Here is a 144,179-nt window from a genome sequence, read left to right on the forward strand (position 1 = left end):
TGAAGTATTTATCCCCAGTCCAAGTGAATTTGTTGCCTATAATACATTGAATTTACACAATGGCAATAATACAAGGAAAGTGTAGCTGGGGAAGCCCTGAACAGTGTGCCAGATGACTACATTCATTCTCTCTTGCTTCCATAAACTGCACCCAGACAGAACATTCAACTCCACAAGTCATTGAGGACTGTGAGCTATTACATCATTATAATGCCATATATATAATTCATTCAGCATGTCAATGAAATGGTGATAAATGTTGGACTTACTCAAAAGGATCATATGACATATTTCATCTCAAGCCTTTTTTTAATAATTTTTATTTTTTAAATTTCCATTATAACTTCCATCCGCTGATCACACTTACGATCATCAAAAAACTACTCAGCCCCCAAAATTGATGTGGCTTAGTGACACCTGGTAGAGACTGATAGCCACCCTCTGGAGGGCATTGGAGGCTTGTTAATCTACTGGGAGCAAAAGGGCAAGTGAAACCAACATTTATGGATCCTTAGTTTCTTCATCTATAAATTGGAAATAACAGGGCGCCTGGGTGGCTCAGTTGGTTAAGCGACTGCCTTCGGCTCAGGTCATGATCCTGGAGTCCCTGGATCGAGTCCCGCATCGGGCTCCCTGCTCGGCAGGGAGTCTGCTTCTCCCTCTGACCCTCCCCCCCTCTCATGTGCTCTCTCTCATTCTCTCTCTCTCTCAAATAAATAAATAAAATCTTTAAAAAAATAAAATAAAATAAAATAAAATAAATTGGAAATAACAGTCCTATCTTCCAGGGTGTCTGAAGGACAACTTAATTGAAAAAAAAAAACAAAACACAATATTTTATTTCTAAAGTTAGGTACCATTAGATACATGAAGCTGGCAAAAGTTTTATTCTTTTTTTTAATTCAATAAGCATATGTTGAAGAACTATATGCCATAATTCCTGACCTCAAAGCAATTTCAGTCTAGTGTAAGAGACTGTCAAGATAATTATGACTGACAATTCAGTGAGAAGTCCTGTAACAGAGATCAGAAAACCTGCTCTGAGAAAATCAAGAAAAGAGAGCAAACTTGGTCCGAGTCTCTCCTTGAAGGATTATCTGAAGATATGGTTTATGTACTGGATCCTAAAATATGTTTAGAAAATTTTTGTTTCTGGGAAAAGGGAGTAGCTTGTTCAAAGTCCTGGATCGTTGAAAGGGGTTGGCATATCCATTGTATTAATTTCCTACAGCTACCATAACAAAGCATCACAAACGGCTGGATTAAAACGGAAATGGATGTGTCATAATTCTGGAAGCTGGAAGTCCAAAATTAAGGTGTTGTCAGGGTCATGGTGGCTTCACAACCTCTGGGGAGGATCCTTCCATGCCTCTTGCAGCTTCTGGTGGCCTCAGGCATTCCTTGGCTCATGGCAGCATCCCTCTAGTCTTTGCCTCTGTCTTCACAGCTGTCTTCTCCCGGTCTCTGTCTGTCTTCATGTGGCATTCTCTTCTGCATGTGTGTCTGTGTCCACATGTTCCCCTTATATAGACACAGTTCCATTGGGTTAGGGCCCACGTTAATGACCTCATCTTGATTGCATCTGCAAAGACCCTATGTCCAAATAAGGTCACATTCACAGGTACTGGAGGTTAGGACATCAGTGCACCCTCTTTTGGACAGGGATGTAAATCAAGTTATTATATTCATAGGTGTCACTAAGCCATATTCATTATATTATATTATATTCATATTATATTCATGGAAAGTTAAGCATGGCCTACAGGGAACATGGTGGAGAAAGGAGAGGGGAAGACTGGAACCAGATTGTGAAGAACACAGAATGCCATGTGCAGAAGCCCTTAGGCATGTTTCAGCAGGAGAGTGAATAAAACAGCTTTCTCTTGATAAAGATAATTCTTACAGCTGTGAAAAAATGTACCAAATGGGCAGTGACAGTCTTGCGAGAAGGCCATAGCAGTTGTCCGGATGGATAGTAGGGAAGCACCAGAGATACCAGGCTACAGGAAGTTTCTCAGATGAGATGACAGTTTATCCTTTGTGTGAGAATCAAGAGAGGAAGGGATAGAGAAAGATCTCAAGGTTCCTAGCTTTGGGCACTAGGTAGTTGGTGAAGCTGTTAACCAAAAGATGAACCATATGTGGCAAAGCTGATTGGGAGTTAGTAGAAGGAGGAAGCAGCTGAAAGGTTTAATTTAATACATGTTGAGTTGACTGGGGAAAATGGAATTGAAGCAAACTTTGAGGACTATAAATGATGAGTATATCTTGCATTGGGCTAGTTCTTACACATTTCAAAACTTTAGAAGAGGTTATAATCTTGACTCTTAATATTGAGGTCACTAGGGTAATCAGTTATCCAAGGTGTATGAGTTTTCTATTGCCACATAATAAATGGCCACAAATTCAGTAGCTTCTAACAACAGGCACTTATCTCGCAGCTTTGGTCAGTGAGGAGTCCTCTGTTCAGAGTCCATCAGGCTAAAATCAGCTCAAGGGTGTGATCGCATATGAAGTTCAGGATCCTCTTTCATGCTTACTGGCTGTTGGCAGAATTCAGTTGCTTGAGGTTATAGGACTGAGGCTGTCAGCTCCTAGAGGCTGCCCATGATTTCCTGCCACAAGGCCCTTTCCACAACAGGGCACTTTGCTACTTCAAAGCCAGAAGGAACACATCTGTGCTGCTTTAAATCTAATGTCTAGACCATCTTTTAGAGCACTTAACTGATTAGACCAGGCCCACCCAGAATAATCTCCCTTTTTATTTACTTAAAGTCAGCTGCTTAGGGGCATTGATTACATCTGAAAAGTTTCTTTGCCTTTGCCATATAAGGTAACCTATCAGGGGAGTCCTATCTCCTCATAATTATGAACCCCACTCACATATAGGGAGGTAGGGAATTACACAGGGTGTGTGTTCAATGTGGTGGAAATCTTGAGGGCCACTTAGAAATCTGCCTACCCCATCAGTTAACACAATCACTGTTGGTAGAGCGAGTGCTACACTTTATATCTTCTGACCTCAATTTTGATGCTATTTTCTAATATGCTGTTTTGCCCCATTGATGGCACACATCTAATTCTCTTTGGGTAATGAAATGTGTATGTAGGGCCATGATTCTGGAGTCATGAGCTATCATCTGCATTCTTATACAAAGTTTATGGACATTTTTAACCATGACTGTGAGTTTTGTCACATACTTACCATCAGAAATAAAGATTCATTTTGTACCCATCAGAATAAACTAACAGAACAAGAAAGTTGGCACACATTTTAGAAATGTTTAATGAATTTAAATTTTCTAGGTATTCCAGGTTCCTCTCAGTTAACAATGAAAGTCAATCCCACAACTGTAGCAATTAATAATAATAGTGATGATGATGATTATTTGTAATTTGTACTCATACATTTTCTTACACTAGCCTCAAAACAGTTCTTGATGTCTATTCAATAAACACTAATTTATCCTCAACTATTTGTATTGTGGTAGGCTTTGTGTATATAAAAATCAGTGAACTGCAGTCTTTTTCCTTACCTAGCTCAAAGTATAATTAAGATCATGTTACTTCATTTAAGAAAGGAAACAAGACTCAGAGATGGGAATTGCTGAGTAGAAACCACACAGTGTGTAAATAGAAGAGATTGCTTGTTCTAACCTTATAGTCAGCTGTCTTCCTACTGCTTTATATTATTGTATATTTTAGTGACATAACATTCAAGTAATTCATGTACATTTATTTATGCTTTAGAATAACACTTTAAGGTGAAGATACATAGTAGCAAAGACAACACTCAATGCAAAAATGCACTGGTTTCTTTGTGGATGCTGCCTGAAACTCATCACACCCAATCAGGGAAGCATCCAACATTGGCCAATGTGCTGTATCGCCATCTTTGTTGTTTCAAACTTTCCAGACCAATATCTGAAAATGGACATTTTTAACCATGCTTACTGGCTGTTGGCAGAGACAAGAGGAACCTTCTCTCTGGTACCACGGATTGGATTGTTCCCAAAGGTCAGAAGAAATTTCCCAGGGAATCACTGCTGGAAAGAGAACAAGCTTACCTAATTGCTTTGCTGATTCAGAAGGGGGGAAAAAAAAAAGTCCTCTGAAATCAGTGAAAGAGAAGTGATTTGAAGCCAGGACAATCAAAGTAGGAACCCAGATTCTTCAAGGAGGCCTCCCAAAGAATGGCAATACTACATAAGCAGATGGCCCCAAAATGGCTAAATAGTTTTGAAAATTGCTTACCTAGTATTTAGAAGAAAAAACAACATTTCAAAGTGAATGAAACAGTTTTGTGTCACAAACAACTGTATTATGCTAGATAAGCTCCTTGGTATTCTTTATTTAGAACTACTTAAAAAACTCCCACTGAACCTCATTGTATTTTTATATCTGACTTCTGAATGACTTGGGCTTCCATCACCTGGCCCCCCATCACAGTAAGCGGGAGAGAGTAAAAAAAAAAAAAAAAAAAGCTGAAGTTCTCTATTCTGTACATAGCATTTGAGAAACTTTCTTCTTTCCCATTTTCATCAAGTTATTCGAATTCATTAATGATTAGGCAAAGGGAATAAATTGCTGGCTAATTAAATTTGCAGATGGTATTCAGTAGTGAGGGTATGTGAGGATAAGGGGATAATGTAAGAGGCCTCAAAAGCCTTGTGTTCTATGCATGAGAGAATGGAAGGGCATGAGTCATTTTGTGCAATTACCACTGGCAGACAGAAAAAAGGCAGAAGGGAGGCTCCTGGAAGAGAGAACTGCTGGATAGCAGTGAGAGGACATTGTGGGAGGAGCAAGAGATGGACTCTGATAGCTGTGAGATATCAGTGAACAATTACTCCTGTCCTGGCTAGCTCCTGGATTCATTTATAGGAGACTTCCTGTGTGTATAATTCTAGAGAGAAACTTCCAAAACCTCATCCCCAAATGAGGTTTTGATATTTGGCAGACCACTGAGTCCACATCGTATCTCTGGCCACAGCACGGCTCCTGAGTTAACCAATGGGGTTTCATTCATTCTCCAAGTAAAATAAGCTTATTGGCAGTGGTATGTGGCCATATGCCAGAAAGTGTGTAAAACCAGACAATGTGTACAGCATATATTTCTCAGTGATTAGCTTTGCTCATGGCAAGTAAGGTAAACCTACATCTAAATGAACACAGACACACTGTGTACATGATGGAGAAATTGCATGCTTTTTGAGCTATAACTTAAGACTTGAAAGAGATTTCTTCCTTAAAGTGCACCATCTTAACTTCCATCTTCAGATGTTCTACAGGGACATATATACTCTTCCTTGATGTCATAGGTATTTAGGTGGAAGAAGTTAAGAAACCTGGTGTATTCCAGATATGTGCACAGCATAATAAATTATTTATTTAAAAATCCTTAATTTATTAAATATTAATGGAGAACCTGTCCTGTACTAGACCCTTCTATTGGGGTGGAGAGAGGTACACTGATGTACATAACAAGTCCCTACTCTCAGGAACTTACATTCCAAGTCTCTGTTGTATATTTGAAGTCCTTCCCATAACATAGTCTTATGTAAAGTATTATTAATTGGTATTCATTTATTAGTTTACTTTGCACATACTTATAGGACACTTTCTATGTGCTAAGCATGTACTAGGCAGGAGAGCTACAGAAGTGGAATTTCAAACCTGTCCTCTGCCCTAAAACAACATGAACTTTAATAAGGAAGACTATCAATTAAGCAATCAGTTCTCATTCTATGTGAGGAGTTCTTTGCAAGTGACGTAGAACTTGTTACAGGGTGATTTGGCAAGGGTGTTTCATCTGCACTGAGATATATAACAGTCCTCTCAAAGGAAATATGTTTGTTTAAGCCTAAATTGGACAGTGTGTAGGAATTGGTCAGATGAACAGAGTGGAAAACTGTGTATTTCAGGTAGAGGGGTAGCAGGAGAGAGGGTGAGAGGGAGCATCTCTTTACTGTAGGGCATGGAAGACATTGATAATGAGGAGCAGAATGTGAAAAGTTGAGGCTGTGGACACAGATCTGATCATGGAAATCCTCACAGGCCATGCCAATGGATTTGTGTGTTTTCCGTAGGATGACAGAAAGATCCTGAAGGGTTTTAAGTGAGGGCAAGACATGACCAAAGTTATGGTTTTTAAATGGTTACTCTGGCTTCAGTGTGGAGAATGGACTTGAAAGGGACAGAGTAAAAGCAGGGAGATGATTTAGGAGGTCATTGTAAAATCCAGGCAAAAGAAGATGCCGGTCAGCCTGGACTTCTGTGTTGGCAGCAAAGATGGACTAACATGGTATTTAGGAGGAAAGTCCAGAGGATTTGTTGAGTGGTTGGAGATGGGTCAAAGGCAAAGAGGTGAAAGGTGACTCAGGTTTGGGATGGGTAACAATTTGCATGTGGTGGCCACAGGAGTTTGGGGAAGAGAAAGGTATGCTTGGCTTTGAGTATCTGGAATGTGAAATATCCACATGCAGATAATCAGTGAGCAGTAGAACGGGAGCCTGGAAGACAGGAACAGGCTAGACCTGGATCTTTTCAGGGTCTTGTTGATCTTGGCTATAACTTCTATGGTTGGCAAAGCAATACCCTACGTATTGTGCTTATTCGACTAGATTTCCTCCTAAAAATTGATGTTGGGACTCTTCCCACCATGCCAGAGTATGGCCAGACCCCCACTCCGTCTTATCATTATTTTGAGAGTAAACCTGACCTTGTCCTGAGATCTGCCTAAAGTAACTTGTACAGAGTCTTGCAGCCACTAGTGGACAGACGAGTGGAAACCTGAACCTAGGTCTCCATACTACCAACCTGGTGTGCTTTCCTTTATTCCAGCTCCCCACTTGCACCCCCAGATTACGTTAGCCCACCTCTCCTCAGTGTCTGTGGGGAGTCTCTATGTCTTACTCTACTTTCAACTGGTAGAAGTGTTCATATTTTTTTCCCCTGGGTGATGATGCAGGTCCCCATGTGGGAGCTCCTTCTTTTCCCTGCTAAAGGAAGCCGAAGGGCTATGTGAACATGAGTTCCATTTCTCCCCAGCCAGCCATCACTGTCACAGACTGACCACCCTGGCAGTGCTGCTAGCTACGAGTGGACAGGCTGACTGACAGGAAGCACAGACCTGCCGCTCACAACAATCTAGGCAGGCCAGGGATGGAAAATAGGTGTGCTGGGCCTGTCTGGCACCGACAGCTTCTGCCACACCAGCATTTCAGTCAGCACCATGTTAAGCTAGCCCTTGTGTCACTCAAAAATCGTCTAGCACTAGCTCCAGGGGTGGCTTCTAGGGAGCCAACTGAGTCCCTGGGCTGCTTCAGAGGAAGGGGTTACTGGGTCCCTCGGCAGCATCTGCCACACCTCCTTTCTTGCCAGATAATTAGGATACAGTCCAGTTGGGTGACTTTATCCTATCCAAGGAAGTGACAGCTAATACTGGGCTGGCAGAGGAGAGCACTCCGTAGTTCATAATGACTGTCCAAATCGGCAGGAGCTGTCTGGTGCATCCAAGAAGAGTTGAGTTTTGTTTATTCTTTCTTTGGGGAGGAGAGGGAAAAGCAAGGCTAGGTATGCCTTGAAATGTGAATCTAACTACAGTGGCACTTACATGTATCTATTCATATGGATATAACAGACTTGCACAATTACCTGGACACAAAATCATCTGTTCATATATAGGCTAATTTATGCACAAACCACAAGCATGTACGCAAACATATGTCTGCAAAAACTCAGGTGCTAATTGTATGCTCATAAACACATGCAAATTTGCATTCAGATGCATATATACGGAAAACATACACACATACATAAATGTATTTTCTGCATATGTGGGTGCACACAAAAACAGAGACATTGATATACAAAAGTACATGTACAGAGAATGCAGATTGATGAACTCATAGACATGGAAATACAGATATGAACATATGTGAAAGGACACTTGTACAAATGCATGCACTTGCACACATACCCACACACACTCTTTATCAGGGATGAATTTAAAGAGAAAGGGAGAAAGAATGAGGAATGTTTATGTATTGAAGTTTCTACTTGCCATCACTCAAATCACTTCCAAGAGTGTAAAACAGAAGAGGGAAAAAAAATCAATTCCTGATAGGAGAGGTTCAAGGAGCTGTGAAATCAATTATATTTTATTTTTAAATATCATTCAGAGAAGTTTACACTCTTTCAGAAAAGTCTGGTCTTGCCGGGGGGGCAAAGAACCAGCTGGAAATGGTAATGTGAAAGGCATGCCAAGTTCAAGGCAAAGGCCAGTGCTGAGGTCAGAAATGATGCTTTCATCTTCTCTGGCAGGAGAAGGGGGTTGGGAAGGTTTCAAGTGCCCCGATTCAAATAATGGCCACAAGGGCTATCTGATGTGACACTGGTCACCTCATTGATTGCTGAGTTTGACTTGGTCAATTCGCATTAAAAAATAAATGTATGTGAGATCTGAAAGGAGCCTTAGAAAGCTCCTTTAAAAAAAATACAAAGAGACAAAAAGGCTAGAAGAAGAGGCGTGACTTGCCCAACATCATCCAGGAAGAGGGTGCAGAGCCTGGGACTGAGCCCAGCCAGCTGGTCTCCCAGCCCCAAACTTCCTGCTTCTCCCATTAGACATCTGCCTTCAGAGCACCCTCCCTACCAGGCAGAACTTTGATTTCTCAAAGACCTTTATAAACATGTAGCAATTAACTCATGCAGTATCAGGGGTATTTAATTACAGACACCAGGCTGAGGGCTGGTGGTATCACCAGGGCCAGACCCAGGTGGTATATATTGAAGACTAGCACAACCCAGTCAGGGTTCCATATAAACAGCCTCCCTGCCCCGTGGGATTGCCTTTATTGCCAATATATGCTAAAGGTGCACTGGGTCCTTGATGACCAGGGCTGGGCTCCAGAGTACATAGCAGGATGCTGTGGAAGAACTAAAAGCCAGAAACCCAGCACACTCTGAAATGCAGAAACCTTAATAAGCAAATAAGCTCAGCAAAAAGTGAAGGGATCAGGGGAGAGGGAACACAGAAGGTGACACTGAGAAAGTTAGATGCTACCATTACAAGTTTCAGTTTTCTCACTGGAAAAAAAAAAAAGTGGAGAACAAAAAGCTAAACCTGGGTTGCAAGGGGTTTTAAATTAGTGAACCTGTCTGAAAATGCATTGTGAACTTACTGGACAAATGTAAGGTATGTTACTGTTTATAGTCTTAGTAAAGGAAAACATTATCCCAAGCTTTTGCTTTTTCTTCTTCTTCTCCTCCTTCTTCCTCTCTCTTCCTCTTCTTCTTCCTCATGCTGTATCCCCCTCAGTGAATGTCCTTTCTGTTCCCTGAATTGAACTTGAGTCATCCTTTAAAGATTGGCCAAGGGAGCTGACCTGAGCTGCCATCTTTCAGGACCATGTTGCTCAAAGAGTCCTTAGACATGATTTCTGGCATTTTCCACTCTGGTTCTGGGGCATATTAAAGGATGTTACTCAGTGCCATATATAGTAGGTTTTGTAATCAAACAACTTTACAATATGCTACAAATAAGATATTCCTCTTGTAGATTCCCAAAACACAGAAGCATCTTCAAGGTTCTGAGAGGTCTTTTGGGTAACAAACCTGCTCAAATGTGTTGAACATGTTTCTAAAATGTTTCTAAATGTTTTCTAAATGTTTTTATCTTATGCCACTTGCCCCCAACCCTCAACCTTTTTTTTTTTTAATGTTGCAAACCTATTAATATCCTAAAGAGGAATTTTCCACAGAACATAATTTTGGGATGCGTTCTTCTGGTTCAGTGCCCTCATTTTAAATAGGAAACATCTGACGAGGGAAATGAGTTAGTTATGCTCATGTAGCAAATTAATGATAGAGCTGCACTTTTCATAGTCTTTCTCTTCTCAGAACCCATATTGAATACAAGTTAGTACCTGGTTATACTCTGTCTTAATGTGGTATTTATTTATTAATTTGTGTGTATTTTTAAATGAAGTAATAGACATAAAATCAATCAACATCAGTCTCTGGAACATTTCAGTAAATGTTAAATCTGAATATGCCCATTTGTGTGGTTTTCCCAACTGGATCATGAACTCCTGGGAGGGGCCATATCTCCTGCATTTCTGTACATCCCCATGGCTCATACAGTCCTTCTAGACACAACCGAGCCATTCAATAACTGCTTTCTCATTTACTGAATGAAAATCAGAGGCAGCACCAGTTTTATGCCCATTGGAGGAAAGGAGAAAGCCTGACATTAAAGCAATAAAATGAGCCATTTCCCCTACAGAGTTAGTCTAACATTAATAAAAGCTTCATGTTGCACTATTATCCTTCCCTCTTATTATTTTCGTGTATTTCATGCTGGATATAAATGTCAGAACACTTTATCTATCTGCATTTTCGTGGGATTTATTGCCACTGAAGGAACACATGCTGTGGCTTGGCTTGTGGCAAGGGAAATCTTGTTCTCGGTGGCCTTCCCTCTCCAGCCTTGCCCATGATCCCGCAGTGACCACAGAGCTGTGGCAACTGGGGCAGGAGCATTGTGTCTGTTCTCATCAGCCAGGGTTCAGAGCCCACCTCTCCTGTTCTCTAATTCTGTGGTTATGGGCAACTAGCTTCTACTCTTGACTTCAGGGAAGCAGATATGGTTGTTTTGAAGTATCTGTTTTTCCATCCACCACACCTGACACTCCTTAACAGAACCATGATTTTATTCAGATATCTATCCATTCTCTTCATGATCAGGTGATTCATGGGAGGAGAACCGGGGATATATTGATTAAACTTGGGGTTTTTAAAGCTGGCATGCATCAAAATCACCTGGAAGGCTTGTGAAAACACAGATTGTTCAGCTCCAGGCCCAGAGATCCGGATCCTAGAGGCCTGGGGAGGGACCCTGGTTTCTAACAAGCTCCCTGGTAAGATGGGTGCTGCCGCTCTGGGGCTCATGTTTGTTAAACCAGCCATCTATGCTGATTGGGGTATTCCCATTCCCCAGTTGGTTGGGCTGTGATATTTTAACTTGCTGTAAGTTGTTCTTCCAAGAACAGAGCCCAGTATGGGTTCAGTAGCGTACTGGGGCATGCTCCTGGGGATCACTGTAAAGGGGGCATTCTGTGAGAAGCCACCTAGGATGAACCAGCGGTCGGCCTCCTCTGTGTGCCACAGAGAGTTAGTGCTGCTGTGGACCTTCTGCAGGACTGAAGAGTTACCTGCTGAGGAGGCCAGATTTCAGTTCCCATCCTCACTTGTTTCAAGTTGTTAACTTAGGACTTCGACTCCTTGGCATTTCCAGCCTGTGTGTGTGACCTTCAGGCTCAGAGATGCAGTTTCCTGAGGAAGAATCAAGGCATAGATGTGATTTGCCCAATAAATAGCAGGTGATCTGGTTTTGGGCAGAGGGCATAAGGTAGAGTACCTGCCCTGGGCTCTCCTGCTGGGCACGTGTTGCAGATCTGGCCAATGGAATGTGAGGGACATCCGCTGGGGGACTCTCGTCAGGATGGCGCTGTTCTTAAGAAAATTGTAGAAGAGAAATAGTTTCCTCTGGATGTTGTCACATCTGAATAGGACATCGAAATTGCTATATCCATATCATGACCAGGAGAAGTGGCCTTAGGATGGCGGCACTGCTGAGAAGAGCAGAGTGGGGAGATTGAAGCAACCGGCATCTTTGATGACCTCACTGGGATGCTGACATACAGAGGCTGGAGCCGCCCTACCACTGGATCCGTTGTGTGAGATGTAACAGTGTCATTGTTAAGACTTGTTGGGATTGGGATTTTCTGTTACTGGTTGATGAAACACTTCATAAGAAGATTCCCTGAAACGCAAAATTGAAACGGTGCTTCACACTCCTGCCACTCAGAGTGTGGTCCCAGGTCTACAAGCATCGCTGGGGAGCAGAAGTTCAGGCCCCACTCAGACCCACTAAATCAGGATCTGCCTTCAGCTGGGCCCTCAGGTAATCCATGCACACATTCCAGGATCAGAAGTTCTGCCTTACAGATTAAAAGAGCTGATGTACAGGAATCACACTACGCATGTTGAATTTGAGTATTATTTTATATTGACACCTTGGTGCCTCCTTCTGGTCCTCTTATTCCTCATTCCTTATTTAAAAATAAGATTAAATCAGCCTATGGAAATGTACCCAAATGTGAAATTCATTGCTGGTTAATTAGTCCGGGAGGTATTATTTTTTTTTAATGTAGGAGTTAGTTTTGCTAAACATTAATGAGCAATTAGAATTCCATTCTGAAAACAGACAGCATTGTGAGTGGAGGGTGAGTAGAGAGAGGTGAGGAATGAAAGGATACATAAGTAAACATGGTTATATATTAGGATTACTTTGAGGGCTTGTATTTTTTCTAAGCCTGACACCTGGCAACTTGAATGAAAGTAAACCAGCTAGCACTAGGGTGACCCTCATAAGCAAATGCATCATCTGCTGGGAAGAAAAGAAACAAATAAAACTCTCCAAATCAAGCAAATGGCAAGCTCTGTTACCATTTTTGAAGGGCCTGGAATGTGACTTTAGGCTGAGATATTCCAAAGCAGCATTTCTTAGAATGTGTTCATCAGAATTTCATGGAGTTAAATAGCTGTTACTGAAATAATGCTTCTGTGGTCAAATAAGTTTGGAAAATGTTGGGGAAAAAATGGTAAAGAGGTTAACAGTTTTCCTCATTTTTTTTTTTTTTTAATAGTAGGTCAGTATTGAAGAGGCTAATTTCTGCATTCCAGAACTTTTGCCAGAATTTCTCTGGCCGCTTCCTGTGTTCCTCCTCTGTCCCCACTGTCACCACAGAGCAGGCTGGGTCGTATTTTCAGAATGCGAATGAAGTTGGGTCCTTCTCCTCAAAATGCATCAGTGTACTTCATATTCATATTTTTATTTTTTCCTCTGACCTCCCCAACAGACTTTTTCTTTAGCTCTTATGTGTTCTTCTCAGGTCCTGGCTGACAACCTCCCCCATTCCTTCATCGTGTTGGGTATGCCAAGATATTTCTTGTCTGAGCTTTCGGTGTACTTAAATGTCATTGTCTCAGGATGTTTCTCGCACTCCTCCCATCTCTCAGAACACCCTGTAAATTTCTTTCAGAGCAAGTTACAATTCATAGTAATCTTTCTATTGGAGTAATTAGTTATTTAATGTTTGTCTTCCCCCTAGAAGAAAATCGGTAAGACATCTTATTCACTGTCCTATCCCTGTGCCTAGCATAGGGTCTGAGGCATAGGGGACAAGCAGTAAATAGTTATTTAGTGACTGAATAAATTATGAATCACTAACACAGCAATGCACAGGGTTTTTCAAATGCCTTTGAACATGGGGACTTTTTTTTTTCAGCCTAGAAGTAATATTCCATGGAATATATTTTGAGAAATGCTTTTCTAAAGTCAATTCCACTCCTAAGTGTGAAAAGGGGAATATAAGTTATAACTACATTTCAAGCTCTGACTAGCTGTGTGACCATGGGCAAAGTTATTTCAAGCTTGAGACTCACTTGTGGAATGATGAGCCTGGATGAGATAATCTCTACAATCCTTTACAGCTCCCAAATTCTGAAGTTCTAATCATCCAGAAAGAGTACCACTTTCACTTTGGTCATGGCGTGAGCTCTCCAAGAGTAAGTCAAATCAGACTGACCTCATTTCACTCTAGAGTATTTATAGCCTAGGATGGTAGATCAGGGAAAGAAAGTCTATATAGCATATTTAGCTTTCCACGAGCCATTTCACAAAGTCTTCCCTAATGTCTTTGTAGAAAGAAGTTAGGAATGGGGGCTTGATGGAGGTATGACAGACTGGTTTTGTAACTGGTTGAAAGATGGTCCCCAGGAGTGCTAATTAATGGATCAATGCCAACCTTGAGGAGAGGGAATGGCGACAGCCCGCAGGCTCTGTCCTTTGTCCTGCATTGTTCAACATTTCTATCAATGTCTTGGATGAAGAGTAAAGGCTCATGATCATCAAATATGCAGGTGACATGAAGGTAGGAATATGTTGGATGACAGACTTAGAATTCAAAGTGTCCTGAACAGCCTGGAGAAATGAACTGTATCTAAAATGGGGGATGTAGTAATACAAAAGGAAAGTCCAAGAGAAAGAAGCAATTGCAAAAATTTATAATGACAAAAATGTGTATGTAAGTGGTGTGTTTGTGTGTGTGTGTGTGTGTGTATGTTGTATGTACATGCATGTGCCTGGATAACTTTTTGGGAGTTTTGTTGCTGGTATAATCCAAATAATAAAATAATGAAAGATGGTCACCTAACATGAGTGTTTGCTACAAATAAAAACTTCATAATTAGAAATCTAACATGTAAAAATAGTTAGATAATTAATACTCCCTATTCAGATGGGACTCACAGTACTACTTCCAATTTTTAGGAAGAGAAGGCAGATTAGAACATGATCACAGAAAAGTGAACAAGACAGTGAGCAAAAGAATGGAAGGAATTGAGTTTTTGTCTGTAGAAAAAGCAATGTAATTTTGGAGACCAGGATTTTTCTGTTTTCACTAATCTGGATTCTATGCCTCTCTGATGTAATTCCTCAGTACCTGAAGCTCTCTCATCATTCACCCATCACAGTGTATTTTGATTGCCTGTGTGTGTCCTTCATGGGGCCAAAGGCTGCATAAGGGCAGAGTTTGGATCTGTTTGATCACCGTCAATCATCCTGTTACTAGTTCAGAATCTGGAGCATAGACTCAAGGAGATGGTGGATAAATAAATAAATAACTATTTTCCTTAAATATCTTTAGTGTTGTAAGGAAAGACTGTGTTTATTCTTTATAATCATAGATTTCCAAACATGCCAAGGACTATTGGGACAGATACTGAGTTTCCCATCATTGGTAGAAATCAAGCCAAATTTGGAATTTGGAGGACCATTTGGCTGAAGCCACTATAAACAGGACTCAATTCACATGTAATGTTTGCCTTGGGTGACTTTTATATTCCTTAAAATTTGATTTTGATTCAGAGGTTTGTTCTACAAGGTTTGTTCTGATCCAACAGAATGACAGGTTGTTCCCTGAATATTGTCTGCCATTTTGTGCATTGTGGTCTTTAGTCTCACTGTTTGGCCAGTCCGTAGCTTATCCAAATTCTGTGTGTAAAATCCTACTCATCCTTTGTAAATATGATGATTTCATTACATTAAATCAATGTGATTTCATTACATTACATTAAAATATGTAATGAACAAATTCACCAAAATGAATCCTTTCCTCCTCTGCATTTGTATAGAATCTTCATTCCTCTCTTATGCCCTTACCATTTTCTGCCTTATATTACAGAGTTAGTTGCCAATCTGACTTACTATCAATTCAAAATACTGTAGAGGGGACATTTACATGTGCAGGTGAATGCATATATCTGTCAGTCGGGGTTTCCCTTTTGTGCCTCACTTCTGCGAAAACCTAATGAAAACCACAAGATTAGATTGGTTAATTCAGATTTTTAAATATGCAGTTATCTGCCTATGAACATGGGAACTCTCCCTCTATTTTTTTCATTCTATACAAATATATGTAGAAATAAGTGTCAGACCTGTTTTTCTTTGCTGCACAGTTGGAGAGCAAAATCTACCCACTCTCAAGGTGTAGTTGAAATAAAGGTGAGAAAATGAAACACAACAGACCAAAAAGGAAGGCAAAAGTGAAACAGAGTGAAAGCAATTGAAATACACAGTAATACTGTGGAGTGGTGGAAAGAAATCAGGATGATAATATCTGTCACATCATTTGGTTGACAGGTTTGTTTACCAACTTGTGGTTTCTTGTCTGGCAGAAAAAAAGCTTTTTAAGAAATCATGTTGTGATTCTTTTGTATTTCTTTTTAAGCACCAAATAGTTTTATCCAATAATATTTGAACAGTTTAAATGAGAAGCATATGGATTAAATTCCCCCTTGGAATGTGCTTTGGCTTTAGAAGAGGGCAAAAGTTGGTTCAGGAAGTCTCTGCCAGGCATGTGCTTAATTTCTGGAACATTGGACATCATCTAAGAGTCTTACTCTGGTTTCACATCATCCGTACCCCTGACACTGGCTCTTTTTTTATTTAACAGTGTTTGGTAGTAATTACTTTGCCCACAGCACTGGGCTTCATGCCACAGAGAACCAGATGGGTTTCCTATCTCTAGGAAACTGTTATTGATTAAATATCAGTAATAGAATTCAGTGTCAGGCAGGGTCCTAAACTCCTTGTAGGTATCACTGTATTGAATATTTATAGTGACCTAGGGCGTCTGGGTGGCTCAGTTGTTAAGCGTCTGCCTTCAGCTCAGGTCATGATCCCAGGGTCCTGGGATCGAGCCCCGCATCGGGCTCCCTGCTCAGTGGGGAGTCTGCTTCTCCCTCTCCCTCTCCCTCTGCCCCTGCACTCTCTCTGTCTCTCTCAAATAAATAAAATCTTTAAAAAAAAATATTTACAGTGACCTGATGAGAAATGACTTTGTACCTTGATTTTCTCATTTTCCCTCATGATATTCCCATTTGAAGATGAGGAAACTAAGGCAGAGGGAGGTTAAGGAATTCATTCAATGCTAAAGAGCTAGCAAATGTGTCAACTGGGATTTGCACCCAGGCAAATGGCTCCAGCGTTTTTATACTGAACTTCTATCCATCTCTGCTTTTCTGCGTCACCACTATAAGCCATTTACTCTTAGCTAGGAATTAATACACTGCCTCATTTTGTTCTCAAGCCTATGCCATGAGGCAGAAATTCTAATAGTTTTATAGGTGATGCAACTGGCTCTCAGAGGCAGTTTGAGAAAATGTATTAAATTCACAGAACTAGTTAATGGCAGGATGTGGATTTGAACTCAGAATTCATCTAACACCTGCCTCAGGCTATTCTGTGCTCCAAGAATGGCTCCTGAATTAACTGCGTCGGAATTGCCCATAGTAGGGTGGTGAAACTGTGCTGGATAAAAAAAGAGATCCAGATTTCCAACCACCCTCATGACCACTGAATCAGCCTCTCTGAGGTGGGGCTTCAGGATCTTCACTTTTAACAAGTGATCAGCTGAATTTTGACTCATAAAACTGAATGCTACATGCTGCCTCCATGAACCTCTTGTGAGGAAGAGGCACCCACCAACCAATTAGGGAATTTAAAAGAAAGATGATAGAAATTTATTAAATGTGGACTAACAAAAGAATGAAACAGCTTCAAAAATACAGATTGGAAAATCAGGTGATTCTATAAATCATCTGTTTCTAGAGTCATTTGCAGGGCTGTGGTTGACAAGCAATTCTGGAAGCCTCTTGGGGCCTTGAGCATGGGAAGCAGGAGAGTGGCCAGGATGGTAGGGGGCAAGGAATATGGCTCTGGAGTCAGTTCCTACCTCTCTTGTTTGTCCTTTGACTTTGAGTTATGAATTCATTCTGTATTTAAAATTCTCTCTGTAAGATATTTGCCTCATTGATTTTTATGCAAATTAAGTGAGCTATGCAGTTGACACACAGTAGGTATTCAGTAGTCTCTTATTTATTTTTGTCTGCCTATAATGCTTCACAAGTTACATTTTTGAGGCAGATTCACTTGCCAACTCTCTTCCTACTCAAGCCTGTGTTACACTAGCTATTAAAAATGTCCAGTTTGTCAATTACTTCCTTTCCCACAGCTGCTTAGGAAAGTATTATTAGCCTGTTAATATGAAGTTTATTGTTAGTGGTAGGTGATGACTTTCATCCACTTGCAGTTTCATTAGAGAAAGATGAAGTCATGCAGGATTACAGCAAAGAAATGAATGTCTAATGGGAAAAAAATGTATCAGAGACTGTTTAGAGATCAGTAATAGGAAGATTTGGGGCAAAAGTCCTTCAGGAATATCATTTAATTTCCAAGTTCCATTACCTTCTCTATCTATTTGAAATACCAGTACAGAAATCTTGTTTGTTTGTTTGTTTGTTTGTTTATGGGAAACATGAAATTGTCAAGTTGCAAAGGACTTAGAGGTCATTTTTTTTTTTTTAAATTTTTTTATTGTTATGTTAATCCCCATACATTACATCATTAGTTTTAGATATAGTGTTCCATGATTCATTGTTTGTGCATAACACCCAGTGCTCCATGCAGAACATGCCCTCCTCAATACCCATCACCAGGCTAACCCATCCTCCCAACCCCCTCCCCTCTAGAACCCTCAGTTTGTTTTTCAGAGTCCATCGTCTCTCATGGTTCTTCTCCCCCTCCGATTTCCCCCCCTTCATTCTTCCCCTCCTGCTACATTCTTCTTCTTCTTTTTTTCTTTCTTAACATATATTGCATTATTTGTTTCAGAGGTACAGATCTGAGATTCAACAGTCTTGCACAATTCACAGCGCTTACCAGAACACATACCCTCCCCAGTGTCCATCACCCAGTCACCCCATCCCTCCCACCCCACCCCCCACTCCAGCAACCCTCAGTTTGTTTCCTGAGATTAAGAATTCTTCATATCAGTGAGGTCATATGATACATGTCTTTCTCTGTTTGACTTATTTCGCTCAGCATAATACCCTCCAGTTCCATCCACGTCGTTGCAAATGGCAAGATCTCATTCCTTTTGATGGCTGCATAATATTCCATTGTATATATATACCACACCTTCTTTATCCATTCATCTGTTGATGGACATCTTGGCTCTTTCCACAGTTTGGCTATTGTGGACATTGCTGCTATAAACATCGGGGTGCACGTAGCCTTTCGGGTCCCTACTTTTGTATCTTTGGGGTAAATACCCAGTAGTGCAATTGCTGGATCATATGGTAGCTCTATTTTCAACTTTTTGAGGAACCTCCATACTGTTTTCCAGAGTGGCTGCACCAGCTTGCATTCCCAACAACAGTGTAGGAGGGTTCCCCTTTCTCCGCATCCCCGCCAACATCTGTCGTTTCCTGACTTGTTAATTTTAGCCATTCTGACTGGTGTGAGGTGGTATCTCATTGAGGTTTTGATTTGGATTTCCCTGATGCCGAGCGATATTGAACACTTTTTCATGTGTCTGTTGGCCATTTGGATGTCTTCTTTGGAAAAATGTCTGTTCATGTCTTCTGCCCATTTCTTGATTGGATTCTTTGTTCTTTTGGTGTTGAGTTTGATGAGTTCTTTATAGATTTTGGATACTAGCCCTTTATCTGATATGTCATTTGCAAATATCTTCTCCCATTCTGTCAGTTGTCTTTTGGTTTTGTTGACTGTTTCCTTTGCTTTGCAAAAGCTTTTTATCTTGATGAAGTCCCAATAGTTCATTTTTGCCCTTGCTTCCCTTGCCTTTGGCGATGTTTCTAGGAAGAAGTTGCTGCGGCTGAGGTCGAAGAGGTTGCTGCCTGTGTTCTCCTTTAGGATTTTGATGGACTCCTGTCTCACATTGAGGTCTTTCAACCATTTGGAGTCTATTTTTGTGTGTGGTGTAAGGAAATGGTCCAGTTTCATTCTTCTGCATGTGGCTGTCCAATTTTCCCAACACCATTTGTTGAAGAGACTGTCTTTTTTCCATTGGACATTCTTTCCTGCTTTGTCAAAGATGAGTTGACCATAGAGTTGAGGGTCCATTTCTGGGCTCTCTATTCTGTTCCATTGATCTATGTGTCTGTTTTTGTGCCAGTACCATACTGTCTTGATGATGACAGCTTTGTAGTAGAGCTGGAAGTCTGGAATTGTGATGCCGCCAGCTTTGCTTTTCTTTTTCAACATTCCTCTGGCTATGCGGGGTCTTTTCTGGTTCCATACAAATTTTAGGATTATTTGTTCCATTTCTTTGAAGAAAGTGGATGGTATTTTGATGGGGATTGCATTGAATGTGTAGATTGCTCTAGGTAGGATTGACATCTTCACAATATTTGTTCTTCCAATCCATGAGCATGGAACGTTTTTCCATTTCTTTGTGTCTTCCTCAATTTCTTTCATGAGTATTTTATAGTTTTCTGAGTACAGATCCTTTGCCTCTTTGGTTAGATTTATTCCTAGGTATCTTATGGTTTTGGGTGCAATGGTAAATGGGATCGACTCCTTAATTTCTCTTTCTTCTGACTTGTTGTTGGTGTATAGGAATGCCACTGACTTCTGTGCATTGATTTTATATCCTGCCACTTGACTGAATTCCTGTATGAGTTCTAGCAGTTTTGGGGTGGAGTCTTTGGGATTTTCCACATAAAGTATCATATCATCTGCAAAGAGTGAGAGTTTGACTTCTTCTTTGCCAATTTGGATGCCTTTGATTTCTTTTTGTTGTCTGATTGCTGTGGCTAGGACTTCCAATACTATGTTGAATAGCAGTGGTGATAGTGGACATCCCTGCCGCGTTCCTGACCTTAGGGGGAAAGCTCTCAGTTTTTCCCCATTGAGAATGATATTCGCTGTAGGTTTTTCATAGATGGCTTTTATGATATTGAGGTATGTACCCTCTATCCCTATACTCTGAAGAGTTTTGATCAAGAAAGGATGCTGTACTTTGTCAAATGCTTTTTCTGCATCTATTGAGAGGATCATGTGATTCTTGTTTTTTCTTTTGTTAATGTATTGTATCACGTTGATTGATTTGCGGATGTTGAACCAACCTTGCAGCCCAGGGATAAATCCCACTTGGTCGTGGTGAATAATCCTTTTAATGTACTGTTGGATCCTATTGGCTAGTATTTTGGTGAGAATTTTTGCATCCATGTTCATCAGGGATATTGGTCTGTAATTCTCCTTTTTGATGGGGTCTTTGTCTGGTTTTGGGATCAAGGTAATGCTGGCCTCATAAAATGAGTTTGGAAGTTTTCCTTCCATTTCTATTTTTTGGAACAGTTTCAGAAGGATAGGTATTAGTTCTTCTTGAAATGTTTGGTAGAATTCCCCTGGGAAGCCATCTGGCCCTGGGCTTTTGTGTTTTGGGAGATTTTTGATGACTGCTTCTATTTCCTTAGTGGTTATAGGTCTGTTCAGGTGTTCTATTTCTTCCTGGTTCAGTTTTGGTAGTTGATACATCTCTAGGAATGCATCCATTACTTCCAGGTTATCTAATTTGTTGGCATAGAGTTGCTCATAATATGTTCTTATAATTGTTTGTATTTCTTTGGTGTTGGTTGTGATTTCTCCTCTTTCATTCATGATTTTGTTGATTTGGGTCATTTCTCTTTTCTTTTTGATCAGTCTGGCCAGGGGCTTATCAATCTTGTTAATTCTTTCAAAGAACCAGCTCCTAGTTTCGTTGATCTGTTCTACTGTTCTTTTGGTTTCTATTTCATTGATTTCTGCTCTGATCTTTATTATTTCTCTTCTCCTGCTGGGTTTAGGCTTTATTTGCTGTTCTTTCTCCAGCTCCTTTAGGTGTAGGGTTAGGTTGTGTACTTGAGACCTTTCTTGTTTCTTGAGAAAGGCTTGTATTGCTATATACTTTCCTCTTAGGACTGCCTTTGCTGTATCCCAAAGATTTTGAATAGTTGTGTTTCATTTTCATTGGTTTCCATGAATTTTTTAAATTCTTCTTTAATTTCCTGGTTGACCCATTCATTCTTCAGTAGGATGCTCTTTAGCCTCCATGTATTTGAGTTCTTTCTGACTTTCCTCTTGTGATTGAGTTCTAGTTTCAAAGCATTGTGGTCTGAAAATAGGCAGGGGATGATCCCAGTCTTCTGGTACCGGTTGAGACCTGATTTATGACCTAGGATGTGATCTATTCTGGAGAATGTTCCATGGGCACTAGAGAAGAATGTGTATTCCGTTGCTTTGGGATGGAATGTTCTGAATATGTCTGTGAAGTCCATTTGGTCCAGTGTGTCATTTAAAGTCTTTATTTCCTTGTTGATCTTTTGCTTAGACGATCTGTCCATTTCAGTGAGGGGGGTGTTAAAGTCCCCCACTATTATTGTATTGTTGTCGATGTGTTTCTTTGCTTTTGTTATTAATTGCCTTATATAATTGGCTGCTCCCATGTTAGGGGCATAGATATTTACAATTGTTAGATCTTCTTGTTGGATAGACCCTTTAAGTATGATATAGTGTCCTTCCTCATCTCTTATTACAGTCTTTGGTTTAAAATCTAATTTGTCTGATATAAGGATTGCCACCCCAGCTTTCTTTTGGTGTCCATTAGCATGGTAAATGGTTTTCCACCCCCTCACTTTCAATCTGGGGGTGTCTTTGGGTCTAAAATGAGTCTCTTGCAGACAGCATATCGATGGGTCTTGTTTTTTAATCCAATCTGATAGCCTGTGTCTTTTGATTGGGGCATTTAGCCCATTTACATTCAGGGTAACTATTGAAAGATAGGAGTTCAGTGCCATTGTATTGCCTGTAAAGTGACTGTTACTGTATATTGTTTGTATTCCTTTCTGGTCTATGTTGCTTTTAGGCTCTCTCTTTGCTTAGAGGACCCCTTTCAATATTTGTTGTAGGGCTGGTTTCGTGTTTGCAAATTCCTTTAGTTTTTGTTTGTCCTGGAAGCTTTTTATCTCTCCTTCAATTTTCAATGACAGCCTAGCTGGATATAGTATTCTTGGCTGCATATTTTTCTCATTTAGTGCTCTGAATATGTCCTGCCAGTCCTTTCTGGCCTGCCAGGTCTCTGTGGATAAGTCTGTTGCCAATCTAATGTTTCTACCATTGTAGGTTACATATCTCTTCTCCCGAGCTGCTTTCAGGATTTTCTCTTTGTCTCTGAGACTCGTAAGTTTTACTATTAGATGTCGGGGTGTTGACCTATTTTTATTGATTTTGAGAGGGGTTCTCTGTGCTTCCTGGATTTTGATGCCTGTTTCCTTCCCCAAATTAGGGAAGTTCTCTGCTATAATTTGCTCCATTATACCTTCTGCACCTCTCTCTCTTTCTTCTTCTTCTGGGATCCCAATTATTCTAATGTTGTTTCGTCTTATGGTATCGTTTATCTCTCGAATTCTGCCCTCGTGATCCAGTAGTTGTTTATCTCTCTTTTTCTCAGCTTCTTTATTTTCCATCATTTGGTCTTCTATCTCACTGATTCTTTCTTCTGCCTCATTTATCCTAGCAGTTAGCGCCCCCATATTTGATTGCACCTCATTAATAGCCTTTTTGATTTCTACTTGGTTCGATTTTAGTTCTTTTACTTCTCCAGAAAGGGTTTCTCTAATAACTTCCATGTTTTTTTCAAGCCCAGCTAGTATCTTTAAAGTGATGATTCTGAACTCTAGATCTGACATCGTACTAATGTCCGTATTGAGTAAGTCCCTGGCAGTCGGTACTACCTCTTGTTCTTTTTGTTGAGGTGATTTTTTCCGTCTTGTCATTTTGTGCAGAGGAGAATAGATTAATGAGAGAACAAAATGCTAGCAGGGTAACAACATCCCCAGAAAATATACTCTAAACAAATCAGAAAAGACCTGAAGCAGTGGGAAAAGAAAGGGAAAGAGAGAAAAAAGAAAAGGAAAGAAAAAAGAAAAAAGAAAAAGATAAAGATAAAAACAAACAAAAGCAGAACAAAACAAAACAAAACAAAGACAGAATGTGATCAAATATGATCAGGCTGGATTATAGATCAGTGCCACACACTAGATTTTGGGTGTATTTTGGTCTGTTAAAAGAAAGTCCCTCCCAAAATTTTAAAGAAAGAAAAACTTATATATGTACAAAAATAAGGGTTGATATGATGAAGGGATGGAATATGACTGTAAAGATGGAAATTATAAAAAATTTTAAAAAAGGGATTTGATAAGTTGTTTGAAAAAAGAAAGAAGAGGATTAAAAAAAAAAGAGAGAGAAAAAAGGGAGAGAATGTGATCAGGCAGGGGAGTAGAAAAAAACCATACACTAGAGATTTAGAGTATATTTTGATCTGTTAGAAGAAACTATCTCAAGATTTTAAAGAGAGAACAACTTATATATATATGCCAAAAATACGGGTAACTACTATGAAGGGATAGAATATGACTTTAAAAATGAAAAATAAAAATGTTTTTTTTTAAAAAAGGGATTGATAAGATGTTGGTTGAAAAAGGGAAAAAGAAAAATTCAAAAAAAAAGAAAAAAGGAAAAAAGAAAAAAAGACAGTTAAAAAAAATAATTAACTTTGAAAGACTAAAGAATCATGGTAAAAAAGCCATGAATTCTATGTGCAGTATTCCCCTAGCGCTGGAGTTCTGCCGTTCTCATTGATCGGTAAACTTGGTCTTGGCTGGCTGTTCTTGCTGATCTTCTGGGGGAGGGGCCTGTTGCCGTGGTTCCCAAATGTCTTTGCCGGAGGCAAAATTGCCCCGCCCTTGCCGGTCCGGGCTAAGTAATCTGCTCGGGTTTGCTCTCCGGAGCTTTTGTTCCCTGCAAGCTTTCCGTACAGCTTTGGAGGCGGAGAGTGAAAATGGCAGCCTCCCAGTCTCCGCCCCGGCGGAGCCGAGAACTCGGGGTCCCGCTCCTCAGCGAGCCCCCAGAGAAAAGCCGTCAGTCACTCCCGTCTCCCCGGTCTCCGGCCACACTCCGCGCTCACCCGGCCTGTGACCGCGCCTTTCTATCTGGCACCCGACCCCGGGTGGAGTCTCCAAACCCAGCAGATCCCCGCGGTGCGCTCCCGCACCTCTCCTCCCGGGGGAAGAAGGTGAGTCTCCCCGGATCTGCTGCTTGTTGGGTCCCTGCTGGAGGAGCAGTGGCCCGACTGTGCCGCGGATCACGGTTTATGGCAACCCCGAGCTGAGAGCCCGCGCCTGGGCTCCGTCTCTGCAGCCGGCTTCCCTGCTCCGATACCTGGGAGCTCTGCCGCACTCAGGCACCCCCGGTCTTTCTGTGACCCCGAGGGTCCTGAGACCACACTGTCCCCCGAGGGTTCCACCCCCCACTTCGCCACCAGAGTGACGTCCCTCAGCGGAGCAGACTTCTAAAAGTTCCGATTTTGTGCTCCGTGGCTCTATCACTTGCCAGAAGCGGCCGACGGAGGCCCCTCCCCCGCCGTCTATCCTCCCGAATATCGCCTCGGATTCACTTCTCCGCACGTCCTACCTTCCAGAAAGTGGTCGCTTTTCTGTTCAGAGAGTTGTTGCTCTTCTTTTCTTTGATCTCCTGTTGAGTTTGTAGGTGTTCAGAATGGTTTGATCCCTATCCAGCTGAATTCCTGAGAGGAGACGAAATCCAGGTCTCCTACTCCTCCGCCATCTTCCTTAGAGGTCATTTTTAACAACTCTTAGGCAATGCTTCTCCTTGGAGGAAAGAAAGCAGTTTGCTCATGTTGTGTAGTGTGTTACAGTGCACATTTGTTACTTACTAAACCCAATGAAATAGAAAGCCAGGCACCACTTTGCACATGAGAAACGCAAGGTTTAGAGAGATGAAAGCGCTTGCCAAGGTGGCTCAAGTCACCCAAGACGGGGCCTTGTCCCCAAATACCAGTCTCCTTGTCTTTTTTATTCCCTTCCCTAGGCCACAGTACTTCCTGATTCCAGTCAGGCAAAATATTACGGATGAATTCCTTTCTCTATCTCTTTCAATCTCTCTTTTTAGAAACTTTTAATTAGTCTCTGACTCTCTACCATTATTAGTATTTGTTATTAAGTATTAAGAGCCATCCCTGTTCCCATCTCTTCCCCTGTGCCCCTCCCCAAGCTTCCCACTCTGAGGCTTCTGGTTTTAATTGTTATATTTTTTCACCAGTGATCAGTGGAGCTTCCCTAATGATCTCAACTCATTTGGAGGGTTTATAGCTCCAGCACAGAACTCCAATAAAAGAGAAAGAGAAGCTTCGGTGGAATTCCCTGAGGGCTTTGCTTCTGCCAAGAACAAAATCCTTTGCTGCTCACTACCCCTCCCCCACCCTAAGGAATGTTTTGTATGGAAAGACTCCCATTTCCTCCTTGGGGAGCTGTCCTCTACCCTCCCATCTCTGCCCCCTCCTCCCCTTCAGTTTCCTAGGATACCATCTGAGATTTCTGCACACAGTAGGCAGGCACATGATACTGTTTGTTGAAAGATGCAATAAATAAGGGCATTAAAGAAGGAAGCAGGAGGATAAAAGGAAGATTTATGGGCCATGTAGCTTTGACAGGGAGTGTGCGAAGTTCTTAGGAGTCACGTGCTCCCAAGCTTGGGGAAGTAGTTTTATACATAAGGGCACAGGCATAGAGCACTATTAAAAAACTCCCCATAAGCAGACATACATTGGGACTCCTAACAGCTAACATTACTGAGCATGTACTGTGTGCTCGGTGTAGGTTCATGTACTTTATATGTATTCATTTACTCTTTGAAGCCTCAGCACAACCGGTCCTTCACTTGTTCTTATTGTGTTCAGTCTGCAGGGAGGGAATAAATGGGCAAGCCAGGATTCTAACTGAGGTGGTCTAGCTCCAGAGTGTAGATTCTTAATATTTACATCATGATAGTCCTGTGGTCTTAGGACATACCTCCCAAGGACTAAGTTTGATTATTATGTATTTAAACCTTTCAAAGAGTTTGTTCATTTATTATTTAATTTAAATATGATAAAAACAATGATGTGGGATAAAGTACTATCTTTCTCATCTTTGATTTTTGGAAGGAGTGAGAAGAGGGAATTATGACCCTTCCCACATTCAGTACCTTGCAAAGGATAGATGCAGGCTTGAAACTCAAGTCCATGAGCAGTGCAAGGTGATACAGAGGAAATGACTGTAGAGGTTAGTTATATCATTCCACTCCTGCAGTTCTGTGTGCTAATCATTTCACAAGATTTAGGCTGGTTAGCTTCTTTGAGCCCTGGTTTTTCCCATCTAAAATAAAGATGAGAATGCCTATCTTACAGGATTTGGGCAAGAATGTCATTAGATATTCTTTCTGGTGGAATATGGCCCACATTATGCATTTGGTTTTCCTCCCCAGGCTCATGAGAAATATTGCAACCTGGTAAACCCCTCAAAGAATCTGAATAGGGAGGTCCTCAGAACATATATATGAGGCTGGACCTTCTTATCTCACTGCTCCATGTTGCTCATCCACCAAGGAGACAAACAAGGAAAATCATCATGTTTATCTATGAATCAAAGGACTTGCCTTTGCTAACTCATGGCTGTCCTAACTCCCTCACTACTGCATAGAAAACAAAATGAAGTGCATATCAAACACTGACCACAGTTATTCAAACCTTTCAGACTTCTAGAAGGTCTAAGTTGGGAAGCACTGAGCTTCAAATCCCTCATCTTAAAGAGAAGGAAAAACAGATGCATAGAGGGGAGAAGAATGACCCATGATCACATTGTTCAAAATGGCAGGACTGGGACTGACACTCACGTCTGATTTAAACCACTGCTACAGAGAGAGAGTACCTGGAGAATAGTGCTTGGTTTGGTTTCAGTCAAGGGAACCCAGACAAGAAACTTCCAAGGTTTATAGCTCCCTAGTGAAATTGCTCACACCAGAAGCAAAGGCTTCGAAGTCTACCCAGGAAGTCACATCAGCTGGCAGGGATGGAACCCTTCAGCTCCATGTCTAAGTAATGAAGAACATCTAATAAACATGAGGAGAAAAGTCAAGGATTCTAATACTTAATTATCTGCCCAGTGATTGAAAGACTAATTTCATTTGCTTGTGCTTGTTTGTGAAGGCTTCTATATTTCTCAGCAAGGAAAGATCCTCAGAGTTCAGGGATTTAATGTAGATGAATTCATTAAGGTGCTTATTAATCTATCCATCCTGGTAACTTAATATTAAGTCAGTTGTCTGTCAATTCCAGACATGGAATCAGAAAACTGGGGAAACAATATTATGAATTTGTCACTTCAATCTAGACTTAATGATGTATTTATTGACCCTTGATTAGAATCCCTAAAGTTAATGTGTTTCACTTTGTTTAATTATATTTTGTTTTATTTTAGAAATGGAATCAAAGATCTTACAGTTCTCATGCAAGTGTAAAAGGTCAAAGACATATATTTTTGGCAATATGGCAGACTAGATGGCAGTGAAACCTCAGTCAGTACACAAAATTTAATACACTGAATTAAAAATAAATAAAATCTTTAAAAATTTTTTTTAAAGATTTTATTTATTTAAGAGAGAGAGCGCATGAGCCAGAGGGAGGGGGTTCAGAGGCAGAGGGAGAAGCAGACTCCCCGCTGAGTGGGGAGCCCAACATGGGGCTCGACCCCAGGACCCTGAAATCAAGACCTGAGCCGAAGGCAGATAATTAACCAACTGAGCCACCCAGGTGCCCCCTTTGTAAAAAATTTTTAATGTACCTAAAAAAAAAAATCAGAAAAAAAAATCAGAAGCCAGAGACTTTATGAAAGTGTGAACACAAAGGATAAATGAGAGCATTCTAGACAATGTTCTGCTGTTAGTATCCGTCAGTAAGTGGAGGCCTAAACCCAGTTTTAAGGAAACTTCTGAGCCAAAAGAAAGAAGAAAGCCTGGGGCCTATAATGTGAGATTAGATAGATCATCTACACTATGCCAAGACCTCACTACCACTGGATGAACTGGGAGAGACAGTGCCCACAGAGATCTTGGTGAGGTTCAAAAGCACAAGATCTATATGATGTCTGAGACCTATTCATTAAAAGTTCATAAATCTGAAAGGATATGACCAAAATTAAAGTTTATCAGTGCACTTCAGGGATTTTCTTTTTTTCTTTTCTTTTTTAATGGAGGAGTGAATATATTGATTAACTTTATATTTTATTAATTTAAACATGTATATTATAATTTCTTAGGTAACCACTAAAAGAACAGGAAAGTGTATAATTTCCAAATTAGTAAAGAAGAAAAATGAACTCATTCCAAAATAAAAGAGAAAAAAGGAAATAAAAATAAAATACAGAAAACTGGAATAGGGGCGCCTGGGTGGCTCAGTCAGTTAAGTATCTGCCTTCAGCTCAGGTCATGATCCCACTGTCCTGGGATCAAGCCCCGCCGGGCTCCCTGCTCAGCTGGGAGCCTGCTTCTCCCTCTCCCTCTGCCTGTCACTCCCCCTGCTTGTGCTCTCTCTCTGTCTGTCAAATAAATAAATAAAATCTTTAAAAAAAACTGGAACAAATAGAAAGCACACAGTATAAAAGATACAAATCCAGCTATATCCATAATCATAGTTAATGCAAGTAGAATACTCTCTACATTTAAAAGATTAAGATATATTTAAAAAATATACCTATAGATTATTTACCAGAGGAAAAAAACACAAATGTACCCACAGATTGTAAAACCACGATAGAAAAATATAACAGGAAAATACCTTGGAGCTAGCATGGCTGTTCAAATTTCAGATAACAAGGTTCGAAGAAGATCTTTAGAAGAGGTACAGGGCTGTTCTTTTTTTTTTTTTTTTTTTTTAAGATTTTATTAGAGAGAGAGCCAGAGAGAGAGCATGAGCAGAGGGGAGGGGCAAAGGCAGAAGCAGACTCCCCACTAAGCAGGGAGCCCGATGTAGGAATGGATTCCAGGACCCTGAGCCAAAGGCAGTCACTTAACCCACTGAGCCACCCAGGCGCCCCAGAGGGTTGTTCTGTAGAGAAAACAGATTCAATTTACTAAGAAAACAGTATAATTTTAAACTTGTAATCATCCAGTAATATACTTCTAGTTATGTAAGCTAACATGGATCTGCAAGGAAAAAAAAATGACAAATCCCTATCGTGGCAAGACATTGTGAAACATGTCTCCGCAATTGGTAGAGAATACAGATGACCCAAACAACGTAAATAACTAGACTGATTAGTGGAATATTGCCCCCAACAGTTATTTTCTGGGCAATTTTAAATAACTGATCATTTTCCATGTCAAAAATTTTTTTTCAATAAGTTTCACTAAGTTAATATCATGTCACTGAATTTTCCAGCCAAATTGAAATTATTAGATATCAATATAAAAAAGGTAACAAAAGTAAATATAAATAAATGAATATGCGTAGCTATGTGCTAATTCACACACACATTAGGAAAAAAATCATATTTATACATGTCTTTCAAAATTTAAATAAACTGATACTCTAAATTACCCATGGGTCAAGGAAGAAATTATATGGACACTAGAAAATATTTAGATCTATATAACAGTAGAAAAGTTGTGTTGTAGCTAAAGTGATACTTAAAAGAACTTTACAGTTCCAAGGTCCTTATATTCAGGACAAAAAGGGTAAAAAAAATTAATTAAAAAATTAATTAAGAACAGAAGGGAAAAACTAAAAAAATTAGGATTTAATAACAAAGACAAAGGTATGTGTGTGTAGGAGAGAGAGAAGTGGGGAGAGAGAGAACAAAAAGGCATAGATAATAATGATAAGAAAAGAAAGGAGACAAAAGTGTAGTCTCAACAGTAGTTAATAGCAGTAAGAGGCAATATGCATAATAAACAAACATTCAAATAAATGGGGAAGCATTTACATGAATCAAATCCTCAAAAATACAGTCTAATGAACTTGAGTGAATAAGAGAGAAAATAGGTAGAAAATCTGAATGATCTTTATAAACATTAATGATATTGAAGCAATGTTTTAATCTATCCCCACAAACAAAACAAGTGGCCCAGTTAATTAAACAGATAATTTCTATAAAATATCTTGGAGAGCAATAATTCCAGTCTTACAAAATATCTTTCAGAGAATAAAGGGGAAAGTTCACTTCCCAATTTTTTTAATAGTGTAATCTTACAATCAAAACCACAGAGAAGGAATATACAATAGGAACATAACAAAAGAGTATACAGTAGTATACAATGAGTTATACAATAAGACCACCACCACTTATGAACATACAAAACTTCTCAATAAAATATTAGCAAATTGTATTCAGTACTGAGCTTAAAAATATGTCATGACTAATCATTCCTAGAATGATTAATTTTAGAAAATCTATAAATTTATTCCATCATTTTAACTGACCAAATAAGAAAAATAAATTTCAATGGATGCAATAAAACTTGGCAATCATTCTTAATGAAAATTCTTACTGAACTGTGAATAAAAGGGAACTGCCTTAACTGGATAAAGGAGAGCTTAAGAAAATCTGCCAGACACGTATTGAATGGATCACTGGGTGTTATACGCAAACAATGAATCATGGAACACTACATCCAAAAAAAAAAAAAAATTAATTAACTAATTTAAAAAAAAAAGAAAATGTGCCAGAGAAACCAATAGAGAGAGACCTATACAGATAAGGAAACCTACTACATAAAAAAGCTGGAAAACAGATTAGTAGGAAACTTACATTCTGTTTCAATCAGTGCTGCAGTGAAAACGATTCTCCATATGGGAAAAAAATGAAAAGGGATGGACATCCTGCATCATACACAAAAATCATCCGGATAATTTAGTGATAAATAAATCAAAACTTCAAAAAATTGATAATCTTTTTATGCCTTCAGTGGGAGAAGAGTTTTCTTAAACCCAAAAGAATAAAAAGCATAAATAAAGCATAAATACGATTTCTTTAATAGTAAGGACATCTATTCATTGAAAGACCCCATAAAGAGATTGAAATGACAAGCCACAATGTAGAAGACATTTGCAAACACACAAATGACAAAGGCTTATCTTGCAGAATGTATAAATATTTCTCACAAATCAATATGAAAAAGACAAACCACACATTTTAAAAAGGGAAAAGGCATGATCCTCCTTTTCACTACAAAGGAAATGTAGTTGGTTCATGGCATTTGAGATATTCTTCGTCTCAGGAATAGGGTGCGTGTGTAGTGAACTTTCTCATATCCTCAAGATTAACAGAAATCTAAGAAGTCCATCAATATGAAACATGAGCAAGGATGCAGAACCAAGGTTTTTATTCACCACTAGTTGGTGTGTGAATTTGCCTTTCAGGTTTGGAAAACAGTTTGGCTTTGCCTAGTAAAACCAAACATATGCACACCCTAAAGTCTAGCAATTTTACTAAAACTGAAAAAAAGAAAGCAAGTGGCCAATTAAGAAATTTCGTGGTTCCGGGCACCTGGGTGGCTCAGTTGGTTGAGCGACTGCCTTCGGCTCAGGTCATGATCCTGGAGTCCCGGGATCGAGTCCCACATCGGGCTCCCTGCTCAGCGGGGAGTCTGCTTCTCCCCCTGACCCTTCCCCCCTCTCGTGCTCTCTCTCTCTATCTCATTCTCTCTCTCAAATAAATAAAAAAAAAAAAAAAGAAATTTAGTGGTTCCTTGTGCTAGGGCTAAGAAAAATTTCAGCTGGGGAAGGAATCATGGTAGGTCAAAACCAATGGTAATATTCGATTTCTTAAACTGTTGTGTGTACAAGGACTAATGTACTACATTTGTTGTACTGCATATATATATTTTATGCAGATTTGTATATAAAATACATTTCACAATATAGATTAAGTATATGTTTAAAGAAAAAGTGGTCCTGGAGAGCTGAAAAATGTATCAACAAAGAATAGATCAGAGTGATGTGCCTTACCTGATAAGAGAAAATCACATAAAGTCAGTGTTAATAAATCAATATATGAATAAACAGTTCAGTAGACAAGAATATACATGTTTTATGTTTTATATGAACTTAATATAGAATAAATGTGGTAGGTCATTGATAAAATGATGGGTTATTTAATAAATGGTACTGGCACAACTGGTTATCCATATAAAATAGGAAAAAAAATCATTATTTCAGATCACATAAAATTAATTCTATATAATTAAAGAATAAAATGTAAAAAAGCTACATCTTAGAATTGTGACTATATTGTTTGCATGTCCTGGGGTCAGTGAAAATCTTCTTAATGATAAGGAATTCAATGATCAAATACCATAATTGAAGTTGAAGACGAGCAATTGAATTGAAAAAGAAATGGCAACAGAAATGAGAGGTGGCTAATACTTATTCAATAGGAAGATTTCTTTCAAACTGAAAAAAAGTTCAAAGTAGCCAAGAGAAAAATGGCATATACACAAGTGTTTCCCATAAGACCAAAGCACATGGTTAAAAACACACGAAAAGATGCACAAACTCACTGTAAGTCAGAGTAATACAAATTAATATGTAACAATGAGATATCATTTCATGCTCATTAGATGCCTGTGCAGCTAATAGTATGAATTGTTACAGTCTTTTGTGAAAACCATATAAAAACAACTATTAAAATTAAAGATATACTTAACCTTTGACCCAGCATTCCTTACCTGGGGTCTTTCCCACAGAAATAAAAATTCAGGATATAGAGATCTATGGATACATGTGTTTATTGCCACATTATTCATAGAGGCAGAAAGTAGTAACGAAGTGACAAACAAAATAGGGGAAATGGGGAAATAAATTATAGCACATTTATACCAAGAGCCTATTTTATAGCTATCAAAAATATTGGATCAGAACTATGCTAACTGACAAAGAGAATCCCATAGGTATTATTGATTAGAAAACTTAGAAGTAGGGAATATGTGTAATAGGAAGAATAATTGTGTAAGATAAGGTCCCATTTTAGAAAGTAAAATGGGCAAAAATCTCCTAGTTTTACATACATGTAGACACTCAGATGTATATTAGTTTCTGTATATTGATACATGGTACTTAAGCATGGACGAAGTATGGAAAGATCCCTGCCATGTTGTTATGTATGCTATTTTGTGAGAGGGAATGGGAATGGGGGCAAGTAAAGATAGACAAAGGAAAAAGACTGCACAAAAATGCCTGATATCATCTTACTTAAGGAAAATAACATCTATGTGTGTATATATAAGGTCATTACCAAAAAAATAAAAAACTGTAGAAAGTATAAATTTACATTGACTGACTTGTACATTTGTAATGGATAATCAAGTGAAAAAAATCAAACTGCCAACTAACACACATAATCATGTTCTGTGTGTGTAGCAGTTCCATATATATTTTAAATGCATATGTTTAAAGGAGAAAGGTCTATAAAGATATCTGTCAGGCTTACTGAGGGTAGCAAGGGTGAAGATGGTGCTGAAGAGTAGAGATGGGTAGGAAGGAAGTGGTATTAGTCTTATACATCTTTGTACTGTATTGTTTCATTTTTTACAAAAAGCATGTTATGTATCCATTTACCTACTGCTGTGTAACAAAGCACCCCCAAACTAAACCATTTAAAACAAGAAATATTCAATCTTTTCCTGATTTTATGCATTTGCTGGGTGGCTTTTCTGATCTGGACTGGCTTAGCTAGGGCTGGCTCCATCAGGGTTGGCTCAGTGGGAGACTCACTCATGTGTCTAGTACTTGGCTTGAAGTCACTGATGTGATGGAGATCAGTTGGCCGCATGGTCATTCATCATTTATCAAGCTGGCTTAGGTAAGCATCTTAGAAGTTACAGGGCCCCCAAAAGCAAAAAGAAGGTAAGCTCCAAGATGAAAGCACTGTGTAAGGCTCTGCTTGTGACACATAGGTCAGTGTCATATTGCCCAAAGAAGTCACAAGATCCAAGGAAGAGTCGTAACAAAGGGCACAGATAGAAAAAAACAGTTTGTAGGCATTTTTGCAACCAATCACAATGTATCGCCAGAGTTATTTTCATTATTATTTTATTCATTTCTGTTCTTTCTCATTGAAAGCATCATAATTCAGGCACTCATTATCTTTTGAGGATGGATCTTCTTAGAGGGAAATCCCATGAAATATTTTTCTTCTCTTTTATGCCACACATCATCTTTCTTTTTCTATACCCCTTCCTGAAATCCATTGGAGTGTGGTTAAGGAATCTTTAATTCCTCTTTAAATGGCATAGTCCTGTTTTATGCCTGTTGCCATCTTTCTCCATCAGATTCAGACTTTTTTTCTGGATTCTCTTTTAATTTATAACAAAATATTATTACTCATTTTTGTGTTAAAATAAACCAGTGCAGTTTTGGGGAACATCTACTGTGCTTTTACAGTTTCTGTCATCTGATAGCATCTGAGATGCAGGTACAATGCATTGAATTTTCACTTTAACAAATGCCTGTACTTGGAGAATGACCTGTATGTCCTGCCTCTTTGTCAGATCATGTCCAGGTGTTATATTACAAACCTCTTTTCAAGGACTTGAAGCAATGCGCTTAGGTGATAGTGTTCAGTATGGTAGAAGAAGAAGTACCACTGCCCTTACTGACCATTTGGTATGCTAGGCACTTGGGTTGCACCCCACACAATGTTCAGCATACTCGGGGTGTGTGAAAGCTCCCAGGCCCCAGCCACCAGGGTCAGAGAGCAACCTGAGAAATTACAGCTTGCAGGTACATGAAATGTGGTCAGGAAATAGTGACTAAGCAACTATTGGCCTGACCACAGTTGCTTCAGTGATTATTTTCAAGTATTTATGGATTAATATCTGGTAATCTTGTTTGCTTTTTTAAAAAATTTTTTATTGTTATGTTAATCACCATACATTACATCATTAGTTTTTGATGTAGTGTTCCCTGATTCATTGTTTGGATGCCATGATCTTTGAAAAGTGAACAGTTGATTAAAAATTAGTACTGAATTCCAGTTACTAAAGAAGGTTGATGATGAAAGTTATCCTCAAAAATATTTGTCAACGTTTACTACCTACCATGAAGAGTATGGCAATATCACTGACCGTGGAAAAACAGAATGCTAACGAAAAATCAGATTTGCTTCAAGTTAGCAGCTAATTTATGAAGATCATTGCCCCAAACAACTAATTAGCCCAGGAGACTACAGCAGAAAATATTTCCCTGTCTGCAGAACATGACTTTTCATTTACGTAGATCAAATGCTTGTTCTATTTTTTCTCATTTTTATTTGAAGTTTCATCCTGCAAATATAAAAAGTGAAGTGATAGCTATTAACATGTCGGTTCCATTAATATAAAAAAACTTCACACACAGGTAAATTAAGCAAGTTCTGTATGGGTATTACCAGGTGCTATAAATAGAAAATTAATTAATTCTAATAATGATTTGATTTAAAAAAAACTTCTTAAGATCAAAGTAAAGCTTTTCAAAGTTCATTTAGTCAGATATGAAACATCTGACATTTTGGGGAATGGTATTACAAATTCAGGTGAAAGTACATTGAAAATAAAATTAGTTGTTTTTGTATAGAAAATGTGAATGCAGAGTTTGGTGGAGCACATCATGATAAAACCTGTGTTTTCACTAAACCCATGAAGAAAAATGGGCATGGAATTGCTGCTGGTGGGCTTTATCATCAATAATTATGTCCAATCAAGCAGCTTAAGAAATTCATTGGGATAGCATGCCTACTTCTTCTTGTTGCCCATTATAAATCAGATTTTAGAAATATTTAAGCTTTGGAAGAACTGTTTTGTAAATCAGTCTGAGGTTTTTAAAATGATAGTGAACTATTTCATTTTTCACTTAAGTGCTCTCCATTTTGGCTGCATAATTGTTCAAAATCTGTAACAACATATTCAATGATATGAGTGCTGAAAAGTCTTCAGATTTTTTAACTTTCAAAAAACTGCATATATATTCTGTACAGGAATGCAGTGACATTGAGAAGGCCCTTGATTTTCCAGTGGCCCCACTTAGTGAAATATTAAAAAGAATCATGTATAGAGCAGTATCTTCGACAAGTTTTGTCTTGTAAAAGTACTTACCATAGGAAGATTCTCTTAATGGAAAGAAAAAGGCAATAGCTGTGAAAATATTTGGGCTGAAATATTTATTCATTTTAATACACAGCATATAAGAATATACTCCAGTCAGCAGAATTTGTCCTTAGCTTAGAGTTATCTCACATCCACAGAGAGAATATTTTCTCAGCTAAAATTATAGAGATCAGAGTCCGTAGATGATGTCAAAAACTTTAAATATGTTAACCATAACATGAAATTAAAAAGATTGCAAAAAATTTTATGAAAAAAATAGTAAGAGCACAATGAAAAGAGTACATTCTTCATCAGGGGGTGGGGGATCCCCAGAAACAGCAACACAATATTAGAAAGAGATACAGCTAACAAACTGATTAAAGTACATAAACATATGCCAGGAATAATTATTCTGCTTATTCAATTTTAATGTTAAGATAATCAAATAGAAAAACATTTTTAATATTTTGCTTTAGTATGTATAGATACGTGTTTTTGAAAATAATTTTAAATAGAATTAAATTATGTGTACACTAGTATTATAAAACTTGTCAGGCAATAAATTACATTAGTTTTTAAACTCCATTTGGCTGGCTTTTTAAATTAATAAACTTTATTTTTTCAAGTAGGTTCATAGCAAAGTTGAGTGGAAAGTACAGAGTTCTCATCTGCCACCCTGTCCCCACACATGCACAACTTCCCCCACTCTCAGCGTCCCACACTGTAGTGGAATATTTGTTATAAATGAGGAGCCCACATTGACATCATTATCAACTGAAGTCCACAGTTTACAGTACACTCTGTGTGTTGTACATTTTATGGATCTGGACAAATGTATAATGACGTGTATCCACAATTGCAGTATACACAGTAGTTGCGCTGTCCAAAAAATCCTCTGTGTTCTATTCTTCCCCCAGCCCCACAACCCCTAGAAACCACTTACCTTTTTACTGTCTTCATAGTTTTGCCTTTCCCATAATGTCATGTAGTTGGAATCATATACTATGTAGCCTTTTCAGATAGGCTTTTTTCACATATTACTTATTTTGGTAATATGCAGTTGAGTTTCCTCCATGTTCTGTGGCTTGATAGCTAGATGAGCTAGCTGGATTGCTGGATTATATGATTATATGGTAAGATTATGTTTAGTTTCATAGGAAACTGCCTAAACCTTCCAAAGTGCGTATACCACGTTGCCTTCCCACCAGCAATGAATAAGAGTTCTTTTTGCTCGGGGTGCCTGGGTGGCTCAGTCGGTTAAGCCTCTGCAAGCGTCTGCCTTCGGCTCAGGTCATGGTCCCAGCATCCTGGGATTGAGCCCCCACATTGGGCTCCGTGCTCAGCAGGGAGCCTGCTTCTCCCTCTCCCTCCTCCTGCCTGCCTGTCTGCCTACTTGTGATCTCTCTCTCTCTCTGTCAAATAAATAAAATCTTAAAAAAAAAAAAAAGTTCTTTTTGCTCAACATATACTCACCAGCATTTAGTGTTGTCAGTGTTTTGGATTTTGGCCATTTAATAGGTGTGTAGTGGAATCTTGTTGTTTTCATTTTTATTTCCCTGAGGACATATGATGTGGAACATATTTTTATATGTTTACTTGCTAACTGTACATCTTTTTTGATGTTTGTTTAAGTCTTTTGCGTATTTTTAAATTAAGTTGTTCAGTTTCTGATTGTTGAGTTTTAAAAGTCCATTGTATTTGTTGGATAACAGTCCTTGGGCATATTTTCTCCCACTCTGCAGCTTGTCTTCTCATTCTCTTGGCGTTGGCTTTTGCGGGGCAAAATTTTTTATTTTAATGATGTCTAGCTTATCATGTTTTTCTTTCATAGATTGTGCCTCTGGTGTTGTATCTAAAAAGTCATCACTATACCCAAAGTCATCCAGGTTTTTTCCTATGTTATTTTCTAGGAGTTTTTACAGGTTTTTTTTTGTTTTCTTTTGTTTTCAGTCTATGACTCACTTTGAATTAATTTTGTGAAGGGTGTAAGGTTTGTGTTTAGATTCATTTTTTGACATGCAGATGTGCAATTATTCCTACATCATTGGTGGAAAAGACTATCTGTGTTCCATTGAATTACCTGTTACTTTGTCCAAGACCACTTGACTATATTTATGTCTGTCTGTTTCTGGGTTCTCTGCTCTGTCCCTCTGATTTATCTATTCTTTCATCAGTACCACACTGTCTTGATTACTATAGTTTTATAGTAGGTCTTGAAGTCAAATAGGTCATTCATCCAACTTTGCTCTTCTCCCTCAATCCTGAATTGGTTATTCTGGGTCTTTTACCTCTCCATATGAAGTTTAGAATCAGTTTGTCAATATCCACAAAATAACTTGCTGGGATTTTGATTGAGATTGTATTAAATCTATAAACCTGGGTAAGATTTGATATCTTGACAATATTGAGTCTTCCTACCCATGAACTTGGAATATCTCTCCATTTATATAGTTGTTCTTTGATATCTTTCAAAAGAGGTTTGTAGTTTTCCTCATACAGATCTTATATATATTTTGTTAGATTTATACCTAAGTATTTCATTTGGGGTGGGTAATGTAAATGGCCATGTGTTTTGTTTTGTTTTTTCCCCTTGGGTTTCGTTTTATTTTACTGTGGTAAAAACATTTAACAGGAGATTTGCCCTCTTTTTAAAAAAAACTCAAGTATAACACACAGTGTTATATTCGTTTCAGGTGTGCAATATCATGATTCAGCAATTCTCTGCATTTCTCAGTTCTCATCAAGATAAATATACTCTTAATCCTTTTTATCTATTTCATCCACCCCCCCAGCCACCTCCCCCCTGACAACCATGTTTGTTCTCTATAGTTAAGACTCTGTTTTTTGGTTTGTCTCTTTTTTTTTTCCTTTGGTTTCTTAAATTCCACATTTGAGTGAAACTGTATGGTATTTGTCTTTCTCTGACATATTTCACTTAGCATTATGCCCTCTAGGTCCATCCATGCTGTTGCAAATGGCAGGATTTCATTCTTTTTATGGCTGAGTAATATTCCATTATATATACCACATCCTTACCCATTTATCTATGGATGGATACTTGGGTTGCTTCCATACCCTGGCTATTAAAAATAATGCTTCAGTAAACATTGGGATGCATATAGCTTTTCAAATTAGTGGGTGTTTTCCTTTGGGTAAATACCCAGTAGTGGAATTACTGAATCATGTGGTAATTCTAGTTTTAATTTTTTGAGGAAATGCCATACTGTTTTCCACAGTGGCTGCCCAAATTTGCATTCCCACCAATAATGCAGGAGGGTTCCTTTTTCTTCATATCCTCACCAACACTTGTTATTTCTTGTATTCTAATTTTAGCCATTCTGACAGGTGTAAAGGGATATCTCATTGTGGTTTTAATTTGCATTTCCCTGATGATTAGTAATATTGAGCATCTTTTTATGTATCAGTTGGCCATCTGTATGTCTTCTTTGGAAAAATATCTGTACAGGTCCTCTGCCCATTTTTAATTTGGGTTCTCCGATTTCTTTTTGTTTTTTTTTGTTTGTTTGTTTGTTTGTTTTTGGTGTTGAGTTGTATATGTTTTTATGTATTTTGTGTATTAACACCTTTTTGGATATATCACTTACAAATATTTTTTCCCATTCAGTAGGTTATCATTTTGTTTTGTTGATGGTTTCCTTCACTGTGCAAAAGCTTTTTATTTTGATGTGGTCCCAATTTTGTTTTTGTTTCCCTTGCCAGAGGAGACATACCCAGAAAAATGTTTCTATGGTCAATGTCAAAGAAATTCCTGCCTGTGGTTTCAGGTCTCACATTTAGATCTTTAATCCATTTTGAGTTTATTTTTGTGTTATAGTGTAAGAAAGTGGTCCAGTTTCATTCTTCTACATGTGGCTGTCCAGTTCTTCTAACACCTTTGTTGAAGAGACTGTCTTTTCCCCATTGTAAATTATTGCGTCCTTTGTCGTGGATTAATTGACTGTAAAAGTGTGTTTATTTCTGGGCTCTCTATTCTGTTCTTTTCATCTGTGTGACTGTTTTTGTGCCTATACAATACTGTTTTGATTATTAGCATTTTGTAGTATATCTTGAAATCTGGGCTTTGTCTTCTTTTTCAAGATTGCTTTAGTTATTTGGGGTGTTTTGTGGTTCCATACAGATTTAAGATTATTGTTCTAGTTCTGTGAAAAATGTCAGTATTTTGATATGGATTGCATTGAATCTATAAATTGCTTTGGGTAGTAGGGACATTTTAACAATATTGGTTCTTCCAATTCATGAGCATGGAATATTTTTTCATTTGCTTATGTCATCTTCAGTTTCTTTCATCAGTGTCTTATAGTTTTCAGAGTATAAGTTTTTCACCTCTTCAGTTAAGTTTATTCCCAAGTATTTTATTCTCTTTGGTGCAGTTGTAAATGGGAATGATAATGTGTTTTTAATTTCAAATTCTACTTATTACCGATATATAGCAAAATGATTGACTTTTGCATATTAATCTAGTATTCTGCAACCTTGCTATAATTGCTTATTAGTTCCAGGAGATTTTTGGTCACATCTTTTGGATTTTCTACCTGGACAACTCTGTCTTCTGAGAAAGAAGACACATTTAATTGTTCGTTTTTAATCTGTATACCTTTTCTTCCTCTTTTTTGTCCTGTTGCAGTACCTAGGACTTCCAGTATGATGATGAAAAGCGTGGTGAGAGGAGTGAGAGTGCCTAATTTCTGTTGTGGGGAAGCTTCAAGTTTCTCACCGTGAGGTATGATGTTGGTTGTAGGTTTTTTTTTTTTTGTCATGTTCTCTATCATGATGAGGAAATACCCTTCTATTCCTCGTTTGCTGGGGGTTTTTAATCATGCATGAGTGTTAGGTTTTGTTAATTGCTTTTTCTGAATCAATTGATATGATCATGCTGTTTTTCTTCCTTAGTCTGTTGATGTGATATATTACATTGTTTGTTGAATGTTGAAGTATCCTTGCATACCTGTGAAAATCCACCTGGTCATGGGATATAATTCTTCTTATATACTGTTGCATTTTATTTGACTGTATTTTGTTGAGAACTTCACATGATTTTAATTATTTTAACCCCTCTTCATTTCTAAAAAGCTTCACAGTTTAGGCATTATTATATTGTCATCCTAAACATAGTAGAATGAGAGTGGGCTTTGGAAATAGCAAACCTGGGTTTCTATCCCAGTTTTGACACTTGCTTTATAACCTCAAGAAATTATTATACTTTTGCTCTTGAAGACTTATTTTTTTCATTGGCAAATTTTTGCCACTTAATAATTCCTTGTGTATTGCCTATTAGGTGCCAGACACTGTTCTAGGTGATGAAGATAAACAATAATTAAGACAGACAAAAGTCCCTGTCCTCCTGAAACTGAAATTCTAGTGGGAGTTAGAACAAGCAATAAACACACTATGAAATAAAACATGTATGTTATATAGCATGAAATGTGAAAACAAAATAATAAATGAAAAGGAATAGGAAATTTGGGGACTAGAATGACTACAATTTTAGGTAGGGTGACTAGGGACAGAGTCAATTCTTTAGAATGTAGTTTGAGTTAACATACAAAGATATGAAGGAACAATGTATGCATATGTCTGTGAACAGTTAAGCATTCCCAAATGAGGAGCCAGGCAAAGGCTCTGAGGCAGGAACTTGCCCATTCTCTTTAAGGAAGAGCAAGAGAGCCATTGTGGCTGGAACTGAGTGAGGGCAGTAGAACATGAAATTAGAAAGGAAGGGTGAAGGGTTTGATCTTGTAGTCTCAGAGGTTATGGTAAACCTTTTGCTTTTTACTCTGAGTGAGATGAGCACGGAAGTGACATGACTTACCTGTATTTTCACAGGATTGTTCTAGCCATTTTACTGAAAGTAGACTGAAGAAAGGCAAGTGTGGAACAGAGACACCACTTACTTTCTTAAAGAGAGATGGTGACTTGGGCCATGTTGGCTAGAGTTCAGGTGGTGAGAAGAGGGTGGATTCTGGGTAATTTTGAAGCCTGAGCCAAAAGGATTTGCTGATCAATTTGATGTGAATTAGAGAAAAAGAGGAATCAAGGATAACTGCCAAGTTTTTGGTCTGAACAAATCAAAGGAGGAAATTAGTAGTACCTATTGCACAGGGTTATGAAGATTCAATGAGAAGAGGTAGGTAGAGGGCTTGATTTATACTTCTTCCCTTACTCTCAACCCCTTAGGATGTGTGTATTATTCCTGGTCATTTTTTACTATGTAGGGAATTTAAAAAGATTCACCATGGGTTTTGATTTATTTTTATGCCCTCTGTCAAAGAAAGGGGTGGAGAGCCAAAATAGGTAGAGTTTGATGAGAGCTAAAGTTAAGGAAAGAGCTTGCATTCCAGAAACAGATTTAGCAGATGGATGCTGAGTGCCTACTTGAGTCTGGAATTGTGCTAGATATGTTGACGTGTTATCGCATTTAATCCTCACAAAAATCTCTTTGAAGTTGGTATTATAATCCCTACTTCATAGTAGGGAACTGAGATTTAAAGAGGGTACATGGTTTATTCAATGTCATAGAAAAGCAGAACTATGATTTAAACAAAGTAGTGCTTTATTCCACCACCTGTCTTTGTGAAACTAAATCTTCATCCAAATCTATTTCTCTCTCATAGCCCATTTTAAGAAACACAGATTGATTGGCATGAGGAGACACTTTTGTTCTATATTTCCGTCTGGGTTACTTTATAATTTCTCTGTCGTAACAATGCTGAACTAAGTATATGGTTTTCCAAATTTTTTGCCATCTCTTGTCCTTTGCATTTGCTGTTTTCTCTCTATGGAATGCCTTCTCTTTATGCATCAGGAAAATTTCTGTACCTCCTTCAAATTTCAGTTTAAGGAATTTATTTTTCTGTAAGATTGTTTCTTTAATTTCCCCAAGTGGAATTAAGATTGCATATTCCTAGTTTCCTGTTTCATCCTACCCAAGAGCAGCACTAGTGTTTGACATATTGCACTATGGTGGAATACCTGTATCCGCCACCAGAATGTGAGCTCACTGAGCTCAGGAATTTTGTCTTACTTGTCTGAATTTCCAGGCCTGACTCACTTCTAAGCACACAGGCTCTCAGTAAGAACATATTGATGTAGAAATGAAAGAACTCAAAATTTACACAGTGTATACAAAACTGCATCACAAAAGCTTTCCTTGAACCTTAAGCGTGGCATGAAAAATAATTTTGTATCCTGATGTTGCCTGGTCTGCAAGTAGAGTTACTCTGAAATAGTTGAGTCTACACTTCAAGATCTTCCTTGAAGGGGACATTGCTCTCTCCCAGGGATTAGGAAACATTAAAACACCTTAAGATAGATTGATTCTGATCCTTCTCTCTGCCCCCACTCAGTCCCTTTGGAAATTTCCCCTCTGCGCCATGGGGTGGTATTATGAGAAATCTGGTGCTCTCTGCTTTGAGAACTCAGTCTGTGCTGAGGCAGTCCTCCAAGGGGCACTGCACTTTGCTGTTTTATCCCAGGGTTGCATCTGACAGTAAATACTTCCGATATTTCAAAACCCACTCACTGAGGTGACAGATTTGCTATAGGAAACTTCACTGTAAAGAGCTGCTAGTTGTTGGTTTTTTGTTTGTTTGTTTTTTGACAAATGTGTTGAGTATATTAACTTTTCCTGCTCTAATTTATGGTGTAATAAAACCTACTATGCCCTGGCCCTGTTAGGAGAGTAAAAGTAAAGGGTTCCTCTTGCTAGCTATTGATAAATCCTACCAGATTCTCACCATGAGCAGAAGTGATGATCGAATTTAAGGGTAGAGTGGGAGAAAGGACACCAAGTTCGGGACAATGAGATATGAGAAACTACTCCCAATATCTGATGCAAAGACTTGGCAGGCCCCGTATTTCTCCAGTTGCCATTTATGTCCTCAGGTTGTCACTTCGTCATGGCTGATGTTTGTTTGTCACATGCACACACAAACCTGCAGGTGACAGAGACCCCAGTCTGAGGCCTGAAGGAAATGCAAGGGTGGTAATTATGCCTCTGACTCAGCCTCTACATCCCTGTTAAAAATTTGCATGTAGGAAATACAGAATGGGATATTTCAGTTGGGGCTCTGAGGAACAAAAACCTATATTGAGCAAGTTTGTCTGTGGGCTGACGAACCAAACACTTTATTTGCAAGGATATGTTAAAAGGTGGCTCCTAGCAACGGAAAAAAGAAAAAAAATCTCCCATAGGATCCAAAACAGATTTTTTTCATTAGTGCAAACACCAAACCCTCTCAGATGCTTAGTAAATAGTTTTGAATGAAATGAATTAGGAAACCATATCATTCTTAATGACAAAAATGATAGCTAACATTTATGAAGCAATTGAGCATTTATCAATTATCAGGCACCTCACATTTGTTAAGTACTTGCTTACACTCAGACTAAAGAAGGTGATTTTATATTCTTAACCTTAATCAGTCCTCACAATAAGTCTATGTGGTAGTGTTCAGTTTTCATTTCACAGAAGAACAGACTGAAACTCAGAGAGGTGAAATTATCTTCTAAAAGCCACACAGAGGGTAAAAGGATGGGCAATCAGATTACCCTGATTGCAAGTCAATTTCTGTCATTGACAGCTTGTTCTAATCTTGAAATGTTGTCAAGAAGTTGCATTGCCTAATATGTGTTTCCAACTTTTAAAATAACTTTATTATTTTGAAAAAATAATATATGGTTATTATTAATGGTCAAACCACTTAAATATAAAGAGAAAGAAATTAACATCATCTGAAATCCACGGTCCAGATATAACCAGTTAATGTTTGGGTGAGCATTTCACTAAACATTTCTCTATGGATATATATGGAAATAGGCGCAAGATTTTATATAAATGGAATAATATCGAACATACTGTTCTAAAACCTGTTTTATTTTTCACTCAGCAATATGTCATGGGCATCTTTCCATGTCAATAAATATAGATTTGCATCATCATTTTTAATTGCACCATAATTAGAAATCACAATATTTTAGAGAGGAAAAAAATGTCAGAGACACTCTACTCCAACATTCTGTCCAGTGTAGAAATACTCTATAAGACTTCCCTGGCTAAAAATCATGCAGATTTTTCTGCATATTGTCATCCAAAGATGATGGTTCTAATAGTATGGGAATTAAACCAAACTTTCCCTCTCTGTATCTTTCCCATGCTAAAATATATGTCTGTATTATTAAACCCAGCTATCATCCCTGATTTTTCCCTTCTCATTCCTTTTCCCTTGTCCAAACTAAATATCCCTAACTCTTTCTTCCTCATGAGTCAGAATTTCTAAACCTTCACTAACCTGGATAACCTCCCCCTGATAACTCAGATGAGTTAATGAACTAAGCACAGTTCTTCATTTGTGGTATGACCACAGAATATAGTGATGTTTTGCACTCCAGTGATTTGGACACCTTCCTTCTCCCAATGTAGTCTAACACTGGATGCTTTATAGAGATGAACCAAGTGGATGGGATCCAGTTATGCAGAACTGGAGTTAGTTCTATGAATGTGCATGGACTCTGTTTCAGAAAGCCTTCAGAGAATGAATAAAACATCATCTTTTTTTAAAAAAAATTCTTGACATGTAAAGACAGTAAGGTGAAATAAAAGACGTTTGAATGTTCTTATGTATTGAAAAATCAGTGTTCTGAAATAGAGGAAAAAAGCTTAAGATGTTATGGAAACCTCCATGCAAGTTGACCAGAAAACATTCAATACTGCCTAACCCAATATTTTTATTATTTCACATAGGTTAATCATGTGAAGTAATAGGCTCAAATGTTTGTAAAGTCTTGCCCAATGGCATATGGTAAGGAAGAAGGAAGATTGTGTCTCCTGGAACATGTATGCAAAATAGTGCTACCAGCAAGTTAATATAATGATGAAAACTTTCACTGAACACTTGAGTAGGTAGCTTTTATGGAGGTAGATAGACCAAACTTGAGTGACTGCTTCATAGTCAGGGGCCATGTTCCCTTCTCAGAACCAGTCTGAAAACTTGCTGTTTAGTTTTATTGTTATCTTGAAGACAGCTGAGAGTGGTTTGAGTAATTAAAATGCTAATTGGAAATTCACCATTCATCAGAGGAAACTGCAATGAGTCAATTTCCTTTTGTTGTTCTTTTTCTTCTTCATCTTCTACTACTACTACTACTACTACTACTACTACTACTACTACTACTACTATAACTGTTTTCTCTTGTGATCACAGATGTTGAGGTTGTAAACTCTCTGTGTGCCCTATATGTGGAGAATCTTCTATTCAAGCCAAATTTTTTCTCCTCTCTTTTTGTTGATTGTCTACTTAAATTAACCTTCCCTAATGAGATGGAGATTCGTAGGGTATGTCTGTAATTTACTGGCTGTGAAATTAGTTAGTCTGGATAATTCATCCCATGGGTGACAAGGATGAGATCACAGAGTGAGCCACCAGGTGAGGATGGAGAATGTAAAGAATGGCTCTTCTGCTATTGTGTCCACAGACTGCATGTGGGAGGTCTGAGGAGAATGCATATGATAAGCCCAGGCTCTAGGTAACCCCAATTTATCACCAGCCCACCTTCATTCCCAACATATCTTATTTGGAGCTTAGCTGGGTCAGTCCTGTTACTTAGAGGATGAAACCACCAGATGTCAGTATTGGTGCTCAGTAGCTGTAATGAAACTTCCTTCTTGGTCAAACCATAAAACCCAGCTTTGAGAAAGACCTAGACAAGCAGTGGGAAAGTAATGTATGTGAGTTATTGAACATTTCTTTTCGCTGAGTAGGAGCTAGAAGACCATCATCTTAATGCTTTCCTCTGGACCTCTGTATAAGAATTTGGGGATTGCATCATTACTGAATTAGCCATGTTTTATTCCAAGAAATTCTACATAAATATTCCTTAAGATATGTGAAGGAAGTAGTAAAATTTGGTAAGTAAATGCATTTATAAAATGCTACCTTTAATTACGTATCTATGATAGGGATTCTCAGAATTTATAATATGTTCATGTTTTGCTATTTTTCATTATGGGATAAAGGTATGCATTGCTCTCAACATTAGTTGGTCATATTATGAGAGGAAAGAATTTCTCAAGGATACTCTTTATAAATACTGACTGCTAGAATCTTCTGATATTGCAAATGATGAGCTAAGGATACAAAATTATTATATGACCAACCAACAAACTCAATCCTGCCTTCAGTTTAATGACAAAGTTATCCTATTCTCCAACCCATGTTCTGGTGAAACATTTGTGTATCATCTGTGTGCAACATTCAAAAAGATAAGACCATTAATAGAAGAGAGAACTGGGTTAAAATGAAACATCTGGGGGCACCTGAAGGACTGACACTAAGATGTTCATCCTAATTTTGCCTAACTTGGAACTCAGGACAATCCATAGGTGTCTGGGGCAAAATATTATGGTAGAGACATATGATAGACTGCCTAAGGCCCAGAAAGAAAAGCTGAAGGAGATTCTTTGGGAAATTAGGATATTCAATAATACCTATCTATATGGAGGAATTTAGGAAGCCACATGCATACTGAGGGAAACATGCACTCAAAGACCTGAGCAGACCCTAAGATATCACCTTGGACTGATTCCTAGGCTAAGTGGGAGCCACTGGCTAAGTGTTAGGATTTCCAGCAGAGTTAATCAGCAAACACTGGAAGAGGTATTTGATCTTGTTTGTTACTTTTTGTTTGTTTATTGTGTTTTTGTGTTGTTTTGTTTTTTATTTTAAACTCCTGGCTTTCAAGGAAATCTCTGTCAAATTATTAGCTGAACATGACCTGAAGGAACAGAGATTTCAGTGACTACACTTGAAAAGGAATACAGTCTTTGTAAAAATAGTTTGGAAGAGTCACTAAATAATGGGTTGCTACAGCCTTTCACAGTCAAAAAAAAGAAAGGAAAGAGGAATGGAAGGAATGGAGGGAGGGAGAAAGAGAGGAAGAAAGGGAGGGAGGGAGGAAGGAGGGGGGAGGGGGGAAGGGAGGAAGGGAGGGAGGAAGAAAACTCAGGGAAAGTGTATCTGATTTCCAGAGTTACCACTTTATAATATTCAAATGTTCAGTTTTCAAAAAATCCCAAAAAACACAAAGCATTAAAAAGAAAAGAAGCAGAAATGTATGTATGGCCCGTTAAAAAGAACAAAATAAATTGACTGAAACCATTGCTAAGAAAACTGAAGACATGGGGCTTGCTAGACAAACAACTGTCATAAGTATGCTCAGAGCTCTGAAGGGAAAGGTAGACAAAGGAAATCAGGAAAACTGTATAAAAATAAAAATATTGGGGCACTTGGGTAGCTCAGTTGGTTAAGCGTCTGCCTTCGGCTTAGGTCATGATCCCAGGGTCCTGGGTTCGAGCTCCACATCGGGCTCTCTGCTCAGTGGAGAGCCTGCTTCTCCCTCTGCCTGATGCTCCCCCTGCTTGTGCTCTCTCTCTCCCTCTCTCTCTCTGTCAAATAAGTAAATAAAATCTTTTAAAAAATAAATTAAAAAAATAAAAAATAAAAATATCAATAAAGAGATAAAGAGATACCAACTTACAGGATTCAGCAAAGGCAGTGCTCAGAGCAAACTGTAAACCTATAAATGCTTATTTTAAAAATTAATAAAGATGGGGTGTCTGGGTGGCTCAGTTGGTTAAACATCTGACTCTTGACCTCAGGTCAGGTCTTGATCTTGGGGTCATGAGTTCAAGCCCCTCATTGGGCTCCATGCTGAGCATGGAGCCTACTTAAAAAAATAATAATAATGATAAAGGCCTCAAAAATCAATAACCTAAATTTATACCTTTAGAAACTACAAAAAGAAGAGCAAACTAAACCCAAAACTAGCAGAAGAAAGAAAATAATAAATATTAGAGCCAAGATAAACATAATAGAGAATGAATGAATGAGTGAATGACTAACAGTAGAATCAATGAAATCAAAATTTGATTCTTTGAAAAGATTGACAAAATTGGCAAACTTATAGCTAGACTGACATAGAAAAATAAAGAGGAAAGCTAATAACTAAAACTAGAAATAAATGTAGGATATTATTGCCAACTTTACATAAATAAAAAAGATTATAAGAAAAAAACATGAGCAGTTATATGCCAACAAATCATATACCCTAGATGAAATGAACAAATTTCTAGACATATGCAAATGATCAAACCTGACTGTAGCAGAAATAGAAAATATTAACAGACTTATAATAACTAAAGGGATTGAATCAGTATTTGAAACCTCATAACAGAAAAGTCCATGACCAGATGGCTTCAATGGCAAATTGTACCAAAAATAATAGTTAATACCAAACCTTTTCAAAGGCAAAAAAAAGAGAGAATACTTCCTAATTCATAAATTATAAGACCAACATTACTCTGATACCAAAACTAGATGAAGATATCACAAGAAGTGGGAAGTACAAATCAATATCTCTTATTAATATAATCTATTAATATAATCTATTAATATAATCTATCATCTATTAATATAGATGAAAAATTCTCAACAAAATTAAAAAAATGTTTCCAACAGCTTATCTAAAGAATTATCTACCATAACCAAGTTTGATTTATTGCAGGAATGTAAAAATGGTTTAATATAAGAAAATAAATTGACATAATAGCATCACATAAAGAGAAAGAAGGAAAATATATGATCACCTCAATTAATGGAAAAAAAGATATTTGACAAAATCACACATTTTTTCATGCTAAAAATGCTCTGAAAACTAAGAATATAAGGACCCTTCCTCAACATGATAAAGGACATTTTTTTTATAAACCTACATCTAACATTATTTTCAATGGTAAAAGACTGAAAATATTTCCCCTAAGATCAGGAATAAGGCAAGGATATCCACTTTACCACTGCTACATAATACTGTACTGGAAGTTCTATACAAAGCAGTTAGGCAAGAAAAAGAAATAAAAGGTATCCAGGGTGGAGAGAAAGAAGTAAAACTATCTCTGTTTACAGAAGACATCATCTTATGTTTGGAAAATCCCAGAGAATTCACAAGGAAATTATTAGAACTAATAAGCAAATTCAGCAGAATTTTAGGATAAAAGATCAGCATGCATAAATCAATTGTGTTTAGGAATGAACAATCCAAAAAAGAAATTATGTAACAAATTCCATTTACAATAATATGAAAAAGAATAAAATGCCTAGGAATAAATTTAACCAAAATGGTGAAAGACTTCTATACTGAAAACTATAAAACACTGCTGAAGGAAATTAAAGAAGACCTAAATGAATGTAAATATATCTGTGTTCATGTTTAAGAAGCCTTAATATTGTTAATATGTCAGAACTACCCAAGGTGATCTATAGATTTGATGGAATTCATTTCAAATTCCCAACAGCTGTTTTTGCAGAAATGAAAAATCTGATCTTCAAATTTATATAAAACTATAAGGCCTCAAAGAGCCACAACAATCTTGAAAAAGAAGAACAAAAATTGAAGGACTCACATGTCCCAATTTAAAGCATATTTCAGTTACAGTAATCAAAACAATGTGGTACTAACAATAGGATAAACATTTAAACTGTGATGGATAATTCCATGTGTCCACTTGACTGGGCCATGTGGTGCTCGGAAATTTGGTCAAATATTATTCTGTGTGGTTCCACGAGGATGTTACTGGGTGACGTTGACATTTAAATAAGTACAATGAGTAAAGTAGATTGCCTTCCTAATGTGGGTGGGCTCATCCAATCAGTGGAAGGCCTAGTTAGAAAAAAAAAAGAAAAGGCTGACCCTCTACCAAATAAGAGGGAATTCCTCCTGTCTGACTGCCTTCAAACTCAGACATTGTTTTCTTCTTGCCTTTGGACTCCAGCTGATGTTTCAGTGTTGAGCCTGCTTTCCTTCAGATGGGAACTACACCATTGACTCTTCTGGTTCTCAGGTCTTTGGATTTGGACTAGAATTACACCATCAAGTGTCCTGGGTCTCCAGCTTGCTGACTGAAGATCTTTGTACTTAGCCTCCATAATTACATGAACCAATTGCTATCGATTCTGTTCTGTGCAACACCCTGATTTTGGTATGGAGGGAGGAACAGGATTTTAAGTTTTCTGAATTGGTTCTCGGGTTTCTAGATTGGCTCTGTAATGTGATTAGATTTAAAAATGTTAATGACTCTATTTCCAGTAGTAAATAGAGTACTACTAGTCCATTGTGTGATTTGGCAGTAGGGATATTCAAAATGTCACCACTGGATAGTCCTTATCAACCACTTATAAGAAGCAAAGACTTGGGTGACTATGTATACAGTACTTCCAAAACAAACAAAAATTATCTATCTGTATATATGTAATACACACACACACGTATATATATTTTTTAAACTAACAAATATAATGAGATTGGTTGGTTACTCCTAATATTATTGCTGGACAAAGTAAAGATACAAAGAGCTGAGCCCAGAAATTCAAATTCACAGCTCAAGTGCCAACATAAATTACTTGAAGGCTTCTGTGTATGCCCTGAAGGAGACACTTATCTCCTGTAGCTGCAGAACTGAGATTTCTGATGTTCAAACAGAATCTCATCTTTGAACTAGCTGAATTCAACAGATGCTGTCACAGAGGTTGTCTTCTGTTAAAGTGAGGGCATTGACTGGGAAGGATGGACTCTTGAAAAGTTAGAATGGAGATGTGGGAAAAGACTATGATGAACTGGAAACATTGATCTCCTAAATTTTGATGAGTTTTCTTTGTCAGTGGAAGCATCCTCTCCACTCTCAGTGGAAGGGGCCTTTCCGACTCTGAGAGGATTAACCCTGCATTACTTAAGAAAACTGTGAAGACCTCCCTTGAGGCAGTTACTGTACAAGAAAATGCTGACTCTCTTCAGGACCCATCCAGTCTTTTTTTTTTTTTTTTTTTTTTTTGGCTTCTAGACCTATAACTAAACTCAAGTTCCATCAGACCCCTAAAAGTGAGGTACAAGGATTGACCCATGAAGAGGTTTCCTATACTTCAAAAGAACTACCTCAATTTTCTAATTTATTCAGATAGAAACCTGGGGAACATGTGTGGGGATGGATAATGATGGTATGGGATAATGGTGGAAGGTATATAAAGTTATATTAGGCTAAATTTTTTGATACAGGTTCATTAAGCATTCAGTACTGCCATTTGTGAACTTAGAAAAGGTTCTCACTGTTTGTCAGTTGCCTGAAACGTGGACCAGAAAGGGGCCCACAGTGAGTGAACCGGTAATGTTGGATCTGCCTTGATTTAGTGCAGAGGAAGGGAATAAAAGATTTAGAGAAACTGGAGTGTTAGAGTAGATTTGTCATTTTAGACCTACTCACCCACGATGGGAGGGTACAGAAGACATACCTTTCATCTTGACTGTGAGAAGTAAATTTGTAAGATCTTACAGTGGTAAATATGATCACTGATTTGGGAAATCTAAATGTAATGGGTGTAATTGGATCACAGGGTGGTGAGGGCAAGTAATATCAATTCAACCACTAAAAGTAAGGTGGATGTGGTTACCCGATGGACAGCAGAGTCAAGGCAGCAATCAGAATAGTCTGACTTGTTTAGACCTATAGTGTTGGCTCATTGATCATGGTGTTCCTAGAAGTGAAATGGATAGGAAGCCTACTAAATTCTTACTTGATGTGTTCAAACAGAAGAGTTCTAGGTCAAGTGAACAAAAGTATAATCTGAATCATAAAAGCAGAGTCATAGCCCCTAAAATAATTCCTGGACTTGAACCAGTTTATAGACCTAGAATCACTTGGATCAAAAGGAGGCTACCTCCTTTTGCTACCATGAAGGACTTGAATAATATAGAGGTGGTGATTCCCACCACATTTCCATTCAACTTGTCTATTTGGCCTGTGCATAAGACAAATGGATTTTGGAAAATTACCTTGGATTATTGTAAAATTAACCAGGTGGTGACTCCAATTGCAGGTGCTGCAGATGTGGTTTCATTGTATGAACAAATTATCATATTCTCTAGGACCTGGTATACAGTTATTGATCTGAAAATGCTTTCTTCTCCAAATCTCTTAATGACTAGTGAAAGCAGTTTGCTTCCTGCTGACATAGCCAGTAAAACCCCTTCATTGACTTACCCCAGCTTTCCATCCCTATGTCATAAATTAGTTTATAGGGATCTTGATTGCCTTTCCATTATACAACTATCATGCTGATCCATTACATTGATGGGATTATGTTGACTGGACATAGTGAGCAAGAAGTAGCAACTACTCTAGACTTATTGGTAAGATATTTGTGTGTCCAAGAGTGGCAAGTAGCTTTGACAGAAGTTCAGGAGTCTTCTACCTCACTGACATTTCTGGGGCCTGGTGGTATGGGGCATGACAAAATATTCTCTCTAAGGTGAAAGATAAGCTGTTGCATATGACCTCTCCTAGAACCAAAAAAAAAGAGGCTCAGTATCTAGTGGGCCCCTTCAGATTTTGGAAGGAACATATTTCTCATTTGGATGTGATACTCTGGTCCATTTACCAAGTGAAAAAATTAGTTTTACATGGGGCCCAGAACAAGAGAAGGCTTAGCAACAAGTTCAGGACACTGTGCAAACTTCTCTTCCGGTTGGGTCATATGAACCAGTAAATCCAATGGTGTTCAAAGTGTCAGTGGCAGACAGAGATGCTTTTTGGAGCCTTTGACAGGCCCCTATAGGTGAATCACAGTGCAGACCCTTTAGGTTTTAGAGCAAAACCCTGCCATCTTTTGCAGATAACTACATTTAACCCTTGAACAACAGAGAGTTTAGGGGTTCCAACCTTCCCTGCAGTTGAAAATCTGTGTATAACTTTTGACTCTCCAAAAACTTAACTACTAATCACCTACTATTGACTGGAAGCCTTACTGATAACATAGTCGATTAACACATATTTTGTATGTTATATGTATTATATACTGTATTCTTAGAATAAAGTAAGCTAGAGAAAATAAAACATTAAGAAAATTATAACAAAAATACATTTATAGCACTGTACTGTTATTTATAAAAAGAAATCTGTATATAAGTGGACTTGTGCCTTCAAGCCTGTGTTGTTCAAGGATCAACTATACTCTCCTTCTGAAAAACAGCTCTTGACCTGAATACTGGACCTTACTAGAGACTAAATGCTTAAATGTGGGCCACCAAGTTATCATGCTACCTGAGCTGCCCATCACTTGATGGGTGTTATTTGACCCATCAAACCATAAGCTTGGTGTGTGCAGCAGCACTCAATCATTAAATGGAAGTGCTATATACTTGATTGGGCCCAAGCAGTCCCTGAAGGTATAAGTAAGTTACATGAAGAAGTGGCCCAAATGTTCATAGTCCCTTTACTCTGCCTCACTATTTTCTGCCAGCCTGCACCTATGGCCTCAAGGGGAGTTCTTTACAATCAGTATATAGAGGAAGAGAAGACTCAGGCCTAGTTTACAGAGATTCCTGCGCAATATGCAGGTGTTACCTGAAAGTAGACAGCTGTAGCACTGTAGCCCCTCTCTAGGACATCCCTGAAGGACAGTGGTGAAAGGAAATCCCCTCAGTGGTCAGATCTTGGAGTAGTACACCTGGTGTTTCATTTACTTGAAAGGAGAAATGGCCAGATATATAATTATATGCCAATTCATGGGTGGGGTCAATGGCTTGGCTGGATGGTCAGGAATTTAGATGATTGGAGAATTGATGACAAGGGAATTTGGGGAATAGGTATGTGGATAAACCTCTCTGGAAAAAAAATTATGAAGATATTTGGTTTTATGTGAATGTTCAGCAAAGGGTGACCTGAACAGGGGAGGATTTTAATAATCAGAGAGAATGACCCATTCTATGGATACTAGCCAGCCTCTTTTCATGGCCTCCTTTGTCATCCTCACCCAATGGGCTCATGAACAAAGTGGCCGTGGTGACAGGAATGGAGGTATGCCTGAACTCATCAACATGGACTTCCATTCATCAAGGCCTTCTTCGCTAGGGCAACTGCTGAGTGTCCAGTCTGACAGCAGCAGAGACCAAAACTGTGTCCCCAGTATGTCATCTTTCCCTAGGGTGATCATACAGCTACCTGGCAGCAGGTTTATTACACTAGAGCCCTTTCATCATGGAAGGGTCACTGTTCTGTCCTTATTGGAATAGACACCTAATTTGGATGTGGATTTGCCTTCCCAGTGCTTCTGCCTAACTATTATCTGTGGACTTACAGAATGTCTTACCCACCATCATGGTTTTCTGCAGAGCATTGCTTCTAATAAAGAAACTCAGTTCACAGCAAATGAAGTGTGGCACTGTGCTCATGCTCATGGAATTCACTGCTCTTACCATGTTCCCCACTATCCTGATAGAAGGATGGAATGGCCCTTGAAGACTTAATTAATGCCAGTTAGGTAGTAATACCTTATAAAGCTGGGGCAAGTTTCTCCAGAAGGCTGTGTATGCTCCAAATCAATGTCCCATAAAAGGTGCATTTCTCTGATAACCTTCATCAAAATTAAAAACTTCTGTACATCAGTAATACAATCAAGATAATTAAGAGCCCATGGGCGCCTGGGTGGCTCAGTCATTAAGCGTCTCCCTTCAACTCAGGTCATGATCCCAGGGTCCTGGGATCGAGTCCCGCATCGGGCTCCCTGCTCGGCAGGAAGCCTGCTTCTCCCTCTCTCACTCCCCCTGCTTGTGTTCCTGCTCTCGCTATCTCTCTCTCTCTGTCAAATAAATAAATAAAATCTTAAAAAAAAAAAAAGATAATTAAGAGCCCACAGAATAGGAAAAAGTTTTTGGAAATCTCTTAAGGGTCTACTATCCAGAATATCTATATGAAGAACTCTTATAACTCAACAACAATAAATTAATCAACTCAATTCAAAAATAAGCAAAGAACCTGAGTAGACATTTCTCTGATGAAGATATACCAATGACCGATAAACACATGAAAAGATGCTCAACATCACTAGTCATTAGGGAAATGCAAATTGAAAGCACAATGAGGGCGCCTGGGTGGCTCAGTCGTTAAGCATCTGCCTTCGGCTCAGGTCATGATCCCAGGGTCCTGGGATCGAGTCCCACATCGGGCTCCCTGCTCGGCAGGAAGCCTGCTTCTCCCTCTCCCACTCCCACTCCCTCTGCTTGTGTTCCTGCTCTCGCTATCTTTCTCTGTCAAATAAATAAATAAAATCTTTAAAAAAAAAAAAAAAAAGAAAGCACAATGAGATATTACTTTGCACCTACTGGAATGGCAACGATAATAATAGTATTGATGCAAATGTGGAGAAATTGGATCCCTTGTACATTTCTGGAGGAGTATAAATAGTGCAGCCACTTTGGAAAAGAGTTTGGTGACTCCTCAAAAAGCTAAATACAGAATTGCCATATGACTCAGCAATTCCACTTCTAGGTATACATCAAAAAGAATGGAAAACAGGGATGCAAACATTTACCTGTATGCCAGTGTTAATTTCTACATTATTTTCAATAGCCAAAAGGTGAAAACAACTCAAGTGTCCATCAACAGATCAATAGATAAGCAAAATATGGTGTATCTATATAATGGAATTTTATACAGCCATATAATTGAATGAAATTCTGATAAATGCTACATGTGGATGAACCTTGAAAATATTATACTAAGTGAAAGAAGCAGAAACAAAAGAACACATAATTGTATGATTCCATTTATATGAAATATTTCAAATAGGGAAATTCACAAAGATGGAAAATATATTAAAAGTTACCAGGAAGGGAGGAATGAGAAGTTACTGCTCAGTAGATACAGAGTTTTTCTGTTTGGAGTGATGAAGAGGTTTTGGAAATACATAGTGGCGATGGTTGTACAACATTGTGAGTTGTACCTTTAAAAATGGCTAAAATGGCAAATTTGTGTTATATGTATTTACCAAAATAAAATGTAAAATAATAATGATAATTATAGCAATAATAATAATGTGTTAATATTAAGCAATTATAACAAATGTACCACCTCAGTGCAAGATGTTAATAATAGGGGATTAAAAACTAAAGGAGATTAATCCATCTTCAGGCTGTAGACTGATAGCTTAGGGCAAGAAAAAATATTAGGGGAAACTGGGGGAAAGGGAGTATATGGGAGCTGTCTGTATTTTCTCATTTTTTTTGTAAGTCTAAAATTTCTCTAACAAATATAGTCTATTAATAAAATACTCAGTTAGATATAGTTCTTTTTAAATCTTAGATATACTTATCCTGAGTCACAACCAAATGAAATCAAATTTGGCAAAGTAATAATTTTATCCCAAATACTTAGCTAATGGTATGGGGATCATTATGATATATCCAATGTGTATGTTAAAAAGATTAGATCTGATATGTTTCTCACTCTTGTTCTAGTCTCAGATCCATGTATTTGTTATGCCTCTTCCTAAGTCAACTTACAAAGGTAAAACCAACTGATTATTTACTATGCTTCATGCTTGAGATTTAGGTAAATTGTTCTGAAGCTAAATTTATCATATTGCTTATGATATAGAGTTTTAAAATAAAGAAGAAATGTCTATGCTTCCAAGCATCCATTATTATATTCCAGATTCACTTGATTTTTGGGCCCTGTAGCCCGCTGCCCCACCCCTTTTCCCCATATACACATACACATCTTATTAACAATACATATGCTTATGTGCTGGAGTAGCTGGTGATTTGGCCTCAGAGTTGATTATTGGAAAATAATTTTGGTGATGTGCGATTACTATGTTAATGGGGTATGCAGACCCAAAAGAAGGTTGGGACAATTAAGCTCAAACAACTGATTGAATGATTGAATGATATTACATCATTCCCAAAAACGTATGTTGTATTTATCTTATGTTATCTTACAAATATTAGATTATTTAAAATAATGGTGTTAGTCATTTCAGGGGTTATGGAACTGTTTAAGATTCTAAAACCCACAATATACATATATACACACATATAGAGAGATAGGCATTATATATGTATGTATGTGTGTGTGTATATATATATGTATCTCCAACATAGTCTGTCTCTGTCTCTCTCTATATATATATTTCAATTATTTAATCCATGAAAAGAGCTTGGTACATAGTAAGTACATTATAAATGTTAGCTAATTTTATTAGCTAATATATAATAGTGTTCAGTTCAAGACCGTTAAATATTTGGATCAATATTCTGTAGTCAGATTCTAGTTTGTTTCTCTCTTATTTTTTAAATTTTTATTTATTTATTTGAGAGAGAGAGTGAGCACAGAGGGAGAGGGAGAATCAGACAGAGAGCCCAAAGTGGGGCTCAATCCCAGGACCCGGAGATCATGACCTGAGCAGAAGGCAGACCCTTAACCACTGAGCCACTCAGGTGCCCCATGTTTCTCTCTTAAATATGATACACAGAAGTAAATTGAAGTATCCAGGTGTGGTCTGAGGAGTCAGAATAGAGCAATTATATCACTTTCTCATTCTGAATTACACAAACACATACATATATTCTGTAACTTTATATATGTATCTAACTATGTATATATCTATCTATATCTTCTATTTATCACATATATACAGATACATATATGTTTACATACATATACATACATGTTTACATATATATTAACATCAAAGAGAAATGTATATGTGATGTGGCATGTAATATTTTATTAAAAGATCTAGGAAGTCTGTGGTATTCAGATTAAGAACTCTTGACCAATAAGAGAATGGGTCCATCCTTTGAAGGGTGATGAAATTCTAGTTACTGAAGGTGTTCAAGTATCAGTGTGATAACCAATTGGTAAGGATGCTATAGAGAAGAAATTCACCATCATGGACTCAGTGAAACCGCAATTTCCTGTATCTAGAGCTATTTCCAACATTCAAGCACACACCCAAACAAACAGCAGTAATGGAAATTCTTCATTTACTCAGTGTAAGAGTATACAGGTTAAACAAATAGTTTGTTTTGGGATTTCCAGGACCTATAGGTCCTCAAAGGTCATCCTTAATAGAGAAAGTTGTAGGTAATATTTCTGTAAAGAAATTCAAGTGCTAGATTGAAAATCAGAAAAAACAAAACAGAACAACAGTGACCAAGATTGCTTCCAATTCTGCGACTCTGTGATGCAGAATTTATGGAGTGTTAAGAAAAGTTTAAGCAAAATGTTATTGATCACGCTATAAGAGTCATAATTTATATGAGACAAAAACAAAAAGATACAGATTGTGTATTATTGGGCCAAAACTACTTTTATAACATATGCATGAAAAATGCTGTTGGTGATTATAATGATGATGATCAAGACAATTGAACATTTGTTCCATCCCACATAGTATGATTAATATTTGCATATGTGATTTAATTTTTATTTAATTTCTAAATATAGATTTTACTATTATTCTTTTTAGAAATTAACAAAAGTATGGCTTTAGATATTTTTAAATCATTTGACCAAGATAGAGTGGGCAAATTATAGAGAAGAGATTTAAACCTGGATGGTCTGCCCCAAAATGTGCATTCAAAAATACCATGTTGACCACATTTCAAAAATCTGTATGATTTTTAGAGAAGAGACTTAGCAGTGTGAGCAGAGGACATGTGTCAAATTAAATGGAATAAGGCATTTTTAAGCCATAAATATATTATATGGTAGTTTGATATAAGTCTAACCTTTTCACTGACTTTCACTTTTATTATGTTGATTAATTATTATAATCATTGTAAATGAGAAGACATGATTATTTTCACTTTACAGATAGGGAAACTGAGGTTAAGAGGGATAAAGTAATTGTCAATGCTGACTCTCAGTGCAGAACCAAGACTTACATTTATGTCTAAGGTGTTTTTTTTTTTTTAATCATGCCACAATGCTTCTCATAAATGGTATTGTGAATGTGATTTGATAAGACTGTGATAAATAACTTATTATTATAGAGCCCTCTAAAACTCTCTTCATTTCCACTGAGCTCTGTGACCTACATAATGTTCAGAGATCCCATCTATAATGTGGATAATGATACAGTAGCATTATCTTCAAGGGGTTATTACAATCAATTGCATAATGCATATACAATGCATTGCCGTATATTGAGTATATATTAAGCATTTAATAAAGGTTAACTTTTATTGTTACCATTATTCTATTTTCAAAGATGAAATCAGAACCAAGCATATAGGATGTAGGCAGCTACTAAGAAAATCCACTTTAATGTTCCTTAGGCAAGGGTTGGGGAAAACAAAAGAAAAACAGCACAATGAAAATTGATTTGGTTTGGGTACACGCTCCAAGGGACACCAGCACGTAGAACCATAGTTATTGATTCAGAGGATCATGGACTTAGGGAATCATATATATTTTGGAATCAAAGACTCACAAACTCATAAGCCATTAAGTTACAACTTCACTCAATAGCTATAAGAATCAACTCTTGAAATCACCAAGTTCCCACTGAATATAACTGGCAAAAGACCAACTTGTTTCTGCTTGAATATTTTCTTGACCAGAATGCTTTATCTCTTGGAGCATCCAATTTCTTCTCTGGATCGCTGTTAAAGCTAGCAAAGTCATTCATATATTAATCTAAATATATGAATTGAACCAACTCAACCCTGATCCTAGATCAGTCTCTTGGGGCTGTAGAAGAGAAGACAAATCCATCTTTTTTTTTTTTTTTTTAAAGATTTTATTTATTTATTTGACAGAGAGAGAGACAGCAAGAGAGGGAACACAAGCAGGGGGAGTGGAAGAGGGAGAAGCAGGCTTCCCGCCCAGCAGAGAGCCCAATGTGGGGCTCGATCCCAGGACCCTGGGATCATGACCTGAGCCCTGAGCCCTGAGCCGAAGGCAGACGCTTAATGACTGAGCCACCCAGGTGGCCCGACAAATCCATCTTTGAATGGGAAGGAATGCATAAGGGACAAGTGCCTAGTCTTTTATCTTGGCTTTTAACCTATTAACGTGGAATTATGTTTCTCCCCTCCCTGCCATCTCCTTCATCCTCCCCCAGCTTTTCTTTCTCCTCCTATGGTTAGCCTATGCTAACTAAGTTATTAGAACATAAGAGAAGATAGGGGCGCCTGGGTGGCCAGTTGGTTAAGTATCAGACACTTGGTTTCGGCTCAGGTCATGATCTCAGGGTCATGAGATTGAGCCCTGTGTCGGGCTCCACATTCAGCACAGAGTCTGCTAGTCCCTCTCCCTCTACTCTTGCCCCTGCTCATGCTCTCTCCTTCTCTCCCTCTCTCTCTCTAAAATAAATAAATAATAAAATTTAAAAAAAAAACATAAGGGAAGATAGAAAATATCAGTGTTTCCTTCACTTTGTACAGATGAGGATACTAAAGTCTAAAAAGTGAAGTGATTTGTTCAAGGTCAAGCTCAGCATGAAAGTTTACAGTCTAACAGGTATAGATGCAAACATGGTAGATATGCTGTCCTGGAAACTGTTGTTTGTTTTAACTTTTATATAATGAGACTACATTTACAATTATTAAACAGAAGGGACCCTAAAGAACTCTGCCTACTTTGTGAATTTCATTCCCAGGGAATACAAGGATGATTTTTCATTTTTTCTCTGAAAAGGCATGTGTGGTAGAAGTTCCTTTCTTTTTTTTCCTCCTTGTCATTTTGTTCAGATAGTTCCCACTTTCCATTCTAAATTCAGGGCATGATGCTGCCTTGTGCCTTTGGAAGGATGAAGTTAAAGAATGCAGTGAAGCAGCGAGGCAGAGAGAGAGACTCGAGGGCCAGTTGGAATGGTCTGTTCTTGAGGGAGTGGCAGAAGATGGGCAAAGGAATGAAGCGGGTCTTTTTAAAAGTAGAGATACTTATTAAAAATTCTGTCAGCAAGATACCCAAAGAGCTTCACTCTAGGGGAAAATGGAGAACTCACTTATGGAAGTCAATTCAACTTCATTACTGGCCCCTGTGGAGGCAGATGGAAGAATAAGACAGTGGAGGCAGATGATAAGATTTATAAGAAAAATCTGGGAGGCAATGGTTGAAGTCATGAGAAACGGGTTTTAGCTTGCCTGTTGCACTGAAATATCTGAGCAACCTTGGGTAAGTTATGCTACCTCTCTATAACTAATTTTTCTCTGCATATTAAATGACTAGACAATATCAAGTGCCACCATCCATTTTTACCAACCCTTGATTCCAGATTTCCTGAACAACAATGTATGTGAAAGAAACCCTGAAATGGTAGAATTTGATCTCTCAGTTTTACAGCAAACTTTTGGAAAGTATTCCAGATATATTTGGGACATGCCATTCTTCCAATTACCTGAGTGCAGAGATGCATGATGCTGCCTTTAGTCACTGACTGACATTAATCTTGTCAGCTCCCTTTTCTACAAGAATGACTGCTTAAATGGGAAACTCCAGCCACTGTCAACATGCCAGGGGGTGTGAAGAAGTAAGAGTAGATGAATGGGAGGGTGTTATTAAAAAGGGAATGATGGATGAGGAAATCAAGCTCCTGTATGCTGAGAGGGGGTGGGCTTGGCATGGAAGTTGGAGTATGGCTTGAAGTAGCCTGACCCATTGTCTCTGGAGAAAATTTTAAAATGCTCTGCAGAAAATTGAGGCTGCTTTGTTATACTTACCTTCATGCACACCACCCCATGCAATGAACACTGTATAGTGTAATGGTTAAGAGTGCCACTGTGCACTCAGTCTGGCTTTGAATCTTGTCTTTACTAGTTTCTAACTATACTACTCAATTGTTTCATATAAAAATTGGAGATAATAATAGTGCCTATTCAATAGGATCATTGGGATAATTTGACAGGATAATGCCCATAGAGTGAATTGCATAGGGCCTGGTTCAGCCTCTGTAAAGTTGGTTGTTACTGCCGCACTTGAATCCTATATTATTTACATGTTTTTCTCACACTGTTCCATTTAATCCTCACAAAATGCTCTGATGTAGTGTAGGAATCATCATCACACTGCACACAAGGAAACCACAGGTCAGTGGTATTTGAAGTCAGATAGGTTCTTAAGTTGAGGCAAGAACAAAATGTCATCTGTCTCATAGATCAGCAAATGGTACACGTATGTTGAGCACCAATAATGTGCCATAGTCTGTTTTATGCTTCAGTACAGACTCTTAACCCTCAAGGCAGCTCGATGATATAGTCTTGCTTATATGAAGATAATTGAGGTTTAGGGAAAACGAGTGATTTACTTACCAGTGCATGGCCAGTGAGGGAAAGAACTGAGAGTTTGAATCAGATTCTGGGACACCAAGTCCAGTTTTCTTTCCATCTTAGTCCGAGTGCTTCCCTAATACAATTAATTCGTTACATGGTTTTTGGTGACAACATAGACAAATTTAAAGGAGGCATTAGAAGATGAGGACCTTATAGTTTCAATAATGCATCCAAATCACAGCTAGCATCTCCAGTAGTGATTCTCAAAGATAGTTTTCTCCAGAATTATTTGAAGATAAAGAATTGGTCAAACTAGTTGGTCTATAGAGACCCTATCAGACAAGACAGCGTGAAGTATATGCTCATGACATATACCATGAGCTGTGAAGACAGACACACAGAGCTGAGATCATATTCCATGGCATTTACCACTTTAGTGTCTTGGAAAAAAATTACCTTTTAAAGTTCAATTTTCTCTTCTGTGAAAGAAAAACAATACTAGCTCTCAGGGGGCACTGTGAGGATTAATCATGTAATTGGAGGTAACAGTGCTTGTTTACTACATGGTAGCTTTCACTAAAGAAAGTGGGCTTTACATTGAGGATTTGAACCTACTCAAATTCCTATGTGTATGGTCTTATATATAGAAATGTTTCTTAGATAGTTATGATCAACACTGAAAGCAATAAGGAAAAATTAATTCAATAAATATATGTTGCTCTTCTACCCCAAGTAACATATTGGTTGACATTTTCCTTATGTTGTATGTGGAGAATATCCCATGAAGGTTTCACCTCAGACTCTAACAATTTGAGTCTAACATAGAAAGGCACAGGATATATTACAAGGCACATGGTATGCATGAAGTTGAAAACTAGCTTTTATCCCTATGTACTTTCAAAAGGTAAAATGTTAACCTTGGACAGAAGTTGTCCCAGGGGATATATAATCTTGATGCAGCCCATGCATAAGCTGAAGAACTTTTAGATTTCTCAACATCAGTTATCACCCTCAATTTTTGTTGAGTATTCACTAAGTCATGGGAATATATGAACATAATCATTTCAGAGGCCCATGGATATTTCAGTGTCCAATAGAATTTTTGCTGATGATGGCTTTCTGTACTGTCCCATACTGAATATAGTCTGTATAACTGAAAAAATAATTTTAGCATTTTAATTTTAATTGAGTTAAATTTAAATAGCTATATGTGGCTAGTAGACATTGTTTTGAACAACACAGATAGCAAGAAAAGGAAACTGTTCTCAAAGGTAACTTGGATTCTAGTCTTGACCACTGTGTGTGTGTGTGTGTGTGTGTGTGTGTGTGTGTGTGTGTGTGTACTCTTCCTGCAATATCTGCTCTGTCTGGGGCTAAGTATCCCTATTCATAGAATAAAAGTGTTTCACTAGTTCTAGGACTGTAGACACATGGTATCAAAGCCACTGAGGCTGATTCCCATGCTCGTGGCAGACATCACGAATTAAATCAACACACTTCTTTCCACTGAGCCAGATGTGGCATTAATATCATCATTCATATGATATTCCACCAAGCATTTGCCAAATGAGTACAGTTGGCATGTGAGAAAGAGCTTATGTGCATTTTCTATGCTAAATAGCCTCCACAGTATTTTCTTTTTTTTTAAGATTTTATTTATTTATTTGACAGAGAGAGACACAGCGAGAGAGGGAACACAAGCAGGGGGAGTGGGAGAGGGAGAAGCAGGCTTCCCACAGAGCAGGGAGCCTGATGTGGGGCTCCATCCCAGGATCCTGAGATCATGACCTGAGCCGTAGGCAGATGCTTAATAACGACAGTCTTTTCTAATTCCAGATTATATGGTTGGGTCCAAATTTCCTTGCATCTTATGAGGAATAGAATCTTATGTAAAAACGATATAGTTGTTCTTCTTGAAGTCAAGATGAAAATAATAATGATAATTCTGTCATTTATGAATTTGCCTAAATAGTTTTGAATCTGTTTCTACCATGTGATGGAAAGAACTGTGTCATTAAAACGAGAACAACCGTGTGCTAGTCCCAGCTCTTTTAGTTATTCACTGTGCAAAATAAGCAGCCACTCAGAGTATCGGGGCCTCAGTTTCTTCATCTATAAAATATGGAGGATTAAGTGATCTAGCATATCCATTTCTTTAGCAATAAATTAGTGGCAGAAAAGTACTTAACTAAGGGGGAAAATACTATCAATGTGCCAGTGGTGAAGTGTGGCTATTTAGTATTTTTAGGTAGTGTAGGTGGTTTTTTGCCAAAGAGTATACTAATTATTTATTTGGATTAAAATTATGGCTGCTTTATTTTCAAGACAGTAGGGACAAGAGGGGTTATGTGTGATGACTTTTTAGGTATACACACACCCCCACATTCAAACACATATCCTGATGCAGATTTTACTTTAAGACTGGGGATGTAGGCATGAGATTAATGAAATGTGATAAATGGAAGAGAACCAGGAGGTCATCTATTATAGGTTTATCTATATCTATTATAGGTTTCCAGGAAGCAGATACCAGGATGAAGATTAGCATGGATGAGGTTAATTAGAAAGTTGCTCTTATCAGTTATCTGTTGAAGAGAAGAAAAGGAGATAGGATTGAGATTGGGAAGAGGGAAAAGTCAACCTGTGGTTCAGTGTTAGTGGAACACTTTAGCCAACACTGAAGGACATTATGAAGATGGTATGGTCTTCAGATCTGTCCTGAGTTGGAGCAAGAGAGCCAGGCCTTTATACTACCATGAATCAACCAGTTATTGGATATTGGGAATTCCAGGAAGGGGGTACAGCCTTTGGAGAGGAAGCTGTCTTCGGCTGAGGCAATTCCTAAGGGTAGCTGGAAACTGAGGGCTGTCTTCTGTTCTCCAGAAGCTGGGAAATTAACTCCTTTACTCCTCAAAGGGGAGCAATCTGAACAGCTCTTTGCAACACCCATTGAATTGTCTAATTTGCCAGTCTTGGTTTTTGAAGTATGACAATGAAGGCTGAGCTATAAATTGACATATCTAGCAATAAACAGAATTCTTGGGTAGACTAGGACTAGAATCCAGAATGTCATGCTTCCAAATAAGTGCTTACCCATCTACTCACCCTTCTAACTTCACCCTCAGAGTATTTAAAGTCAACATAATTCTGGTCATGTGTGCTGAGTCTTCAGAGTTGATTGTACACTTAGCGTGGTTAATTAATCACAAGTTTACACAATTAGGTGGACCCAGATGACAAGACTGAGCTGACTGGGCCCTTTGCCCACTGCTTGTCACTTCATCTTCTTACCTATCGACTCTGTGGTTCATTTTCTTAAACAATTATTCCAAATACTTTCCCTACTCCACAAACATCAATTGTTCTTATCCCATCCATTTTAGCAACCCCAGTCCAAAAAGTAAATAACAAGTATTAGCTTCACGCAAAAAAGGCTAGCATCCTTCTCCAAAAGTTGTTTCATCCACTATAGTTACCACTAGAAAAAGATTTAGAGCACTTTTTCAAACCTTGCTGCTATTTTGGGCTGGAAAATTCTTTTCTGTGTAGAGGTGTCCTTTGCATTGTAGGATGTTTATCAGCATCCCTGGTTGCTGTCAACACCTCCTCCAGTCATGTCAATTAAAAAATGTCTCCAGATATTACTAAATGTTTCCAAATATTTACTAAATCCCACCTGGTTGACAGCCATTCCTACAGAGGTCTTCAGACTTAATACTTCCTATTGCAAGGAAAGACTTGTCCCTTCTTTTCCATGGCTCTCACTCCATTCCATCTCACAGTCATTACCTCCTTCTGCCTCATGTATTTTATTTTTTTATTTTTTATTTTTTTAAAGATTTTATTTATTTATTTGACAGAGAGAGACACAGCGAGAGAGGGAACACAAGCAGGGGGAGTGGGAGAGAGAGAAGCAGGCTTCCCGCTGAGCAGGGAGCCCGATGCGGGTCTCGATCCCAGGACCCTGGGATCCTGACCTGAGACGAAGGCAGACACTTTAATGACTGAGCCACCCAGGCGCCCCTGCCACATGTATTTTAAAGAAAAATATGTAAGAATATGTTTTTTAAAGATTTTATTTATTTATTTATTTTAGAGATAGAGCAAGAGAGCACAAGTGGGGGGAGGAGCAGAGGGAGAGGGATAAGCAAACTCCTTGCTGAGCATTGAGCCCAACGTGAGGCTCGATCCCACAACCCTGAGATCATGACCTCAGTAGAAATCCAGAGTTAGCTGCATAACTGACTGAGCCACCCAGGTGTCCCAAGAATATGTTTTTGTTTTTGTTTTTTTTATCCATCATTGATCCATCTCTCTTTCTTTTTTATTAACATATAATGTATTATTTGTTTCAGGGGTACAGGTCTGTGATTCATCGGTCTTACACAATTCACAGTGCTCACCTTAGCACATACGCTCCCCAGTGTCTATCACACAGCCACCCCATCCCTCCCACCCCCCTCCACCTGAGCAACCCTTAGTTTGTTTCCTGAGATTAAGAGTCTCTTACAGTTTGTCTCCCTCTCTGGTTTTGCTTGTTTCATTTTTCCCTACATTCCCCTATGATCCTCTGTCTTGTTTCTCAAATTCCCCATATGAGTGAGATCATATGATAATTGTCTTTCTCGGATTGACTTATTTCGCTTAGTATAATACCCTCTAGTTCCATCCACGTCATTGCAAATGGCAAGATTTCATGGTGTTTTTTTTTTTTTGATGGCTGCATAATATTCCTTTATATATATATGCCACATTTTCTTTATCCATTCATCCATTGATCGACATCTAGGCTCTTTCCATAGTTTGGCTATTGTGAACATTGCTGCTATAAACATTGGGGTGCATGTACCCCTTCAGGTCACTACATTTGTATCTTTGGGGTAAATACCCAGTAGTGCAATTGCTGGGTCATAGGATACCTCTATTTTCAACTTCTTGAGGAAATTCCATACTGTTTTCCAGAGTGGCTGCACCAGCTTGCAGTCCCACCAACAGTGTAGGAGGGTTCCCCTTTCTCCACATCCTCACCAACATCTGTCATTTCCTAACTTGTTAATTTTACCCATTCTGACTGGCTAAACCTCGTTGAGGTTTTGATTTGGATTTCCCTGATGCTGAGCGATGTTGAGCACTTTTTCATGTGTCTGTTGGCCATTTGGATATCTTCTTTGCAGAAATGTCTGTTCATGTCTTCTGCCCATTTCTTGATTGGATTATTTGTTCTTTGGGTGTTGAGTTTGATAAGTTCTTCATAGATTTTAGATACTAGCCCTTTATCTGATATGTCATTTGCAAATCTTCTCCCATTCTGTCAGTTGTCTTTTGGTTTTGTTGACTGTTTCCTTTGCTGTGCAAAAGCTTTTTATCTTGATGAAGTCCCAATAGTTCACTTTTGCCCTTACTTCCCTTGCCTTTGGCGATGTGTCTAGGAAGAAGTTGCTGTGGCTGAGGTCAAAGGGGTTGCTGCCTGTGTTCTCCTTTAGGATTTTGATGGATTCCTGTCTCACATTTAGGTCTTTCAACCATTTTGAGTCCCATTTTTGTGTGTGGTGTAAGGAAATAGTCCACTTTCATTCTTCTGCATGTGGCTTTCCAATTTTCCCAACACCATTTGTTGAAGAGACTGTCTTTTTCCATTGGACATTCTTTCCTGCTTTGTCAAAGATGAGTTGACCATAGAGTTGAGGGTCCATCTCTGGGCTCTCCATTCTGTTCCATTTATCTATGTGTCTGTTTTTGTGCCAGTACCATACTGTCTTGATGATGACAGCTCTGTAATAGAGCTTGAAGTCCGGAATTGTGATGCCGCCAGCTTTGCTTTTCTTTTTCAACATTCCTCTGGCTATTCGAGGTCTTTTCTGGTTCCATACAAATTTTAGGATTATTTGTTCCGTTCCTTTGAAAAAAGTGGATGGTATTTTGATAGGGATTGCATTAAATGTGTAGATTGCTCTAGGTAGCATTGACATCTTCACAATATTTGTTCTTCCAATCCATGAGCATGGAACGTTTTTCCATTTCTTTGTGTCTTCCTCGATTTCTTTCATGAGTGTTCTATAGTTTTCTGAGTACAGATCCTTTGCCTCTTTGTTTAGATTTATTCCTAGGTATCTTATGGTTTTGGGTGCAATTGTAAATGGGATCGACTCCTTAATTTCTCTTTCTTCTGTCTTGTTGTTGGTGTTTAGAAATGCCACTGATTTCTGTGCATTGATTTTATATCCTGCAACTTTACTGAAATCCTGTATGAGTTCTAGCAGTTTTGGGGGGAGTCTTTTGGGTTTTCCACATAAAATATCATATCATCTGCAGAAAGTGAGAGTTTGACTTCTTCTTTGCCGATTCGGTTGCTTTTTATTTCTTTTTGTTGTCTGATTGCTGTGGCTAGGACTTCTAGTACTATGTTGAATAGCAGTGGTGATAGTGGACATCCCTGCCGTGTTCCTGAACTTAGGGGAAAAGCTCTCAGTTTTTTCCCATTGAGAATGATATTCGCCGTGGGTTTTTCATAGATGACTTTTATGATATTGAGGTATGTGCCCTCTATCCCTACAGTCTGAGGAGTTTTCATCAAGAAAGGATGCTGAACTTTGTCAAATGCTTTTCCTGCATCTATTGAGAGGATCATATGGTTCTTGTTCTTTCCTTTATTAATGTATTGTATCACATTGATTGATTTGCAGATGTTGAATCAACCTTGCAGCCCAGGGATAAATCCCACTTGGTCGTGGTGAATAATCCTTTTAATGTACTGTTGGATCCTATTGGCTAGTATTTTGGTGAGAATTTTTGCATCCATGTTCATCAAGGATATTGGTGTGTAATTCTCCTTTTTGATGGGGTCCTTGGACTTTGGGATCAAGGTAATGCTGGCCTCATAAAATGAGTTTGGACGTTTTTCTTTTATTTCTATTTTTTGGAACAGTTTCAGAAGAATAGGTATTAATTCTTCTTTAAATGTTTGGTAGAATTCCCCTGGGAAGCCGTCTGGCCCTGGACTCTTGTTTCTTCAGAGATTTTTGATTACTGCGTCAATTTCCTTACTGGTTATAGTTCTGTTCAGGTTTTCTGTTTCTTCCTGGTTCAGTTTTGTTAGTTTATACATCTCTAGGAGTGCATCCATTTCTTCCAGATTATCTAATTTGTTGGCATATAGTTGCTCATAATATGTTCTTATAATTATTTCTATTTCTTTGGTGTTGGTTGTGATCTCTCCTCTTTCATTCATGATTTTATTTATTTGGGTCCTTTCTCTTTTATTTTTGATATGTCTGGCCAGGGGTTTAATCAATCTTATTAATTTTTTCAAAAGAACCAGCTCCTAGTTTCGTTGATCTGTTCTACTGTTCTTTTGGTTTCTATTTCATTGATTTCTGCTCTATTCTTTATTTCTCTTCTCCTGCTGGGTTTAGGCTTTATTTGCTGTTCTTTCTCCAGCTCCTTTAGGTGTAGGGTTAGGTTGTGTATTTGAGACCTTTCGTGTTTCTTGAGAAAGGCTTGTATTGCTATATACTTTCCTCTTAGGACTGCCTTTGCTGCATCCCGAAGATTTTGAACAATTGTGTTTTCATTTTCATTTGTTTCCATGAATTTTTTGATTCTTTGATTTCCTGGTTGACCCATTCATTCTTTAGTAGGATGCTCTTTAGCCTCCATGTATTTGAGTTCTTTCCGACTTTCCTCTTGTGATTGAGTTCTAGTTTCAAAGCATTGTGGTCTAAAAATATGCAGGGAATGATTCCAATCTTTTGGTACTGGTTGAGACCTGATTTGTGACCCAGGACATGATCTATTTTGGAGAATGTTCCATGTGCACTAGAGAAGAATGTGTATTCTCTTGCTTTAGGATGGAATGTTCTGAATATATCTGTGAAGTCCATCTGGTCAGTGTGTCATTTAAAGCCTTTATTTCCTTGTTGATCTTTTGCTTAGATGATCTGTCCATTTCAGTGAGGGGGGTGTTAAAGTCCCCTACTATTATTGTATTATTGTTGATGCATTTCTTTGCTTTTGTTATTAATTGACTTATATAATTGGCTGCTCCCATGTTAGGGGCATAGATATTTACAATTGTTAGATCTTCTTGTTGGATAGACCCTTTAAGTAGGATATAGTGTCCTTCCTCATCTATTATTATAGTCTTTGGTTTAAAATCTAATTTGGGGGTGCCTGGGTGGCTCAGTCGTTAAGCGTCTGCCTTCGGCTCAGGTCATGATCCCAGGGTCCTGGGATCGAGCCCCGCATCGGGCTCCCTGCTCAGTGGAAAGCCTGCTTCTCCCTCTCCCACTCCCCCTGCTTGTGTTCTCTCTCTCGCTGTGTCTCTCTCTGTCAGATAAATAAATAAAATCTTTAAAAAAAAAAAAATCTAATTTGCCTGATATAAGGATTGCCACACAGGCTTTCTTTTGCTGTCCATTAGCATGGTACATGGTTTTCCAACCCCTCACTTTCAATCTGGAGGTGTCTTTGGGTCTAAAATGAGTCTCTTGCAGACAGCATATCGATGGGTCTTGTTTTTTTATCTAATCTGATAGGCTGTGTCTTTTGATTGGGGCATTTAGCCCATTTACATTGAGGGTAACTATTGAAAGATATGAATTTAGTGCCATTGTATTGCCTGTAAGGTGACTGTTACTGTATATTGTCTGTGTTCCTTTCTGGTCTATGTTACTTTTAGGCTCTTTCTTTGCTTAGAGGACCCCTTTCAATATTTCTTGTAGGGCTGGTTTGGTGTTTGCAAATTCTTTTAGTTTCTCCTATTTTCAGTGACAGCCTAGCTGGGTATAGTATTCTTGGCTGCATATTTTTCTCATTTAGTGCTCTGAATATATCATGCCAGTCCTTTCTGGCCTGCCAGGTCTCTGTGGATAGGTCTGCTGCCAATCTAATGTTTCTACTGTTGTAGGTTACAGACCTCTTGTCCCAAGCTGCTTTCAGGATTTTCTCTTTGCCTCTGAGACATGTGAGCTTTACTATTAGATTTTGGGGTATTGACATATTGTTATTGATTTTGAGGGGGGGTTCTCTGTGCCTCCTGGATTTTGATGCCTGTTTCCTTCCCCAAATTAGGCAAGTTCTCTGCTATAATTTTCTCCAATATACCTTCTGCCCCTCTCTCTTTTTCTTCTTCTTCTGGGATCTCAGTTATTCTAATATTGTTTTGCTTTATGGTATCACTTATCTCTCAGATTCTCCCCTAGTGATACAGTAGTTGTTTATCTCTCTTTTTCTCAGCTTCTTTATTCTCCATCATTTGGTCTTCTATATCACTAATTCTCTCTTCTGTCTCATTTATCCTAGCAGTTAGAACCTCCATTTTTTATTGTACCTCATTAATAGCCTTTTTGATTTTGACTTGGCTAGATTTTAGTTCTTTTATTTCTCCAGAAAGGGATTCTCTAGTATCTCCTATGCTTTTTTCTGGCCCAGCTAGTATCTTTAAAATCATCATTCTGAACTCTAGTTCTGACATCTTACTAATGTCTGTATTGATTAGGTCCCTGGCAGTCAGTACTGCCTCTTGTTCTTTTTTTTGAGGTGATTTTTACCATCTTGTCATTTTGTCCAGAGGAGAATAGATGAATGAGAGAACAAAATGCTAAAAGGGTAACAATGACCCCAGAAAAATATACACTAAACAAATCAGAAGACACCTTCCAGAAAGTAGTCGCTTTTCTGTTCATAGAATTGGTATTCTTTTCTTCGATCTCCTGTTGAATTTAGGTGTTCAGAATGGTTGGATAACTATCTAGCTGAATTCCTGGGACCAGACGAAATTTAGGTCTCCTACTCCTCTACCATCTTGCTCCATCCACCCAAGAATATGTTTTTAAAAAAATATCTTAACATCCACTTGAAGTTCCCTTTATTAACCTCCTTCATCTCATTTTCTACTCTTCTTCAGAGTTCAATTTTATCTTGGATGTGTATGTTTTCGTCTTGTACATATTTTGTATTTTTACTAGTATGTATGTAATAATGAATAGTGTGCTTTATATAAGTGCCACTAAATTATATAGATCATACTGCAAAATGCTTGTTTTTCATTCAACATTTTATACTGTGTTCCCTTTTCTGTCATGATGCATGCAGATCTATTTTATTCATTTAAACACATTAAACTCTATTAAGTCATTCCCCTCTTTATAAGTATTTAATTTGTTTTCCTTATTTTACCTTTATAAGCACTGTTGCAGTATATGTGTAATACGTGTGTCTTTCTGATATAAACAAAATAATTTCTATAAGTGATAATACCTAGGAATAGAGCAGCTAGATGGGAAAGATTGTGCATCTTCACCTCTACTATTCAGTTGCCTACCAAAGTGACTCAACAAATTGACACTTCCATTCAGTAGTGAATTATAATGACCATATCCCCAAATTTTTGGCAGCATAGGTTAATGTCAGTTATTTAAAAAATTTGCCTGAATGATGACTGATTTTTTTTAATTGAGGGCTAACATGTATAGAGTATAGGCATAAAGATCACTGATCATAATGTGCAGTTTAACAATTTTTTGTATGGATGTGTACCTGTATAACCATCTGGTATCTTATTGCTGCCATAGCATTTTACCTCAAACTTAGTGACTTAAACAATACACATTTATTATTTTACTGTCAGACATTCAACACCAGTCTCACTAGACTAAGATAAAAGGGTTGGCAGAACTTCCTTTCTGGAGGCCTTAGTAGAGAATCTGTTCCCTCGATTTTTCTAGATTCTAGAGGCTGCAGTGTTCCTTGGGTCATGGCCTCCACCTGTCTTCAAAACCAGCAACATTTCATTTCGCTGGCACTATTTCCATTGTTCCGTCTCTTTCTCTGACTCTCTTCTGCTTCCTCTTTCATTAATAAGGGCCTTTGTAGGTACCTTGGGTCCCACTGGATCATCTAAGATAATCTCCCTGTTTTGAAGTCAGCTGATTAGTGACCTTAAAAGTTAGTTCCAGTTAGACCTTAATTCCATCTGCAACTTTAATTCCCCTTTGCCGTGTAACCTGACATATTTATAGGTTCTTGGGATAAGTACATGAATATTGTTGGGAGCCATAATTCTGCCTATCACAAGAGGTAACCACTATTTTGACTTCTAGCTTCATAAATTACCTCTGTCTTTATTTTGATTTGTCTTTTAAAGATACATGAAATCTACATTATGTATTCTTCTTTTGTCTGTCTTTTTTCACTCAACATGTTTGGGATTTTATCTCTCTTATCAATAGTTTGTTTTACTGTTCTGTAATATTTCTTTAAATATGTATATCACACTTCATTTGTCCATTCTGCTGTCAGTGGGCATTTGGGTTGTTTAGAGATTTTGTCTAAATGAATAAATATACAAACACTTTTGAACAAGGTTGTTTGAATACCTGCACTCATTTCTATAGGGAATGTGCCAAAGAGTGGGAGTACTTAGTTTTAAGGTAGACGTTTATGTTTAACTTCAGTAGGAACTGCTATGCAGTTTTCCAAGGTGGTTTTACCATTTTACACTCCCACCAGCAATGTAAGTGGGTTCCAGTTATTCTTCAGCCTAGCCCATACTTCATATTGCCCATCTTTTTCAAATCAGTTATTATGCCTGATAAGAGGTATCTCTCTGATCTAAAGAGGGATCTCTTGATGGTTTAATTTGCGTTTTTGTGATAGCTAATGATCATAAGTGACTTTCCATGTTTATTGTCCTTTCACATATCTTCTTTTGTATAGTGTTTGAGTCATTTGTTTATTTTTTAAATTGGATTTATAATTTCATTTTTGATATTTAAGAGTTTGAGAGTTTGTTATATAACCTAGATATGAATCCTCCATCAGATATATATATAGAGAGAGAGAAAACAGTTACTTCTGGTCTGTGATTTGTCTTTACTTCCTTGATGATACTGTCTAATAAACAGAAGTTTTTAATCCTAAAAAAAATCCTTTCCCTTTTTTAAAAAAATCAATTTTATGGTCAGTGCTTTTTGAGTCCTACTTAAGACCTTTTTGACTATCTAATAATATTAATTAAAAAAAAATCTACATCTTTGGGGCATCTAGGTGGCACAGTTGGTTAACTGACTTTTGGTTTTGGCTCAGGTTGTAATCTCAGTGTCATGGGATGGAGCCCCACGTCAGGCTCTGTGTTCAGTGCAGGGTCTGCTTGAGACACACTCTCTCTCTCTCTCTCCTTCTCTCTCAAATAAATAAATAAATCTTCTTAAAAAACTACATCTCTTAGAAGTTTATGCCTTTCACATTTAAGCCTATTATCTATCTCAAATTAATTTTTATACGTGATGTGAGGTAGAGGTCAGGGTTCATCATAGATATCTAATTGTTCACACACTGCTTTTTGGAAAGACCACCTTTTCCAAATTGAACTGAAATGTGCCATATTTTTTTTTTTTAAATCAAATGACCATATAACATGTGTATAATTCTTTAAAATACATTCTTTCTAGATAAGATAATAGATTAATTTATAACACCAACTGTATTGGTCTTTCTCTTTTGTTGGAGTTTTGGTTCTAATAACTCTAATAAAATCTTCCCCCATTTATGATGTACATTCAAACCCCATCATTTTATATTTATGGAGAATTGAGACCACAGAAATGTGACTTTGGGTTCTTTTTTGTCAGTCTTTTCCTACATATTATAATAGACTTATTTTGTACTTTCCTTAGTCTTAGGAAATGGATTTCCTAATAATAAAAAAAAAAGTGACAAATACTAACATTCATTGAGTATTCACTGTGTGCAAACACATGGTGTTCAGGGTGAACTACGGCTCCCTCAGCACAAGTTTACAATTTAAATACACATGAACACATAATAGTCATCATTCCATTTACTTGTTTAAACAATCCTACCAACATATTCCTCATTTTAACAATATTATCCTCATTTTAATGATGGATGACAAATCTCAGGAAGATAGAATTATTTCCCTAAGTTCATATAGCATTGAATGTTAGTAAATCATGTGTTTTAGGCATAGCATGTTAAGATTTTAGGTTTGGAAGAAGCCCTAAAATCTACTCTATTAAGTCACTTTCAGTCATCCACACCACTTCAAGTGGTCAAGAGGTCTTTCAAAAGTATATTTGGAACACCTGAGTGATATGTTGCTATCTTCCCAAATAAGAATACATAACTTGGAAATCAAGAGCTTGATCTCTGCTTAAGATAGGTATGAATACTGGCTCTATTAAAATTAGCTGTGTGTTATTGAGTAAGCATCTACATAGCAGTTTTGAATCTCAGTTTCCTTATTAGTTTTAATGTAAAAAAAATAACAACCTATTTCACAGGCTTATTTTGAGGATCAAATGAGATAACTTCAACCTCTCCCCTAGCAGAGCTCTGGCATATACTTAGTCCTAGGTATATATTTCTCATCTAGAAAAAAATCTGAATTACAGTTCTTAGGTTTTTATGCTTGTGGGACATTCAGAGCACAGCAGTATCCTTCCTTGAATTTTTAAAGCTAACCACTTGCTCCCTCTCAGTCTTCTTGTACACACACTTAACTTCCACTTCTTCCAACTTCATTTCAAGTGTTACACTTTAAAGATTATTAGTTATTTGTGTCAAAAAAAACTTAACTTTTTCTATATATCCTTAAAAGTGAATAGCACAGGATAGGTAACCAAAATATGTTTGTTGAGTAAAGGAATGAATGAATGATGTCCTTATACCCTCTCAGTCATTATCATTTATTATCATATTATCTCTCCATTTAATTTTAAAGTCACATATCTTCTTTATAAGATAATTGAGTTTTTTATTATTATACATTATATAGATAACATCTACCACTCCACCCCTTTAAAGATCATATTGTATTTTTATACATGTTCTCAATGCATATATTATTTCAGGTAATCCTCACAGCCTTCAATTATATTAGATATCATTATTTCCACCTGAAAGGAAAAGAAATTGCTACTTAGAAATGTTAAGTAGTTTAAGTGGGATCTGAACCCAGATATATTTGATTTTATAGTTCAGTTTTTTTTTTTTTAAGATTTTATTTATTTATTTGACAGAGAGAGATAGCGAGAGCAGGAACACAAGCAGGGGGAGTGGGAAAGGAAGAAGCAGGCTTCCCGCCGAGCAGGGAGCCCGATGCGGGGCTCGCCCCCAGGACCCTGGGATCATGACCCGAGCCGAAGGCAGACACCTAACGACTGAGCCACCCAGGTGCCCCTATAGTTCAGTTTCTTAAATACAGAACATTATTAACTCTAAGATGAATTGCTAGTGAGAAAGTAATTCTAGTCACCTCTTTTATGATTATAATGGAGAAATGTTCTGTTCCCTTGACTGATTTTTCAGTTCTTTTCTGGTATTCCTTTTCTCTTTTCATTTCTCTCACCTGAAATGTCCCTCTTCACTCTTGACAGGTTGTTATTAGAAACATTTCTGCATATTAACTTGAATTAACTTACCTCTGCCTCATAAACCAATGTGTGAGTGACAGGTCCTTCAATACACCTGGACACATGAGATGCATCTCATCTCTACCAGTTTATGTGGGACTGTCATACTCCATCTTACTATACTCCCAAATCCTTCTTTTTTCCTTCTCTAGAGGCTGAATATCAACTCAGCCAGCACTTTCAAGACTGTCTTTGCCCCACCTCTGAAAAAATCATTGGCATAATCTCAGAGAGAACTCAAATGCATTATTACAATTCTTAGTTGGATAATGCTGGGATAAATCTTCAAAGGAGGCAGACACCTGATGAGAAACAGTGACATGTGTTAGAAAGGGCACTGAGTCTGGAGTTGGGAGACCTTGGTACGCATCCAAGTTCATCCTTTCTGCCACTATTGCTCCTGGGTAAGTTGTGTCACCTCTCTGAGTCTCAGATTTTATATTTCTGAAATGAAATTACAGATTGGGGCAAATGATGCAAAAGTATTCTACTTAAAAAATCATGCCAACAAGCAGTTCTTGTCATGAGAGGTGAGAAAATATACCATTGATATTTTGGGTAGATTATCATTCAATTTATTCAAAGGGTTCAAGATGATTCTCTTATTAATTTAGATTCACTCAGTAATTCAAAAATATTAATCAAGTGATAAAGTATAGAAAAGAAAATTAATATATAAAATCAACTATTCATATATAAAAGTAATAACAAGGAAATATAATTAAAGAAAGGATAGCACTTATAATTGTGATATAAGAATTGAAAGATATAAGAATAAATACAACAAAAAAGTAGAATCTCTAAAATAATACTAATAGCCAGAGAAGAACAACCATAACAACAACAACAAAAAAAAACAAGGGATATATATATTTTTTTTCTTCTTCTTCTTGAATGAAAAGACACTATTTAAAACCTTTCAAGTCTTCCTAAATTTTAGAAACAGAAATTTCTACTATAGATTCCAAAAGAAATTGGGGAAGACCTTAATAAAATTATTCTAAAATCATTGAGAAGATTAAATATGCAATACTAATTCTGTTATTTTTTTAAAGAATATTAGAATACTTAGAAAGGAGTTACATCACATGGATATTAAAAATATTTCAGGGGTGCCTGTCAGTTAAGAGTCTGACTCTTGATCCCAGCTCAGGTCTTGATCTCAGGGTTGTGAGTTCAAGCCCTATGTTGGGCTCCATGCTAGGCATAGAGCCTACTTAAAAAAAAATTCAGAGAAAAAGTAAGAAAAAATATGTTTTTAGTAACACAATATGGGCAGACAGAAAGATAAAGGAATTTAAAAACTATAAAACCAGACCCTAGCATGTACTGTGATTTTTGAAATACAAAAAGTATTCATATTACTGGTTTAAAAAGAGAAAGAGAGAAGGGTGTTATTCAGTATAAGGTGGTGCAGCTATGTTTTCCATTTGGAAGGAAAAAAAAATATCTGCATAGAGGCATTGTTAAGTGTTTTGTTGAATAGTAAGGCATGCCTGCAAAGGGTAAAACTACAAATGTCTGAGCAAAGAATGAATGGGTGCTATATGGTGAAAAGTTCCTGGAGCTTATAAAAGAATAAGAGACGTTCAAGTTCTAAACAGCCAGAATAAATAATAGGGATCGAATATATGGTGATTTACTGAATAATCCAGACAGAAAACAAATTAGTAGTGTGGCCATACTAGCCCCAGAGTGGAAAGTTATTCTACCCCCAAATTCAAAATTATTTTTTTTTTTAAGCAGTGCCTTACTCAAAAAGATCAGTCTACTCCATGAGTAACTTCTCTTCTTGGAAGAACAAAGTCTAGCACTCTTTAAAAGAACCCTCCAAAATCTAGCACTTTGTGATGTAAGGTTCACAGTACCGAGCATGCATTGAAAAGTACTATTATGGTCAAGAAACAAGAAAATGTGACACGTTAAACTGGAGGAAGATCAGCAAATAGAAACACATCCAGAAATGAATGAAATGATTGAGTTAGCAGACCATGATTTTAAAACAGCTACTGTAAATCCATTCTATGTGCTCAAATGACTTAAAGGACAATATGGACAAAATATTGAGGGAAACGGGAGACATAAAAAACAGTATGGAGGTTCCTCAAGATGTTAAAAATACAGCTACCCTACAACCCAGCAATTGCACTACTGGGTGTTTACCCTGAAGATACAGATGTAGTGAAAAGAAGGGGTACATGCACCCCAATGTTCATAGCAGTAATGTCCACAATAGCCAAACTATGGAAAGAGCCGAGATGTCCTTCAACAGATGAATGGATAAAGAAGATGTAGTTCATATATACAATGGAATATTACTCAGCCATCAGAAAAGATGAATATCTACCATTTACACTGACATGGATGGAACTGGAGGGAATTATGCTAAGTTAAATAAGTCAATCACTTATTTCATGAGTCATATGTTCACTCATATGTAGAACATAAGGAATAGTGCAGAGAACAATAGGGGAAGGGAGGAAAAACTGAAGGGGAAGAAATAAGAGAGGGAGACAAACCATATGAGACTCTGGACTCTGGGAAACAAACTGAGGGTTGTGAAAAGGGAGGTGGGTGGGGGAATGGGGTAACTTGGTGATGGGCAGTAAGGAGGGCACATGATGTGATGAGCACTGGGTGTTATATGCAACTAAAGAATCATTGAACATTATATCAAAAACTAAAGATGTACTATACATTGGCTAATTGAATTTAAATTAAAAAAAAAAGTTAACAACAACAAAGAACCAGATGAGAATTCTAGAGATGGAAAATAAAGTATAATTAAAACAACAAAATGCAATACCTAATGGGATTAATAAAAGGTTAAATATTATGGGGAGAGGGAGACAAAATCAAAGAACTTGAATTCAAGGAATAGAAACCATCAAAACTTCAGCACAGAGGGGGAAAACAGAAAAAAATGCACGATGTCAGTCATTGGAATACTCTTGGAATACCTCAGGCAGTCTAACACACACGTCAAAATGAAAGGAGAGAAATTTGCGGAAAAAAAGTGTTTGAAGAAATAACGGATGAAGGTTTTCAGAATTTTAGGAAAACTATGAACTGGCATATTCAAGGGGTGCGCAAAAAGCTTAAGAAGGTTGGACACAAAGAAAACCACACCAAAGCAATCATAATCACATTGAAAGCCAACAATAAAGAGAAAATTCTTAACCAGAAAAAAAAACACATTACAAATATAAGATGCCCACAGACTTCTTATCTGAAAAGTTCTGATCTAGACCATAATGAAATAACATCTTTGAAGTGTGAAAGAAAATATATATGTTGACGAAGAATTCAGTACTCAGTGAGGACATCGCAAAATGAAGGTGAAGTGCTTTTTCAAACAAGGAAAACTGAGAACATTTTATCATCAGCTAATGTTTTCTAAAGATATATTAAAGATGTTTTTTAGACAGAAGGAAAATGATATGACAGAAACATGGGTTCACACAAAAGAATGAAGCTTACCAGAAATAGCAAATAAATGGGTAAATATTAGAAACAAAAAAGCTTGAGTTCTGTGTTCTGGTAATGACAGAGTGCCTTGTATAAGACTAAATGTCCAGATGATAACAGTGATAAAAACCAGAAAAAAAATAATGATTTTAGGACAAGAGAAAGCAGTCAAAAACAGGAAGAAACTGGACAGGATTTGTCTCTCAACAAAAAGGAAAAAAAAGTCTTAAAAGCCAGAGAAGAAATGAGACATTATATATAAAAGAACGATAATAATAATGAAGGCTGGCATTTAATCATACGAAAAAGGATGCTAAAACATAATAATATGCCATCTTAAAAATGCTGAGAGAGAAAAAATAAAACACTGTCAACCTAGCATTCTATGTGTGTGTGTGTGTGTGTATATTTATTTATTTCAAAAATGAAGACATTTAAGATAAACAAAATATTCTTATAGCAGATGCACACTACAACAAGTCCTGAAATTCTTCAGACTTAATGCATATAATGCAATATGGAAATCTGGATATATAGGGAAAAATAAAGAGCACTAGAAATAGTAAATATGTAAGTCAGTATAAAACTCTTTCTTAATTTCCTTTAAAGCCAATTAACTAAAGTGAGAATAATGTGTGACAATAATAGCAAATGAGAGGAAGGAGTTGTAAATGATATTATATTGTTACAAGGTTACTATATGTAAAGTTGCATATAATTAATTCAAGTTAAGCTGTAATAAATGAAAATATAATACCAAAATGAATCAATAAAATTTATTATATATTTTATCTATCTATATCTATCTGTTTATCTATATCTCCATATCCGTATCTAAAAGAAGAGATAGATGGAATATTTAAAATATATAGTGACTACAGGGTCCCTGAGTGGCTCAGTCAATTAAGCATCTGACTCTTGATTTTGGCTCAGGTTATGATTTCAGGGTTGTGAGATCGAGCCCCACATTGGGCTCAGGGGTCAGTGGGGAGCCTGCTTGGGATTCTCTCTCTCTCTCCCTCTGCCCCTCCCCCTGCACGCTCATTTTTTTTTTCAAATAAATAAAATCTTAATATACATATATATATGTATATGTGTATATATATGTGTGTGTGTGTGTGTGTGTGTATATGTATGTATGTATATGTATTGGTTGCCACAGGCTGGGAGGAGGGAAAAATGGAGAGTTATTGTTTTATGGCTACAGAGTATCAGTTTAGGAAGATGAAACAAGTTCTGGAAGTGGATGGTTGTGATGGTTGCAAAACAATGTGAATGTACTTGAAGCCACTGGACTCTACACTTTAAAATTATAGGATAGATAGGGAAAAAAGAGGTAATACAGAATATAAAAGGAAAAATGGTACATTTAAGCATGAGCATAGTGATTTGATTTTATATTAAATATAAAAGAACTACACTCCAAACAAAAGGGAGCAATTGTTAGACTGGAAAATGTGAGAGAGAGTAATGCAACATTGAAAATCCCTAGTAGGCTAAAGGTAAAAAAGAGGGAAAAACTCAGCTGCTTAAATGAGGAATTCTAGAGGAAATATCACTACAAATCCTGCAGAAATTTAGATAACAGGAACTATGAATAATTTTATTTTATTATGTCACCATACATTACATCATTAGTTTTTGATGTAGTGTTCCATGATTCATTGTTTGCGTATAACACCCAGTGCTCCATTCAATACGTGCCCTCCTTAATACCCATCACCAGGCTAACCCATCCCCCCACCCCCCGCCTCTCTAAAACCCTCAGCTTTTTTTCCTCAGAGTCCATAGTCTTCCATGGTTCATCTCCCCCTCCGACTTCCACCCCTTCATTTTTCCCTTCCTATAATCTTCATTTTTTTTAACATATAATGTATTATTTGTTTCAGGGGTACAGGTCTGTGATTCATCAGTATCATACAATTCACAGCGCTCACCATAGGACATACCCTCCCCAATGTCCATCACCCAGCCACAGTGGGGCATTGGTGGTTCAGTGGTAGAATTCTCGCCTGCCATCACCCAGCCACCCCATCCCTCCCACCCCCCACCACTCCAGCAACCCTCAGTTTGTTTCCTGAGATTAAGAATTCCTCATATCATGGTTGCTGGAGTGGAGGGTGGGGTGGGAGGGATGGGGTGGCTGGGTGATAGACATTGGGGAGGGTATGTGCTGTGGTGAGTGCTGTGAATTGTGCAAGACTGTTGAATCACAGATCTGTACCTCTGAAACAAATAATGCAATATATGTTAAGAAAAAAAAAAGAAGAAGATAGCAGGAGTGGAAGGATGAAGGGGGGGAAATCAGAGGGGGAGACGAACCATGAGAGATGATGGACTCTGAAAAACAAACTGAGGGTTCTAGAGGTGAGGGAGGTGGGAGGATGGGTTAGCCTGGTGGTGGGTATTAAAGAGGGCACGTTCTGCATGGAGCACTGGGTGTTATGCACAAACAATGAATCATGGAACACTAAAAAAAAAAAATTCCTCGTATCAGTGAGATCATATGATACATGTCTTTCTCTGATTGACTTATTTCGATTAGCATAATACCCTCTAGTTCCATCCACATTGTTGCAAATGGCAAGATTTCAGGGGTTTTTTGATGGCTGAATAATATTCCTGTGTGTGTGTGTGTGTGTGTGTGTGTGTGTGCGCAGCACATCTTCTTTATCATTTCTTCTGTTGATGGACATCTTGGCTCTTTCCATAGTTTGGCTATTGTGGACATTGCTGCTATAAACATTGGGGTGCATGTACCCCTTCAGGTCACTACATTTGTATCTTTGGGGTAAATACCCAGTAGTGCAATTGCTGGGTCATAGGATACCTCTATTTTCAACTTCTTGAGGAAATTCCATACTGTTTTCCAGAGTGGCTGCACCAGCTTGCAGTCCCACCAACAGTGTAGGAGGGTTCCCCTTTCTCCACATCCTCACCAACATCTGTCATTTCCTAACTTGTTAATTTTACCCATTCTGACTGGCTAAACCTCGTTGAGGTTTTGATTTGGATTTCCCTGATGCTGAGCGATGTTGAGCACTTTTTCATGTGTCTGTTGGCCATTTGGATATCTTCTTTGCAGAAATGTCTGTTCATGTCTTCTGCCCATTTCTTGATTGGATTATTTGTTCTTTGGGTGTTGAGTTTGATAAGTTCTTCATAGATTTTAGATACTAGCCCTTTATCTGATATGTCATTTGCAAATCTTCTCCCATTCTGTCGGTTGTCTTTTGGTTTTGTTGACTGTTTCCTTTGCTGTGCAAAAGCTTTTTATCTTGATGAAGTCCCAATAGTTCACTTTTGCCCTTACTTCCCTTGCCTTTGGCGATGTGTCTAGGAAGAAGTTGCTGTGGCTGAGGTCAAAGGGGTTGCTGCCTGTGTTCTCCTTTAGGATTTTGATGGATTCCTGTCTCATATTTAGGTCTTTCAACCATTTTGAGTCCCATTTTTATGTGTGGTGTAAGGAAATGGTCCACTTTCATTCTTCTGCATGTGGCTTTCCAATTTTCCCAACACCATTTGTTGAAGAGACTGTCTTTCTCCATTGGACATTCTTTCCTGCTTTGTCAAAGATGAGTTGACCATAGAGTTGAGGGTCCATCTCTGGGCTCTCCATTCTGTTCCATTTATCTATGTGTCTGTTTTTGTGCCAGTACCATACTGTCTTGATGATGACAGCTCTGTAATAGAGCTTGAAGTCCGGAATTGTGATGCCGCCAGCTTTGCTTTTCTTTTTCAACATTCCTCTGGCTATTCGAGGTCTTTTCTGGTTCCATACAAATTTTAGGATTATTTGTTCCGTTCCTTTGAAAAAAGTGGATGGTATTTTGATAGGGATTGCATTAAATGTGTAGATTGCTCTAGGTAGCATTGACATCTTCACAATATTTGTTCTTCCAATCCATGAGCATGGAACGTTTTTCCATTTCTTTGTGTCTTCCTCGATTTCTTTCATGAGTGTTCTATAGTTTTCTGAGTACAGATCCTTTGCCTCTTTGTTTAGATTTATTCCTAGGTATCTTATGGTTTTGGGTGCAATTGTAAATGGGATCGACTCCTTAATTTCTCTTTCTTCTGTCTTGTTGTTGGTGTTTAGAAATGCCACTGATTTCTGTGCATTGATTTTATATCCTGCAACTTTACTGAAATCCTGTATGAGTTCTAGCAGTTTTGGGGGGAGTCTTTTGGGTTTTCCACATAAAATATCATATCATCTGCAGAAAGTGGAAGTTTGACTTCTTCTTTGCCGATTCAATTGCCTTTTATTTCTTTTTGTTGTCTGATTGCTGTGGCTAGGACTTCTAGTACTATGTTGAATAGCAGTGGTGATAGTGGACATCCCTGCCATGTTCCTAAACTTAGGGGAAAAGCTCTCAGTTTTTTCCCATTGAGAATGATATTCGCCGTGGGTTTTTCATAGATGACTTTTATGATATTGAGGTATGTGCCCTCTATCCCTACAATCTGAGGAGTTTTCATCAAGAAAGGATGCTGAACTTTGTCAAATGCTTTTCCTGCATCTATTGAGAGGATCATATGGTTCTTGTTCTTTCCTTTATTAATGTATTGTATCACATTGATTGATTTGCAGATGTTGAATCAACCTTGCAGCCCAGGGATAAATCCCACTTGGTCGTGGTGAATAATCCTTTTAATGTACTGTTGGATCCTATTGGCTAGTATTTTGGTGAGAATTTTTGCATCCATGTTCATCAAGGATATTGGTGTGTAATTCTCCTTTTTGATGGGGTCCTTGGACTTTGGGATCAAGGTAATGCTGGCCTCATAAAATGAGTTTGGACGTTTTTCTTTTATTTCTATTTTTTGGAACAGTTTCAGAAGAATAGGTATTAATTCTTCTTTAAATGTTTGGTAGAATTCCCCTGGGAAGCTGTCTGGCCCTGGGCTCTTGTTTGTTGGGAGATTTTTGATTACTGTTTCAATTTCCTTAGTGGTTATGGGTCTGTTCAGGTTTTCTATTTCTTCCTGGTTCAGTTTTGGTAGTTTATACATCTCTAGGAATGCATCCATTTCTTCCAGATTATCTAATTTGTTGGCATACAGTTGATTATAATATGTTCTTATAATTGTTTGTATTTCTTTGGTGTTGGTTGTGATCTCTCCTCTTTCGTTCATGATTTTATTTATTTGGGTCCTTTCTCTTTTCTTTTTGATAAGTCTGGCCAGGGGTTTATTGATATTAACTTTTTCTAAGAACCAGCTCCTAGTTTCGTTGATCTGTTCTACTGTTCTTTTGGTTTCTATTTCATTGATTTCTGCTCTGATCTTTATTATTTCTCTTCTCCTGCTGCGTTTAGGCTCTATTTGCTGTTATTTCTCCAGCTCTACAGGAACTATGGATAATTTTAGTTAATTAATTTGACAAATCCATCAAGACTTCCAAAATTAACATGGTAATAGAAAGTAAACAATATTTTGCTTGAATGCTTTTTTATTTTTATTTATGTAAATGATAAAAATTAATAACTAAAATATATTCCATAAAGTTCCAGGTATAGATGGGTTCATTATTTTTTTCCCTTTTTAAAAGATTTTATTTTATTTATTTATTTGTCAGAGAGCACAAGTGAGGGAGGGGCGGGCAGAGGGAGAAACAGGCTCCCCACTGAGCAAGGAGCCTGATGCAGGACTCCATCCCAGGACCCTGGGATCATGACCTGAGCTGAAGGCAGACACTTAACCCACTGAGCCACCCAGGCATCGCAGGTTCATTAATTATTTCTAACAATCATTGTATGAGAAATTGTACCAACATTACATAAACTCTTCCCTAAAATAGAGAAGAATTGCTTTATGAGGTCACTCTAAACCTTATAGTAAAACCCAACATTAAAAAAAAAGTCCATCCTAAATATATATGCAAAAATTCTTATCAATATAAGAAACCTGAGTCTTCTGGTTTCCAGTCTCTCATATGAGAAGCTTAGAAGTTGTTACTCCATTCTAACAACAAATAAAAAGCTGAATAAACTGAAAAATCAGTAGTTCTTCCATCTGTAGAAGAAATGAGGTCAGAATGCAATAGCTACCCCCTAAACTGGAGAGTCCAAGAGATGAATACAGTCACAACTTACCAGATAAGTAGCAGTCCCTGCAAAAACCAGTGCTGGAGTAGGAAAATCTGAACATCACTATTGCTTTTCAGAATAACACTGGCAGTTCTAGCCAATGCAGTGAGTCAATAAAGGTATATAGATTGGAAAGGAATAAATAAATCTGTTTTTGTTCATAGGTGACATGATCATCTATGCAGGAAATTCAAAACATTCAACAACAACAACAAATGTTACTGAAACTAATAAGTGATTATAACAAGTTTGCAGAATACAAAATCAACATATAGAAGTCATTTGCTTTCCTACATAGTAGCAGTTAACAAGTGGAATTTGAAATTAGAGACACAATAACGTTTATATTATCACCCCAAAAGATTAAATACTTCAGCATAAATCCAACAAAATATGTTCAACATCTGTATTAGGAAACCTAAAAGACTGATGAAATAAATCAAAGAACTAAATAAATGGAGAGATATTCCATGCTCATGAATTGGAACATACAATATTATCAAGATGTCAATTCTTCCCAACTTGATCTATAGATTCAACAAAATCCCAGTAAGTTATTTTGTGGATATTGATAAACTAATTCTAAAATTTATATAGAAAAGTAAAAGACCCAGAATAACCAACTCAGTATTGAAGGAGAAGATAGATGAATGACCCCAGTTGACTTCAAGACTTACTATAAAGCTATAGTAGTCAAGACAGTGTGGTATTTATGAAAGAATAGACAAATCAGTGGAACAGGGTAGAGAGCTCAGAAATAGATGCACATAAATATAGTCAAGTTATCTTTGACAAAGGAACAGGTAATACAATGGAACACAGATAGTCTTTTCCACAAATGGTGTGGGAACAATTATACATCTACATGCCAAAAAATGAATCTAGACACAAACCTTACATGCTTCACAAAATTAATTCAAAATGGGTCATAGATTGAAAACAAAAAGAAATTGTAAAATCTCCTAGAAAATAACATAGGAGAAAACCTGGATGACTTTGGGTATAGTGATGACTTTTTAGATATAACACCAGAGGCACAATCTATGTCAGTTATATACAAGGGAAACCCCATAAAGCTATCAGAGGCTTTTTCAACAAAAATTTGGCAAGTCATGAGGGAGTGGTATGATATATTCAAAGTGCTGAAAGAAAAAAATCTGTGGCCAAGAGTACTCTATCCAGCAAGGCTATCATTCAGAATAGAAGGAGAGATAAAGAATTTCCCAGACAAACAAAAGTTAAAGGCTTGATCCCAGGACTCCAGATCATGACCTGAGCCAGAGGCAGATGCTTAACCAGCTGAGCCACCCAGGCACCCCCTGACAAAATGACATTAAAACAAATATTGTAACAAGAGACAAAGAAGGACACGATATAATAATAGAGGGCACAATCCAACAAGAAGATATGACAATTGTAAATATTTATGCACCCAACATGCATATTGTATGTATGCACGTATGTATATGTATGTATATATGTATATATGTATATGTGTATACATATACATACATATATACATACATATATGTATATATACATATATATACATATATACATACATATATGTGTATATATACATATATGTGTACATATGTATGTACAAATACATATGTATTTGGAGCCTCCAAATACATAAAGAACTATTAAGTAGTAATATAATAGTAGTAGAGGACTTTAAAAGATCATCCAAACAGAAAATCAACAAGGAAACAGTGGTTTTGAATGACATGCTGGACCAGGTGGACTTAACAGATATATTCAGAACATTCCATCCTAAAACAGCAGAATACACATTCTTTTTAAGTACACATGGGACATTCTCCAGAATAGACTACATATTGGGCCACAAAAAAGTCTCAGCAATTCAAAAAGATCAAAGTCATACTATGCATCTTTTCTGACCACAACAGTATGAAAATAGAAATCAACCACAAAAACAAAACAAAACAAAAACCTGGAAAGAGCATAAATACATAGAGGTTAAAAAACATGCTACTAAACAATGAATGGGTCAACCAAGAAATCAAAGAAGATACCAAAAATTACATGAAGAAAAATGAAAATGAAAACACAATGGTACAAAATCTGTGGGATGCAGCAAAAGCGGTTCTAAGAGGGAAGTTTATAGCAATACGGGTCTACCTCAAATAGCAAGATAAATCTCAAAACAGCCTAACTTACACCTAAAGGAGCTAGAAAAAGGAAAACAAATGAAACCCAAAACCATCAAAAGGAAGGAAATAATAAATATTAGAGCAGAAATAAATTATAGAAACTAAAAAAATAATCAGATCAATGAAACCAGGAGCTGCTTCTTTAAAAGATGAAAAATATTGATAAACCTCTAGGCCAGACGCATAAAAAAAAGAAAGAGAGAGAGAGAGGACTCAAAATCACAAATGAAAGAGGAGAAAGAAAAACACTACAGAATTACAAACAACTGTGTAAGAGAATATTATGTAAAATTATGTGCCAAAAAATTGGATAACCTAGAAGAAATGGATAAATCCTAGAAACGTAACCTACCAAAATGAAGCAGGAAGAAATACAAAATTTGAACAGGCTGATTACCAGCAATGAAATTGAATCAGTAATCAAAAAACTCCCAACAAACAGAAGTCTGGGATCAGATGGCTTCACAGGTGAATTCTACCAAACATTAATTGATTAATTAATTAATTTCTTTATTTAAATAGTAAAGACTTATTTGTTGTAGGGAGAGAGAACATGGAGGCGAAGGGCAGAAGGAAAGGGAGAGAGTCTCAAGCAGACTCCATTCTGAGTGTGAAGCCCTATGTAGGCTCGGTCTTGCAACCCTGAGATCATGACCTGAGATCTCTACCTGAGCCAAAACCAAGAGTCAGACACTTAACCAACTGCACCACCTAGATGTCCCAAATTCTACTAAACATTTAAAGAAGAGTTAATGCCTATTCTTCTCAAACTATTCCAAAAAATAGAAGAGGAAGGAAAACTTCCAAATTCATTCTATGAGGCCAGTATTACTCTGATACCAAAGGCAGATAAAGACACCACCAAAAAAAAAGAAAAAAAGAAAACTAGTGGGATTTATTCCCAGGATGCAAGCATGGTTCAATATTCGCGAAACAGTCAACATGATACATAACATCAGTAAGAGAAAGGATAAAAAACATGATCATTTCAATAGATGCAGAAAAGCATTTGACATGGTACAACATCCGTTCATGATTAAAAAAAAAAAAAAAAAAAAAACCTCTGCAAAGTAGATGAAGACATATCTCACCATAATAAAAATCTTATATAAAAAACCCATAGTGAACATCATAATGGGAAAAAACTGAGAGCTTTTCCCCCAGGTCAGGAACAAGACAAGGATGTACACTCTCACCCCTTTTATTCAACATAGTACTGGAAGTCCTAGTCATAGCAATAAGACAAGAGAAAGGAATAAAAGGCATCCATATTGGTAAGGAAGAAGTAAAACTTGCAGTATTTGCAGATGCCATGATACTGTATATGGAAAACCCTAAAGACTCCACCCAAAAAACTACAAGAACTGAAAAATGAATTTGGTCAAGTCATAGGATATAAAATTAATGTACAGAAATCTGTTGCATTTCTATGCACTAATAATAAAGTGGGAAAAATATAAAATTAAGAGAAAAATGCAATTTACAGTTGCACCAAAAATAATAAAATACCTAGGAATAAACTTAACCAGAGGTGAAGGACCTGTACTCTGAAAACGATGGAACATTGATGAATGAAATTGAAGACAACACAAACAAATGGAAAGACATCCCATGCTTATGGATTGGAAGAACAAATATTGTTAAAATGTCTATACTACTCAAAGTAATCTACACATTTAATGCAATCCCTATCAAAATGCCAACAGCATTTTTCACAGAACTAGAAAATCAATCCTAAAATTTGTATGGAACCACAAAAGACCCCGAATAACCAAAGCAAACTTGAAACAGAAAAACGAAACAAATGAACAAATGAATAAAAAGAGAGACTAACCAAGAAGCAGACTCTTAACTGTAGAAAACAAACTGATGGTTACCAAAGGGGAGGTGCGTGGGGGGATTGGTGAAATAGCTGATGGGGATTAAAAAGTACACTTTCCATGACAACTCCTGAATAATATATAGAATTTTTGGATCACTGTATTGTACACCTTAAACTAATACAACACTGTGTTAAGTATACTGAAATTGAAATTTAAAAACTTAAATAAAAAAAGAAAAAAAAAAGCTGTAGGTATCACAATTCCAGACTTCAAGTTAAATTACAAAGCTGTAAAAATCAAAACAGTATGGTACTGGCACAAAAATAGAAAACCCTGAAATAAACCCACAATTATATGGTCAACCAGGCTTTAACAAAGGAGGCGAGAATATGCAATGGGAAGAAGTCTCTTCAACAAAGGGTATTGGAAAACCTGGACAGCTGCATGCAAAGGAATGAAACTGGACCACTTTCTTACACCTTCACAAAAATAAACTCAAAATGGATTAAGGACCTAAATGTGAGACCTCAAACCATAAAAATCCTAGAAGAGAGCAGAGGCAGTGATTTTTCTGACATCAGCTATAACAACATCTTTCATTTTTTCTTTTTTAAGATTTTATTTATTTCTTTGACAGAGAGAGACACAGCGAGAGAGGGAACACAAGCAGGGGGAGTGGGAGAGGGAGAAGCAGGCTTCCCGCGGAGCAGGGAGCCCGATGCGGGGCTTGATCCCAGGACCTTGGGATCATGACCTGAGCTGAAGGCAGACGCTTAACGACTGAGCCACCCAGGCGCCCCTAACAACATCTTTCTAGATATATCTCTTGAGATGAGGGAAACAAAAGCAAAAATAAACTAATGGTAATACATCCAAATAAAAAGCTTCTGCACAGCAAAGGAAACAACCAACAAAACTAAAAGAAACCCTACTGAATGGGAGAAGATACTTACAAATGACATATCTGATAAAGGGTTAGTATCCAAATTCTATAAAGAACTCAACACCCAAAACACAAAAAATCCAGTTCAAAAATGGGCAGAAGACATGAACGGACATTTTTCCAAAGAAGACATCCAGATGGCCAACAGACACATGAAAAGATGCTCAACCTCACTCATCATCAGGGAAATGCAAATGAAAACTATAATAAGATATCCCCTCGCACCTGTTAGAATGGCTAAAATCAATAACAAGAAACAATAGGTGTTGGCAAGGATGCAGAGAAAGGGGAACTCTCTCACACTATTGGTGGAAATGCAAACTGGTGCAGCCACTGTGGAACACAGTATGGAGTTCCTCAAAAAGTTAAAAATAGAACTACCCAATGACCTAGCAATTGCACTACTAGGTATTTACCCAAAGAATACAAAAACACTAATCCAAAGGGATATGTGCACCCCTATGTTTACTGCAGTTGTATTTACAATAGCCAAATTATGAAGTAGCCTAAGTGTCCATTGTTGGATAATAGATAAAGAAGATGGGGTATATATATACAATGGACTATTATTTAGCCAGTAAGAAGAATGAAATCTTCCCATTTGCAACAACATGGATAGAGCTACAGAGTATAATGCTGAGTGAAATAAGCCAGTCCTAGAAAGACAAACACCAGATGATTTCACTCTTATGTGGAATTTAAAAATCAAAACAAAGGAAAAAGAGAGACAAATCAAAAAATAGGCTCTTAACTATAGAGAAGAAACAGATGGTTACCAGAGGGGCAGTGGGTTGGGAGATAGGTGAAATTGTTTAGGGGATTAATAGTACCTTATCTTGACGAGCACTGAGTAATGTATGGAATTATTGAATCACTATGTGGTACACCTAAAACTAATATAGCTGTATGTTAACTACAATGGAATTAAAATTAAAAAGGAATGGACCAAAGACCTTAACAGACATCTCAGCAAAAAGATATACAGTTGGCAAATAAGCATACAAAAATACGCTCCCCATAACATGTCATTAGTGAAATACAAATTAGAACAATGAGATATCACTACACACCTATCAAATTGTCCAAAGTCCAGAACACTGCAAACACCTAATGCAAGTAAGGATGTAGAAAAATAGAAGTCTCATTGATTGCTGGTGGGAATGCAAAACAGTACAGCCACTTTGGAAGACAGTTTGACAATTTCTTATAAAGCAAAACATACTTTTTCCATATGTCCCAGCAATCGTGCTCCTTGGTATTTGCCCAAAGGAGTTGAAAACTTTTGTTCACATAAGAACTTGCATACAGATGTTTGTATCAGGTTTATTTTTAATTTCCAAAACTTGGAAACAAGGAAGGTATTCAGGTGAGTGGATAAATAAATTGTGGTACATTCAGACAATGGGATATTATTCAGTGCTAAAGAAAAATGAGCTATCAAGCCATTAAAAGGCAGGGAGGATCTTAAATGCATATTATTAAGTGAAGCAAAACAATCTGAAAAGGCTATATACTGTATAATTCCAACTATATGACATTCCCTAAGAGGCGTAACTATAAAGACATTAAAGACAGTGGTTGCCAGGTGTTAGAAGTGAGGGAAGGATAAAGGAAGATTACAGAGGATTTTTCTGGCTGTAAAACTACACTGTATGATACTATAGTGATGGATACATGTCATTATACATTGTCTGAACTCACAGAATGTACAACACCAAGAGTGAACCATAATATAATGTAAGCTATGGACTTTGAATGACAATGATGTGTCAATGTAGGTTCATCAACTGTAACAAATATACCATTCTGGTTGGAGATTTTTATAATGGGGAGGCTAGCCATGTTTGGGGGCAATGGGGATATGGGAAATCTCTTTACCTTAAGCTCAATTTTACTATGAACCTAAAACTACTCTAAAAAACAAAGTCTATTTAAAATATTATAAAACTTGAAAAAAAAAAATATTATAAAACTTGGGACACCTGGGTGGCTCACTTGGTTAAACATCTGCCTTCGGCTCAGGTCATGACCTGAGGGTCCCGGGATTGAGCCCCACTTCTGGCTCCCTGCTCAGTGGGGAGCCTGCTTCTCCCTCTCCCTCTGTCTGCCACCTCCCCTGCTTGTGCTCTCTCTCTCAGATAAATAAATAAAATCTTTTAAAAAAATATTATCAAACTTAACCTAATGATATACAAAAAGGATAACACATCATGACTAAGTGGTGTTTCCCTAAGAATATAAGTTTGGTTCAATATAGAAAAACGAATCAATGGAATTTTTCACATCAAAAGAGGAAAAGAGCAAAAAGTACATATGTTTATCTCATGAATGCATGAGAAATCTTTTGGCAAAATTTAAGGAGAACCTATGACTTTGATAACAATTTTCACTAAAGGAGAAATAAAAAAACAAACATTTCAACTGGATTGTTAAAATCAAAGAGCTAACATCATACTTAATGGTCAAATATTATATATTCCCTCCCAAAGTTTGGGAGCATGTCAAAAATATCTGTTTTCACCACTTCTATTTAAACTTGTACTGGAGATCCTCTGCAGTGACTTAAGGCATGGAAAAGAAATAAAAGGCATAAAATTTAGAAAGAAAACATGAAAGTATTTTTGTTCACTGAGGATATGATATTAACATAGCAAATTTTAAGGAATTTATTAATAAGCTACCAGAACTAATATATGAATTAGGCAGTTTTGCAGAATATAGGTCCAGTGTACAAAAGGATGCATTTCTAAATACTAGCAACAAATCATTGGGGAAGTGAATTTTAAAATATTACTTATAATTAGCATCAAAATATAAAATAATTAGGAATAAATGTAATGAAAACTGGAAGACCTCTACAGTGAAAATCAAAACAGGCTGCAGGGAGAAATAATAAACAGCCTAATAAATGAAGAGATACATCATAGCAATTAATTTAAAGATGTAATGTTCTTAAGACATCCATTCTCCATAAAAAGATCTATAGATTCACTGTCCTACCAGTCACACTTCCAGTAGCACTTACCTGTAGAAACTGACAAGATCATTTTAAAAATTAGAAAGACAACCTGGTATAGCCAACACAATCTTGAAGAACGTATTTGGAGAACTGATTTTAAGATTTACTACAAATCTACAGTAATAAAGATACTGTTTTATTAGTAATAGATAAATGAATTGCTAGAACAGAGGGGAGAGTCTAGACATAATCTGCACATATTTGGTCGATTGACTTTTAGGAAGACTAAGCATCCAAGTGATGTAGATAATTCAGTAGGAAAACATTTCTTTTAAAAAATGATACCAGAACAATAGTATATCAATTTGGAAAAAAAAAAAAAATGAGCCTTGACTCTTACCACATACCACATACAAATTATTATTTTGAGATAAATCATAAACCTAAATATAAAATCTAAAACTGTAAAACTTCTAGAGAATAAAAAGAGAATATCTTCATGATCTTGGGTAGGCAAATATTTCCTGGATATCAAAAGCGTTAATCACAAAAAGACAAATTGAATTTCATTACATTAAAACTGTTTGGGTCTTAAGAGATATCACTTTTAAACATAAAATTTCAAGCCACAATTTAGGAGAAAATACTAATTTTAAAGGACTTATAATATATAAATAACTCCTTAGCTCAGTAATAAGACATGAATAACCCAATAAAATGGGCACAAGACTTTATGAATTAAAAAAATTAAGTGAAAATATGCTCAACTACACCACTGAGATACCATAACACACCCACTAAAATGGCTAAAATCAAAATAACTAGTACTACCAAATGTAGATAATGATGTGGATTAGTGGATTTCCACTTATAGGTGGAATGTAAAATCATTTCAGTCTCTTTGGGAAAAAAATTTTGCAGTTCCTTGTAAAGTTAAACATTAACCCAATTGTTCCATTACTTGACATTTTACCAAGGTAGATGAAAATCTCCATCTCCAAAACTATTTATATTAGGATATTCATAGCTTTATTCATAAAAGCAAAAAGACTCGTAATAGCCCGAAACGCCTATCAATGAGAAGCACAAATTCTGATATATTCATACAATAGAATAGTACAGAGCAATAAAGTAGAACAAACTATTGATCATGCAAAAAAATGGAAAAATCTCAAAAGTGTTATGCTGAGTTAAATAAACAAAAAGCCAGATACCAAAATATACACGCTCCATGATACCATGTGTTATGAATTTAAAGAATAGACAGATCTTTCTATGGTGGTGATTGTGGAAATGAGTTGTGCATACTGGGTGGGGGATGACTCCAAAGGAATAGGAGGGAATTTTCACAGTAGTGGTAACAAGGGACTATATTTTTCTCAAAATCTATTGAATTATGTATTTATTTTATTTAAAAGTTACATCTATATTAAAAAAGGACAAAAATTGTATTATTTAATGTTTTTTAAGGACAAAAGAGCCAAGATCATATTTCTCACCAGTCTTCCTACAACTTCCTTTAGAAAGGTCTAATCAGTCTTGCCATAATTATCAGATGAGGAGATGTCCACCCATGATAATCATTCCTGTTTCCCAAGGTCCTGGTATTTCAGTAACCCCAAAGATTATGAATTCAACCATAGCCATGGTACTTGATATGATTCTGGATTGAATTTTGAATACACCAGCTATATCATTTTTGGGAACAATGACTGAGTCTAAAAACAGATATGATATTTGATGATAATTAGAAATTATTTCTATTCTATTATATATGATAATAGTATTCAGGTTTTACAGGAAATGTTCTTTTTTAAGAAATGCATTCTGAAATATTAGGGGTAAAATGGCATAATATTGTATTTATTATACATTAATACATTTAAGCAAAAACCATACAAGTTAAATATGACAAAATGTTAATTATCAAACCTGGATGGTGGTTATATGGACATTGGTTATACTTTCCTCTCTGATATTTTTTGCTAGGGTGAAAAATAAAATTTAAAAATTCAAAGAACAGGTATCTTTTCTCTAAGACTATTGTATGTCCTTTAGAACAGTTTGTATAAATGCTTCAGTAATCAATTTCTTTCAAAATTCAAAGCAGCATAAATGAAATTTTAAAATTCCCATTATTGTATACTGGTTTCCCTTTTTACTATCACTTCTAGGAAGCTCAAATGTAAGCAAGCATTATGTATCATTGCAGTACCTTTACCTTAGCCCACTGTTTTTCATGAAGACAAATATTGAAATCATTCTGGAATTTCTAAAGTATTCGTTCCTTCAATGATTTTGTTATATTTCTCAGCAAAGGAGTGTTCTTTCCTTGATAGAGGAACATGTATCTTTAGAAAATTACTTCCCAGGTGACTCTGGCATTGCCAGCTCCATCTCTTCCCTGGCTCCTGGTCAAGATCTTGGCAAGTTTTGTGTAAATCTGGACCTATATCCTTTATTTACTGGCTCATATTTATTTCCTTTTGAAATTTGATTTTATTAAATACAGGTTTTCTACTGTAAGCTGCCCCACTTCTCTGTAGAAATGAGTGATATAATGAAAGAACATGTTAATGAGTAATTCAATGAGTTGGTGAATGAATGACTGAGTGAGCAGGTCTGTGATGCTTCTATTTCTTGTTGGGCAAAAGTGTTATCCCTCCTATCTATGCAAAATGAAGAATTTTGAACAGCACAATTAAAAGATCCTTATACATGAAAAAATAATCGCTTTTCTACATTAGTTTTATTTCATATCACATATAGCCAATGGTATCAGACTTAGGAAATCATTCCTCCTAGATAATGTAATACTTCTGTCCTGGTTTTCTTTTTCATTAGTTTCTCTGTGTTTCTGATGAACCTTTTTTCTGGTTTCTGCTACAGTGAGACCTCCTTTCCTTACCAGGGTTTCTGGGCTCATCTGAAGGGAAATAGATTCTTTTTTCTCCCTGGAGGTATTTAATGGCAGTGAAGATGTAGCATCAGGCTAATGCTGGGCTGTCTTTCATTTGTAATCAGTGTTAGAACCAGGAAGCTTCAGCCTGACCACTGCCATGTGCCACCCCCTTCAAAGCCAGTGGTCAGGAGCGTGCCATTTTTGTGAACAACTGAAATATCCATGGGTTCTTTTAAGTGTATTTGAAATTGTACCAGCAATGAGGTTATTGGCAGATGAATAAGAGTTTTTATTTACTTGATTCTTCTCTGTAGCGGAATGGATGAATTTACTTTTTGCATTTCTTCCTCCCAAATAAACCTTCAGACAGGGCATTTGGCAGATGGTGGCAGTCTGAGAATTTCAGACCATGAAATGCAAAGAGCAAACATGATTTGGTGGTGTTACAAAGTAGACTTACTCTGTGATTTGGTGGTGTCACAAGTAGATACTGTGGAGGAAACAATATCTTAATAAGACTCCCCGATGGATTAATTTGGACCAAGATCATTCCATTAGATAAAGATGGTCCAAGATTCTGCCCAGATCCTCCCAAAGGAGACAGTGAAGAGTGGCAATTGAAAGCACTTGTTTTGAAGTCAGATGAACTTAGATATGAATCCTAATTTTGTCAGTAGTACCTTTCTAAAAGTAGCTTTTCCTCTTTGAATTCCAGGTTCTAAGAACCTCATAAATAAGAACCCAATAAATAGTAACAGTGGCAATAGTAATAATAATACATAATCATATATTAATAATCAGTAATAAGTAATAACAACAGTAATGATAATTCTAGTAATAATACATCTATTGAGTTCAGTTTTGGTCATGTTGAAGATACAAAATGAATTGCATATTCACCCTGTATTCATAGAACTACAATCTAACTGAAGAAAGCATGTGATATCTGCCTGCTAAAGCAGTTGAGGATTATATGAGATAATAATGTGTGTGAAGCCCAGTCCAGTGTCTGGCGGCTATGCCCATGATACGTAACCATGACACATTTTGCCAAATGCTGACTTCAAGAAGACATTCAAATAATGTGGCTTGGGAATCAGAGGGCGAACAAGAACTTCCCACTTACACAATTAAGGGGGTAAGTGGGATATGCTAGGCTCAGTGCACAAAGACAGGCGGAAATAGACATTATAATTAGAGATTCAGACTGAAGGGAGTTAGTGTTGCAGTGATGGGCAACAGGAGCATGCAGGAATTTTCATGGCAGAGACTAGCAATTTAAAGGATAGAACACCCTAGGCTTAAGAACATCATTATTTTAAGAGGGTACATACCTCAATATCATAAAAGCCATCTATGAAAAACCCACAGCGAATATCATTCTCAAAGGGGAAAAACTGAGAGCTTTCCCCCTAAGATCAGGAACACGGCAGGGATGTCCACTATCACCACTGCTATTAACATAGTATTAGAAGTCCTAGCCACAGCAATCAGACAACAAAAAGAAATAAAAGGCATCTGAATCGGCAAAGAAGAAGTCAAACTCTCACTCTTTGCAGATGATATGATACTTTATGTGGAAAACCCAAAAGACTCCACCCCAAAACTGCTAGAACTCATACACAAATTCAGTAAAGTGGCAGGATATAAAATCAATGCACAGAAATCAGTGGCATTCCTATACACCAACAAGAAGACAGAAGAAAGAGAAATTAAGGAGTTGATCCCATTTACAATTGCACCCCAAACCATAAGATACCTAGGAATAAATCTAACCAAAGAGGCAAAGGATCTGTACTCAGAAAACTATAAAATACTCATAAAAGAAATCGAGGAAGACAAAGAAATGGAAAAACGTTCCATGCTCATGGATTGGAAGAACAAATATTGTGAAGATCTCAGTGCTACCTAGAGCAATCTACACATTCAATGCAATCCCCATCAAAATACCATCCACTTTTTTCAAAGAAATGGAACAAATAATCCTAAAATTTGTATGGAACCAGAAAAGACCTCGAATAGCCAGAGGAATGTTGAAAAAGAAAAGCAAAGCTGGCGGCATCACAATTCCGGACTTCAAGCTCTATTACAAAGCTGTCATCATCAAGACAGCATGGTACTGGCACAAAAACAGACACATAGATCAATGGAACAGAATAGAGAGCCCAGAAATGGACCCTCAACTCTATGGTCAACTAATCTTTGACAAAGTAGGAAAGAATGTCCAGTGGAAAAAAGACAGTCTCTTCAACAAATGGTGTTGGGAAAATTGGACAGCCACATGCAGAAGAATGAAACTGGACCATTTCCTTACACCACACACAAAAATGGACTCAAAATGGTTGAAAGACCTAAATGTGAGACAGGAATCCATCAGAATCCGTGAGGAGAACACAGGCAGCAACCCCTTCGACCTCAGCCGCAGCAACTTCTTCCTAGACACATCGCCAAAGGCAAGGGAAGCAAGGGCAAAAATAAACTATTGGGACCTCATCAAGATAAAAAGCTTTTGCACAGCAAAAGAAACAGTCAACAAAACCAAAAGACAAACGACAGAATGGGAGAAGATATTTGCAAATGACATATCAGAGAAAGGGCTAGTATCCAAAATCTATAAAGAACTTCTTAAACTCAACACCCAAAGAACAAATGATCTAATCAAGAAATGGGCAGAAGACATGAACAGACATTTTTCCAGAGAAGACATCCAAATGGCCAACAGACACATGAAAAAGTGCTCAACATCGCTCGGCATCAGGGAAATCCAAATCAAAATAAGTCAATCAGAGAAAGACATGTATCATATGATCTCACTGATATGAGGAATTCTTAATCTCAGGAAACAAACTGAGGGTTGCTGGATGGGGGGTGGGGTGGGAGGGATGGGGTGGCTGGGTGATAGACACTGGGGAGGGTATGTGCTATGGTGAGCGCTGTGAATTGTGCAAGACTGTTGAATCAGATCTGTACCTCTGAAACAAATAATGCAATATATGTTAAGAAAAAAAAAAAGAAGATAGCAGGAGGGGAAGAATGAAGGGGGGGAAATTGGAGGGGGAGAGGAACCATGAGAGACGATGGACTCTGAAAAACAAACTGAGGGTTCTAGAGGGGAGGGGGGTGGGAGGATGGGTTAGCCTGGTGATGGGTATTAAAGAGGGCACGTTCTGCATGGAGCATTGGGTGTTATGCACAAACAATGAATCATGGAACACTACATCAAAAACTAATGATGTAGTGTATGGTGATTAACATAACAATAAAAAAACCTCAATGACGTATCACCTCACACCAGTCAGAATGGCTAAAATTAACAAGTCAGGAAACGACAGATGTTGGCGGGGATGCAGAGAAAGGGGAACCCTCCTACACTGTTGGTGGGAATGCAAGCTGGTGCAGCCACTCTGGAAAACAGTATGGAGGTTCTTCAAAAAGTTGAAAATAGAGCTACCATACAATCCAGCAATTGCACTACTGGGTATTTACCCCAAAGATACAAATGTAGGGATCTGAAGGGGTATGTGCACCCTGATGTTTATAGCAGCAATGTCCACAACAGCCAAACTGTGGAAAGAGCCAAGATGTCCATCGACAGATGAATGGATAAAGAAGATGTATATATGTATACAATGGAATATTATACGGCCATCAAAAGGAATGAAATCTTGCCATTTGCAACGACGTGGATAGAACTGGAGAGTGTTATGCTGAGCAAAATAAGTCAATCAGAGAAAGACATGTATCATATGACCTCACTGATATGAGGAATTCTTAATCTCAGGAAACAAACTGAGGGTTGCTGGAGTGGTGGGGGATGGGAGGGATGGGGTGGCTGGGTGATAGACATTGGGGAGGATATGTGCTATGGTGAGCGCTGTGAATTGTGCAAGACTGTTGAATCACAGATCTGTACCTCTGAAACAAATAATACATTATATGTTAAAAAAAGAAAAAGAAGAAGGTAGCAGGAGGGGAAGAATGAAGGGGGGGAAATCGGAGGGGGAGATGAACCATGAGAGACTGTACTCTGAAAAACAAACTGAGGGTTCTAGAGGGGAGGAGGTGGGGGGATGGGTTAGCCTGGTGATGGGTATTGAAGAGGGCACGTTCTGCATGGAGCACTGGGTGTTATACGCAAACAATGAATCATGGAACACTACATCAAAAACTAATGATACAATGTATGGTGATTAACATAATAATAAAAAAATAAGTAAAACACACTGATTCCTCTAAAAAAAAAAATAGTTGAGATTGTCCTGGCTACAGAATGAACTATTTTGTACCTCGATTCTATTATTTAAAACAGTGCTTGAGGGGCCCCTGGGTAGCTCAGTCGGTTAAGCATCTGCCTTCAGCTCGGGTCACGATCCCAGGGTCCTGGGATCGAGCCCTGCATCAAGCTCCCTGCTTAGGCAGGGAGCCTACTTCTCCCTCTCCCTCTACTGCTCCCCCTGCTTATGTGCTCTCTCTCTCTCAAATAAATAAATAAAATCTTAAAAAAAAAAAAAAAAGAATATCATCATTTTATACTTGAAGAGGTGTTTAAAGTTCACAAGGAGTTTTCACACTTTCTTTTTTTTTTTAATTATTTATGTTTGAGAGACAGAAAGAGCGCAGGGGGAGGGGCAGAGGGCCAGGGAGGTGGAGAATCTCAAGCAGACTCCCCGCTGAGCACAGAGCCCTACACGGGGCTCCATCTCAGAACTCTGAGATCATGACCTGAGCCAAAACCAAGAGTTGGATGCTTAACTGACTGAGCCACCCAGGTGTCCCTCACACTTATTTTCTTATCAAATACAAGTTGGACAAATTTACTATCCCAATTTTCAGATGAAGAAACTAAGACATGTGATTCTGCCTGCTTTGCCCAAGTTTAGCGGACTCAAAGTGACGGAGGCATGCTTTTGCCTTCTAGTGCAGGGCTGGTCCAGTGTGTTTCCGTGCAACAGGGCTGCTTTCCTCAAGCATGCTAACAAGAAATGACAAGCCAGCATTGATATTAATCTTTTAGTGATGGCACGATACCAGCACATGATGGTATCTCCAAAATGAAATACTAGCTGAGCCATGGGCTTTCTGTTTAAGGGCTGCCTGGAACCACAGGCAATACAGAGAATGAAAACAGCAAATTGAAAACAAATTCCCTAGCTCTTGCACAAGTTTGCAAAAGCCATGTACACATGGGGAGTGAGTAATAAGTTTTCTACTGTCTGTTAGCAACGATAAGCCTGAACACTGAGTGGTAGATACTCCATTTCACTTTGAAATCAACTTTAATTTGCATTTAGAGCCAACTTTCATACCTTTCATGCTTCAAATTAACCTGTGGACATACATCTATGGGTAATTTTTGCATTATATCTTTATGGGAACCTCGTTTATCCTTTACTAACAATAAGATCCATTACATGTTCTTTAAAGACCCTTCCTTCTGCATTGGTTACATTCTAGGTCTTTGTCATTACAAAATAATTAAATTTTCTAACCTGGGATACTATTTTTTAATGACTGAGTTGAAATTTCTTTGCCTTTTGTACCTCTGAAACAAATAATACATTATTTGTTAAAAAAAAAAAAAAAGAAGAAGAAGAAGATAGCAGGAAGGGAAAAATGAAGGTGGGAAATCGGAAGGGGAGACGAACCATGAGACACTATGGACTCCGAGAAATAAACTGAGGGTTCTAGAGGGCAGGGGGGTGGGGGGATGGGTTAGCCTGGTGATGGGTATTAAAGAGGGCATGTACTGAATGGAGCACTGGGTGTTATACTCAAATAATGAATCATGGAACCCTACATCAAAAACTAATGATGTGATGTATGGTGATTAACATAACATAATTTAAAAAAAAAAAGAAAAATCAGTTTAAAATACCATGCCACATACCATGGAAATTGAAAGTCCTTGCCAGGTTTTCTGCAAATTCCTAAGGAAGATGGAGTATGAAATAGGAAAGAACTTTGTTCTCATGGCCATTAAGAGAGCCTGATTAAGTTTATGTCCTGCCTACCTTGCCATCCTGCATTCGCAGATTCTGGTCCATCCTGCACTGCCACAGACCAAAAATAATACAGCCATTTTTTTCAAACTCCATACTAAAAGCCACTGGCCCAAAGTATGTCTCTTTTTTTCAACGATTCTATTTCTGTTAATCTTGCATCATGATGTTACATGTCCTGAGAGTCTCACTTTCACTTGGGCCTCACCCCCAGGAAGTTTGCAAGGCACATAAAAAAAAAAAAAAAAAAAAAAAAAGTCCCAAACCTTAGGGAAGTTCTATAGCAAATTTTAAAGATATTAACATTTCCCTTCACTACAAATCCATATGGTACTTAACAAGAAGCGTGGGACCCTGACAGCTGGTTGTTGAGCAGATAAAACTTACTGTGAACATTTTTTGTGTCATTAAGTGTTCTTCCACAACATCATTTTTATTGGCCATGGAGCATTTAAACATATGCATGTCCTACGATTTATTTAACTGATCCTCAATTGTTGGATAATTAGGCTGGGTTTCAAATTCACGTATTTGGGGCGCCTGGGTGGCTCAGTCAGTTAAGCGGCTGCCTTCGGCTCAGGTCATGATCCCAGGGTCCTGGGATCGAGCCCCGCGTCGGGCTCCCTGCTCAGTGGAGAGTCTGCTTCTCCCTCTCTCTCTGCCTACTTGTGCTCTCTCTCTATCTCTCTGTCAAATAAATAAATAAAATCTTTTAAAAAAAAAATTCACGTATTTTAGGGTTTTACCATTTTTTTAAAAGCATGTCAATTTAATAGGAGAAAAAATGCCATTTCAGAGTTGTTGTATTTATGTGTATTTCTTTTTGTTAGCCTGTAAATAAATGTAAACATTTTTCTCATTAGTTGATTATTTAAATTTCACCCTTCTGTCCCATCAGACAATCTTGTTAGCTTTGATTCCGAAATATGGACTAAATCTCTTTACTGCTCTCCTGCTTCACTGCTATCACCTTGATCTGAACCACTACTTCACATAATTGCTGAAATCACCTTCTCTTCAGGCTACCTGCATCCACACTTGTCTTCCTGCAAGGGATTCTCTTCTCCAAAGACAAATCAGATAATGCCCACTCTTGCTTACTACAGTTGAATGGCTTCCCAATCCACTTAGAGTACAATCCAAACCCTGTACCACAGACTTAGAGGTTCTAAGTGACCAGGACCCTGCCTAACTCTCTCTTCTCTGACCTCATCTTTATGGCTCTACCCCTTCATTCCCTATCCTTCTGCTGCACCAGCTCTCTTTCTGTTGAGGAAAAAAATAATAATAATGTCAAGCCCCTGATTAGTGCCTTTTTATTTTATTTTATTTTATTATGTTATGTTAATCACCATACATTACATCATTAGTTTTTGATGTAGTGTTCCATGATCCATTGTTTGCGCATAACACCCAGTGCTCCATGCAGAACGTGCCCTCTTTAATACCCATCACCAGGCTAACCCATCCCCTCACCCCCCTCCCCTCTAGAACCCTCAATTTGTTTCTCAGAGTCCAAAGTCTCTCATGGTTCGTCTCCCCCTGATTACCCCCCCTTCATTTTTCCCTTCCTACTATCTTCTTTTTTTTTTTTTTTTTTAACATATAATGTATTATTTGTTTCAGAGGTACAGGTCTGTGATTCAACAGTCTTACACAATTCACAGTGCTCACCATAGCCCATACCCTCCCCAATGTCTATCACCCAGCCACCCTGTCCCTCCCACCCCCCACCACTCCAGCAACCCTCAGTTTGTTTCCTGAGATTAAGAATTCCTCGTATCAGTGAGATCATATGATACATGTCTTTCTCTGATTGACTTATTTCACTTAGCATAATTCCCTCTAGTTCCATCCACGTCATTGCTAATGGCAAGATTTCGGGGTTTTTTTGATGGCTGCATAATATTCCATTGTGTATATATACCACATCTTCTTTATCCATTCATCTGTCGATGGACATCTTGGCTCTTTCCATAGTTTGGATATTGTGGACATTGCTGGTATAAACATTGGGGTGCATGTACCCCTTCAGATCCCTACATTTGTATCTTTGGGGTAAATACCCAGTAGTGCCTTTTTACTTGCTTTCCTCTCCATCTGGATTGTGCTTTCCACCCCGACTCCCAGATCTTCATGGGGCTGGTTCAGTCTTATCTTTTGGATCTCTACTCAAGCATTGTCTTCTCACAGAGAAATTTCTCTGACCACCTAATCAAAGTTAGCCTTTTTACCTTTTGGGAGCTGAATCAGCATGGGTAAATCTGCTAAGACATACAAGATTTTTTGTGCTTCCTTAGTTTGGTGACCAAAGGAGGAGAGGGTAGTAATTAGAGATTGGGCTAGACAACTAGTCAGAGGCCAGGTAATGTAGGGTTTTACAGATCAGCTAAATAGCTTGTATTTTATTCTTTGAGATCTGGGTAGTGTTCTTCCGACCTCTATATAGTTTCATTCAACCATCATTTATTCTTTTATAAATCATTTATTTAAAGATTTACTGTCAACCAAGCACTGATAAATACTAGGTATGCAAAATTGTCTTTGACTTTAAGGAGTTTTCAGTTATAATTCAGAACCTAAAATACTTGATATCCCCAAGCACATATAAAAATCCTGAACCATGTGTTCTTCCAACCCCCAGTAGACTGTGATCCATTAAGAAGACATCTCCTAAATGAAGCAGTTAAGATACGTCAGATTCATATGCCTGCGAGTCTCCAAACCTAAGTAGTTCTGCTTCTCTCACATATTAATAACTCCCCTAGCCATCTTTTAGCTAAAGCCTGTAAATGAAGATGCTGAAGCCTTTGGCTAAAGACCTAGATAAAAATCCCACCCAAAGATCCCATAGACACAAACTTCAACTTTCTCACCAAAAGGCTTCTTCCACCTGTAGCCAGTGGTGGAAAGAGGTGAGGAATTACTGAGGGGAGAGCTGTCAGGTTTCATCTTTTTCCTCCTGATAGGGAAGAGGCCTTGCACATCAATGAACATGCCGTCTTATTGACTGTATTTCTACTCTGGGTGTCCCGGAGATGGAAGGTGTCAGTTTCCATCTCTTTGATTCATCACTGCAGCATGTTTGAGAGGAAATACAGGGGCCTCGTCACATTTCTTTCCCATCTCTTTTAATTACATTCAACAGAAGAAGACAACTCTTATCTCCCCATAAGCAAGATGCTTTCACCAGTATGAAACTATTTGCTTGCTCTTCTGGTTTGAGGCAAAGCTCAGTTCTGTCATTTTTGACCCATCAAGGTTAACTAGAATTTTTTTATCTATTTCTTTTTTGTTTGTTTCTAACAGCCATTGGAACAATATAACTTGGAAAATTCGTACATATGGCTCAGTAGCTAGCTACTGGCTACCTTTGAATACCCTCTAAAACTAATATTAATTAGTTCTTTTACTAAATACAGTCCTTACTTAAGCATGTATGCTAGAGGAGATATTATCAACATTTTTTATGCCATGAAGAGCTTTGACAGTCTACTGAAGTCTATGGAATCCTTCTGTAGCAGATTAAAGATGGCCACAGTTTTTTGACACTTCTGCCAAAATGACTAGGGGTTTGTCTTCCTTCAAATCTGAGTTGGCCTTAGTGGTTCATGAGTAACCAAGAGAAAGGAGGTGAGGTGACGTTGCATGACATGAAAAGCCAGGTCAGAAATCTTGTTTCTTCTGTTTTATTCTCATGGACTACTCTCTTATTGAATACTACCTCTAGAGATGCTTCCCTTTCAGAACTCAGCCACTAAGATGTGAGAAGCCCATGGTACCAGGTGAGGGGGATGGGTAGGCCACCCCATTTGAACTTCCAACCATCTTGGGTCTAGCCTAGCTGAGCCTGCTGATGACTGCAACCCTAGCCAACAGTGAGCTGTAACCACCTGAGAGATCACATATGACACCTGCTTACCTGGACTCTTTTCAAATTCCTGATCCACAAAATCATGAGAAAATAAAATGGTTATTGTATGTGGATAAATTTTAGGATAATTTGTTACACAGTTGTAAGCTAGCCAGAACAGATTTGCAGAGTAATCTTTTTAAATGCATGAAAAAGAACTTAACAAAATTATAACGAAAACTAGTATCAAATGGTTATAAAATACTTTTTAAAAGAATTTGATTTTAAATCACTAAACTTATTTATTGTTGAGTCCTTAATAAGAACTGGTAGTAGATCTATCTATAGCTATTCTAATTTTGAGTCAATGAAAGCAAAAAATTGAGAGTGCAAATTATCTGCTACAATTTTAATCAAATATAGAAATATGGGGGTACCTGGGTAGCTCAGTTGGTTGAGCGTTTGACTCTTAATCTTAGCTCAGGTCTTGATCTCAGGGTCATGAGTTCAAGCCCTGTGTTGGGCTCCATGCTGGGTATGGAGCCTACTTTAAAAAAAAAACAAAAACATATATATATATATATATATATATACATATGTGTGTGTGTGTGTAATATATATGTAATTTCATTTTTTTTTTCTTAGAGCATGCACAGGTGGGGAGGGGCAGAGGGAGAGGGAGGATCTTAAGCAGGACCACACCCAGTGCAGAGCCCAATGCAGGACTCGCTCTCATGACCCTGAGCCAAAATCAAGAGCCAAATGCTCAACCAACTCAGCCACCGAGGCACCCCTGTATGTAATTTCTAATGGTAAAAAATTTGCAAGTATTACTAAGTCCACTGTTGTTTGCTGTCATATTAAAGGACTTATAATTTCCACTAGATGATAGTGAAAATAAAGAAATATTTTTCCATACAAATTTACTGATCCCTTGAGGTATCTTTGGATATGAGATTAAGAAACCCTGCTCTAGATTTTTCTCCTTCAGGTGCTTTTTTATACTCTTCTTTCCAACTGGAATAAACTTCCTCCTCTGAATATTCAAAAATTAATCCATTATTTAAGAACTCAGACATTTAAGAACTGAAATGTTACCTCCTCCACCAAGTCTTTGCTAACTCCACACCACCTCCAGTTCTAATCATTCCTCTAATCTTCCAAATGATACTTGATCTTTTATGTCTATTTATATACAAGCTATATGTTCCCTAATAGAGCCAGATTTCTTAAGAAAAGGATAAATGTCTTGTCAATATGTCTCTAAAACAAGCAGATTCTTTCTTTCAGAAACTAGCAAAAAATATTATGCTTAATAGGTCCACAATAAAGTTATATCAGATTGACCAGTAAGTCCTTAAACTGGCTAATCACTAGCATCACCTAGAGAATTTTTAATAAGCACCAGTTTTCATGTTCCAGCCCAATCTGCTAAATCATAGTAATTGGGGATGGGCCCTGGGCTCAGTATTTTAGTAGGCATACCCCCACTCCCCCAAGTAATTCTTGTGTCTGCAGCGGGACACTGACCTGACTTTCAAAACCACTGGACAAAATAATAATAATAATAATAACAATAAATGGAGCAAATAAGATTCCCTTGTCTGAGCATTAAAAACCCTTCCAGATAGGCACTCAACTGACTTGCTTTACCTTACCCACACTGGCTGCCTGGACACATCTTAGGCAAAGTTCTGGCCATCTCTTCAGTGTTTTAATGAGCATTAGGATCACTTCCCAGCTCACACTGATTTTTCTCATCTGTGAGAATCAGAGGCATGAGCTGCCATGTCTGTGTTAGATAACCCTGCTCCTCTGCCCACAAATAATTCATCCAGTTACCTGAGCCAAGTAGACCAAACAGAAGCATTCCCCTAGAGAATCTGACTTGGAAATAAAGGGACACAGTATTTTCCTGGTAGTGAGAAAATGTGAGGTTTAGGAGCTCCTGCTGAGTAGAGGAAGGAGATAGGCAAAAGAAAATATAGAGCAGATGTACAGAGAGAACAGAATAAACCTTCTGGTGGTGATTCAGTTCCTAGTTCTAATTGTCCCTGAGGTCTTCTGCTCTCTACCCTTTCCCTAGTCACTTGGCATATTCTCCACCATTCTGATAAATTCTGCTCCCCCCCTTTTTTTTTTCCTGAGCTAGTTCAAGTTGGATCCTTTCTCTGGGGACCAAGAGTATCCTGATACTGAAATTTTCCCTTTCCCCACACCTCAATTCAAAGGGAGAGATTCTTAAAATACCCCTACCTCTCTTCCTTTGCTTGGTGGCCCAGTCTGTTCTAACAGCTTGAGCCCACATTGAAATCTAGCCTTCCTGATCTTCCCTAGCATTGATCATCTGTACCACACAAACTGGCAGCCTTATTATCCTGTTCTGTATCTTGCACTGACTCATTATTGTTTCCAAATTCAAAATGATATTTTTTAGGTGTTATTTAACTCTAGCATTTTATACCTGGGAAGAACATTAGAGATTTCTAATCCAACCCCCGCATTTGTACAGGAGAAAATGGCACCAAGAGAAGTGACTTCCATAAAGTCACGTAACATTTCTCAAAGTAAGTTCTGCTTGAGCACAACATCAATGAATAAAAAGTGCTCATGGTCAAGCCAATTTACAAAGACGTGCATCATTTACGTTTTTAACAAGTGACGTCACACATAAGCACAGCAAAGTTTCTGAAATCCTGCAGAAAAAGAAGTTATTTAAATGGTTTGAAACCAATTTTCTGGAAATTTAAGTATAAAAATCTTGTTTTATCAAACACTTACTGATTTGCTGTTCTGTTCTTTAGGATGTACTTTGGTAACCTCCTCCTCTTGACCTTTCTTCTTGTCCCAACCTAACAACATCTCAAGGAGAAATTTTATCATTCTCTCCTGCCACAGTTGAATGAGTAAGACTATAATCTTTCTCCATTTCTTTCTCTTAATCTAGAAGATTTAAACTATTTCATTTTCAAGTCTATAACTTTCTTTTTTATTGAGATATAATTGACATATAACATTATATTAGTTTCAGGCATACACTCTATATGATTTGATATTTATATATACATATATATAGTAAAAAATATATAATATATATAGTAAAATTCGATATACATATAGTAATCACCACACTAATTCTGCTTAACATCCATCACCATGCATATTTCCAACTTTTTTTCTAGTAAGAACTTTTAAGATCTACTCTTTTAGCAACTTTCAAATATGCAGAAAAGTATTGTTAACTATAGTCACCATGCTGTATATTATATCCCCAGGATTTATTTATTTTATAACTAGAAGTCTGTACCTTTCAACTACCTTCACCCATTCCTCCCCTACCCCCTATCTTTGGCAACAGCCAATCTGTTCCTTGTATCTATTGGTTAGTTTCTTCTTTTGTTTTCGTTTTTAATTTTTTGAGATTTTATTTATTTGTCAGAGAGAGAGAGGGAGGGAATGCACAAGCATGGGGAGAAGCAGGCTTTCCCTGCTGAGCAGGGAGCCCGATGTGGGACTCGATCCCAGGGCCCTGAGATCATGACCTAAGCTGAAGGCAGGTGCTTAACCGACTGAGTCACCCAGGCATCCCTCCTTTTTGTTTTTGTTTTTAGATTCCACATGTAAGTGTGATTATATGGTTGTTGTTTTTCTCTGACTTATTTCACTTAGCATAACGCCCTCAAGTTCCATCCATGTTGTCACAAATAGTAGAATTTCCTTCTTTTTTATTACTGAGTAATATTCCATTGTATGTATGTATATATACATACATATATATATGCCCCACATTTAACTTTCTACTCTACAAAAAACATATTATGATATCTAATCTGTATTTAAAATATAGCCACTCTAACCCCGCAATCAAATTCTGAGAGAAACAATCTGTCTTTCTCCCTCTGGTCTAAGCAGTGAGAGGGGATAAACCTTTGGCTTCTGGATTAGAGATTTGGCTCACAGCTTAGTGAGAGCAGAAATCATGCACAGAATCTTAAAACTGAAAAGAATCTTTGAAATAATGTAAGCATCTCTATCTCAAAGAAGCAGAGATTGAGATTCAGGATAGGGAGGTGACTTTTTCAAGGTCACATAGAGATTATTGCTTAGAGTTAAGATGCAAAGATGGGCTTTCAGCTTCTCCTTCCTGTATCCTTTCAACTAAATTCCGTCACCTTCACCAAGGTCTAAGGGTGGATTATTTGGGCTCTCCTTCTTTTCCTCTTCTCCTTTCCCTTTTTCCTCTCCCTCCTCACCTTTCTTCTTCTCCTCCCTTCCCCTCTCTTCCTTCTCTTCTTCCCCCTCTTTCTTCTCTCCACTCCTCCTCGTCCTCTTCCTTCTGTTGCTCTTATGTGGCAAAAATCCCCATTAAATGTTGAGCAAATTTGAAATTTCTCTGGCATTGAGAAAATCTCCATACAATTAAAAAGCAATAGACTATTGTTCTTAGATATTTTTGCTTCCCAGACCTCCCTGCAATCATATGAATACAATACGCCTTCTAGCCAGGAAGAGTGTCTATATGCATGTACCAGGGAGCTCTGCACACTTTCAGAGGTTCATTTAGAGCACCATAAATCTCATCCATGCAGTATACACCAGTGCCTCCTTTCTTGTGCATACTAACTAGTTGAGAATCTTGTGAAAATGAACATATTATAATTCAGTAGGCCTAAGGATCTACATTACTAAAAGCCCCAGATGATACTGAAATCCACAGGCTACACTTTTAGTCCTGAGAGTATAGACCCAAATCACCATTTGCCTTTGGGTTAGCTTCTGTAGTGTACACAAAATCTCCATGTACATTCATTTTTCCAAAAATAAATAATAATAATAGTTATAGCAACCTTGGAAGGTAAGAAGATAGAATGTATATAAATTTAAACAATTTTAATCTACCTACCCAGGTCATCTCCACCCAAAAAGGAATAATATAAAGATAAGAGTGGTCAAGGTAATGACCTAAAATGGTGAATCTTGTAAGTTACAGAGCCAGATTTTCAGACTCTCAAGTCATGTACTTTCAATTATACTACATGGTTACATGGTTAGAAAATTTCTCTCTCTCTAACACACTCACACATGTACACACACACACATGCATACATATATAAAGTAAGATAAAGGAAATCATGCAAAGTGTTTGTAAAAGCTTTGCAATGATAAGGAAATAAAAAGACAAATTTCTTTAACGCCGGTTTTTCCTAATTTTGTGTTCACACTGATTGAAGTTGAGGCTCTAGATTTGTGGAGCTTGGTTCTGCCGAAGATTTGGTATATTTTCTTTGACAAGCTACTTAACATAACAGAGCCTCAGATCCTATTTTTGTTAAATAATTGAGTTATACTTATTGAGACAGAAAATTCAGTGTTGTTTCTTCGGGGGGTAGGGGTTGTTGTTGTTGTCTGTTTTCAGAATGTTTGTGTGTCCTGGAATCATAGGTGACATGGGAACAAATTGGAAAACATTGTCACTCATTATGGTTCAAATCCTTGATAATTCCCTCCCCTTCTGTTTTATTTTGTTTTGTTTTGTTTTCTGTCACTTGCCTTGTGGGAAGATGGGATCTGAGCCCCCTCAATGTGCCTGCTGTTACTTGTGTAGACAGACATGAAGTCACACCAAGTAAAGCATTTAAATAGTTCAGAAGCTTGAGGGGAGTTGATTTAGGTCTATGAAATCCTACACACTCTCATTCTTCCTTATAATCAGGATAATCTCCAGTCTGGGATGGGAAAGCACCATCACAATCTTTAAACGGGACAACTTTGCTTTTTCCAGGACCTTATCAATTTGGCTAGATTGATAAAGAGTGCACATCAGTCTTATCAGTTCGGGTCAATATAGGAGAAACATGATTTTGGGTGTTGATGTTTACTTTGGAAATATCTAGAGAAGTTTTATCTTGCTTGATGTGTAAACCACTAAGGTAAATAAAATCATAATGATGAAGAAATGGACCTTACTCCTATCAGTGCCTATAAGAACATCACTCTTACGATCTTTAAAGACAATAACAATAGCTAATACATGTTGACCATTTACTCTAACTCACTAGGTTTAAAGCATACTGGGTTATCTCATGTAACACTCCATGGTAGCCCCATATGATAGGTACTGGTATGAATATCATTTTTAGATTAGGAAATTGAGAATTAGGATAAGTAAGAGGTAGTGAGTGGTAAAGTAAGAAAACCAAATTAAGCTGTAAGGCTACAAATACTGTAACCTTACATATTCTGCCTCAATTGTACTTAATCATATAGTTCATGTTAAAGTATATGTATTCAGTCATTTTATAATTCAATTGATGCATAATTTGGCTCAGTTGAATCTCTGTTTGTGCCACATACAGATATAATCTTAATGGGCACTTAAGAGTCAAGAAATTCAATCCAGGTGTGATAGATTATTTGCAAAAAGACAGTAATTATTTCTCTCCACATCCTTTTGCCAGGTGATTTTGCAGCATTTTCTATGAAGAAGTGGAGTCTCTTTGCACTTCCCTTGAATTTGAGCTAGCTTTGTGACTTTATGTGGGCAATTAATGTAGCGGAAATGATATTGCACCAGTTCTGAGCCTAAGCATCGAGAGACCTTGCATACTTTCACTCTCTCTTAGTCCTCTACCCTGTGAACAACCTGGGATAGCTTGTGGGATAAGAATCATGTGGCTCAGTCACCCCTGTAACACCAGCCAACAGTCAGCCACTGTCAAACATGTGCGTGAGGCCCTAGACCAGTCCCTCTCTAGCCAGGCTGCCAGATGACCATAGACACATGAGCAAGCCCTGCTGAAAACAGTCAGCTTACCTGGACCAACAGAACCAGAATCAATCAATGCGTATACTCATGAATAATATTAAATGGTGGTTGATTAAGTCGTTAATTTTCTTAGAGTGGCTTATTATGCAACAATAGGTAAGCTAGACATCAAGAAAGCAATAGCGAAGGGCACGTGGGTGGCTTAGTCGGTTAAATGTCTACCTTCAGCTCAGGTCATGATCCTGGGGTCCTGGCATCCAGCCCCATGTCCAGCTCCCAACTCAGCAGGGAGTCTGCTTCTTCCTCTCCCTCTGCCCCTCCACCCCACTCTTGCGCTCTCTCTCTTTCTCTCTCAAAGAAATAAATAATCTTTTTTTAAAAGAAAACAATAGCGAAAATACCTATTTTCTTCCATGTTGCCTGTTAACTGTAGCTTTTTGCATCCTTCCTTCCTTCATTCATTCAATAATCATCTGATAAATGCCTACTCTGAGTCTGTATATGAAATAAACCAAGCCAGAAATATTAATTAGGGGCTTTAAAATATGGTCTATTATAATAAGGCATCTGTTTACTACAGAATCAGCTAGAGAGAGCAGGACAGTGGTGCATTCTTTAGAATAAAGCACTTTTGTCATCTAGCATTAAAAAGCACTTGCTGAGTTTATCAAGTCTTAGCTGTTCTGACCAAAACCCTGCTCCCCAACTCAATACCTGGGTTTCTTCATCTTTTGTCTGGCTGTAATTTGGTTCATTTTGCTGCATCCCTTGCACATTTCCCAGTGCCTATTTCTGTCCTCTTAGACTTAGATCAATACAGCTAACTTTTTTTTTTTTACTTTTCTTTCATTTGACCCACTTATTTCTGTCCCAGTTCTTAATTCAGAATCTCCCTGTGACCTGTCTTATCACTACTCAAATGCCTCAGTTTACCCTTAGACAAAGTTCTAACATGATGAATGGCACCCACCAATCACCACCTGCCAGAATACTTTCCTTGCAGTGTCTTTGAGGCATAAAATACTAAAAATGATGATGGGGAAGAACTTGGCAGATATAAAAGAGCTGTAAATATACATGCTAACTCATAAATCAATACCAATAATAAATTGTGTTCAAGTGCTATTTAATTCTTCGTGATCATCAATAAAGATATAAAAAGTTCATCCCCAACACCCTGTCTGTGGTTACCCTCTGAGCACCCGTACGGGGTTGTCTGCACCATTCCTCATCATTCTGTTTACTGTCTCCCTGATAATCTGCTTTCATTTGATTCATCTCCTTCTGGAAGCACTTCACTATGGGCTATCATTTTCAGGGTGGCATAGAAGAGAGGATGCTTTTCTTCCTATGTACAGTTAGGGAACTTGTCCATCAAAAACTTGCACTAGTGATATTTAACCGGAGAGCATCTCCTTTTTCCTGGTCTCATTTAATCCACCACTCCCAGGAGCTGGTGGTTGGTTCTGGCTGGAGTTTAGCAGGAAGCAGCCCACCCCCTGACACCTGCCCAGCACCCTTCTCACCCCCACTCCTCTTCTCCCCAACACCACCTTCTTGGTTTATAATTAGACTCTGCAACCTCCAGGCCCCTTCCACGGAGTGATGAGCTACTAAAAATACAGCCCTGTAGGAATACGTTCAACTTCTATTTCTGTTTTTTCTTTTTTTTTTTTTTAACACCAGTTTCAGTTGAACAAAGCAGTTAAACAAAGGGGGAGAGAGAAGGTGCTGGGACTGCGGAGACGGAACATCGTCACACACTTTGTTCATTTTAATTACACAGAGTCATCATTTAGCAGGAGCCCAAGGATGCTGCTCACAGATCTCTCTTCTTTTGATATTTTCCATTTAAAGCCTCTTCCAATGACCCTGAACATAAATATCTTTATTGTAATCCTGAAATCCCCTACATCTCTTGTGCTGCCCGTGAAACAGGCGCCACTGCTTTTACGGTGTGGGGAAGGCTGGACATAATTGGACCATTCTGCTAATGAGACCTACTTCCATCACTCTGCAGCCTGTCTCATGGCACTGAAGATGGACCTCTTAAAACAGAAGTGAGGGTGGCGCAGCAGGAGGGCGATGTGGGGGACTCCCAGCTCTACTAAGTGTTCTCAATCTTAAGAAGTAGATAAACAAAGCCAGATCACATGTGTGAGGGGAAAAAAACAAAACTCTTGCTTGTGTGAAAATCTAAAATCTGGAATTTTCTACTCCTCACCCACGAGCTTGATATTTAGCAACTGCTATTTTAAAATCTGTCTTGTGACAATGCATAAATGCCTCCTTTTCTTTGATAATATTAGGTACCATTTAGCTGATGCATGTTGTATATCAGCTGTACTGATAAAAAATCATATATTGGATAGTTACTTAATCCGCATAAAATAATTATGAGGAGGTGCTACTTTCCCTGCTGTATACATAAAAAATACTTACAATGGTAAGGCTTGCACTGGCTCAGTACATAGTAAAGGTCATACGACCAGTATGTGGATGAGCCAGTATTTGAACCCATGAGCCTCAGTTGAAAACTTCAACCTTTAGCCATATGGTGCTCACTAGAAGAACTGGACATACGAAGACAGAGTCAATTTTATAATTAATTCACTGAATGAACATTTATATAACTCCTAATATATGCAAGGCCCAATGCTAGGCAGTGAGGTAGTTTAACAGACGAATCTCATCTTTTGAATTGCTAGCAATCTGAAGTCAAAGAAATATATTTACACAAAGTATCTGCTGTATGGTAAAACATCTTAATAATAGATTTGTGGTGCTCAAAAGAGGGAGTTATAAGACCAGAGAGACTGAAGTAATTGTGGCTAGCAGGAATCGAGCATGGCTTGAATGGGGAGTTCTCCAGTATCACAGCCTCTGTCTTTCCATTTTATCACTACATCTCTAGTGTCTCTATGTGTTGGTGCTTGGTACATAGTTGGTATTCAATAAACATTAGTTTAATGAATGAAGGGGTAATGAAGGAAGGGGTAATGAAGCATGTGACTGACTTAATGACTGAGTACATAAATATAATTTTCAAGTAGAAACCTGAAAGAAGCTTAGACATATGCCCAGTGGACAAGAGAGAGGAGCTTCTAAAAATCAAGGAATTGAGCAACAGCATGGCTAGTTTAGAAATAGGAAATAATTATGAGATATAAATGCTCTGCTAGGGAGATTGAATTGTTAAACTCTAGAAAATAAATTGGAAGCTACTGGATTTTTTTTTTTTTAAGATTTATTTATTAGAGAGAGAGTGCACATGCATGAGAGTGGGGGGAGGAGCAGAGAGAGAGCATCTTCAGAGCAAAGAACCCAAGCTGGGGCTTGGTCTCACAACCCTGAGGTCATGACCTGAGCCAAAACCAAAAGTTGGACACTTAACTGAGCCATCTAGGTGCCCAAGGAAGCCATTGGATATTTTTAACCAGGGAGGAGAAATGATCAGATACGCATTTTGGGAAGAATTATAGAGGGCGTTAAGAGATGGTAGAAGGAAATCAATCTATATTTATAAAATTTTATTTGAATTATATTTCGCTGAATTAAGCTGATAGAAAAAATTATAAAAAAATATTTGCTGGGACATATGTTTTAATATCCTAATCAACTCTTTTTTTCTAATACTTACTGTGCTTAACATGGCTACCTAAAGCAATTAAAGCAACTTGTGGTATGGATCAGTTATGTACATAAATGTAGCTTTGTGATCTTGGCCATGTTAATTAGCCTAGTTTTTTTTCCCGATCTATAGAATGGGTATATTGATTTCAGCATAGCCCAGTAGTGAGTATTAAAGTACAATAACATTTATGAAAAAATTGTATAAGCCATAGAAGTGAGGATCCTAGTATTATCATTAGGATACTACAATCAGTACAAAGGCCAGTGTGGGTAATAAAAGTTGAGGAACTACGAACATTAGCACTGTTGCCCCACATTTCTCTGTTGGCAGTCTGCTACAAAATGGTGACCATGGTAGCATAATCTTCAAATCTGAAAGAAATGAGATAAGATTTATTGAGTATCCTTGGTTCTAAACAGTGTGCAGCACACAGTGAGTACTAAATAAATTACCTTTACCGAGGACGTTGATATCTGAAATCACCTCTATCTTCCTGTGCAAGAATTCTTCAACCTTTCAACTTTTATTTTCCCCTTCTTTGCCCCACTTTCAACTTCTACCCTGCCATTTACCCACACATATGAACAAAGATGGAGGCACTCTTTTAAGCATCTTTTTCATGTCGGTTAAATGCCAAAATAGGGGCTCAATTTAAAAGCCTGTAAATATATATTTCAGAATTATGTGTGTAAGTATATATATACACATATATATGACAAAGAATAAGCTAACACAGAAAATTCAGGGCTACGGATTGTCGGCTGAGTCTCTCGTCAGATTTCATATATCTCTGATAATTTCTCCATCTGAAATGAAAGAATTTATTTATTTCTGTCCACTCTCTGGCACAGCCTACTGAATTCCATCATCCACCCAGTCACAAATTGATTACGTTATACCAAACTACTGCAATTCATTTACGTGAGCCTTTATTTATTTATTTATTTATTTATTTTTACCTCTCAGCCCCTGGTGACACATAAAGATACATCAGCCCATTCACATCCTTGCTGGCACTCGCTCTCTCCCTAGCTCTCTTTGGGTTGCAAGAATGATTGTATCTGTTCATAAGCCTTTAAAACGGATATTTGATTTGATTTAGATGGAGACTCATTGAGCTAATTTCATTATGATTAACTGTCTACTGTGAGTTTTATACTTTTTGTGGTTCTGAACCACTAATGTAATCAGATTTGTCAGTGAACAGTCTTCTGGCCACATCAGCAGGTCATTTTTGGTGAGAAAGAAGGTAAACTAGAGTTCAGTGTAGGCAGAGATGGATTCATTGACACAATTACAGGCCTACTCCGCCCACAAAAGTACTAGGCCCTGGGGAAAAGCAAGATGAAACAGGTATGATGGACTTTTTCATCAAAAAGCTCTCCACTCCAAAGGAAATACAGACGATTGCAATGAAGGGTAATATGTGTAATAATAACAGTATGAATAAGTTTTCACAGAGAAGAAATTCATTCATTCATTCATTTATTCGCTAAATATTTCATGAGTGCTAACAATGTGTCACGTAAAATGAGTTTGTCTCAGATATGGGGTCAGGAAATATTTTGAAGACAGAGTCACACCTGAACAGTGTTTTAAAGGGTGAAGAGAACTTTACTAGTTAGACCTTGTGGTAGATAATTGGCAACAGTGGTGGCAATCGTTCCTTTCCCTATATCCAAGACTCTTGGAAATCACATGCTGTATCTCTTCTCATAAAGCAGTAATGTCTACCTTGTTCCTTCCTCTTCCCTCCCTCCATGAATCTAGGGTGGCTCCCTTAGAATTCGCTTTGGCCAAGAGAATATAGAAGAAGCAATGTTGTGCCAGTTCTTAGTTTCAACCTCAAGATACCTTGCAAGCTTCCATTTTCTCTTTGGAATTCTGAGGCCACCATACAAATAAGTGTAGACTAGCTTACTGGATGATAAAAGCCATGTGGCTTAGCCATTTCAGTCACTCGAGATAATAGCCAGCCAAACCTAGAAGCAGAGAACCTAGCTGCAGAGTTGCATTAGTGATTCTACCCAAGACCAGAAGGGCCATCCAGGTTGGCTTATTCCAAATTTCTAACATAGAATCATGAAGCAAATAAATGAGTGTTGGTTCAAACCACTAAATTTTGGAAGGTTTTGTTAAGCTACAGAAACTAAATATTTAGGTACCACCTTCCAGAGGGTGGGGATAGCATAAGCAAGAGCACTGAGGCAGAAATCCATCAAGAGAACTTCAAGTATCTATGAGAGGTTCAATGTCCTCATTAACGTCATTCTAGCTACAAATGATGAAAATTCAATTCAAGCTAGTTTGAGCCAGTAAAGGAATTTATTGGCTCTCATAGCTGGTGATTGCAAGGGGCAGATCTAACTTTAGAAATAATTGGAGCTAGGTGTCCAAATGATGTCATCAACACCCTATTCATCTACATTAAATGCAGTTTTTAGTTTGTAAGCTTAATTATTACATGGGTTCTCTTCTTGTCCTGCAGAGTTCCATGGGGAAGCTTCAAGCCTTCATTGTGTCCCCAGTTAGCTAACTCCAGGATGACCTTCTCACCCTCAGAGCTCTGATTTGCTGTGGGGGAGGTGGAGAAAAATTCACAAGACCATTAGAGAGAAGGAATAGTTTCCAAAATGAAAATAGGTGTCGTATCACCAGAGAAAATAGGTTGGAAGAAAGACTGGCAGGGATTAAAAACAACAGCCTCTCTCTGTCAGTTAATTTTCCAGTTTCAACCAACAGAATGCCCATCTCCAGCTGATTTATATGATAAATGAACTATAACCAAAGTTTGTTTTATCACGTCACTTAATAAATGAGATATGTTGTTGACCTCAGAATAGTTTGAATTGGAGATTCATGATGCTATCTGGGATTTGGCACCATTTCTCCATGTGATGCCAGAGTTTTTCCTTGTCTTTTGTCTTTCTTTAACCTGGCTTTCCTCATGCTAGTAAGACTGACCATAGCACCTCCAGGCCTCACATCTGCAAATTATAGAGTCCAGAGACAAAGAATCTGTTTTCTCTTCTACCTTTGCAAGTGAAGTCCTAAGATTCACTCTGCAGTGACAATCTTAGGTCTTATGCCCAACTACAAAACAAGAACTATGGCCCAGAACCACAGGGAATCAATCATGGAAACTGGGGCTAATGAGGAGGGGAGAAATGGAAGCTGACAAGGCAGGTAAAGATGCTTATTATTTCCACTACAGTCAGAATTGATGGGGAACCCTGGAGAAAGGTGATGGGAGATGAAACTCAGGAGCAGGCAGGGTCAGCACATAAAGGACTTTGAAGTCCATGCTTAAAAGTCTCTGGGTCAGTCTATACATTCCTAGAATTCCTCTGAAATGCCAACCCCAGGTGAACATGGATTATAACTCATCGTCTGTCAGGATTCATTCATTTGTTCATCCATCCATCTAGTCAGCATATCTGCTGTGGGCATCTATTATAGCCAATAGACTCTGACAACTACTGATAGCACACAGATGTATTAGGTGCTGCCATCTCCCCAGGAGCTCACAGTCCTGTAGGGAGGCAAGTACTTAAGAAAATGTTTGCCATATATTAGCAAAAGTGTGCGGAGAGAACTTGCTTTATTTAGTAGGTGTTCATCTTCCTGGAAGGATGAGAGTCAGTAGGACTGTAACATAAATCCTATGGTGAATAAGCCAAAAAGAGTCAGAAACAACATCTGTGATTTATTGGTAAAGTCAAAATTCACCTCTGGGTTTGATTTGCATCATTTTATTGAATTTTCAGAACACCTCAGAAGGTTGACATTATTACTGGTGTAGCTGGTGAGGAAACTGAAGCTCAGAGAATTAACGTGCCCAAAAACCCTGAGGCAAAAATAAGAAATTGACTTGATTCTTACTGAATCTAAATTGTGTGATTCTAATCATTACCTTACACAACATATTATATTGGGATCTCAGATGTTCTTAGATATTCCAGTTGCACATAGTCACCTTGTCTTAAAAAAAAAAACAAGGCAATAATAATTCAAATATATATGCCATAGTTGTAGCTATTCTAATGGTTTCTCCACTGTTTGTGTGTGTGTGAATTTCCTGGGCTCTTCCTTTATCTTGACCCCCCCTTTGGCTGTGAACTTCTGCTTCTACCAAAACAGCTTAGGGAATATTTTCTCATCCTGTACTATGATCTCTCCCTGTTCTGCAATGGATCGATTTAGATGTGGAAGCCAATTTTTTCCCTTTCTTTGATTTTTAAAAAGAGGAATGAAACAAAAATCTCAAGACAGGCTTGTATATGGGTAGATTATTGAAGAATCAAGTCATGAAAGGAATTTCTATTTCAGCACACACACACACACACAAACCTTAAAAATTGAATTATTCTGTTTCTGAAAGTCCACTTGTTTCTGCTTGTCAGTGTTCATCCTCATAGCACATTTCTTGGTTGCCCTTTGTCTCATTTCCTCTCTGTACTCCTCTCTTCTTTATTTTACATTTTTACTTTCACCTCGTAGCTTCTGTCCAAATTAGTTTAGCTACTTCTTACTTTCCTAGGCTCCTAACATCCTATATCTTTAAGACAGTATCAACCACCCCAGGAAGATTTCCAGGGTATTTTCCTATTTTAGTCTTCACTCTAAAAGGATTTCAAATGCTACTTTTAAAAATATTGATGGGGCACCTGGGTGACTTGGTTAAGCATCCAACTCTTGGTTTCTGCTCAGGTCATGATCTCAGGGTCATGACCTCGAGCCCTGCATCAGGCTCCACGCTTAACGCAGTCTGCTTGAGTTTCTTTCCCTCCTCATCTCCCTCCCCCTTTACTTCTCCCTCTGCTCATGCTCTCTCTCTCTCTAAAATAAATAAGATCCTAAAAAATAAAAATATCGTTTCATTTCCCTGGTCATGTCCCCAAGGCCCAGATTAAGTAATATGCTCCTGACATATGGAGGCAGGATGGCAAGTGGTACCCCAGCACACCGAGACAGGTTGTAAGGCTAGAATTCATAGAGTCAGTGAGTGGAGCATTTCCTGTGAGTCTCGTAATGGCGTATCCTAGACATATGTCAATAGTCAAAATTTTCTGTCTGATATTAGGTGGTGGTGATCTCTTGCAGGGGGTGGGGGGCAAGTTCCTGTCTGATTGAGTCTGTATATAATATAGAATCTGGTGCATTATTGGATGCTTGGTAACTTTTATCAAGTCAAACTGAATTTTAACCAAGTAAGATAAAGCTGTAAAATCAAATGAGAGTTAGATGATTATTTTTTTGTCTCTTATATTTTTGGTTAAAATCTTATGTTCTCCCTCCAAATTTATCAGAGAATTTTCCACTCTGGCTTACCTATGTTTTGTAAAGGAAACAAACAAACAAACAAAAAAAGATTTTATGCATTCCTAGCAAACATAATAGAGGTGGGTATGTCAGAATTAGAGTGGTGATACCATCAATTAAGCTATTCCTCTTCACCTAGTCTTTCCAGTTCTGAAGTGACAGCATCTATGCAGTTTTAATATGGGAGGCTTTTTCTTTTCAAGGTGTTTGTGAGTTAGAAACAGAACAACAAAAACAATAATCACAGTCAAATACTACTTCACATGTATTAGAATGGTTGTTATCCCAAAAAAACCCAGAAGATAACGAGTGTCGGCAAGGATGTGGAGAAATTAGAAGCCTTGGGCATTGTTGGTGGGAGTGAAAAATCATGCAACGTCTGTAGAGTATGGTGGTTCCTCAGAAAATTAAACATAGAATTACCTTATGATTCAGCAATACCACTTCTGTGAAAGAAATGAAAAGAAGGACTTGAACAGATATTTGTACACCTATGTTCATAGCAGCATTATTCACAATAGCCTAAGGGTAGACACAACTGGGATATCCATTGATGTATGAATAAAGAAACAAAATGCAGTATATACCTACAGAGGAGTATCATTTGTCCTTAAAAAAATAATTACATTCTTGGGGCGCCTGAGTGACTCAGTTAAGCATCTGCCTTTGGCTTGGGTCATGATCTCAGGGTCCTGGGATCGAGCCCCGCATCAGGCTCCCTGCTCAGTGGGGAGTCTTCTTCTCCCTGTCCCTCTGCTGCTCCCCCTGCTTGTGCTCGCTCTCTCACTCAAATAAATAAAATCTTTAAAAAAGTTAATTACACACTGATGCATTCTACAGCATGGAGGGACCTTGAAAACATTGTGCTCATTGAATTCAGACACAATGATTCCATTTCTATGGGGTAACTAGAATAGTCAAATTTGCAGAGAAAGAATGTAGAACAGCGGTTACCAGGGTCTGAGGAGAGGAGGGAATGGGTACAGAGCTTCAGTTTGGGAAGATGAAAAGTTCTTGAGATGGATGGCAATGATGGTTATACAATGTCAGTGCACTTAGTGCCACTGAGTTGTACACTGAAAAGTGGTTAAACCGGTAAATTTTACGTTATAACTAATAATAATTTAGAGTTGTTTATTAAGCCACTTCTACAAGTCACTTCTGCAAGTAGAGCATTGCACTGAATGTGAATGCCTGATGATGGTGATATATCTCACACATACCACAGTCCTACAAGGTGGGGTTATCGGCCATGGTTCAGTCAGGCCAATTAGAAACCATGCCAGTTACTTAAACAGAGAGAATTTAATATGAAAAATTGTTTGTCATATTATGGAGAACTGAAGAGAGCAAAGGGGGATGGGAAATTAAATAGGATTGAGGTATCTCTTCTGGGGCGGGGGCCAAAGTAAAGAAGTCAGAATTATTAAAATTAAAAAGCTTGACAGAAGGGCTCCACTAAGCTGGGATTCAGACCACTGAGGAGGAGCCACTGACCGGCAGGGGCTGGTAGCTCTGGACATGTGGTGAGGCTGCTTCTGAGGTTGTTGGGAAACTACAAGCCAAAACCAAGTTCTGCTGCAGGAACACCTTACTGAAGCCAGAGGGAGTGAGGGGTGCTGAGTGAGACTGGCAGGAATAAGAACTACGTAGGATGGATTATGTCTTCTCTTCCACCTCTTGTCTTGATGCCTCTCCCAGCATCTCCCCCTCCAGATGGCAAAGAAAATAAATATTTTCCACAGTAAAGAATGGTAGGTTGGAGCTGAGAGACCATAGCTTAATAACTCATATAGTTTGTGTATTTATCCTTATTTTACAAAGAATAAAACTATGATTTAGAGAGACTGGATAGTTTGGACAGGTCACACAGTCAGTTGGTGGAAGAGCCAGTGTGTGAACTCAGCTTTTCTTCAGTGGAAAGTACATCTTTCCCAATGTACCATCTTGTTTTATTGGTTAATTTGTTCGTTTCTTTGGTTATTCAAAAAAAAGTCTTTCTTTGAAAGTTTCCCGTGTCAAGCACCATGCTTGGTGCTAGCAAGGCAAAGATAATAAAGTATGGATGAGTCACAACTTACAGTCAAATCAGGGATGCAGGGATTAGCTAGATGATCATAGCCAGATGGCAGGTGTTAACAGAAATGTATGGTGTGCACTGGAGGACACTGAAGCATTTTGTTGACACTGGAGCTGTGGTTCTGGGTATGCACTGTGGCAATCAAGGAAAAAATGGACATTTCTTTAGCAAGGGTGGTAGCATGATGAGAGCTCTTTGAGTGATCCCAGTTTCTTTACTCCTCTAAGATGAAGCCTATTAACTGAGCATAGTGCAGGCACCAATCTGTGAAGCTTCTCTGCAAGGCTGGATGTTTCTCCGCTTGCCACGAGCCATAAGCCAGAGAGAGGTTGACCTTTCTACAGAAATGGACAAGGATTAGAGGTCAGGGATTTTGTTTAAGTGGGCCATCTTTGAAGTCCTTAAGTTTTGACAGATAAAAAGAGGTGCTCATAGGCCTATCTTCTGGGCCCTGCCTTTGATTCTCAGACAAGAATATACGAAATAAGATCATTGTGTCAGAGCACAAATTCTCATTTCCAGGAGCTTCCAAAGAGACTGATTTCTCCCTATATTTTAAGACAAAGCAAGGAAACTTAACTTTTTCCTACCCTCTGCTTATTTATGTCATTGATGGACAGTGACTCACAGAATTCTCTTTACTTCATTTTTTTCTCTTTCTCACTTTAATGTTAAAATGAAGTGCTATTTACTTAGTTTTGACTGTGTAAGATTCTATCCCAAGGGCTTTACACATATTAGCTCAATTAATTCTCACAAAAACTTAACAAGGAAGAAAATAAGGTTCAGAGAAGACAAGTAACCTGACCAAAGTCACACAGCTAAGAAAACCCAGATTTAATACCAGCGCACAGGCCTAACAAGTGAGATAGATTGCCTTTCACAGATAGGAGTTCCTTCCCCTATCCAAAAATAATTATAAGTAGAATACTTGGCCAAAGGTAAATTAGAATAGTTTGCCACCAAAATAATGCTATTTGAGAAATAAAAATATTCAGACATGAATATATTTTTCATCAGTCTTTGCTTGTGCTTGAAATCCCAACTATTTTAAGCAATTCAATCAATGCATATTTTGTGTCTATTGTGTATGTGACATTGCTCTTGGCATTAGAGATACCAATAAATCGGTTAAAAACAGCCCTTATTATCCTGAAACTCAATCTAACTTGCCAGTTATTTTGATCCTCAGAGCAAACCAGAGGAATGGATCTATAACTTGAACCCCACACCTGCCCGAGAAAAGTGATCCTTTTCTTAGACTAAAAGGAGGTAGCTTTCTTGAGAGCATGAAAGGATCTTTAAAAATTCCCTTCTTCCTCCTCGTGGACTTATTTCTTGTCTATCTTTCCATCCTAATATAACAGGAGGTGAGGTTCAGGTAGGACTTCTATTAGGGAGATGCTTTAGTTTTGGAGAGGTAAGGGCTTTAAGTCAGGACAGGATGTTAAAGGGCTGATGTGTGTGGTTTGTCAGGGAGAAGAAAGGGGGCTCCTGACATCTTTATGGCATACTGTCTTACCAGCAAGGATCAATTATTTAAGGCAAAACCCACTTAACCGGATTAAAGAATAAGGATTGGCTAGTGTTCTCTATATACTGTCTCTAGGATCCCCACCCTAGATGAGAGGTATGCTGATGGGCCCCAGTTATAGATGGTGCAGGGAAACTTTCATGTTCTTTTCAATGTCCCATTTTCCATGTGAGTTTGAGACCCGGAGAAATTAAGAGACTATTCATAGATCACAGTCAGCACAGGATGAAGCCCCATGTTTTCCACCTCCAAAAGCAGTATTCCTTCCTTTTCAGTACTCCAACACAAAGGACCATCCCTTCAATCCCTGCCTTGACACAGAAGGTGCATTTATATAAACATTAAAAAGTGGTATCTGCAGAGTCCACACCAATCCATCTTTTAAATCTTGCTTTTCATGGTGTTATTATGGGAGCACACTTCGTGAAGCGCTCTCTGTAGATGCTATTACCCCACACGGCAGCTTTGGAAAGTGGGCTGAAGAAGCTGTGAGTTTGTGCAACAGCACATGTTAACATGAGTTATAATATGTCAGGGGCCCCGTGCTAACGATCACAGAACCTATTCAGCTCCTTTAAGGTTAATCAACTCAGCATTTGTGCCAGGTGTAATGTCTAATTAAAATGATGAACGGGTGGAGAATGCGTCCAGGCAGAGGGAGGAGATGGCACAAAGAGGGAGCACCCGTGCCATATTGGTTTGGAAAATCAATAAGAGGAGCTCATTTTATCCCAGTGTTATCTGTGCATTTGCCATTCAGTGGCTCATTTGAAAAAGTGCCAACTGGCTGATGAGTAGGCTCAGCAGTGCTGTGTTTTTCAGCACTTAAGGATGCTCTGGTTGGAGAAAGTTCAGGGTGGCTCAGGATGTCTCTGGAAGGGACCAGAGAGAGCAAAGTGTGGTCAAACTGATCCAGGAAGCCATCCTGGGTTCCACTTCAAATGACCAAATCTGAGAGGTGGGAGGAAGCTAGTGAAAAGAGTCACCAGAAGAAGACTAGGGAAATCTCAGTTGGAGTCTCAGTTCTGCTAGTAAATAGATTCTTAATCTCAGGGAAATATTTTCAGCCCTCATTTTCATCATCTGCAAATGTACATAATCATAACATTAGCTGCCTCTTGTAACTATGTAAGTTTGTTGTGAGGATTGGAATAATTTTTGACTGTGAAAATTATGTAATAATATACAGATTTTTAAAATATATTTAAATAGGTACCTGTATCTCTTTTTATGACTCTATTTGTATGTATTAGTTTATTTCATAAATATTTATTGAACATCTACTATGTGCTGAACACTCTTCTAACTCCAAGGAAGCAGCAAGAAATAGATCTGTGACTGCTTTGAGGAAGCTGAATGTCTAATGATAGAGAAAGTATCTCTTGATACTTTCAATCAAGTTATACTTGATTATGGTCTACTTATGTTTGGTCAGATTTTTTCATTCCTTTTCTAAGGAAAGCCAACTCTAGGAAAACTGACTGGAAGGTCAGGCATAGAAAATAAAGAGGGGGCCACTCAGTTTTAGCAAGGTACTTTTAATTTATTAAGATCAAGTGTTGGTGACCATCATTGTTTTCTTAGAATGTAATTCATAAGTAAACCTTGGAAAAATACGGAATTGTTCATCATTCACCTTGAAGTATTGGATGGACATGATTTTTTATTTCAGTTCACAGTTCACAGCTCACTGAAAGTACTTTTTTAGCCCATGCATAATTTAGAATGGCAGATATAATGAGATCATATGGGTTTTTTTTTTTTCTTAGAATGGTTCTCTAATCTCTACTTGAAAACCTCTTCATGGGACATCATTAGATCATGAGATTGCCCATACCACTGCTAGAGAACCAGGGGGGCCTATAGTTTATTGATTCCCTTGTCTACCATTTAACACTTTCATTATGAGACTTTTATTAGACACTTAATATTTATCAGTTGTTTTCCTATAGATTATGAGAGATAAAAATTAACCAAGAAGATACCTTCTTTTGACATATGGGGTTCATGGAACAAAACCACTTTAAGTATCACATGGCAAACTGTTATCTATCTCATAGTCTGAGGTAAATGACACCTGACATATGGCACAGGGAAAGTGGCTCAGAAGAAATGAATATTTAAAAATGGATAGTTCTCAGCATAATACCCTCCAGTTCCATCCACGTCATTGCAAATGGCAAGATTTTATTCCTTTTGATGGCTGTATAATATTCCATTATATATATATATACCACATCTTCTTTATCCATTCATCTGTTGATGGACATCTTAGCTCTTTCCGTAGTTTGGCTATTGTGGACATTGCTGCTATGAACATCGGGGTGCACATACCCCTTCAGATCCCTACATTTGTATCTTTGGGGTAAATACCCAGTAGTGCAATTGCTGGATCGTATGGTAGCTCTATTTTCAACTTTTTGAGGAACCTCCATACTGTTTTCCAGAGTGCTGCACCAGCTTCCATTCCCACCAATAATGTAGGAGGGTTCCCCTTTCTCCGCATCCCTGCCAACGTCTGTCATTTCCTGACTTGTTAATTTTAGCCATTCTGACTCTCATTGAGGTTTTGATTTGGATTTCCCTGATGCCGAGCAATGTTGAGCACTTTTTCATGTGTCTGTTGGCCAAAAAAAAAAAAAAAAAAAAAAATGAATAGTTCTCAAAAGAAATCACTTATAGTGTCCCTGGAAATTCATGGGTCTCAGACTCCAAATACTAGAGTAAGATTCTAATCCTCTTTCCCTTAACCTAAATTTTGCTCAAGATTCCATGACACTGCAGTTATTGACAACTGTTTGGAAGAAAAAGAATAGAGAAGTGGCTCATTCTAAGAAAGCATATCATTATGTTTTAATCTAGTCTTAACTAGAAGGGAATAAAGGAGAAATCTAGAGAAAACGGTATGGATACAGGTGAGAATTTGCATTCTTAGGAAGAATAGATAAAACTATGAAACAAAAGACACCAAGTTAATTTAAACTTAAAAAAAAAAGTTTTTTGGTGATAGGTTTATATAGGGAAGGAAGAAGAACTTAGCATTAAGAACTTATACATTGGAGGAGTGAACAGTATGTAATTGAAGAAGGTATAATTGACTTTCTCCATACCTTGCACCTGACATTGATTTTTTTTTTTTTTTACACTGATTAAAGAGCTGGTATAAGAATGATTCTAGTGGGCGCCGGGGTGGCTCAGTTGGTTAAGCGACTGCCTTCGGCTCAGGTCATGATCCTGGAGTCCCTGGATCGAGTCCCTGCTCGGCAGGGAGCCTGCTTCTCCCTCTGACCCTCCCCCTTCTCATGTGCTCTCTCTCTCATTCTCTCTGTCTCAAATAAATAAATAAAATCTTTAAAAAAAAAAAAAAAAAAAGAATGATTCTAGTAAAAGTGGCAGAATCTAACCCACTGGGTATCATAATTACTAAGGCTCTGGACATATTGGGTAGTGCCTTATTATGAGGTGGAGGGGTGGAAATTATTGCTGGTGGGAATCTCAGGTAAAAGTTGACTAAGAATTTCTTGAACACTTGGTTGAATGCCTAACTCTGTCTTTGATGTTAAAACCCTTATCCAAGAAAGTATATTATCTAATTGGGTCTTAAGAAGTGAGAGGTATAAAAATAAATAGGGAAAAGAGGAAGATATGACCACCATCATTACTATAACAAATAAAAACACTGAGACTAAACAATAAGCTTTATCAAGTGCCCACTATGTGTCAGACACCAAAAAAGTATTTTACCAATGTTATCCCAGTTGATTCTCAAAGCATCTTTATGATGGGGGTATTCTCCCTTGTATAGATGAGGACTTACACATCACCACATGTCCAGTACAAGCTCAGTGGCAATAACTACCACAACATTTGGAATTGTAAGTTGGAATTTGGAAGGCTACTATGGCATGTTCTGTTGATCTCTGAACTTTCTTTGAGAAAGAAATGATAACTCATTTCAACCACTGTCTTTTGGAATATCTTCACTTCTGTCTTATCCTATGTAATACAATGGATATTAGGATCGTGATTCTCAGACCTGATTCTATAAGCACTTGAGAGGTCTTTACTTATCTTAACTGATCCATCTTAATTTTACAATAAAATTGTCTTATTTTTTTTTTTAAAATACACACCACCTCTTCAAGAAAATGAAAGTGTTGCAAGCATACAAAGATGAAATGTGTTCTATTATAAAACAGCAATAACAACAAGACCTCTTGAACTTTCTGAGTAATGGAACTGGAAAAGACTTGAGAAAATATAAACCAAGGCCCAAACCTGTGATGTCATTGATATTCATGTTTCCAAGTTTGCCCAAAGGGTGTAAAGGAGAGAGTACTGGTAGCTTGACATCAGATAAACTTGATGGGTTTTTACCATATCACCTATAAACGATGTGATTTGGGGTCTTTGTAACACTACTTTGAGACTTCTGTATCTTATTACATTAGAGTAAATCATAGCTGACCTGGTGTGCCACAGATTTTCTGAAAGAATCAAATGAAGCAAAACATATACAGAATATCTCTGTTAGCTGGAAAACTTGTTGAGTTTTTGGAGCCTGGCTTTGCTCAGTGCCCTGGAAGAGTCCAAGAAAAATGACAAGGTACAGTCACTACCTTCACTTTCTTATCAGCCAAGATTAATAAAAATAACAATAAATTAGAAGGAGTCTGTAATAACTTGTGAATTTTGAGAGGGCAGAGAAAGCAATGTTTGACTCCAACAGACATATATATATCAGAGGTGGCTTCAGATAAAATACATCATTTTGATGTGGCCAAGGTTGAAGACTAAGGAGGAGCCCCGTATAGATTTGTGAGTCATTCATGGCTAGAGGAAGAATAAAAACAAGACTTTAAGAGTGTGGACTCTAACAGAATTAGCAAAGGCTCCCCTTTGCTTGTGAAGATTTAATTATGATACATGACGTAAGTATGGTATGACTGGAAAAGTGCATTGTATTTTACAAATTTGAGATTAGATTAAGATTGATTTTAGGCACCACCTTTTCATTTTGGGGTCATCCTGGGACCTACTAATAAAGACATGATGTTGAGAAGTTATCAAGGTGGGGTCTCTGTACTCTTGCTACTCTGTTTTCAAAATTGGAGACAATAGTATCTTTTCTGATTATGCTGTGTCTGAGGTGAAGTCAGTGGCAGTGAATAGAGAAGCAGTATCCTTCCTTCTAATTGTATATTTCCTTTTGTTAATGCTTCAAAGCAAATGACATGAAAAATCCTCTTTAATGGTGATGAGCAGATTTTTCCATTTGTAGATGATGACCACATGCATTGATAGCAAGCCCATTCTTTATTTATGCTCAGCCGAGTTCTGCAAATAGAGAAATCGGCTAATTATCTACAAATTTTCATTCTTTATCTCCATAGAATTTTAATGAACAGGAATTGCCATTTACTTATTCATATTTGTGAAGAGGGAACAACCTTTCCCTTCGGTGATTTCTCTCACACTATAGATCTCAAGACCTACAGTACTTGGAGAAATAAAATTCTGGCTGATTATCTTTCCATCACTCACCAGTCTTCTCTACTGCCCTCCTGACCACTGTCTTCTGAATCAGGCTTCTTGTCCTGGATTATGAGGATGAGGTAGAGATATTTTGAAAATTTCCCTTGTTGTGTTGTCTACATAGATCTGCCTGTGAAGATATGGCTTGGGTTTAATTGGTTTGTATTCCACACAAAGTAATCAAACCAAATCAACAAATACCCATTGAGGATAACTATTACAAGGCAATAAGCTTGACAAACTGCCCCTTTACTAATTTCTGGCCTGAATTCTAGAGACCCTGCAAGCATTTGGCACAGAGGTGCAACTTCTCTGCTGCTAAATGATCATCATCATTAGTAGTAACAAGAGTTTATTATTGCACCAAATTGTCTCCTAGAATCTGTCTACTTCTCCATTCCAACCACGACTGTCTTGATTCAGGCCCTATATTTTCTGGCCCAGACAATATAATTACTTCTCTCTGGTCTCCCTGCTCCCCTTCAATCCATTCTCTGTATTGGCTGAAATATGTATTTTAAAGCACAGATCTTATTTTGCCCTCTTCTCAACCATAAATTAAGGTAATATCTAGTTCTTATTTAGAGAGTAAAGAATATTTTTGTGGACTACCAATGAAGGTTTCAATTATTTTTATCATAATGGAACTCAGGCATAAGTCTAGACATATACTTCTTAAAATAATAGTACTTTTGCGGTTTTACCACCAAATCAAATACAACATAGTGAAAACAAAAAGAAAAACAAATGTCAAATATGATCATTGTTTCTCTGAAATTGTATCTGTTTACCTCGGGGCACCTGGGTGGTGCAGTTGTTTAAGCGTTTGAGTCTTGGTTTTGACTGAGGTCGTGATATCAGGGTTGTGAGATCGAGTCCTACGTGAGGCTGTATGCTCTGAAATTGTATCTGTTTACCTCGGGGCGCCTGGGTGGTGCACTTGTTTAAGCATTTGAGTCTTGGTTTTGACTGAGGTCGTGATATCAGGGTTGTGAGATCGAGTCCTACGTGAGGCTGTATGCTCAGAGTCTGCTTAAGACTTTCCTCTGCCCCTCCCCCAGTACACTCTCTCTCTCTCTCTCTCTACAATAAATAACTCTTTATATATATATATATATATATATATATATGATTTATCAGTAGAAGGATGTGTTTGTCTGATAACTTCTACTTTATCCAAACAAATTTTATTTTTTAAATTTTGATAGAGTAGACCATCATTTGAATCTTTGTCATTATTGTTAGACTTTTTTTTTTCCTTTTTAATCCTAGTATTATTTTCAATACCCAGTCATATTGATTGATCAAATCAAGGTAATAGGTTTCCCACAGAATATTTATACAATTAATCAAGCTTAAGGAAGAAAATCGTATTTCACACTTACTATATTACTTTTAATGAAATGCTGATACATATAAAGAGAAGTTCTGATTATATAGCCTTTGAAAATGTGACCATCATTCTGAGCAAACCTTTTTAATTCAATATGATGGTACTACCTTGCACAATGGGATAACTCAATTTTACCTTGCCTTGTTTCTCTTTTCAAAATATCCAAAGTTCTGTTTTTCTACACCATGTCATATCATCATTTACCCCTAACTTTGCACAAATGGGACAGTAAGATACAGGCATTGAAATAGAGTGGTGGTGCTTGGTTATAAGATGGTTACATAAATGATTCAAACTATACTTATCATTGAATTGGACACAAATACTTTTAAAAAGAATTCTCATAGATACCTTACATAACTTCATGAAAAATTAAAATATCATTTTCTGGTAAAGTCCCAAATCTTTAACCCACAACCCACATTTTTGTCCCCTATGCACTGTTTCCTAGATAAGCCTCGGTATCTCTGCCCACTCTGGTTTCCCTGTCTAGAATGTCCTCCTTTACATCCCACATCCCTCTGAAGTCTCTCAGAAAGCTGGAGGGTATCCCAGCTTCTATGCAAACCCTCCTCCCACCATATTTCTCTAATTTTTTTAATATCCAGTAAAAAGTTTTTTTTTCAAAAGATGTTTTTTCCCTTGCATATAGTCTTCTCTCATTGCTCTCTTCCTGCCTCTATACCAACTCCCCACCTTTACTTCAAAATTTAAGTTCCTTAAAGTTAAGGTGAAACAATCCAGCACAGTGCCCAGTAATTAGTCAGTAGTCATTGATTAGAAAGAAATGGAATGAGATGGGATGCCACGAGATGGGGTTTGATAAGATGAGACGAAAGAGCTATGAAGCCAATCCGATGCCAGGAGCTTTGAAAGTCATCAAATGTTAAGACACCACTCTCGTGTTTGGGAGATGGGGCATCTATGAAAAAGAAAAGAAAAAAATAACCAGCAACTCAAGGAAGTATATAAAAATAGGTAAATGAGTAGTTTGGATAGTAAGAACAACAGGAGTTCTGAGAAATGAGAATGACATGGATAGGTGGAGTAAAGAGATTTTTGCAAGAATGGGTCATGAAAAAGTAATCAAATGTTGTCAACAAAAGGGATGGAATAGAATTTCAGACAGTGAATACTCTGTGGTCAGAAGTGGGGATGATGTGCAGACTGTTGTGAATGACATAAACTACCTTGGAAGTAATATGATAAGGATAGGGGGGGAAATATCTTGCAGAGTTATTTCCCCCCAAATTGAGATAATTTAAGATGGAAACTAAAATGAAGATTCAGAAAGGCTTAGATATCATTGAAAGTAATTCAGGATGTCTCATTAAATGTGGAGTTGGTTTGTTTTGTTTTGTTTTGTTTTGTTTTGTTTTGTTTTTAATCTAGTGGCTTTCAAAGTATTTAAAGACTCAAAGCCCAAGAGTTGAAGCCCAAGCTCATTGATGACCCATGCCCTTCCCCTGGACAGATCAGCTCCTATTACAATTCAATCTTTTTCTTCATAACACTTGTTAGAAATGTAACTAAATAATGGATAGTATATTTATCTGACTCCCCACTGCAAATAAACTCTGAGAAGAAATGGCCCACAATTTTAAAATTAACAAGTCAGGAAATGACAGATGTTGGCGGGGATGCGGAGAAAGGGGAACTCTCCTACACTGTTGGTGGGAATGCAAGCTGGTGCAGCCACTCTGGAAAACAGTATGGAGGTTCCTCAAAAAGTTGAAAATAGAGCTACCATATGATCCAGCAATTGCACTACTGGGTATTTACCCCAAAGATACAAAAGTAGGGACCCGAAAGGCTACGTGCACCCCGATGTTTATAGCAGCAATGTCCACAATAGCCAAACTGTGGAAAGAGCCAAGATGTCCATCAACAGATGAATGGATAAAGAAGATGTGGTATATATATACAATGGAATATTATGCAGCCATCAAAAGGAATAAGATCTTGCCATTTGCAACGACGTGGATGGAACTGGAGGGTATTATGCTGAGCGAAATAAGTCAAACAGAGAAAGACATGTATCATATGACCTCACTGATATGAGGAATTCTTAATCTCAGGAAACAAACTGAGGGTTGCTGGAGTGGGGGGTGGGGTGGGAGGGATGGGGTGACTGGGTGAGGGACACTGGGGAGGGTATGTGTTCTGGTAAGCGCTGTGAATTGTGCAAGACTGTTGAATCTCAGATCTGTACCTCTGAAACAAATAATGCAATAGATGTTAAGAAAGAAAAAAAGAAGAAGAAGAATGTAGCAGGAGGGGAAGAATGAAGGGGGGGAAATCGGAGGGGGAGAAGAACCATGAGAGACGATGGACTCTGAAAAACAAACTGAGGGTTCTAGAGGGGAGGGGGTTGGGAGGATGGGTTAGCCTGGTGATGGGTATTGAGGAGGGCACGTTCTGCATGGAACACTGGGTGTTATGCACAAACAATGAATCATGGAACACTATATCTAAAACTCATGATGTAATGTATGGGGATTAACATAACAATAAAAAAATTAAAAAAAAAAAAAAAAGAAATGGCCCACAATTCTTAGTTAAAATTCTATCCTCAGTATCCCACAAAGTGTCTGCCATAGAGTAGACACTCAATAAATATTGCTTGAAACTTAAAGTGGGGTTATTCTTGTTGCGAATGGAGTGGGAGATTTCTAGTCATCTTCTCTTCTTCTTTCCTTAGTGACCCTTGGAGTGGTTTAGCTCAATGTCTAATGTTCAACACAGTATATTTTGGGTGGGGGGAAAGCCCATTATCTCAATTTTATCATTCCTCGTTGACAACGTGGGGATAATAATGAGAAAACACAAAGGTTGTTGTAAGGATGAACTAAGATGAGATAATGCATGTGAACACAAGTTTTAACCTCTAAAAACAGTTACCAGTCCTTGTCATATATAGAAGTGTAGAATATGGCCATTACCCAAATTCTCCTTAAAAAACTGGTCTAGAGGGTGCCTGGGTGGCTCAGTTGGTTAAGCGACTGCCTTTGGCTCAGGTCGTGATCCTGGAGTCCCAGGATCAAGTCCCGCATCGGGCTCCCTGCTCGGCAGGGAGTCTGCTTCTCCCTCTGACCCTCCCCCGTCTCATGCTCTCTCTCTCTATCTCATTCTCTCTCTCAAATAAATAAATAAAATCTTAAAAAAAAAAAACTGGTCTAGAATCCTGGACTCCGTAGTCTGAGCCAAATGTAATTGCTATAATATGCAATAAAAACATTAATAGTCTTTCTTGTGGACTCTGGTTCAATAAAACCAGCCGAAGTCCAGATAGATCCAAAACCAAATCACCACCCCTCCCAATTAGCAAATACTAGTTAAATTTGTTTGTGAAGCTCTTATCTCACTTCCCATAGATCTCCCCAGACTCATCAGCTCCCTGGTAATATATTCCACCCCTTGCATCCTTATTTACAGACCCTTGAGAGAAATCACACATACGCCTGGTGCTGTTGAGTTGGAGCACAGTTAGAAATAGTTTTGAAACTGCTTATTCTGGAATCTCCGAATCGTGGGTGTGTGCAGTAGTTGGAATGGTGCTGAGGTTGAGGAGAGAAAGGATACAAAGTGTAGAAACACAGAATTTATTTTTAAAGGCTTAAGGACAATGATTTTAATAGTATCCTCCCTCTCTGCTACTTTTGTTTAAATAAATGCTGCAATTAAATGAGAAGTTGTATAGCCAGGGCCTTAAAATTCCCAGGTCCTGCGTTGACAGACTTCAGTCCAAAATCCAGCATCAGCACTTCCTGTGTATGTTCTTATACAAGTGACTTAACTTTCTAAGTAGTGGTTTCCTTATAGGCAAAATACTTGCCTCCCAGGGTTGTCATGAGGATTAAATCACAGAGTTCCTTACCTGCAGTTATTAGAGGCTTGCGTAGAGCATTGCATTGCCATATGGCCATGCTCTAGAAGTTCCCAATCTGTGCTTTTTTATTATAATTCCATCCCTGAAGTTCCTGGCCATGATCTGGATATCAGTGTGTGTGTGTGTGTGTGTGTGTGTGTGTGTGTGAGAGAGAGAGAGAGAGAAAGAGAGAGAGAGAGAGAATTAACATACCACTTTATTAGGACAGGTAGCCTACCATCTCCTTCCTTTGCCCCCATCAAAACAGGGTAGTAAAATGATGAAGAGCCTAGACTCTGGATCCAGTTGCATGGGTTTTCAGTCCTAGCTCCACAACCACTTATATATCATGTTGAGCAAGTTAAATAATGTTTCTGACCTCCTCTGTTTATTCATGTGTAAAATGAGAATAATACTGATACCTCCACTCTAGGATTTTTAGTAAGGGTTCAATGAGTTCTTGTATGTAAGTGCCAGAGAAGTCCCCAGCACATAGAACATGCTATATGCATTAATTATTAGTATTAATAATTGTATCATTTTTATTGTTTACTTACATGTTGATTATAAAACACATTTATCAGTGTTCCTAACTATGTCTTAAGTTCATTGATTCCATATATCATGTCATTTAATCCTCATCAGCAATCAAATGTGGGAGGTATTTTTCCTGTTATACAGTTGAGGGAACTAAGGCTTGGCTCGTAGGCATAATTAACTTGCCAAGTTCCCACATACTTAGTGTCAGAAATGGGGGTTAATCCTGATCTCAGTAACTCCAGACTTCACTCCAATATCTCACTAAAGAGCATGGAAGATTGTATTTACGGATCCTTAGAGAAGGCTTTTTTTTTTTATATACTGCCCCCCCGACTCTCTTCCACCCATGGTGGGAAAAAAAATATCCATTCCCTTATGGTCTTATATATTTCCATAGTTTGTTGCCTTTTAACACAGTCAGTCCGTGGCTCACATAGTAGACTCTAAAGTGACAGACCTATAAAGGAAATACCACTAAGTATAGCTACACTTTGTGGGATTCCTGACGTTCCAGGCTTAGTACTTAGACATTTACAGGTTTTCTCTCATCCATTCCACAGGATGATTCTGTACAGTGGTGCCATTATTGCATTTTAACAGGTAAAAATTCAGAGATTAAGTATTTTCCACAGTCACTCCTGCTGATACATAGCAGAATTTGGATTTAAACAGGCTGATGACCTAATACTTAACTATATCTTACCCTGAAGAAATGGACAAACAATATCAAGACTGGTATTGAAACTTTAGTTCATTTTATCAAAAATTCAGGAGAAAATGTAACACTCCACATACCAGCAGGTGGGTGATCAAATTGGATAGCATCTCTCTTTATCTCTCTGTCTCTCTTTGTCTCTTTCTGTTTCCCCTCTCTCTCCCTGCACCCTTCTCTCTCTTTCCTTCCTCTCCTTTTCTCCTCCCACACTCCCTGTCCCCCCTCCCTCTCTTTCCCTCCCTCCCTCCCTCCCTCCCTTTCTTTCACTGACTCCAGCTTGCCATGGACAAAATAGAAATAATTAAGTGTCAATAACTAAAGTTTATTCCTGGCAAACAGCTGATGAGTATTTTCAGAGGCTCCTGTTTTTTGACCTTTACTGCCCTAGACAATGACGGAATCTTGTTGAAAGCTCTTTAAGCTGAAATTAATTTATGCTCGACAGTGATTAAAAGAGAAAGTGAGAAGGGGATGGAAATTAACAAATCCATCTTTATTGCTGAGATCCCATTATGATTATAAGGAGAGGGGAAAATCGACGTGGCGGGTGCCAGCTGCAATCTGGTAAGGAGTTTCAAGCCCGTCCTGCTTAGGAAATGTCCTTGGGTGGACAGATTTATCTGTCACTGAAGCTCTCAGAGAGGGGTTTATTTATCAAGGATTGGAAGGCTGAGATCCTTGGATTTGCTTTTGGAATAAGGTTCCAGAGATATAGCTGCCAGAAGGATAGGCCAGGGAGCTTGACAGATGAGGCCTCTTGAAAAGTAGATTCTGCAGGTGCTTCCAAGAACAGAGATGGCTGAATTGTCATGCTCTGGGTTCCTGTTGGGTCAGTTTCGTCATATGCCTTTACGAGCCGATATACTTACACTTGCAATTCATCATGTGTTTCCTGGTTTGGCCCTGAGGCCAAGGACCTTGTTTTGGACCTTTTTGGCTCCACATAGCTCTTTGGACAGTTTCACCATAATGAGGCTAAGCAAACACTGAAGAAGACATTACCGCCATATTCCCAATTCAGTCTTCTTTTTCTTTTTTTTAAAGATTTTATTTATTTATTAGAGAGAGACACAGCGAGAGAGTGAACACAAGCAGGGGGAGTGGGAGAGGGAGAAGCAGGCTTCCCACAGAGCAGGGAGCCCAATGTGGGGCTTGATCCCAGGACCCTGGGATCATGACCTGAGCCGAAGGCAGACATTTAACGACTGAGCCACCCAGACTCTCCCCAGTTCAGTCTTCAAAAATAATAATGTGCTTAGCACCTTCTATGCACCATGCTCAGTACCTGGCAAAGGAGAAAGATTTTAAGCAACACAATACCTCTGTCCTCCTAGAGCTGACTAGAGAGAATGAAGCTTATTTCCCCTTAAAATTAAAATCAGAATTCTCTCAAAGACAATCCTAAACTCATGCCATTTTGAGAGAACTAATATGTGCTGAGAACTTTTTGTATGCCAAACATTTGACACATGATGTCTCATTTAATACTGGAAACAAAGGTTTTTTGTTTTTGTTTTTGTTTTTCTGATTTTACAGTTCCGTGAATAGAGGCTCAGAGAGGGGAAGTGACTTCCCCGAGGGCACAGAAGTAATACAGATGGAACCAGACTCTCCACCTCGACTTAGTGTACACAAAGGCTGGACTCTGCTCCGCTGCCCTCACCACATGGAAGCCATGATGGGGAATTAAGAGCATGAATCTAAGAAGAGGCTTGACTGTAGGTTTTGCTCAACATCTTACTGGCTTTGTGACCCTGGGAAAATCACTGTGTCTGCCAATCTATTGATTTTTCTCATCTGCAGAAAAAGGAATGATCCCTTGCCCTTTCTGTTTCACAGGTTAATCTGAGGCTCAGAGGAGACAATGTATCCAAAAATGATTTGCAAATGTAAACTATTATCATTGTATAGTCCAGCCTCTACTAATATATGGACCTGTTTCATAATTGGGCATGAATCATTTATATTTAAAAAGAATGAAACAGGGGCACCTGGATGGCTCAGTCGTTAAGCATCTGCCTTCGGCTCAGGTCATGTCCCAGGGTCCTGGGATCAAGCCCCGCATCGGGCTCCCTGCTCAGCGGGGAGCCTGCTTCTCCCTCTCCCACTCCCCCTGCTTGTGTTCCCTCTCTAGCTGTGTCTTTCTCTGTGTCAAATAAATAAAAAAATCTTAAAAAACAAAAACAAAAAATGAAGTTATGGTGGTTGCCTCAGAGGAAACTTTAGGGGATCAGAGTTGGGATGATGGAGGTCACCAACTTCTCTAATGCCTTTAGGGAAATCATTTTATCTCCCTGGATCTCAACTGGGAAGTACTTTCTACTTTTGTCCACTCCCCTTCCTTCAAAATACAAATCTTGGAATTCTCTGAAATTCTTGGAATTCTTATTCAGAATGAGAGAGAGGAGAGAAAGAACACCCTTGACCCAGAAGTCTACCCAGCTCTTTCAGAGCTGTTTATCACATTAAGTGTAGGAAGCAAGAATTATACTGGAAGAGACTATCCGTGCAGACTTGAATACACAGTGACCCTTCCTACAAGTAAGCATGGCTCAAACAAAGTTTTGAATTTTGAATCAAATTAGCAATTTCTCTTTCCGTAGAGGAAAATTGGCAAGTTAAGAGAAGATGATCACAGGCTGAAGTTACATGGCTTAGGGAGAAGGAATATAATACTAGCTTCTCTGCAATGTTATAATTATTTCCCATACCTGGGCAATGGGCCCACATTGGCCAGAGCAATATTCCCCATGCTGTGCTCCATAAAATATGAATTTCACAAGATATCATAGTCATTACTTTCAAAAAAGGATTCTGTGGGGGAAAATATGTTTGCAAAGTACTGATTTAAACAGTTTACCAGATTTCTTTATTTCAGGACTTCACAGAGTTCTTGATACACTGGTATGCATTATGAGTCTCTAAGAAGTGGTGTAATGTATAGAATATTCAAATATATTTAACAGAAAGAAGTCATCTAGAATGGAGCATTTCTGTGATGAATGTTATGGCAAATAAAAGCATTTTGGAAAATGCCAGTCTAAAATATAAAGTCCCAACCTAGGTATACTTCCTTCACTACCAACACCAATATCTCAATGGCTGATTTCTCTTTCACGAAAGTTCTTGTTTGGTGGATTCTCCCAGGGAGGTTACCAGTAGTCTGTGAACTCAGAGAATCACGCTCCTTTTACCCAGTGGCTCTGCTCTCTTAAAGGCCTTCACTTCTAACCACGTGACTGGGAGAGAAAGCCCAGAGCTGGAAAGTTGCCGAGCCATCCCATGGACAGATCTGGAAGGGGCACACAGTACTTCTGTCCACATTCCACTGGCCAGGGCTCAGTTATACTGTCCTACTAGACACAAGGAGGGCTGGGGAATGTGGTCTTTCTCCATGCCTAGGAGGGAAGTAGAGTCTATACCACTGTCTCATTCATACGAGTCACTTCGAAGCTCTTTGTTCTTTGTCCCCAAAATTACCTGACCTGCTCCAACTCAACACATTTTATGTTCCGTCAACTGTTTCAGGATTGTTAATTTTGCACAATTTCACTTCTTTCTTAATCCATGTCCTTTCCTTCCCTGTGTCTGAGAGGAAATCCCACCCATCCTAAAATGCTCCATTATAATGTCACATTTTCGATGATGCGCTCTCTCTCTCTCTCTCTGGTTATCCTATCATGTCTGTTCCAGAAAACAGTCTTCTCTCCTTCCTATATGATGTTATTTCTCTCTCTGTTATATGTCAGGTACTGATACTGGAGACTCTTAAATCTATTCATATATAAGCTTGGGGGAAGGGGCATGTTAGAGAGAGAGTAGGGTCTCAAGAACAAGAAAGATCTGAGTTTGAATCCAGGCTCTTGACTTACGAGATAATATTACCTTGGACAGATGACATCGCCACTCTGCAGTGCTTCCTCACTTGAAAATTATGGATATAAAATCTTTCTAAATAAGGCTGTCAGGAGGTTAAAATGACATAATGCACAACACAGTGTACCTGTCACCTAGGAAGTCATCTGTGAATGTTAATTGTTGTTACCCTTGTTGTCGTTGCCGCCATTGTGCCTTAAAGCCGGACAGACGTGGTTCTCAGTCCTGACCCTGTCACTTTTATTAGGGAATATTCCTCTCTGCTTCCAAGTCTCAGCTCTTTGTTTGTAAAAATGGAAACGACTCTTCCTTTCTGAGTGGATAGCAAGAAAACACCTATCACAATGTGTCACAACAATTGGCACATGGTAGAGGCACAAGTAATGACTGAATTCTTTCCAAGTCACCACCACACCCAATACCAGGCCAGGGAATGTCTGTTCACGTAATGATTCTTTCTAACAGGAAAGAAGACAGCCTCCTCCATGTAGCTTGCTTTTGTGTCTGAGGACCTGTAGCCAGGCAGTTCTTCGTTAATTCCCCTGTAAGTCTTTGGAGCTGTAATCTAAGCCCACTTTTTCTTTTCTGATGTGAACATGGTCACCTTCCTTCTTACACGATCTTCTTAGGCACTTGAAAACTGTTAAGCCAGCCCCTCATCTCTCCCTTCTGCAGGCTGACTTTTTTTTAATCTCTCATCCCGAGCTTCCTTTTTCAGCCCTTCAGT

The sequence above is a fragment of the Halichoerus grypus genome, chromosome 14 (genome assembly GCF_964656455.1).
Source record: "Halichoerus grypus chromosome 14, mHalGry1.hap1.1, whole genome shotgun sequence".
NCBI classification, from domain to species: domain Eukaryota; kingdom Metazoa; phylum Chordata; class Mammalia; order Carnivora; family Phocidae; genus Halichoerus; species Halichoerus grypus.